The sequence below is a fragment of the Epinephelus lanceolatus genome, chromosome 22 (genome assembly GCF_041903045.1).
Source record: "Epinephelus lanceolatus isolate andai-2023 chromosome 22, ASM4190304v1, whole genome shotgun sequence".
In the NCBI taxonomy this organism is placed as follows: domain Eukaryota; kingdom Metazoa; phylum Chordata; class Actinopteri; order Perciformes; family Serranidae; genus Epinephelus; species Epinephelus lanceolatus.
Window position 1 is genome coordinate 1,410,485 of NC_135755.1, and position 141,729 is coordinate 1,552,213.

At 42.2% G+C, this 141,729-nt stretch overlaps 8 protein-coding genes and 2 long non-coding RNA genes across 15 annotated transcripts; 3 read left to right on the forward strand and 7 right to left on the reverse strand.

Annotated features, from left to right (window-relative positions):
• The first annotated feature begins 12,103 nt into the window (after window positions 1-12,103).
• Window positions 12,104-20,225, forward strand: LOC117246458 (galactose-specific lectin nattectin-like). The gene is made up of 6 exons (XM_033610382.2): window positions 12,104-13,960; window positions 15,290-15,615; window positions 15,884-15,975; window positions 16,057-16,191; window positions 16,875-16,980; window positions 19,742-20,225. The coding sequence occupies exons 2-6, from the start codon at window positions 15,324-15,326 to the stop codon at window positions 19,807-19,809; spliced, it is 693 nt and encodes a 230-aa protein (XP_033466273.1). The 5' UTR covers window positions 12,104-13,960; window positions 15,290-15,323; the 3' UTR covers window positions 19,810-20,225.
• Window positions 20,226-22,163: 1,938 nt separating this feature from the next.
• On the forward strand, window positions 22,164-37,865 carry fgb (fibrinogen beta chain). The gene is made up of 13 exons (XM_078164171.1): window positions 22,164-22,390; window positions 23,526-23,555; window positions 23,648-23,745; window positions 27,420-27,519; window positions 27,872-27,940; window positions 28,133-28,247; window positions 29,745-29,851; window positions 30,078-30,192; window positions 31,427-31,546; window positions 31,658-31,780; window positions 31,940-32,034; window positions 36,948-37,138; window positions 37,236-37,865. Exons 1-13 carry the CDS (start codon window positions 22,310-22,312, stop codon window positions 37,465-37,467), a joined length of 1,476 nt encoding a protein of 491 aa, XP_078020297.1. The 5' UTR covers window positions 22,164-22,309; the 3' UTR covers window positions 37,468-37,865.
• On the reverse strand, window positions 37,276-47,223 carry LOC117272643 (fibrinogen alpha chain). 3 transcript variants are annotated; one of them, XM_033651628.2, is made up of 6 exons: window positions 47,084-47,223; window positions 46,501-46,605; window positions 44,661-44,782; window positions 42,557-42,740; window positions 42,323-42,468; window positions 37,276-41,850 (listed from the first exon to the last, which is right to left on the reverse strand). In XM_033651628.2, exons 3-6 carry the CDS (start codon window positions 44,715-44,717, stop codon window positions 41,530-41,532), a joined length of 708 nt encoding a protein of 235 aa, XP_033507519.2. In that variant the 5' UTR covers window positions 44,718-44,782; window positions 46,501-46,605; window positions 47,084-47,223; the 3' UTR covers window positions 37,276-41,529. The 3 variants fall into 3 exon arrangements, with proteins under 3 accessions (XP_033507519.2, XP_033507520.2, XP_033507518.2); XM_033651629.2 differs by lacking the exon at window positions 46,501-46,605 and having other exon boundaries at window positions 42,557-42,714; XM_033651627.2 differs by lacking the exon at window positions 46,501-46,605.
• On the forward strand, window positions 45,371-47,324 carry LOC144459702 (uncharacterized). Its single transcript, XR_013488526.1, has 2 exons — window positions 45,371-46,239; window positions 46,331-47,324. It is a non-coding gene; the product is annotated as an uncharacterized LOC144459702 (long non-coding RNA).
• LOC117246298 (fibrinogen alpha chain-like) lies at window positions 47,258-59,212 on the reverse strand. The gene is made up of 8 exons (XM_078164177.1): window positions 59,060-59,212; window positions 57,367-57,471; window positions 57,058-57,241; window positions 55,489-55,634; window positions 54,177-54,275; window positions 49,850-50,008; window positions 49,074-49,689; window positions 47,258-48,328 (listed from the first exon to the last, which is right to left on the reverse strand). The coding sequence occupies exons 1-8, from the start codon at window positions 59,105-59,107 to the stop codon at window positions 47,619-47,621; spliced, it is 2,067 nt and encodes a 688-aa protein (XP_078020303.1). The 5' UTR covers window positions 59,108-59,212; the 3' UTR covers window positions 47,258-47,618.
• A 2,166-nt stretch (window positions 59,213-61,378) lies between these two features.
• LOC144458324 (fibrinogen alpha chain-like) lies at window positions 61,379-67,196 on the reverse strand. 4 transcript variants are annotated; one of them, XM_078164173.1, is made up of 6 exons: window positions 67,057-67,196; window positions 66,477-66,581; window positions 64,637-64,758; window positions 62,533-62,716; window positions 62,299-62,444; window positions 61,379-61,826 (listed from the first exon to the last, which is right to left on the reverse strand). In XM_078164173.1, exons 3-6 carry the CDS (start codon window positions 64,691-64,693, stop codon window positions 61,506-61,508), a joined length of 708 nt encoding a protein of 235 aa, XP_078020299.1. In that variant the 5' UTR covers window positions 64,694-64,758; window positions 66,477-66,581; window positions 67,057-67,196; the 3' UTR covers window positions 61,379-61,505. The 4 variants fall into 4 exon arrangements, with proteins under 4 accessions (XP_078020299.1, XP_078020301.1, XP_078020298.1 ...); XM_078164175.1 differs by lacking the exon at window positions 66,477-66,581 and having other exon boundaries at window positions 62,533-62,690; XM_078164172.1 differs by lacking the exon at window positions 66,477-66,581.
• Window positions 67,197-67,230: 34 nt separating this feature from the next.
• LOC117250787 (fibrinogen alpha chain-like) lies at window positions 67,231-79,185 on the reverse strand. The gene is made up of 8 exons (XM_078164176.1): window positions 79,033-79,185; window positions 77,340-77,444; window positions 77,031-77,214; window positions 75,462-75,607; window positions 74,150-74,248; window positions 69,823-69,981; window positions 69,047-69,662; window positions 67,231-68,301 (listed from the first exon to the last, which is right to left on the reverse strand). The coding sequence occupies exons 1-8, from the start codon at window positions 79,078-79,080 to the stop codon at window positions 67,592-67,594; spliced, it is 2,067 nt and encodes a 688-aa protein (XP_078020302.1). The 5' UTR covers window positions 79,081-79,185; the 3' UTR covers window positions 67,231-67,591.
• Window positions 79,186-81,351: 2,166 nt separating this feature from the next.
• On the reverse strand, window positions 81,352-97,851 carry LOC144458317 (uncharacterized). The gene is made up of 11 exons (XM_078164170.1): window positions 97,693-97,851; window positions 96,318-96,422; window positions 96,009-96,192; window positions 94,414-94,559; window positions 93,102-93,200; window positions 89,791-89,949; window positions 89,021-89,630; window positions 84,610-84,731; window positions 82,506-82,689; window positions 82,272-82,417; window positions 81,352-81,799 (listed from the first exon to the last, which is right to left on the reverse strand). Exons 1-11 carry the CDS (start codon window positions 97,738-97,740, stop codon window positions 81,479-81,481), a joined length of 2,124 nt encoding a protein of 707 aa, XP_078020296.1. The 5' UTR covers window positions 97,741-97,851; the 3' UTR covers window positions 81,352-81,478.
• A 3,741-nt stretch (window positions 97,852-101,592) lies between these two features.
• LOC117272788 (uncharacterized) lies at window positions 101,593-106,753 on the reverse strand. The gene is made up of 4 exons (XM_033651848.2): window positions 106,506-106,753; window positions 103,950-104,093; window positions 103,157-103,534; window positions 101,593-102,882 (listed from the first exon to the last, which is right to left on the reverse strand). The coding sequence occupies exons 2-4, from the start codon at window positions 104,047-104,049 to the stop codon at window positions 101,684-101,686; spliced, it is 1,677 nt and encodes a 558-aa protein (XP_033507739.2). The 5' UTR covers window positions 104,050-104,093; window positions 106,506-106,753; the 3' UTR covers window positions 101,593-101,683.
• Window positions 106,754-115,683: 8,930 nt separating this feature from the next.
• LOC144459703 (uncharacterized) lies at window positions 115,684-129,768 on the reverse strand. Its single transcript, XR_013488527.1, has 3 exons — window positions 129,599-129,768; window positions 127,837-128,014; window positions 115,684-116,244 (listed from the first exon to the last, which is right to left on the reverse strand). It is a non-coding gene; the product is annotated as an uncharacterized LOC144459703 (long non-coding RNA).
• Between the last annotated feature and the right edge of the window lie 11,961 nt (window positions 129,769-141,729).

The window sequence follows — 141,729 nt, forward strand, 5'->3', positions numbered from 1 at the left end:
ATGAAAACAAAATATTTTAGATGATGAAAATTCATAAAGTTTTTGTCAATGAAAATTCAAAATGTTTTAGTCCAAAAAAGTTTGAAATGGTTTAGTTGAACAAAATGTTAAACAGTTTAGTTGATGAAATTTCAAAAAATTGTAGTGAACAAAAATTCTAAATGTTTTAGTCGATGAATAGTCAAAGAATTGTAGTTAACGGAAATTTAAAATGTTTAACTCAATGAAAATTAAAAATGTTTTAGTCCAAAAAAAATTTGAAATGGTTTAGCCGAACAAAATGTTAAACAGTTTAGATGATGAAAATTAAAAAAAAAATAGTGAACAAATATTCAAAATGTTTTAGTCGATGAAAATTCAAAAAAAAATGTAATGAACAAAAATTCAAAATGTTTTAGTCAATGAAAATTCAAAGAATTGTAGTCAACGGAAATTTAAAATGTTTAACTCAATGAAAATTAAAAATGTTTTAGACCAAAATTTTTTTTAAATGGTTTAGCTGAACAAAATGTTAAACAGTTTAGATGATGAAAATTCAAAAAGAATTAGTGAACAAAAATTCAAAACGTTTTAGTCGATGAAAATTCATGACACTGTAGTCATGAAGTCTGACTCATACTCTGAGAAATCCTCACTTCAGTAACTGATATTCACCAAATTTTCCAGATTGACTCGTGTCTATATTCTGAAGTTTCAGCCTGATTTATAGAACATTTTATACCTAAAACCATGACTAAAATTTATCAGCATTTTTTATTATTGACAGTATTTTCCTGTTTATGGAGTGATATCCAAAATTTTGGGAAATATATGCAAATTAGTGTATAATTAATTAGATAATATACTTTTTGCCTATTTTAACATACATTTGTGGTTATTATCTTAATGTACGTAATCACCTGGGGACGTTTCATTTGGGTAAAATTTCGGACTCACCTACAGTGTCTGCCCTCACGAAACCAATGTGGTTCTCATCAGCCTCAGCTGTGCCGTGTGCTAATGTTAGCATGCTAACGTGCTAAACAAAGATGGCGATGGTTGTACCTGCTTGATTCTCAGCTGTTATTACACAGTTGATTTCAGTCATTTCATGTGTCTAATTTCTGTTTTCCTGTCCTTCTCTTTAGATCTAATTTTCTCTCCATCTCCTCCTCCCTCCTCTTCATCAGGCCTCCGCTGTTTGAACATGTCAGTCAACAATTCATCCTCCGTTAACGGCTCCCTTCCTTCTCAGTCCTTCTATCCCCCTCCATGCTCTGCCTGCCCTCTGTACGCATTCATTGCCTCCACCTTTGCCAACATCCTCCTGCTCCTCCCTCTCTCCATCTTCGTCCTCTATCTGGGATTCCAGCGATGGAAAAAGCAGCGCTCGGTTTCCTCAGCAGCAGTCATGTGCATCTCTGACTTCATGACCTACAACATGGCTGTCATGGAGCTGATTGGAGTGTTGGGGAATACTGTCTGCATTTGCGCTTTGTTCATATCTCTCCCTTGGATGGTTTGGGTGGGGAAAGTCATTGGGGGTTTCCCCTGGTCTGGACAGATGCTTTTCCCAATGCTGACCTGTGTGGAGCGCTACCTGGCTGTTGTCCACCCCATCACCTACCTGAGGCTGAGACAGGGGCATGGGGTCAGGATCAGGAACATCAGTACGATGTGTGTTTGGCTGCAGTGCTTTGTATGGATTGCTTTCCTGTACCTGATGATCAGCCGTTTCCCAGAGTACATATTTGTCCCAAGCGCCTGCCAAATGGTCTTGTTTTTGATTGGCAGCTCTTTCTGCAGCCTTTCCATTCTCCACGCTTTGAGCCGCCCACGGCCAGGGCAGGCGGGTGGGGACAGGGTGGGCGTTCACCAATCAAAGCGAAGGGCTTTCCGCACCATCATACTTATAATGGGAGTGCTGCTGTTGAAGTTTGGAGGGAATCTGGTCTGCAGTTTGGTGGCCACCTCACAATCAGTGAGCCACGGTGTTCGAGAGGGGGCGACTGTCTCTGCAGGCTGGTTCAATCTGCCCAGCAGTCTGGTGCTGCCTCTGCTGTTCCTGCACAGAGCAGGGAAACTGCCAGGCTGTAAACACACCACTGACCCAGGATGATTCAGATCAGACCACATGAAACTAGATGATCTGAGATAAGAGTGAGTTACACTGTTATATAGGAACATCAGTACTGTCGGCTGGAGACCAGCTGGGAGCTTTAGACTTAAATTATCAGTGGGTTTGTCCTTTAAAAAACTGTATTTTACAATATTATAACAATGATTTATCTTTTGTTATTGTAACAGTACTTCTTCTTATTTTATAACAATATTTAATTTAACTTTATTGTAACAGTTCGTTATCTACAGCCCGCGCTCGTTCTGACGTCATCAGATACCGCCACTCACTCAGTGATTTCACTAGGGGTCCATCATCATCCTCACTGTGACCTCGTCACATGTCCACGTTTGGTCATGGACTTTCCACGTCCACATATGACGTCCAAGGTACCCTGGGTGTGTTGGTTGTTGACATTCTGGGACGCCGTGTCAACTTCAGCCTGTTAAATGCATTGTCTGTTTTCAAAATACACTTCTGTTTTCACAGGAAATGTACAGTTTGCATACAGTCTCTTTCAAAATAAAAGCACTACGTCGGTACAACACCGTCAACTGATGTTTTTTTCCGTCAACAACAAATGAACTGAATGTCTTAGTCTTAGATTCTGGTGTCAGGCACCAATGCAAAAAGGCACCTTTTGTTGCAGTGTGACGCTCCCAGGAAAATGTCGTTGTCCAAACCTTACCACGTGCTTTTATTGCCTAAAACTAACTAAGAAATAAATGTTATCACGAGGTGTTTTACTGATGTCGTAAGTTTTTGTTAAAAACACTGTCTGCATCTAACGAGCAGAAACTGTACATTTCCTGTGAAAACAGAAGTTTATTTTGAAAAAGCACAATGTGTGTAACAGGCATCACAGAACGTCAACAACAGGCGGAGGAGGATACGTAGCGCGTCACATCACACAGATGTGAAAGTCCACTGACCACGTGGCGACATTTTGTAAGTTGGGATGAAAACGTGTTTTCTAACTTTGTCATAACAGTTTACTTCATAGTTTAGTGTTTTAAAAGTCTGCAGTGACAGTAGATTTCAGAATATCAAGATATTTATCGTGTAGGCTAAAAATATTCCGATATTATTTATAGGCCATATCGCCCAGTACCCACGTTTGTTTTTTTTTTGCCAGTTTAATGAAAATTCTGTTTAAATACATGTCAGAAACTTTGACCATGAGGGACCGTCATGACACCAGGTCTGACAAAAACATTGCATTTAAAATGTGACTTCCCTGAAACTGTAAAACATATTGAAGCATCTGATTTAGATGTGATTCTAATAGTGTGCCAGAGAGTGTCAGAATAAATCTGTGCTGTCCAGCAAGCACACATTTTTGACTAGTTATTGTATTATTTTTAACACAATATGAGAATATAGAAAACATCAACTGTTATAGACTTTAGAAAATATAATAAATATTATCTAATATATCAGGACTAGCATTAAATATAACAGGATTACATGCGAACTCTAAATTGTTACAGTAATTTATAGTTTATATGTTTGTGTCACTGTAGTTTTGAATGGAAACACTTTGGTTATATTTTGACCTTATTTTACCATTCTGTAAGAACTGGGGGATGACCTCGGTGCTGTTAAACGATGGAGCAAAGCTTCTCTGTTAATCTGTAACCAAATACTCATTTGGCCTTTGGAGTAGCACTTCTGGTGTGCCACAGGGATCAGTTCTAGGCCCGGTTCTTTTTAATGAGATAATGACATGGACAGTCACAGTATGAATATCACATAATTTTCTGCATTAATTTTTGATGATTTTGAGGCATTTTAATGTAAAAAAGTCGGGTTTTTAATTAGTTGGATGGATGCATATTTATATTAATAAAAGCTGATGCTCACCTTGTCTGTGTATGTGTTATATTGAACACTTGTGTATAAATGGTTTGTGCATTCTTTCTTTGGTGAAGCAATGCTTGACTCCTTCAACTCCGAGTGTGTTTTGGCCACAGCTGTTTGCAGGAACAGTCACGTCTGCACTGACCTGTCTAACAGAGCGGGGCTCGAGCATGACTGAGAATCTGGATGGTTAGGCCGCACCTGGCCGCCGTCCTTTTTGTAAAACAGTTTATATTTATGGTGGTTATGAATCACCTGACAGAAGCTTTCAACCGAGCTGCTGTCTGTGCACACAGGCTTCCAGGCGTGACACAGTGTCATTTGAATAAACACCAGTCTTTGTTTGCAGGTCATTTGAATCCTGTCAGACATGACGGACTGATGACATGGATGATAAATGTCTGTGTTTCAAATGTCTAATGTTTGGGTTTTATCTAATAGAAATATGTCAGTCACTGATGGAGACGCTGCGCTCTCACCTCACTGTGGGAGAATCATAGAATCACAGGAGTCCGGACGCCAGCCCATAATTCTGAACATAATCCAGGCAACAACAACAAATCGCAACAAAAGCAACTTCTTTTCTCAGTTTTGAATCACAAGTGTTTCCTGTTTGGTGCACGTTAAACAATCCGCAGCAGCAGGTTCCTATTAAAGTGGAATAAGAGGATTGATGCAGACAGGAGCAACGTGTGCCACCCGAGAAATAAAGCTTTGTTTTTTACCTTAAAGATAAATACATGTGAATTAAGGTTTATTTAAAAACATCAGGAAGTGGTCCAATAACTGAACCGTCCCGTCTGTTTTAGGTCAGACTTCTTCCTCTTTGGTGTTGCAACACATGATGGATCCTCTTTGTGTGGTACTCTACAGACTATTTCTGACTTCCTACTGTCATTTCTATTTTCTGGTTAAATCTTGAAATAACCTGTGGGCAGAAATTGCTCTGCTGTCAGTTTTCCAATGGAAACATATGTCATATATAACATATAACATTTGGAAACATATGAAGTACAGTACAGGCCAAAAGTTTGGACACACCTTCTCATTCAATGCGTTTTCTTTATTTTCATGACTATTTACATTGTAGATTCTCACTGAAGGCATCAAAACTATGAATGAACACATGTGGAGTTATGTACTTAACAAAAAAAGGTGAAATAACTGAAAACATGTTTTATATTCTAGTTTCTTCAAAATAGCCACCCTTTGCTCTGATTACTGCTTTGCACACTCTTGGCATTCTCTCCATGAGCTTCAAGAGGTAGTCACCTGAAATGGTTTTCCAACAGTCTTGAAGGAGTTCCCAGAGGTGTTTAGCACTTGTTGGCCCCTTTGCCTTCACTCTGCGGTCCAGCTCACCCCAAACCATCTGGATTGGGTTCAGGTCCGGTGACTGTGGAGGCCAGGTCATCTGCCGCAGCACTCCATCACTCTCCTTCTTGGTCAAATAGCCCTTACACAGCCTGGAGGTGTGTTTGGGGTCATTGTCCTGTTGAAAAATAAATGATCGTCCAACTAAACGCAAACCGGATGGGATGGCATGTCGCTGCAGGATGCTGTGGTAGCCATGCTGGTTCAGTGTGCCTTCAATTTTGAATAAATCCCCAACAGTGTCACCAGCAAAACACCCCCACACCATCACACCTCCTCCTCCATGCTTCACAGTGGGAACCAGGCATGTGGAATCCATCCGTTCACCTTTTCTGCGTCTCACAAAGACACGGCGGTTGGAACCAAAGAGCTCAAATTTGGACTCATCAGACCAAAGCACAGATTTCCACTGGTCTAATGTCCATTCCTTGTGTTTCTTGGCCCAAACAAATCTCTTCTGCTTGTTGCCTCTCCTTAGCAGTGGTTTCCTAGCATCTTTGACCATGAAGGCCTGATTGGCGCAGTCTCCTCTTAACAGTTGTTCTAGAGATGGGTCTGCTGCTAGAACTCTGTGTGGCATTCATCTGGTCTCTGATCTGAGCTGCTGTTAACTTGCCATTTCTGAGGCTGGTGACTCGGATGAACTTATCCTCAGAAGCAGAGGTGACTCTTGGTCTTCCTTTCCTGGGTCGGTCCTCATGTGTGCCAGTTTGGTTGTAGCGCTTGATGGTTTTTGCGACTCCACTTGGGGACACATTTAAAGTTTTTGCAATTTTCCGGACTGACTGACCTTCATTTCTTAAAGTAATGATGGCCACTGGTTTTTCTTTAGTTAGCTGATTGGTTCTTGCCATAATATGAATTTTAACAGTTGTCCAATAGGGCTGTCGGCTGTGTATTAACCTGACTTCTGCACAACACAACTGATGGTCCCAACCCCATTGATAAAGCAAGAAATTCCACTAATTAACCCTGATAAGGCACACCTGTGAAGTGGAAACCATTTCAGGTGACTACCTCTTGAAGCTCATGGAGAGAATGCCAAGAGTGTGCAAAGCAGTAATCAGAGCAAAGGGTGGCTATTTTGAAGAAACTAGAATATAAAACATGTTTTCAGTTATTTCACCTTTTTTTGTTAAGTACATAACTCCACATGTGTTCATTCATAGTTTTGATGCCTTCAGTGAGAATCTACAATGTAAATAGTCATGAAAATAAAGAAAACGCATTGAATGAGAAGGTGTGTCCAAACTTTTGGCCTGTACTGTATGTGTATTTAAATTTTGAATTAAACCTTTAAATCATAGATGGTAGAATCTGAAGCAGTGGTCCAGATCTGCACATTTGAATATATGTTTAGTGTCATATTTGTGTTTGTCCATGTCGTGGAGACAGTTTTCTGTCTGTCTGTCTGTCTGTCTGTCTGTCTGTTAGTCACTCACTCTGCAGCAGGAAACAGCACTTCAGAATAAAAGCTCTGCTGCAAATTCACCATGCTTCAGAATAAAGTGAGGGTTTTTTTTTACAAACTTGTTCTGAATGTAGCTAAAATAATGAGAAAATTAATTATATATTGTGTATTCGTGGAGGAATTTGGATGTTTGAATATTATTAACAAATAAACAAATTGCCCAATTTTTTTCCGGAGATCCAGCTGAAAAATAGTCCAGAAGACAGTCACATGTACACACTGACAGAAAAAGTGTGTGAATGTTTATAAGCTTAATTTCATCCCCTGTGATAACTTAAAGGTTTAGTCCATACCCACTGAGTGCCCAGCTGGTACAGTACAGTAAAATATATATATTGGTGTTGCGACATGGAAAACAGTTATTATAAATTCATGTTGTCATTTGTATTATTATTCTGTGTTCCACTTTAATTTCGGCACATCCGGTTTAAAGTCCTGGAACGACAGAATATGCGGTTTCCGGAGGGAAGATAAAGAGGAAGCACAGAGTCGCCATGGAGCCAAAACTTGAGCTCCGTATTTAAAACTGATATTTGTTCATGTTTATGGTAACTCAGCACCATAACAATGATGCCGAATTGGCTACTGGTACTTCCTGTTTGAGGTGACGTCATTAATGTGCAGATAGTTTCCACCACGTCACTGTGATCCTGAGGACAAGTTAGAAACACGATGTTTCTCAGGGAGGTTCTGCAGTGTGAAGGCGCGGCGGGTCATCGGTGGAGCTGTCTGCGGGTTTACACGGGATGGACGTCAGAGATAATGACGTCATCACAGTGTGAGTCACATTTAATCTACACATGTGTCTCTGTTTAGATATGACTGAGACAGGTGCAGACAGGTGCAGACAGGTGGGGTCAGGTGGGGTCAGGTGCAGACAGGTGGGGTCAGGTGCAGACAGGTGCAGACAGGTGGGGTCAGGTGCAGACAGGTGGGGTCAGTGTAAAGCTGGAGCGCACTCCAGGCTCCACTTCACTCGGCTCTGCCGCCTGATGGCGCCAAACACCGCGGAGAAGTTAGTTTAGTCCCTCCGGACCCAGCGGTGTCTTCCCCTCACTTTACCCGGGTGTTGGCGGCAGGAGGCCGGGTAGCTCTCCTCCCAGCCCCCGGTGTGAGTCCTGGAGGAGCTGACTGAGGATCAGCTGTTTAAATAACATGAAACCAGTGTTTGTGAGTTCCTTCATGCTGCATCACCAGTATTAGTAAAAGTTATGATTAAACATATTATTATTTATTGATAATATTATTACAATATGTTTTTAATGTATTTTACATAAATATGTTAAGAGTTAAATGAACCATCAATAAAACTCAACAGGTCACACCTCCTGCTTCTATTTTGTATACATATTTTTAATTAATAGTAGTTTCACATTTTTTGTACTAATTTATATTAATATTCTTAATTAAATAACCTTCATATAACGTGACCCACTGACTCAAATTTATTTCCAAAGTTTCACTACACATATTCAAAGCTGATTTTACTGCTTCTTCTATTTTATATAAATATATATTTCTGCAAAAAATTTTGAAATTGACCTAGTGACTCAAAACACAGGACACACTTCTTAATACGGGATTTAAGTGGTTCTTGTTTTAAATAAAATACATTTTTAAATTGTAATTTTGCATTTTTTCCTCACTTTATAATAATATTTTTTAATCAAAAAATTCAGATTTTTTCCCTAAATAATATCATATACAGGACACACCTCCTCATACGGGATTTTACAGCTTTTTATTTGCTTATATTCATATTTTTTGAGACAAAATTCGTGTTTGTTTTCTCAGTTATTGGCGTATGATGTGACCCAGCTGCTCAGGTTTAACACTAAACACTGGACACACATGTTCACATGTATGTGATGTTAGTGTTTTTTTATTTTATGTTTTATATGAAACTCCCATATGAAGAGGTGTGTCCTGTGTGTCCTGAGTGTCCTGAGTGTCCTGCGTGTTCTGCGTGTTCTGTGTGTCCAGAGTGTCCACAATGTCCACAGTGTCCTGGGTGTCCTGAGTGTCTTGTGTTTCCTGAGTGTCCAGAGTGTCCTGTTTGTCCTACGTGTCCAGTGTGTCCAGAGTGTGTGTCCAGAGTGTCCGCAGTGTCCTGGGTGTCCTGAGTGTCTTGTGTTTCTTGAGTGTCCAGAGTGTCCTGTTTGTCCTGCGCGTCCAGAGTGTCCAGAGTGTCCTGTGTGTCCTGCTTGTTCTGCGTGTCCAGAGTGTCCTGTGTGTCCTGTGTGTCCTGCGTGTCCTGTGTGTCCTGCTTGTTCTGCGTGTCCAGAGTGTCTTGGGTGTCCTGTGAGTCCAGAGTGTCATTTGTGTCCAGAGTGTCCTGTGTGTCCTGTGTGTCCAGAGTGTCATTTGTGTCCAGAGTGTCCTGTGTGTCCTGTGTGTCCAGAGTGTCCTGTGTGTCCTGTGTGTCCTGCGTGTCCTGCGTGTTCTGTGTGTCCAGAGTGTCCACAATGTCCACAGTGTCCTGGGTGTCCTGAGTGTCCAGAGTGTCCTGTTTGTCCTACGTGTCCAGTGTGTCCAGAGTGTGTGTCCAGAGTGTCCGCAGTGTCCTGGGTGTCCTGAGTGTCTTGTGTTTCTTGAGTGTCCAGAGTGTCCTGTTTGTCCTGTGCGTCCAGAGTGTCCTGTGTGTCCTGTGTGTCCAGAGTGTCCTGTGTGTCCTGTGTGTCCTGTGTGTCCAGAGTGTCCTGTGTGTCCTGTGTGTCCTGAATGTTTTTGCGACTGTTGTCTCTGTTTCCATGGAGATACACAGGATCTGACTAATCAGAATCAGAATCAGAATCAGAAATACTTTATTGATCCCCGAGGGGAAATTATTTATGTTACAGGTGCTCCTTGCAAGAGAGGAAAGATACATGAAAATATAAGAAATTTAAACAATAGTATTAACGAATATATAGTTAAATAAACAGGAATTATTAACAAACATAAACGTAAATTATATATGTGTATATATATATGTGTATATATATATATATATATATATATATATATATATATATATTGTAAACAAAATTTACACAAACAGAATATATACAGTCAGGGTGAATGGGGTTATTGCACAAGTTAAATTAAGTTATTGCAGTGTGTGAAAGTCTCAGGGCCACTCAGAGGGAGGAGTTGTACAGTTTGATGGCCACAGGCAGGAATGATTTCCTGTGGCGCTCAGTGGTACATCTTGGTGGTTTGAGTCTCCCACTGAAAGTACTCTTGTGCCTGACCAGCACATGGTGGAGTGGGTGTGAGACATTGTCCAAGATAGTTCGTAGCTTAGACAGCATCCTCCTCTCTGACACCACCATCAGAGAGTCACACTCCGTTCCCACAACGTCACTGGCCTTGCGGATCAGTTTGTTAAGTCTGTTGGCGTCCGCCACCCTCAGCCTGCTGCCCCAGCACACAACAGCATAGAGGATAGCACTGGCCACCACAGACTCATAGAAAATCCTCAGCATAGTCCGGCAGATGTTGAAGGACCTCAGTCGCCTCAGAAAATAGAGACGGCTCTGGCCCTTCCTGTAGAGAGGGTTAGTGTTCTTAACTCAGTCCAGTTTATTGTCAATGTGTACCCCCAGGTACTTATAGTCCTCCACAATGTCCACACTGACCCCCTGGATGGAAACAGGGGTCACCGATGTCTTGGTCCTCCTCAGATCCACAGCCAGTTCCTTTGTCTTTGCCACGTTGAGCTGCAGATGGTTCTGCTCACACCATGTGACAAAGTTATCCACAACAGCCCTGTACTCATCCTCATCACCCTTGGTGATACATCCAACTATAGCAGAGTCATCAGAAAACTTCTGAAGATGGCAGGTCTCAGTGCAATAGCTGAAGTCCGTGGTGTAGAGGGTGAAGAGGAAGGGAGAGAGGACAGTCCCCTGCGGGGCCCCGGTATTGCTGACCACTCTGTCTGACACACAGCGTTGCAAGCGCACATACTGTGGTCTGCCAGTCAAGTAGTCTACAATCCAGGACACCAGGGGGGCATCCACCTGCATTGCTGTCAGCTTGTCACCCAGTAGAGCTGGACGGATGGTGTTGAACGCACTAGAGAAGTCAAAAAACATGACCCTCACAGTGCTCGCCGGCTTGTCCAAATGGGCGTAGACAAGGTTGAGCAGGTAGATGATGGCGTCCTCAACTCCAAGTCGGGGCTGATAGGCGAACTGGAGGGGGTCCAAAAGTGGCTTGACCATGGGCCGGAGCTGCTCCAAGACGAGTCTCTCCAGGGTCTTCATGATGTGGGAGGTCAATGCCACAGGTCTGTAGTCCTTGGAGCCACTGGGACGTGACGTCTTTGGCACAGGAACGAGGCAGGATGTCTTCCACAGCACGGGGACCCTCTGGAGACTCAGGCTCATGTTGAAGACATGCTGAAGTACTCCACATAGCTGGGGGGCACAGGCTTTGAGCACCCTGGGGCTGACACCATCAGGGCCTGCAGCCTTATTTGAGTGGAGTCTCATCAGCTGTCTTCTCACATGGTCAGCAGTGAAGCACATTGTGGGGGTGACGACACGTGGGGGAGGGGTGTAGTCCTCATGATGGAGAGAGCAGTCAGTCTGACCACGGGGGGAGGAGGTGTGAGGAGGAGGAGGAGGAGGAGGGGGGTCAAGCAGCAGGGTGTTGAGGTGTGAGAGGGAGGAGTGGGGGAGGAGGGCAGAGTGGGAGATGGTTGACCAAGACAGACAGCAGAAGAGTCAGGGGGGGGATGGGCAGGGCCAGCAGTGTCAAATCTGTTAAAAAACAGATTCAGTTCATTGGTCCTGTCCACGCTGCCTTCAACTCCTCTGTGGTTGTTGGTCCTGAAGCCAGTGATGGTCCTTATTCCACTCCAGACCTCTCTCAGGTTGTTCTGCTGGAGTTTCCTCTCCAGCTTCCTCCTGTACCTCTCCTTAGCCTCCCTGATCTTCATCTTCAGCTCCCCCTGTATTGTTCTCACCTCCTCCCTGTTACCAGCTCTGAAGGCCGTCTTCTTTGCATTGAGGATGGCTTTGATGTCCTTTGTTACCCACGGTTTGTTATTTGGATAACAATGGACAGTCCTGGCTGGGACAGTGGAGTCCACACAGAAACTGATGTAGTCCGTGATGCATTCTGTGAGCCCGTCGATGTCCTCCCCATGTGGCTCACAGAGTGCCTGCCAGTCTGTCACCCCAAAACAGCCCTGCAGTGTCTCATAAGCCTCCTCCGACCATCTCCTCACTGTCCTCAGGTTGCAGGCTGGCTCTTCACTAGTGGTACATAGCAGGGGTTGAGGTGCACCAGGTTGTGGTCTGACCTACCCAGAGGGGGGAGGGGGGAGCAGCTGTATGCGTCTTTGGCGTTTGCATACAGCAAGTCCAGTGTCCTCTCCTCTCTGGTAGGACAGCTCACATACTGTGTGAATGTGGGCAATGTTGTTGCCATGGTGACATGGTTGAAGTCACCCGAGATAGCTATGAAGGCACTCGGGTGTTTAGTCTGCAGGCGGGCTATGGCGGAGTGAATGACATCACATGCCGACGTCGGGTTGGCAGAGGGGGGGATGTAAACAGTTACAATAATGGCATGTGAAAACTCCCTGGGCAAATATTACGGCCTGAGTCCAACAGCGAACAGTTCAATGTCCGGGCAACAGATACGTTCCTTAATGGAAATATGGTCAGGACTGCACCAGCGGTTATTTACTAGAACAACACGCCCCCCTCCTTTGCGCTTACCGCTCTCGGTGCAGTCCCGGTCGGCCCGAACAGTCTGGAAGACGCTGATGGAGACGTTGGTGTCGGGAATGTCCTGGTGAAGCCATGTCTCAGTGAAGCACATCAGACTACATTCCCGGCACTCCTTCTGACTTTTGGCGACCGCTGTCAGCTCGTCCATCTTATTTGCCAGTGACGTCACGTTGCCCATGATGAGAGAGGGGAGACACGGCTTATAGCTTCTCTTCTCCATAAGCCTCCGTTGTCTCAACCCTGCTTTTTTCCGCCGCTGTTTACTTCCTCCCCTGCATCCTCTGTGTGTTTTCCTCCACAGTTCAGCTGGTATCTCCGATGTTCCGGCCGCCAAGCCGGCCGGCCTCAGCGCGATCAGCTGATCTCTGGAGTAAACAATGCGGCCATGAAGTTGTTGCGCAATGGTGCCGGGTCCGAATGAAAGAAGTAATAACTGGGAAAGTCAGTAGACTGTAATGAAAGCTAGTTTACTGCTCCAGCAAGTAGGTCAGACCTAAAGTCCACTTCATCATCAGGTGTCTTTGGGTGCAGAGACACATTTATTTTCACGTGCTCACCTTCACACAGGTAAAACACTGTTCGTCTCAGGTTGGTCTCCACTGAACACTTTCAGAGTCCATCTCTCACCTGCTGCTCACCACCTGCACCTTTGTTACCTGTGTTTCCTGCCGCAGTGCGCCACCCTGTGTACAAACAACATAACTGCACCTGTTTACATGAAGTCACCGTTATTGAAACATGACTCAGAGAGACTGGTGGGCCGAGTCATACAACCACGGGGCAGTGATTCTAGCTGTTTACCTAAAGGTATATTTCAGATTGTTTTGGCGTGAGGTGGCGTCAGTAACTCGCTGGAGTAATGAATAAGCAGAGGGCATTGTGGGAAACAGACTGCTTATTAGATCTTCACTGAGATACTTGACACAAAACTAAAAAGATTTATCGGATTTTGCAGCTTATGTTGTCTGTAGTGGAGCATATGATCCAGCCAAGTCTCAAGTGGTGTCGGTGTTGACTTGCAAAAATAGTTCATAACCCGGATCTGCACAATACAAGGTCGGGAAAATAAGAGCGGCTTTGGATGAGATAAGAACAGGTAACCTGGAAACCAGACGAGACAGTCTGGAAGGCCGAGACACTGTGAGACACTGTGGGACACTGAGATCAATGACATGATGAAACCTGAAGCTCACTGTGATCATGATAGTGTGAGAGAGGATGACTGTATACACCAGGGATTATCACATACAATAAATACGGTACAGACAAAGCCATATCTGTGCCTGCAGCTGCTCGAGTCATTGTTGGAGCCAAGTGTCAGCGAAGTCGTGGGAAATTAAAATAATGACACATGAGAGGTGTCGGCGATCTGCAGGATAAAAGACAAGGAGCAGCACAGGCGGCTCGACACACCAGCTGATCCTCGAACAGGTGAGTCTGCAGTTTGTTTCAGCCAATACAGCTTGTTTTTTACTTTATGAAGAAGTGATCATCACGCAAAGAAAAATTCAACTCCTTCTGTGTTTGGTGTATTGATTTGCCAAAGTCTTTTATATGAATTATATCTGATGTGTCGTTCTCACGAGTAAAGTGCCACAGTGTTGGTAATGGCAGAGGAAATACACACTTGGCTTCAACAAGCCTCTAGAACCTTTGATTTATTCGACAATGTGCGCATTAATTTAGCTTTTTAGGACTTTTCAGACTTTTAAAATTTTTTATGCCCCCACCCCGGCGGCAGCAGTGAGGGGGAAGCGCTATGTTTTCAGGTTGTTCAGCAGTCTGTTCATGTGTACGTCAGCCAAACCATTGTTTATTCAGGGAAAACTGACCGAGCATTCAGCTCTTCTACGGCTATAGAGTCAGCTGTAAAGGACGGATACATAACAACAACAACAACAACAATAACAAAAATAGTAAATGTAAAAAAAAAAAATAAATCCAACATCGCAAAAAAAATCGTACATTCGTACGTCCCACTCCGTTCTTGTAAAGCGGATATCTCAAGAACACCTTGAGCGAATTTCGTCAAATTTAGAATCACAATGAACTTATTAGTATGGTGGTCAAAAGTCATAGGTCAAAGGCCAGTGTCACTGTGACCTCATCGGTCTCATTCTCATGAATGTGATGTCTGAAGTAGGAATTTCCTCAAATTTGGCACAAACGTTGACTCAAAGTCAGCGATGAACTGATTGGAATTTGGTCCTCACTGGGACCTTGCATCCACTGCATTCTCGTGAGCAAAATATCTCCTGAACACTTCGAGGGGATTTCTTCAAATTTGGCACAAACGTCCACTTGGACTGAACAATGAACCTTATTTAATTTTGGCAGTCAAAGGTCACTGTGACCTTGCATTTGTCTCATTCCTGCAAAATCTCAAGAGCACCCTGAGGCAATTTTTAAAAAGTTGGCACAAACGTCCACTAAATAATTAACTGATACAAATTTTGTGGTCAAAGGTCACTGTGACCTTGTAAAACATGTTTTTGTGCATAACTTAAGAATTCATTCACTAATTCTGACCAAACTTGACACAAATGTCTAACAGGATAAAATACTGAAGGTCAAAAGGTCAAAGGTCAGCTTGACTGTGACATCATCATGTTTTAACGTCATATCTCAGGAACAGAAGGGGAGACATTTGGTCAGATACTGAATTGGTGACTCTAATCTTGAAACTGTCAGAGACACTGGACTGGTGGGCGGAGTCATACAAACGGGGCGGTGCTTCTAATTTTGCTACTGTTTTGACAGGCCACACTCCCTCTTCAGCATCATCATCATCACCATGAAGGTGCTCAGCGTGTCTCTGACGCTCGGCACCTTTCTGACCCTGAGCCGAGCCGTCCCGCTCAGCACCAACACCAGCCTCTCCGGCAGGCACTCGGGTCTCTGCGATTACGCGAGGCAGGAGGGCATCAACATCATGGGAGCGTTCATCCCACAGTGCGACGCTCACGGGAACTTCCTCCCGCAGCAGTGCTCCGACTCCACCGGGAACTGCTGGTGCGTCAACGTCATCACCGGAGAGGAGATACCGAACACGAGGACGCCGCTGGGGGCCGTACCTGTTAACTGTGGTGAGTGATCATTTTTATTTTTTGTTGGAACAGGAAGCTTCATTTTGCTGCAGGGGATTCTTGGTCGGTGTTGGGAAGTAACTAAGTACATTTACTTAAGTACTGTGATTTATACTTGTACGTTGTACTCCACCACATTTCATAAATATTGAACTTTATTTATGGATCTATGAACAGATTTAGTAGGTGGTTACTGATACAGAGTCACAGCAGTGCTGTAAAAAGAATAAATAAAAGTAAAATATTTAAAATGTTTGTTTTCTTATAGACCGGGAGTTCTACTGCCCGTACGGCTGGTCCCGCTTCGGAAAGCAGTGTTTCGTCTTCATCGACAGTCTGAAGACGTGGGCTGAAGCCGAGGTGAGGACAGCTGCTCACACATCCATTCATGATGCAGTGAGTCAAACATGGCGCTACTCTCTCCTCTCTGGTCACCTCCAGGGCTACTGTCTGTTTGAAGGGGCCAACCTGGCGTCAGTCCACAGCTACGAGGAGAATCACTTCATCCAGGCTCTGACCAGAGGAGACGGCCACGACTTCCCCCTCACCTGGATCGGCGGCCACGATGCCGTACATGTAGGGACGTCTTTGTGTTTAGCTGATGTGACTGTTACACTGCACACCTGCAGGTCACGTCACTGTAGCCTGTATTTAACCCAAATCTCCAAAATTACCCCAAAACTCGACTGAGAGGAGCCACAAACTTTCATATCAGTAGAATTTTAATTTGCACCTTTAAAGTGCAGTTTAAGTTATGTTTAGCCTCATGTGAGGACATCACACTTTGGCTTTACTTGACCCTCACTTCATTCTGATTAACTCAGACCTGTTGTCCTCGTCCGTGGACACTCTTTGTGCCATCTAGTGGTGGTTAGAGCACACTACACTGATCAATGGAAAAACAAGATGGCCGCCATCTCTGCCAAGTCAGTCTGCAGCCGATCCAGAGACAAACGTGAACAAACCTGATCACGTTTCATGGTTGAAACTTGTTTATTTATGATAAATAAAGTTTGTAGTTTGATATTGCAACAAAGTTGACCAGTTTTAGCAACAGTGCCAAACTAAGATGCTGTTAATTAGGAAGTACTCGTTTGAGGACATTGGGACCTTATTATTGATGACAATGTGTTAAGTTTATTCTTTCTACTTATTGACCTACTGATCTCAAATAGGAGAAATTAAAAATGCATACTAAACAAAAGTTCAGATCTCAGCAGGATAGATGCATTTATAAATGTTTGTCTTTCTATCCATAGCTCTCTTTTTGGATGTGGAGCGACGGCTCCAAGTTTCGTTACGAATACTGGCACAGGGACTACAGCGTGGAGAGATCTGAGCGCTGTCTGAAGATGAATTATGGATGTAATGAACTACACACACACACACACACACACACATACACACACATGAGCAGACAAATGTTTAATATTCCAGTAGCCAGAAGAAATGATGGCATTATACATTTCTGCAAACTACGGATACGTCTGCACATTTTATACCAACTGTTCTATAATCGCCGCTTGGTCAGTGATTTCCGCGTCAGATGCAGACCTTTCACAGTGGTATGATCAGCAGACAGCCTGTCACTCAAAGAGGCCCCGCCCTCTATGACGTGTAACTTTAATCCTCAATAAATTGTAAACAGGTGAGTTCTATATAAATTCAGCCCCGTACAGTCGTCATGAATGTTGAAATTAGCGACAGAGACCAAAACTGCTTCAGTACCAGGCTGAAAACATGAAGGGGAGAATATTAAATTTATATCCTAAATGTATTTTGGGAGATACAACTTGTAATTTAGAAAATAATTTAGTCTACATACGTTAGATCAGTGGTTCCCGACTGGTGGGTTGTGGTCCAAAAGTGGGTCGCAGGTTCATTCCGAATGTAAAAAACACATTTTATTTTAAAGTACTGTGAATTTCCAGCACAGAACTTTTATTTTGAAGTGATGTTTCCTGCTGCAGAGTTAACGGCTAACAGTCAGCTACTTTACAGAGACAGAAAACTAGCTTGACACAAATCTGACGCTGAATAAATTAGTGTTTGGACCTTGAACTGATGACTGAGGACAAATCTGGACCCTGTCACTGGACCAGGTCGGAGCCACTGCATCTGAAAATACATTTTAGTTAACTTTCCAGAGCATGTACAGTGCCCTCCAAAAGTATTAGAACAGTGAGTCCAATTCGTTTATTTTTGTTGTAGACTGAAAACATTTGGGTTTGACATCAAAAGATGAATATGGGACAAGAGATCAACATTTCAGCTTTTATTTCCAGGTATTTACATCTGGATCTGATACACAACTTAGAAGATAGCATTATTTGTAATGGAACACAAAATTTTTGGGCGAGCAAAAGTATTGGAACATATAAACTTAAAATAGATTAAAGTGAATGAGACTTAATATTTAGTTGCAAATCCTTTGCTTTCAATAACTGCATCAAGCCTGTGACCCATTGACATCACCAAACTTTTGCATTCTTCTTTTGTGATGCTTTTCCAGGCTTTCACCGCAGCCTCTTTCAGTTGTTGTTTGTTTTGGGGGGTTACTCCCTTCAGTCTCCTCTTCAGCAGGTAAAATGCATGCTCTATTGGGTTTAAGTCTGGAGACTGACTTGGCCAGTCTAAAACCTTCCACTTCTTGCCCCTGATGAACTCCTTTGTTGTTTTGGCAGTGTGTTTTGGGTCGTTATCTTGCTGCATGATGAAGGATCTCCCAATCAGTTTGGTTGCATCTTTCTTTAAATTAGCAGACAAAATGTTTCTGTAGACTTGTGAGTTCATTTTGCTGCTGCCATCATGTGTTACATCATCAATGAAGATGAAAGAGCCCGTCCCAGAAGAAGCCATGCAAGCCCAAGCCATGACATTACCTCCACCGTGTTTCACAGATGAGCTTGTATGTTTGGGATCATGAGCAGATCCTTTCTTTCTCCAAACTTTCGCCTTTCCATCACTTTGGAAAAAGTTAATCTTTGTCTCATCAGTCCATAAAACTTTCTTGCCTTCCTATTCTTCTTGCTAATGAGTGGTTTGCATCTTCTGGTGTAGCCTCTGTACTTTTGTTCATGAAGTCTTCTGCGAACAGTAGATTGTGATACCTTCACTCCTGCCCTCTGGAGGTTGTTGCTGATGTCACTAACAGTTGTTTTAGGGTCTTTCTTTACAGCTCTCACAATGTTTCTGTCATCAACTGCTGATGTTTTCCTTGGTCTACCTGTTCAACGTCTGTTGCTTAGTACACCAGTGGTTTCTTTCTTCTTCAGGACATTCCAAATGGTTGTACTGGCTATGGCCAATGTTTGTGCAATGGCTCTGATTGATTGTCCATCTTCTCTCAGATTCACAATTGCTTCTTTTTCACCCATAGACAGCTCTCTGGTTTTCATGTTGGTTCCACCTCTAAATGCAGTCTGCACAGGCAAAACCTATCGTACCCAATCTGAAACTGAGCTCAGACATTCAGTGCTATTTATTGTTTGAATAATCAATGTAATTGGGAGACACCTGGGCAACAAAACACACCTGTCAGTCACATGTTCCAATACTTTTGCTCTCATGAAAAATGGGTGGGTTCAAAAAAAAGGTGCTATCTTCTAAGTTGTGTATCAGATCCAGATGTAAATACCTGGAAATAAAAGCTGAAATGTTGATCTCTTGTCTCATATTCATCTTTTGATGTCAAACCCAAATATTTTCAGTCTACAACAAAAATAAAGGAATTGGCCTCACTGTTCCAATACTTTTGGAGGGCACTGTATATGTGCCTGTCCATTTAAGGCTTAAAGTAACTTTAAAAAAAAAAAAAAACTTTCTGTTGCTGCTGTTACATTGCTTACACGCAGTGTTGAAGGACAGTCTCTGGAGCTGTCTATGCGGTGAGCACAAGCTAACGTAGCAGCAGCAGTAGCGGCTAAACTTGCATCGACTTTGAAACAGTTCGGCTCTTGTGTTTAAACTGTTTATAAAAGTCATGTTCACATGAAGGAGGCTGGGCAGGGATTACTCTCAGCTGGTACTGGAGTACTGATCCCCATCCCTACCGTCGTCGTTTACTTTGTGTGTGCAGCTTGAAAACGTTAAAGTGAAATCTTTCTGTCCATCTTCCACATTGCAGTTGACAGGAAGTGGTACTACGGCTCCTGCGATGACTTTCTGCCTTTCGTTTGTGCCAAGAGGATCTGAACTCGGACCTGACATCCAAAAACCAGACTCGTCTGATGAGGTCTGAGGCGACACGAGCCGGTCCAGCTGGAGTAACGTTTCCTCTCCAGAATCAGCTGTGATGGATAAATATCAAACACACGAGCTTCTGCAGGTTCATCTTGTTGGCACTGACGTGTCGACCCCCAGATATCATTTTAAGATCAGTAAAACTATGGATAATGAAATAATAGTGAAAGTTCATGTCACAACTTAAGACGTGAATCATGAATGTCTACATGCACATGAAACATGTAATTGCATTAAAAGCACAAAACATGAAAGCAGAAATACAAATGAGTGCACGGAGCTGCTGTGGGAGAAATGTTTTAATTATTTCCTCCTACAAATCTGTAGCATGCGCCCTCAGATTACAAAAATACAGATATATATTTGTACTTGTTTGTATGTTGTGTGTTCTTCTTTCCATCAGAGATCGATTTAAATTTGTTTTACGGGTTAATGTTTATTTCCCGCCTTTAAGGTTAAAGTCAGAGTTGTGATGAGGTAGCTCGTGGCTTTGCTTTACATAAAGATAAAGATGCACCTTGAGAGAGATTAGATTGTGTACAGATGAGTAAAGTGTGGGTTTGTGTGTCGAGGACTGTGATCTCAGCACCGTGTTCACTTTTGGACTCAAGCAAACATCAGTTGCTCAATCGTCCTAATTTCCCGAAACTGACACTGCAGCGTTTTCACAAAAACTGCTCTGACTGTTCGAAGATTAGATTCACTGTGTCTTTGAGGAGAAAAAAAACCCTGATGACAATAATATTTTCAAGGGTAAATGATTACAACACACATTTTAAAATCCCAGTGTCAAAATCTCCAAGAGACGTCATGACATATAGAATTATTTTGTTGATAATAAGCTGTGTATAGATGATTAAACATCAGACCAGAGCTGCGTCTGCACCAGGGTGAGACAGGTCCTGAACAAGCCTTAAATATTTTCAATCACATTACTGTTAAAACTTCTGTAAATACTGTTCATTTTGACCTGACATCAGTGTGTTTACTTGGAAAGAGTACTCACACATGTGTCACACACATCACAGGTTTGGTCTTTTCATATAAGATGATATTAAAAAGGTCTTATATGTGTGTACGACCTGGTGCACACACTGACACATGCTGTCTGTCACTCAGTAAATCCAGGCCTCACAGTCAGCGAGCAGGACCTTAAAGATGCGCAGGTCATGAGTCAGGAAGGTTTGGGAACGTTTCCCAACATAAAGCCGTCCTCCACACGGCCAGGAATGAAATTCTGACTGAGAAATACCTTTATTTATTTATTTATTTATTTATGTTGTTGGCTCAAAGAAAACGCTGCAGTCAACCTACAAATGTTCATTTGTTTCAAGTGTAAAATGTTGACTTGAAAAAAAAGGGTTGTCCCGTTTCCAGGACAAATACAGACGACGTGTCCTCAGCTGCACTCTGTTAAAAAGTAACTCAGCAGCCGCCATGAACTCTTTAAAATTAAAACATCTAATTTAAACCAACCGATGGAAACACTGTAAAAAAGTAACATGTTGTTTTAACTGAAAAAACTTAGTGTCTGCGCTGCCCAAAAATTTTAAGTTGACTGAACGTTACCGTCCCAAATTTGCCGTTTGTAGAGTATTAGGTAAAATATCTTTAATTAGCCGACATCCTTACTTTTTCTTACCATAGTTCATCAATATTGACATATTTTGGACCTGTCAAAATTTCTAAAACAGTTGTTTCTCCACTGTAATTATTTGTTTTCAGGAAAATATAGACTTTAATTCTACACCTCTGTAGACGTTCTGTGGATGTATTATTATATATTATTGGATGTTTTGATGACACAGCTGTACATATGAGCTTTAAAGTAACATGTAAAAGGGTCAAAGCTTTTTGCTCAGCAGCTCAAACATCGTAAATACAGAGAGGAAACTGTTTTTTTGCCTCTCAGGCCTTCTGTAGAATATTAATGTGTGTGTTATCTAGTGTGCATCAGATTCATAATGACGATAATAATAACTGTTTTTCACTGTGAGTACATTCGGTTGTAACACTCATGTCCTGTTAACTTGTAACAGAACGTGCTGACTGTTTTCAAACCAGCCAAATGTTTAAAGAGATTTTGACATAAATTCAGAACTGCATGGGACACTGTGTCTCTGAATTCAAACTGGAAGCTGCTCACATGAATCACATCAACAGATTGTGACTCATCAGTGAAGTCTTGAGGCCTTTTGGCCTTTTGTTCCCGCCAGCCTGCAGGTCAGAGCGTGTGCAGCAGTGACTCAGCTGGGTACACTGTCCCTGCAGGTATTGACCAGGCTGTGAGCAGATCAATAGTGTGTGTGTGTGTGTGTGAGAGAGAGGGGGGGACGCCCACTCACACTGAGGCTGAGGATAAATGCCTGGTGCAGTCAGACCTCAGGGACAGAGAGAGGAGTGAAGGCACACTGAAGACAGCAGAGAAGAGGAACTTTATCAAGAGTGAACCATGAGGACGCTGCTGCTGCTGTGTCTGTGTGTGACATTCGCCTGGGCTCAGGATAACCTGGAATATGACGACTATGACACGGTGAGTGTGTTCACTCGGTTGATTACAGTCAGGTCTCTAAAATGGTGCCACTTGTGTGTGATCAAGGAAACTAAGTAACTAAGTATATTTACGCTTGAGGTACTCGTACTTCACTCTCATCAGAGAGAAATACTTTTCACTGCATCATATTTATGTTGCAGCAGCAGTTAGACCGACTGGGCACTTTGCATATTTACATTTATCATTACAAAGTAACTTAGTACTTCTACACTGTGGTGCTACTATTTTAACTTTAGTAAAAGAAATCAGAGTGCTTCTTTCAGCGCTGCTGTGGCTTTGAATATTTCACAGTTACGTGCTGTAATTTCTCTCCTTAAGAAATGTAGGAAACAAAAGCGGTGAGGCAAGAGGAAGCTCAGGGAACGTTTCAGTCCATAAATCATATTGTTAAAGAACATCACTTGTGTTTAAAGTAAACATGAGATGTTATATTACTGAAAGATGTCAAAGAAAAATGTGAAAGATTTACTCGGGATCTGAAAATGAATCAGGGACAAGCTGTTCTCATTTGACTTTCTAACAGTGTCACAGGATATTCATCTCAGGAGGTTTTCTGTCTGTACTTCAGAAAGTTAGGAGATTCAGAGCAGTGATGACACATATGAAATAAAATATATAAGCAAGAGGTTGTGACGCATCACTTTATTCATTGCTATGAGTTAATTATTCATTGAAAATAAATAAAAGTCCATTAAGACCATTTATTGTCATTTTTGCTGTTAGGCAGTTTCCGATTTTCCATCCAATCAATTCACAGAACAAAATCCACCAGTGCAATAATTTGTGTGTGTATTTGGAGCACAGCTTGGTCCTCGGCAGGTTAATACATTATTTATTATTTATCAAAATTAAAAAATCAACATTTTTTTTTGCAATACATAACATCAAAACTCACATCGCTGCAGTGAACATCAATCATTATTTTTATTTTTGAAAACCTGCAACATCTGATCAGTACTCAGATTACATGTCCTGCAGTGACACACGTGGTACGGGACACACATGCAGTCACATTTAGTGTCCTCTGCTTCTAAGTGTCAAACACAAGCTTGGGATGAAGAATTAATTTGAACCATCAGAAATATTCACAGCAGTTTCCTTTTGTCTTCCACAGGACACCAGCTCACCAGCAAAGAATAAGACAGTGAGTGGAAAATGTTTCTTCTGTTTGATTTGCATCTTTGAGGTGTTTTGTTTTTCCCACATCACGTCTCTTTGTCTCTCGTGCTCCCGCAGGCGTTTGTAGATGTTCGTGGTCACCGTCCAGTGACGAGGGGCAGGGACAGGTACAAGCCTAACCGCTATGCCCCACCCCCTATCAGCGGGGGCAGAAGGTATGTTCAAACACACACACACACACACACACACACACACACCTGAAACAGGAGTAAAAGACAGAGTGATGATTAAAACTAATGCAACACACAGATCTCTCACATGAAGCCTGTTTCTAAAGTAACATTCAAAAAACTACAGAATCAGACAGAATAAACTTGAAAACAACTGGTGACAAAATGGCTCCTGTTCACGTGTTGGGTCATTAATTTATATGCATTACTGTGTTTGCAGTGTTTTAATGGTGAAGAATATATATATATAATTTTCCTAATATCATTGTCTCAGGATCATGAGGTAATTATTTCAATATCTCAACATAACTAATAATAAACTAACTATTTGTTATGACACACTATGCTATGACTTCAACAATGACTATTATTATTTATTTTATATTGTCAGTATTTTTTCTCTATGCTTATATTTTATTTATTATTTCTTTAATTTATTTTATTATTATTTATTTTATAAATAACAAATTATTAATCAAATGATTTATTAATTATATGAATGTAATAATTTATTGTTACATAACAAGACTTTAATAATAATTTTATAATGTAATAATAATTACATGATTATATGTTATGTATAATAATTTATAAAATTTTAAATATGAATATTAAATTACATTATATTAATTTTTTATGTATGCTTATATTTTATTATTATATATTTTATTATTTTTATACAATTTATTTATCTATTTATTTTTATTTCATTGTAAGATTTTAACTTTTATAAACTGGAGCTTGTTTCTGTGCATGATATACAATAATTTATTTTTAAGTAACGACATTTTTAATGCACACTATGGCATAATTGTTTTAGTGAAATTTTCAATGGCAGACTACACTGTGACTTATTGAAGAAAAACATTATGGGTTACTAATGTGGAAGAGTAGACGTGTAAAGTATCAAGTACAAACACCTTAAAATGCTACGTAGCTAACTTATGTCCTTGGTTTCCTTCCACCAATGTAATCAGAGTAGAAGTATCCGACTTCTCACTGGAACGAGACCACAGCAGCTCTGTGAGGCTAAACTTTGAGCTAAATGCTAACATGCAGATGTTTAGCAGGTCTAATGTTTACCATGTGCACCGTCTTAGTTTGGCGTGTTAGCATGCTAACGCTTGCTAACGCTTGCTAACTAGAGAATGCAATTTCTGAGGAAATTGTGTGTGTGAATGCTGCATGTTGAACAGCTGACGCTACACTGCAGTGCCGGCTTTAAATGATGAATAAGACCATAAATGTCTGAATGCTGTGGAACATTTGAAGACTTGTGGTCTCAGTTAACACTGAGGTTAACTGCGTTAGTAGAAGGGTTTTCTTTAACTCTCAGGCTCACTGTGCCAAATGTGTAAGAGAAGTTTTATTCCGTTTTGACCAAACAGTATGTACAGTACAGGCCAAAAGTTTGGACACACCTTCTCATTCAATGCGTTTTCTTTATTTTCATGACTATTTACATTGTAGATTCTCACTGAAGGCATCAAAACTATGAATGAACACATGTGGAGTTATGTACTTAACAAAAAAAGGTGAAATAACTGAAAACATGTTTTATATTCTAGTTTCTTCAAAATAGCCACCCTTTGCTCTGATTACTGCTTTGCACACTCTTGGCATTCTCTCCATGAGCTTCAAGAGGTAGTCACCTGAAATGGTTTTCCAACAGTCTTGAAGGAGTTCCCAGAGGTGTTTAGCACTTGTTGGCCCCTTTGCCTTCACTCTGCGGTCCAGCTCACCCCAAACCATCTGGATTGGGTTCAGGTCCGGTGACTGTGGAGGCCAGGTCATCTGCCGCAGCACTCCATCACTCTCCTTCTTGGTCAAATAGCCCTTACACAGCCTGGAGGTGTGTTTGGGGTCATTGTCCTGTTGAAAAATAAATGATCGTCCAACTAAACGCAAACCGGATGGGATGGCATGTCGCTGCAGGATGCTGTGGTAGCCATGCTGGTTCAGTGTGCCTTCAATTTTGAATAAATCCCCAACAGTGTCACCAGCAAAACACCCCCACACCATCACACCTCCTCCTCCATGCTTCACAGTGGGAACCAGGCATGTGGAATCCATCCGTTCACCTTTTCTGCGTCTCACAAAGACACGGCGGTTGGAACCAAAGATCTCAAATTTGGACTCATCAGACCAAAGCACAGATTTCCACTGGTCTAATGTCCATTCCTTGTGTTTCTTGGCCCAAACAAATCTCTTCTGCTTGTTGCCTCTCCTTAGCAGTGGTTTCCTAGCAGCTATTTGACCATGAAGGCCTGATTGGCGCAGTCTCCTCTTAACAGTTGTTCTAGAGATGGGTCTGCTGCTAGAACTCTGTGTGGCATTCATCTGGTCTCTGATCTGAGCTGCTGTTAACTTGCCATTTCTGAGGCTGGTGACTCGGATGAACTTATCCTCAGAAGCAGAGGTGACTCTTGGTCTTCCTTACCTGGGTCGGTCCTCATGTGTGCCAGTTTGGTTGTAGCGCTTGATGGTTTTTGCGACTCCACTTGGGGACACATTTAAAGTTTTTGCAATTTTCCGGACTGACTGACCTTCGTTTCTTAAAGTAATGATGGCCACTTGTTTTTCTTTAGTTAGCTGATTGGTTCTTGCCATAATATGAATTTTAACAGTTGTCCAATAGGGCTGTCGGCTGTGTATTAACCTGACTTCTGCACAACACAACTGATGGTCCCAACCCCATTGATAAAGCAAGAAATTCCACTAATTAACCCTGATAAGGCACACCTGTGAAGTGGAAACCATTTCAGGTGACTACCTCTTGAAGCTCATGGAGAGAATGCCAAGAGTGTGCAAAGCAGTAATCAGAGCAAAGGGTGGCTATTTTGAAGAAACTAGAATATAAAACATGTTTTCAGTTATTTCACCTTTTTTTGTTAAGTACATAACTCCACATGTGTTCATTCATAGTTTTGATGCCTTCAGTGAGAATCTACAATGTAAATAGTCATGAAAATAAAGAAAACGCATTGAATGAGAAGGTGTGTCCAAACTTTTGGCCTGTACTGTATGTAGAGTGAAAACTGTGGGCGTGACAGCGAGTTAAAGAGAAGTGTTAGAGAAGCTCTCTGCACTCTGACAGTTGAACATTTCGTCCAATACAAACCAATGTAAAAACCTGAGGAGGGCATTTTTACCAAGCTCCAACAGGTTTGAATATTTCAAAAAGTTTAAATGGGATCTGAAAGTTGAATACAGCCCAGAATGTACAAAAGGTGGGAAACATTTTAATGTTTGCATGGAGTTCCTACAGGAAGGTACGAATGAGGAGACAGGAGTTGAAGATGCTTGAAAAACCTTGAATTTATGTCAAATTTGAATGTGGAAAATGTCCTTAAAAACACTGAATATTTCAGAAAGTGTTAAAGATATGAATGAAAAAACTACAAACAATAATGTCCTAATTGAGCTGAAAGTTTCAATGTTTAAGTGAAGTTTGTATGTTGAAAAATGTGGAAGGAGTAGGAGCCAACTGTCGAAGCCCACCTCATGGTGGCGCTAGAGAAAAAGTCAGAAGGATTCGTCATCTGGGGAACATGACTACACAATTTTTGTCAATCCCTTGAATGGTTGTTAAGATGTTTTGACATCACAGTGAGTTTCAGTGTGTCTGACATGTCGGTGTCTCCTGCTTTCCATCTCAGGTACCGTGGCCGCCCCACCCCCGCTCCGGTCGCAGGACAGGTTAAGGAGAAGGAGCCGCAGCCGGATGCCGGAGGATGCACACACGCCTCAGAGGAGATGGTAGGAGGACACTAGCACGCAGTCACCAAAAGACGCAACCACTGATGTGTCTCAGCTCAGTAGCTACTAGCTGCATGTATACGACTCCTCTGCAGGCCGTTATCAAAAATGTTAGCATGAGTTTGCAGATGTATTCAGTTGATGTCAGGATGCAATGAAATCAACAGGCAAAAACTAGAATTTTGGAATTTAAAAAAAATGGAATCTTGTCAAAACATTATTTTTTGTCAGTGTTATTGTTGCGGAGGTTTGTCCCTTAACAAAAAGAAATCAATGTGTGCCCAGACACGTTCCCCCTTCTTTTAACCCCCGAAGCCCGAATTAACTAACCACAGATTCTCCCGTCCACCAGGGTGTTTTGTGTCCCAACGGCTGCGAGCTGAAGACCACTCTGCTGAAGATGGAGAAGAACGTCAAGACGGTAATTAAACTACATTTTCATTTTTCTGATGCATGAAAGAATCTGCACTGATCACAAACTGGAATTTCGGTTAAACTGATATTTTTTTTGCATTAAAATTGCTAATAAATCTAAACACGTGAAATTAATCGATTGCGTTCTCGACATATTATCGTTGAGAAAAGATTGGTATCGACTGTTTTCTGTTCACAGAGCATTAATGAACTCAAGCCTCAGGTGGATGAGTTGTCCCGATCCTCCAACTCAGTCTACAACTACGTCAACAGCCTGTCCGTCTCTCTGAGGGAGAGGCAGAGAATCATCAACAGTAAGAAACACCTCATGACTTTTGTTTGTAGGGCTACATTAGCCAGGTAACAATGGTTAACCGTGGTTTATGAAGTACAAAGTAGATCCACTAGCTTAAACATGAGCACAAAATACTGCAGCATCAGTTTAAAACCTCTTGCACTCCACCCCCATTTTGTGTCAAAAACACCTAAAATGACATACCCAAATTAAAATGACAGTAGCTTCTGAACCGCTCTGACTACATGCATGCATGAGGTCTTGCCAGAAAGAAAACTCTCTGAAGTTTCTTGTGAAAGTGTCAGAAACACTCTAGGTGATACAGAGACAGAGTAATGGGCCTCTGAAGTTGGTAAAAAATTGAAGATTTTGCGTAAAATAAAATAAAAAATGATTTTCAGGATGAATAACTGTCTGTGGCTTCATCTGAGCAGGTAAATGACACTGTGGGGCTGTAGGCACACTATCAATGAACACTTGTTTCAAATTTGAAGAAGACTGCTCAAAGTATGACCATTCTACAGTGTTTTTACCATGAAAAGATCCAGGCGGAGCTCCAAATGACAAGTGGGTCACTGTGCTTCAAAACAGTACTATCAGTGATCAAACAACACTCAGCCAGCTTCAAACATTGTACCTTATTGAAATCAGGTGTGATTATGATAGCTGATGTTGTTTATGACACAGAAACACCATAAAATATCACCAAATAAAGCCATATGAAACCTGAAAGTTATGATCCCACTTTCTAGACGGTATATCTCAGCCAAAAATAGTGGTAGGAGTGAGACTCTTACCTTTTATAAACCAGCTAAGTCCCCGCTAACAGCTCCACATAAGATCGCGAGTAAGCCTTTAACTTTTCCCGTCGAAAAACGGCATGACATGACTTGTCACCACTCATCGTGATTTTGGACTTTGTGTGTTTAGGCTGCTCTGGTGCCAAATACATAATAAATTCCTGAATCCGGCAATACCAAACATCACATGGTTTGATGACGTAGTGCGCCTGGGAGATACCATTTAACAGAGGAGGGGGGGAGCGAGGACGTCGGCGTCCTGGCGGAGTTAGAGAGGTTAAACAATGAAATCAAGACATCTTTTTATGCCTCTGAGCAGCAGTAGCTGCAGCTGGAGGCATTATGTTTGCAGGTTGTCCGTCCCATTCTCATGAACACAATATCTCAAGAACACCTTGTTGGGACCTGACCTCATAACAGGCCTCCAATTAAAGTATCAAAAGGGCTGTCAGGAGAAATCATTAATAATTATTAGTAATAATTATAGATTATGTTAAATGATGTGAATTAATTTACATTAAATTGCTTCATGGGGCACATAGCCATTATTGGTTTACGATGGACATCATATGCCACTTCAACAGATGGTAGTCACCCAGACTTAGTCCCAAATCTGTGTCGCAGACTAGCTTTAAATTTTTGGCAACACCGTTTTGTCATTTTGAAACAAAAGTTCCTCCTCTAACATTTTTCTCTGCCTCTCTTGATCCTCTCAGACAACAACAGGGTGGTCGGTGATTACACTGATCGAGTGGAGGAGCAACACGCCTACATCAAGGAGACGGTGGACACTTTTTTCCCCTCCAACATCAGAGTGCTACAGGTAAATAAGAACTGACACGAGTCCAAAAGAGAAAACAGCCAGTACATATAAAACAATTAACCCAATCTAATCTTTAAATAATGTTTCTATTTGAAACTGTAAGTAAAGAATAATCTTGGAAAAAAATAGAGCTTAAATCTATTTCAGAAACATACCTGAAAAGAAGAGGTAATGGACAGATCTCAGTATGTAGTAACGTAATGTACACTGTGACGTGTGGCTGCAGGGGGTTCTGGACAAGATCAAGCTAAAGATCCAGAAGCTGGAGAAGGCCATCCAGGCCCAGAGGGAGGAGTGCAAGGAGCCATGCAAGTCCAAATGTCCCATACCGGTGGTGTCTGGTAAGTGCGGTTCCACAAAGTGAAAGTGTTGGACTTACTTTTATCCTCCAGGGAGCAAGAATGTTAAGAAATGTGTGGTAACTTTACTCGTGTGAGAAGTTGTTAATTTGACCCGATGGTGACGCTAAAGAAAAGGTCACAGGGGTTTCCCAAAAATGTGAAAATTCATCCTATGTGGGTCCTGAATATCTCTACATATATATGTATCAGCCAAAACCTTAAAACCACTGCCAGGTGAAGTGAATCACGTTGATCATGTTGTTACAATTCAATCTTCTGAGGGGAAAACTTGGGTCCTGGAATTCACATGGATGCCACCTGATACGCTCCACCCACCCAGACACTGTTGCAGATCAAGAATACCCCCTCATGGTAACAGCAACCCACCCCCAGTAGGACAACGCATCATGCCACACTACAAAAACTGCTCCTGAGTGGCCAAAGGGATGTGACAAAGAACTCAAAACACCAACCTAGCCTCCGAGTTCCCCAAATTCCAATCTGATTGACTATTCATGGGATGTGCTGATACCCCACGTCCCAACCGACAGGTCTCAAAGGATATCCCACCAACTCCCCGGTGCCAGACACCACAGGACACCCCCCAAAGGTCCTGTGGCCATGCCTTGATATGTCAGAGCCATGTCCGATCCAAGGAGGCTCCACTGTGGGTCGCGGTACCTCGTCTCATGAGTGCTTGGTCAGATTTGGGTCTGGGGAACTTGGAGGTCTGGTCGAGGCATTAAGCTCTTTGTCACCTTACTCAAGTCATTCCTGTGCAGTGCAGCCATCGGGGACTGCGATTGCCATGGGGGTGGATACTTGGTCTACAATGGTGGTGCATGTCAAGTTGCATCCAAATGAATGTCAGGACCCAAGGTTCCCCAGCATAACATTGCATTGTAACAAGATGATCAATATTATTTACTTAACCTGCCACTGGTTTCGATGCGTTGGCTGATTTGGATATGCCAAATTTGATGGCCGTCTGGAGTTACCTTGTCTTGGATCAAAGTATTGGGCAGACGAATAAACAGACAAGCCATTTCAGAATCAGAATTTGGTTTATTGCCATGTAGGGTTTCACCTACAAGGAATTTGCTTTGGTGTATTGGTAAAAAAAAATTAAAGTAAAATAAGAAATATGTGTCATATATACAGAAATGGTAGAAACAGATCAAACAGGTCTTGTACAGAAGTTTTTCTATATCAACCGTTCGTCTCTGTGATTCAGGTAAGGAGTGTGAAGACATCTTCCGCCGTGGAGGAAAAGACTCCCAGATGTACATGATCCAGCCCGACTCCTTCTACCCTCCATACAAGGTCTTCTGTGATCAGACGTCCCAGAATGGAGGTGAGAGTATAACTCACTTAGGTCATCTGTTCATTTTCTTTTTGATTATTTAGTTTGTTTTTAATGTTTATACTTTGGATATTTCAGTAGTAACTTCTTTTATTTTTTCAGGATGGCTTCTCATCCAGAACAGGCTCGATGGCAGTGTTGACTTTGGCCGCCGCTGGGACGAATATCGCCGCGGTTTTGGCAACATTGCATTTGATGTTGGCAAGGGTCACTGTGAGACTCCCGGTAAGACTTTCAAAATATGAACTTACTTTCAATGGGTGAAAATTATTTTCTCATCCAAGCTTTAGCATTTATTTAATTAGTAACCTGTATTTTCATATCCACCATTATTCCTATAATCTGTGGTTGATGACCGTACCGTTCTCCTTCGTCATGTGACAGGTGAATACTGGCTTGGCAATGACCGTATTAGTCAATTGACCAAGATGGGCCCCACTGAGGTTCTCATTGAGATGGAGGACTGGACAGGAGCCAAGGTGAGTCCTTAAAAAAATTACTGCAGAAATGAAGAGGTCATTGACAGAAAATTAATCTGCAACAATTTTGATAATAAATTAATTCATTTTTGGAGCAAAATTCAAAACATTCTCAATCAAATTCAACTGTCTATTCAATTTTATTCAACAAGCCCAATATCACAAGTCATAATTTGCCTCAGAGGGCTTCACAGCATATGGCATCCCTCAGTATCGAAAAAACTGTCAAAAATGTCATAGTATAGAATGTAAAAATTCATAAAAAGACCATAGTATTGCATGCCATAAAATTGCTATATAAAAGAGTAATGCAGTAAAGAATGCCATAACTATTGTCTTAAATAAGTTCATTAAAAAAAAGTATTGTCATAACAAAATTGAACTTTCATGAAAGGTCACAGGATATATAGTGATTTTTTTTTAAAAGTTGTAGTATTATATGTCAGGAAAACATAAAAAAGAAATAGTATTGTGTGTAATAATCATAAAAATATACTATGTCATTTTTCTTTGGAAAAAAGTTGCAGTATTGTATGTCCAAAAAAATAAGGGGTAAAAAGTCATAGTATAGCATGTCAGAAAACGTCATACTATAGTATGTCGAAAAAAACTGAAATAAACGTCATAGTATAGTATGTCGGAAAACGTCATAGTATCGCATATCGAAAAACGTCATAGTATAGTATGTTGAAAAAACTGAAATAAACATCATAGTATGGTATGTCGAGAATAAATGAAAACGTCATAGTATAGTATGTTGAAAAGACTGAAATAAACGTCATAGTAAAGCATGTCGGAAAACGTCATAGTATAGTATGTCGAAAAAAACTGAAATAAACGTTATAGTATAGTATGTTGAAAAAACTGAAATGTCATAGTATAGCATGTTGAAAAATGTTATAGTATAGTATGTCAAAAAAAACTGATGAAAACGTCACAGTATAGTATGTCGGAATATGTCATAGTATAATATGTTGAAAAACCTGAAATAAACGAGATAGTATAGTAAGTTGAAAAACGTCATAGTATAGTATGTCCAAAAAACTGAAATAAACGTCATAGTATAGTATGTCGAAAAAATTGATAAAAAAAAAACATCATACTGTAGTATGTCGAAAAACGTCATAGTATAGTATGTTGAAAAAACTGAAATGAACGTCATAGTATGTCGAAAAAATTGATGAAAAACACGTCATAGAGTAGTATGTCAAAAACGTCATAGTATAGTATGTTGAAAAAACTGAAATGAACGTTATAGTGTAGTATGTCGAAAAATTGATGAAAACACGTCATAGTGTAGTATGTTGTAAAACGACATAGCATAGTATGTCAAAAAAAACTGATAAAAACGTTGTAGTATAGTATTTTGAAAAAATTGATAAAAAAACGTCATAGTGTAGTATGTTGAAAAACGTCATAGTATAGTATGTCTAAAAAACTGATAAAAACGTCATAGTATAGTATGTCGAAAAAAACTGAAATAAACATCATAGTATGGTATGTCGAGAATAAATGAAAAAAACGTCATAGTATGGTATGTCCAAAAACGTCAGAGTATAGTATGTCGAAAAACATCATAGAATAGTATGTCGAAAAAACGTTCAAAAACGTCGTACTATTGTATGTCGAAAAATGCCATAGTTTAGTATGTCGGGAAAAAAAAAACTCTCAAAAACGTCATAGAATAGTATGTCAAAAAGCGTCATACTATGGTATGTCCAAAAACGTCATAGTATAGTATGTCGAAAAAACTTTCAAAAACATCATAGTATAGTATGTCGAAAAACGTCATAGAATAGTATGGCAAAAAAACGTTCAAAAACGTCGTACTATTGTATGTCGAAAAATGCCATAGTTTAGTATGTCGAAAAAAAAAACCTCTCAAAAACGTCATAGAATAGTATGTCAAAAAAACTGATAAAAACGTCATAGTATCGTATGTCAAAAAACGTCATAGTATGGTATGTCCAAAAACGTCAGAGTATAGTATGTCGAAAAACGTCATAGAATAGTATGTCGAAAAAACGTTCAAAAACGTTATACTGTTGTATGTCGAAAAATGCCATAGTTTAGTATGTCGGAAAAAAAAAAACTCTCAAAAACGTCATAGAATAGCATGTCAAAAAGCGTCATACTATGGTATGTCCAAAAACGTCATAGTATAGTATGTCGAAAAAATTTTCAAAAACGTCATAGTATAGTATGTCGAAAAACGTCATAGAATAGTGTCAAAAAAACGTTCAAAAACGTCGTACTATTGTATGTCGAAAAATGCCATAGTTTAGTATGTCGAAAAAAAAAACTCTCAAAAACGTCATAGAATAGTATGTCAAAAAACGTCATAGTAGAGTATGTCAAAAAACGTCATAGTATAGTATGTCGAAAAACGTCATAGTTTAGTATGTCGAAAAAAACCTCTCAAAAACGTCATAGTATAGTATGTCGAAAAAACTTTCAAAAATTTCATAGTATCGCATGTCAAAAAACGTCATAGTATGGTATGTCGAAAAACGTCATAGTATGTCGAAAAACATCATAGTATAGTATGTCGAAAAACGTCATAGTTTAGTATGTCGAAAAAAACCCTCTCAAAAACATCACTTAATAGTATGTCGAAAAACGTCATAGTATAGTATTTCGAAAAAAGTTTCAAAAACGTCATTGTATTGTATGTCAAAAATGCCATAGTTTAGTATGTCGAAAAAAAACCTCTCAAAAACGTCATAGAATAATATGTCAAAAAACGTTATAGTATAGTATGTCGAAAAAAACCTCTCAAAAACGTCACAGAATAGTATGTCGAAAAACGTCATAGTAGAGTATGTCAAAAAACCTCACAGAATAGTATGTCGAAAAACGTCATAGTGTAGTATGTCAAAAAAAACTCTCAAAAACGTCACAGAATAGTATGTCGAAAAACGTCATAGTAGAGTATGTCGAAAAAACTTTCAAAACAACATAGTATAGTATGTCGAAAAAACTTTGAAAAAAGTCATAGTATAGTATGTCAAAAAACGTCATAGTAGAGTATGTCGAAAAAACTTTCAAAAACGTCATAGTATCGTATGTCAAAAAACGTCACAGAATAGTATGTCGAAAAACGTCATAGTGTAGTATGTCAAAAAAAACCTCTCAAAAACGTCACAGAATAGTATGTCAAAAAATGTCATAGTAGAGTATGTCGAAAAAACTTTCAAAACAACATAGTATAGTATGTCGAAAAAACTTTGAAAAAAGTCATAGTATAGTATGTTGAAAAAAACCTCTCAAAAACGTCACAGAATAGTATGTCAAAAAAAGTCATAGTAGAGTATGTCGAAAAAACTTTCAAAAACGTCATAGTATCGTATGTCAAAAAATGTTTCAAAAACGTCATAGTATAGCATGTCGAAACAACGGACAAAAAAGTCACAGTATAGTATGACACAAAAAACGTCACAAAATAGTATGTCGAAAAACGTCAAAGTAGAGTATGTCGAAAAAACTTTGAAAAAAGTCATAGTATAGTATGTCGAAAAAAACCTCAAAAACGTCACAGAATAGTATGTCGAAAAACGTCATAGTAGAGTATGTCGAAAAAACTTTCAAAAACGTCATAGTATCGTATGTCAAAAAACGTCATAGTATTATATGTCGAAAAACGTCATAGTATCGTATGTCAAAAAACGTCATAGTATAGTATGTCGAAAAACGTCATAGTATCGTATGTCAAAAAACGTCATAGTATAGTATGTCGAAAAACGTCATAGTATCGTATGTCAAAAAATGTTTCAAAAACGTCATAGTATAGCATGTCGAAACAACGGACAAAAAAGTCACAGTATAGTATGACACAAAAAATGTCACAAAATAGTATGTCGAAAAACGTCAAAGTAGAGTATGTCGAAAAAACTTTGAAAAAAGTCATAGTATAGTATGTCGAAAAAAACCTCAAAAACGTCACAGAATAGTATGTCGAAAAACGTCATAGTAGAGTATGTCGAAAAAACTTTCAAAAACGTCATAGTATCGTATGTCAAAAAACGTCATAGTATAATATGTCGAAAAACGTCATAGTATCGTATGTCAAAAAACGTCATAGTATAGTATGTCGAAAAACGTCATAGTATCGTATGTCAAAAAACATCATAGTATAATATGTCGAAAAACGTCATAGTATCGTATGTCAAAAAACGTCATAGTATAGTATGTCGAAAAACGTCAAAGTATAGTATGTCGAAAAAACTTTGAAAAAAGTCATAGTATAGTATGTCGAAAAAAAACTCTCAAAAACATCACAGAATAGTATGTCGAAAAACGTCATAGTAGAGTATGTCGAAAAAACTTTCAAAAACGTCATAGTATCGTATGTCAAAAAATGTCATAGTATAATATGTCGAAAAACGTCATAGTATCGTATGTCGAAAAACGTCATAGTATAGTATGTCGAAAAAGCTTTCAAAAACGTCATAGTATCGTATGTCGAAATAACTGAAATAAATGTGATAGTATAGTATGTTGTAAAACGTCCTATTTTTATATGTACAAAAACTGAAAAAAAAGTCATAGTATAGTATGTCAAAAAAACTTTCAAAAACGTCGTAGTATAGTATGTCGAAACAACGGACAAAAAAGTCACAGTATAGTATGACGCAAAAAACATAGTGTAGTATGTCATGAAAAATTTCTGTGAAAAGTCAAACTAAAGTATGGTAATAAAAAGTCAAGTCAGACAAAAATCATAGTATTTTATGTCTCAAAAAATAAAAAATGTCCAAAGTCAACATATTTAAACGTAGAAGTGAATTCTGATTCTGATTCTGAATCTTTTGGTGTTGTTGCTTGTGAAGATGGAGATACAATCCGTAATAAACATTTTCAAATATCAGATGTCTCAGTTTATTCATACTCAGATGTTTTTGTCCATCATGTAGGTCCACGCCCAATATCAGCAGTTCACCATCCAATCAGAGACCTCCAACTTCGTGCTGGCGGTCGATGGTTACAGTGGCACTGCTGGCAACGGTTTCCTGGAGGGATCCACAGAACTGTTTGGTGAAAACCGCACGATGACCATTCACAACGGCATGATGTTCAGCACCTACGACAGAGACAACGACAACTGGTGAGTGTCCTGTTGTGGGAGACATCCACAGGATTAGAATAGCACACTACACAAAGAGACACACTCACCTTTCTCTGTCCCTGTGTCCATGAACCAGGCTCCCCGGGGATCCTTCCAAACAGTGCGCCAGAGAGGACGGAGGGGGCTGGTGGTACAACCGCTGCCACTCAGCCAATCCCAACGGCCGTTACTACATAGGCGGAGCCTACACGCGCCACATGGCCAAGCACGGCACAGACGACGGCGTGGTGTGGATGAACTGGAAGGGGAGCTGGTATTCCCTGAAGGCCATCAGCATGAAGATCAGGCCGTTCTTTGCCTCCAGATAATCGTGCCGCAGTGCGTCGACACATGACACGTACAGGAAACTGCCAAAATAAAAGACTCCAGAGTGTGGTGTGTCTGTGTAACATTCAACTGGTACTCAAGTGTGTCCTTTATTTTAGCAGTAGCTGTTATGTTGATGGACACACACTCACGTTCACACACAACTGAAACCAGACGTGTGCTGAAAACGACCAGTAATAAATGAACATGCAGCATTAAGCTTAGAAACAAAGTGAAATAATAACATGTCAGATAAAAAGATGAAGAGAAACATGGTTGTTGTTGTGAGTGAATGTGCTGTGAGCTGTCCTCTCTCGTTATGTGTGACGTCTTCAGTGTGCACTAGGACAAGTTGCTGTCAACTGTCCTCCGCTACTCAATAAACACATTGAGCAACATATTCTCTGCCTGCTCTGGTTCTTATTTCACTGCACACTCACAAAATGTACTCACCACCATCATTCCTTTACATCCCAGCTGGACAGGAAACTGAAAATAAAACACATCATGGAGGAAAATGCAAAGATACACATTTGGTTTCAAGACAAGAACTCAACACAAGTATAATAAGAGTGAGCAGAGGAAACAGAATGGTGCACAAGTGTCTTTTATTATCTGATGTGTGAACATACGAAGCACAGGATGAGTTACATATTTACAGAAATGACTGTACAGTGTACTGAAAGGAACTGTGTCTGTGTCTAACTGTGGAGACGGAGACATAAATAATGTGACAGAGGAAAAAAGAGGAGTGTGTTCTCCATGCATTGATATTAAATGTGTCTAGTTTGTGAACAGAGGTGATGAGAGCTTTGCCAACTTGCAGAACCAGAACATTCTGTGCTGAATACATGCTGACAGTCATACAGTATAGTGATGTGACGTTAGCGAACAACTGAACCAGCTCTTTAGAGTGAACGAGCCAGTTCCTAATTTCTTTGATTTTTACTTTAATTGACTCTGTATCCATTCATTTCAGATCATTTGATGCGGAACAAGTTGAGAGAGAGTAGTTTGTGAGGGGGAAAGACAGTGCAGCTGCTCACTCGTTCACTTCAAAGAGCCAGTTCAAAGACTCGGCTCATTCGCGAACGCCACATCACTACTTCAATCAATCAATCAATTTTATTTATAAAGCCCAATATCACAAATCACAATTTGCCTCACAGGGCTTTACAGCATACGACATCCCTCTGTCCTTATGACCCTCGCAGCGGATAAGGAAAAACTCCCCAAAAAAAACCCTTACTTGTTGTTTATAAAGGGCGTTGCTATAGCTACACCAAACTTTACATCTGCGGAGTCTATTCTGGGTCCACGTTACGATACCCAGATCACGTGATGCGATAAATCACCAATGTGATTCGTCGTTGAACCCACTAACAGCCCCCCACCACACACACACACACACACACACACACACACACACAAAAAACAAAAAAAAACCGAACGAACTGCATCTTTGAACCGGCTCTCACAAGTGAACGAGAAATCCCATCACTAAAACAGTAGATGGCGGTCAGTAAGACTCAAGTTTGGAGCAGCAGCCTGGAGTCTGACATGTAAGCGAAGCAACTTACAGCTGAGGAGACGGACAACAACAAAATATATTTTAGCCACCTAAAAAAAAATCAATATCAGTTGAAGTGTACATAACCTCAAGAATATTCTAACAGTGTCACCTTTCCACCACACAGCCTGTCCCCACAGGGCAGCCATCACAGCTCCAGTTCCCCATCTATGCTCTCGTCAAAGACACCAGACCCCATTTAGAAAACCAGTGATTTAAGACAGCTGCACACAGGAGCTGCTGGTCGACTGCTGCCTCCATCAGTTAGTGTGTTTGTGTTACTGTGTTATAAAGGGTTACTTCAGATTCATCAACGTAGGCTCAGCACCAGAAGTGACCCGCAATTATCTCCAAGTCAAATCTGGACAAGACGAATGAGAATGCTATAGGTGTGGACACACCAAACCGACATCTAAGAACTAGTGGCGACGAAAGCCAACTGTTGTGTCGTCTACATCGCCTCACGTCGCCCTGTGTCAGTTGCATTTGAACACACTACACGGACTATTACATCCAGACGGTCCCGGTGTTTCCTCCACAGGCTCCACTTCACTCAGCTGCCCGATAAACCCGCTGCTTCTTCCCACTTTAACCTGAATAACAAACCAGGGCTCGGTGCTCCGGTTGGATCCAAACGGAGAGCCGGGGCTAGCTCAGAGACTAGCGGAGGCTAACTGGCTGTGCTTCCCTCCGGTCATGCTGCGGCTAACGCTCCGCTAGCCGCTCCCAGCTAGCTCCGGTTTGTTATTCAGGTTAAAGTGTGAAGAAGCAGCGGGTCTGTGGGGCAGCTGAGTGAAGTGGAGCCTGAGGAGGAAGCACCGGTTAGCCCCGGTTTCACTACAGGCAGATTCACTCGCTACAGGGGCGAGGAAATAAAACCTGAACAGCCAATCAGAGTGATCTCTCTCACCGGCAAGCTCCGCCGCCGATTCAACATGCTCAATTGGCCGAAAAGCCGCCAACGCCAAAGTGCCGACAGTGCTGGACACACCGCAAAAACTAGGCCGACAGACGCTCACCGACGGCCTGACTTTGGTCGACTGCCAACTGTCGGCTTGGTGTGTCAGGACCTTTAGTGTGAGGGTAAAGCTGAAAACAAACCAACGCTGCCGCAGTGTGACGCGTCATGTCAGTTCACTTTATGCATCCATGGTGAGGAGAGGAGTCGAGCTGCTATAGGAGCAGAGAAACAGAGCCGCTACGGGAGCTGGTATGTACATGCAGGAGGCGAGTGGGGGAAAGTCCAATGCACAAGTGGCTGTTGCCGGTGTGGGGCTGTACATAGAAAATAACATGGGAATTCGCAGCTGGTGTGTTTTGGCCTTAAGAACGTCAGGGCAAGCCAATCAGAGGCAGAATAAGACAGGGCAAGGTGAGTCGTGCCTTTGCCATCCTAGCAAAAAAACAAAACAAAAAAACCCCTTGCATTCCAGATCTACCTCAACCTGTTTTCGATGTGTTTCTGCAGCAATGATTAGCCAACGATTAGCTTGTGGCTAATCCTTTTTGACACTTGTTACAAGCAGTAAGGCTACTGACGATGTTGTTCTTGCACTAAATTTTTCCCAAACAACCAACTTAACCTTCAACATTGTATTGTCCACAATGTGGTTTTCACCAATGGCTGTTTTTGCCTTCATGCCATCCATTTCGACGTACCAGCGAGAAGCTAGCCTTCATCACTGTGGGATCAGTGACGCCCTGTTATCAGGCTGAATGTGAATTTAGGGGTCAAAGTTTTTAGGCTTTCACATTAAAAAAAAAATCCGACCATCTGATGAGGCTTGATAATATCAGCTGATTGAAGTGATTAATTACATATTTGTTAGCTATTAAATTAACTGCCAACTGACTTAATAATCAATTAGCGGGTCTGAGTAATTAAAAAAAGTCAAAATTCTCTGATTCTGCCTTCTTAGATGTGATTATTTTCTGCTTTCTTTCCTCCTCTGTGACAGTAAAGTGAAAATATTTGGGGTTCTGGGAAACACTGGAAACATTTTCCACCATTTTCTTACATCTATAGACCAAACAACTAATCGATTAATCAAGAAAATAACACTCAACTGATTAATCGGAAATTTTTTTTTTTTTTATTGCAGTCCTAGATTTAGATGTTAAAAATACCGCACAACCCGATTTCTCCATGAATTTTTTTTCAATTTTGTTCTTACCGGCTGCCGCCTGAGTTAACTTTATTTTTACCTGTGCCCATATTCATAAGTTTATATAAAAGTTTTTTTAACTCGTTACACAACTGTTATGCCGCAGCTTCATCAGGCAAAGATTCCGTCTTCATGCATGTCTGGACAAGCGTACTTTTACCGTGCACAAGAGAGCGCAGCGTTATAAATAAGCAGAAATAAAAACAGTGATTGTATTTATTGGAAAAGGCCCTCTCCAAACCGAGTTACAAAGCGCTGCTGAAAAGAAACAGAAACACCCACTCTTCACTTCCACTGTGATCTATCAAACCTGCCTTCGTGGAGCCCTTTCACTCCAGCTTTGCAGGATCAACCGCCTCCAGCAGCTCCTCCAGAACAACCTGGGTCTGTCCGATGTCCTCAAACTGGGTCAACAGTTCCCTCTGGACGGTTGGGATGGTCTTATACTCTGCCGACGGCTCCGGGCCGACGTCTACAGGCTGCAGCTTGACGTGTGGGACGTCTTCAGGAGGCGTAGCGGACTTCTTTGTCTGCTTGTCCATCTGCTCCATGTCAGCTTGAAGCGACTGATAGCCGAGATGATCGACGCTGAACAGTGACACTGACCGGCAGGATCCAGAGCAGGCTCGCAGCTTCATGTCAATGTCCACCTGGTGACACAAGACAACATACATATCAGTATTCCCCTAAAGAGGACATGTGGCAGACTCATGTTGTTATAAGATATTCAGTATGTGTGGTATCAAACATTAAGTCTGATTTGATTAGGGATGCATGATATTCTCATATTAGCAAACAGTTGGTTTTTCCACATCCAGCAGTTACAGAGCAGAATGATAATTCATCAGGAGTCTTTGTGTCACCTGATGAACGTCAGTCCAATATTCTCTCTGTTAGCTCCTTTTCTGGTCTCCACCACCTCCTGAAGGAAATATCTGTGTCTATAGCACATACATTCTCCACTGTCTTCACCAGCTGGTTGGTACCTGTGTCTGTCTGCTAACTGTGTCTGTTAGCTGTCAGGTAGTGCAGCAGTGAGACGAAACAAAAACAGCACAGTTGCCATAAAACCAAAACGATGAGCTGAAACGCTCCGTATAACAATCTCTCGTCACATCTCACCTCTGCTCGATACAAGTCCTCCAGTTGTTTCTGGACGTTGCCGCGGAGCTCCTCTAGTTGTAGCGACAGCTGGGATGACCGTTTCCGTAGCAACGTAAGGTTCCTGGTCAATCCATCGGCGTTTTCCACGAACTTCAGCTCTGACACTGGAGACAAACACAGTGTTAGTCAACCGCCATTACTTCAATCATCCTGTCTGTATTTAGTCCAGAACACAAAAACAAACAGTCTCACTGTATCTGTTGACGATGACTCTCCGGTTGTAGTTGTAGATGCGTGTCGTCACCGTCATGGACTTCTCAGACATGTCTTCGTACATCTTTGCTGTCTTACACACCATCCTCAGTCTCCTCTCCACCTTGCTCCCCAGTTGCGAGATCAGACCCTGGAGTCTGCAGCCAGAGGGGCATTTAGAAACCTTTGAAGAAGAGCACGAGGGTTTACTGCTGTATCTGAGAGCGTTCAGCAGGTTAGGAGAACAATGTCGGGCTTGGCGACGGTGACTTTGTGCTAAACGTCGGCCGCATTAGAAGTTGATCCTGCAACCTTCAGGGCTGAGAAGTGAAGCCTACGCTCAAGTGCCAAAAACATGTGTTATGAGGTCACACTGACCTTTGACCTTCGACCACCAAAATCAAATCAGTTCATAGTTGAGTCCAAGCGAATGTTTGGGCCACATTTTAACAAATTCCCTCAAGACGATCTGAGATATAGCATTCCCAAGAACAGGACCGAATCAAGGTCACAGAGACCTTCGACCACCAAAATCAGGTTATCGCTGAGTCCAAGTGGACGTTTGTGCCAAATTCGATGAAATTCCCGTGAAGCCTTCCTGAGATATCGCAGTCTCAAGAGTGAGACAAATGTGAGGCCACTCTGACCTTGACCTTTGAACACCAAAATACAATAAGTTCATTGTTAAGATGTTTGAGCCAAATTTGGACAAATTCCCTCAAGGTGTTCTTGAGATATTGCGTTCTCGAGAATGAGTTAGACGTAAGGTCACACTTACCTTTGACCAACAACATTTTATCAATTCATTAATGAGCCCTAAATTTGAGGAATTTCCCTTAAGAAGTTTTTGAGACATTGTGTTTATGAGAATGAGACACGGAGACCTCTGACCACCAAAATCAGTTCATCGTCCAGTCCGAGTGGACGTTTGTGCCAAATTTGATGAATTTTCTTTGAGGCCTTCATGAGATATCGCAGTCTCAAGAGTGAGACGAATGTGAGGCCACTCTGACCTTAACCTTTGAACACCAAAATACAATAAGTTCATCGTTAAGACCATGTGGATGTTTGAGCCAAATTTGGACAAATTCCCTCAAAGTGTTCTTGAGATATTGTGTTCTCGAGAATGAGACACGGAGACCTCTGACCTCCAAAATCAGTTCATCGTCCAGTCCGAGTGGACGTTTGTGCCAAATTTGATGAATTTTCCTTGAGGCCTTCATGATATATTGTGGTCACGAGAATGAGACAAATGCGAGGTCACACTGACCTCTAACCTTTAACCACCAAAATTGAATCAGGTCATCATTAGGTCCAGTGGAGGTTAGTGCCAAATTTCAAGACATTCTGTCAGGGTGTTCCTGGGATATCATGGTCACGAGCATGGGACAGATGGACAACCCCAAAACATAATGCCTCAGACCACAGCTATCATTGGCACGGAGGCATGAAATCAGTTTTGGTCTCTATAGCTGATTTCCCCGTACCTGACAACCAGGAGAGTGAATTTATAGCTCATCCATTAAAATGTTCTTAATGTTATGTACATTAAGGGCGTGGCTGCTTTGAGTGACACGTGGGTGACTCAATCAGCATTTGGCTGATTCCTCTTTTTTTTTGGCAAGTACATTTGGGTTTAATGGTTTTGAGCCTCGTTTCTGCGAGCAAAATTTAGCATTGGTATCCCAGTTAACCATTATTGTAATAATACACAGTGCTAACCAAGCTAGCAGCTAGCATTAGGGTTAGCTCTTCCCTCTCGTCCAAAAACGGTCACTTTTGGCTTCAGAAATCTACAATGGCGACGACCAGAATTCCAAATCACAGGCTTTAAAACCAGAGAGTAGAGTTTTTTGGACTCTTACCTTGAACTAAAATATCCAGAAGCAAAGTTGTCTACGCAAACTGAGCTCTGTACTCAAGTCAGAAGTGATGCACTGAGGTTTATCTAAGAGGGAAGCCTGACGTGCAGCATGGCTATAAAACACTGAATCACAAGATGATACTGTGAGTTAATTCATTCATTTGCTGTTGTGGTGTGAAAATGCTCCTTCACATATTCTGAAATTACATTTTTACAAAACTGTGCTCGTGTGTTTCTCACCCAGTCATCGTCTGAACACAGGGTGACGCCTGACGTCCCTCGACAGTGTTGCTTCATGTATGTCTGGGACTGACTGTAGGACTGTCGGCCATCTTGATTCTGCTGCTTCAGCCTTATACAAACTGCAGAAAAACAAACAAACAAACAAACAAACAAACAAACAAAACGCACTGTGGTTAGTTCACCTTCAACTGAGCTCTGAATCAGACACGACGTCACAGATAAAATGTGTTGTAAGAGGACAAAGATCCATCGTGAGGATTTCTAACACGGCAAATTGAATCCAACATGAATGCAAGTTTGAAGCTCAGGGCTAAAAAATCTTTGATGGTTTCCTCAAATTAAAATATGACTGTCTTCTACTTGTGATTTTTATTTTATGTCATTCCTCAGAGGAATAGTCACTGTTATCAAGAATAATGAACCTCCATGAACTCAAAGCTGGACCCTCAGGCGGAGCAAAGTTAAGTGCTCATACGTGTATACGATGGATATTTACACAGTGTACAAACTGATTGAAAATATAAACTGTAGGTGACAATTTGTTGTAGTGTGTTTGAAAATATGACAAATATTTAGATTTAATTATGTGTCTCACATTTATAACAGAACTACAACATTCAATCAGACAACAAACCAAACAGGAAGCTGCGGTGGAATTATTTTTATTGTCTTCCTATTTTAATATGTTAAAATGTGACATAAACATTTTTATATTGTTATATGACATGTGGGATAAACCAAAACTTAAACGCATCTCAAACTAAGGAGTTGATTATTGATTTTAGACATAACAGAGACACAGCTAAAGGAAGCATTGTTCACAAGTGTCACCTCTTACAAATATTTAGGCACCTAACACTGCAGAGAATTCACCTTCTATAAACTAAAGTCGTTTTTCCATCCGTCCCGTCATCCTCTGCTGTTTCTATCAGTCTTTACTGTGCTGTCATTTATCTGCAGGTTTCACAGCCTCACAGTGACAGACAGAAACAGCACCGTTATAATCTGCTCTCAGATCACAGCAGTGACACAACGGGGACTGACCGGTTGTTGCGATCAACAAATTAGTTTCTTCTGGATAACATGTTCTTACAGGTGAATTGCCGTCAGGGCGATGTTACGTTTCACCTGCCTGCGAAACTAACTGTTATTTAAACATTTCATTGTTTATTAAAATCTCTTTTATTGATAATCTATTTACTTTTTTTGTATTTTTTTTTTTATAATGTATGGCTTATTTTATTCCATTGAACTCCTTGGCATGCTTTTTTAAATTTATTTTATTCATTACTCATCTCTTTATGCGTCTACATGTTGCTGTTTATTGTAGCATAAACAACAAGTTACGATTCCAGCCATTATTAAGCCGTCTTACGTAAAGATGAATCCCCTTGGCAGTAATGATTGGTCCAAATTTCTGTTAGAAAACAAATATTTTTTTCGATGATTGAGTCAGACATTTGTTGATAACGTGATTCCAATAACTTCCAGCGATAACTGACCCTCGAAGAAGGAAGTGAAGGGTCGGACTTGCTCTGCTGTTAAAGTACAACATTTCCACAGCAGAGCACATGTGGTGAGTTTGAGCTGAACAAATCAAAAGTTTATTGATGTGGCACCAGTATCACTAAATGTTTCACAATAAAATGATTTGTATGATTTTGCAGAGATCGTCTTTTACGTTGACATTAAAGTGGCTTTTTCTAGAGAGTGAGTGGGATACAGTTTGTGTAGAGGCTTACACACCACTGTAGCTGAGCAAATCTGATCTGAATATTCCTGACAACACACACCAGCGGACACTGTATCACTGCTTATGAGAGTGTGTTGAGATTACAAAGTTCTGGAAGTCGGTGCTGCAGTTTGTGCCTCAGATGACCTCGGCCCCGACACCTTCAGGACATGGGCTCTGCTCGTCAGACATGTTTCCTGCGACTTTTATCTGCCCAGGAAAGAGAAGACGACGGTTGAATTGTGTTTGCTACAGACGAGGCGCTCTGCTGGAAGAATGTGAGTCGCCCCTCTCTTTGCTGCTGGTTGGAAGTAGTGAGAAATCGAGCGTCCTAGTTTATTGATATTTGGGAAATGTATTTGTAAAAAATGGTGACACTGAAGATGCACGGCTCAGATTAAAGATGCAAACTAATGTGCAGATGGTGTGTTGTACCCTGTCCTTAATGTCTGCTTAGATTATACATTTTGTTTTAATGCATTATTATTATTGTAATAATTATTATTACTTTTGTCTGCATGATGCCGTGTGTTCTAACTGCGGGGGGTTTGTGTAACTTGTTAAATGTTTAAAATCAAGTATCATATGTTTACAAAGTGGCTTTTTATGATGGATTTTTTAATGCTGCAAAACAATAAAACAGTGAAAATGTTCAACTTTAAATTGAAAGGACAATAACCTTCCTGACCTTTGTTTGTATCTCCATGTCTCCTTAATATTAGTATCCTTTCTTTGGTATGTTGGAAAGATTTAAACCGTCTCCTGGCACAAACATTTCCAACATGAAAAACCATCTGAATTTCTTTCGTTGCTTTTGGTGATTAGTTCTGTCGATGTAAGTGAAAGCACAAAGCACAGCAGCTGAAGTGAACACTGGATCTTTATTGATTGAGCAGAGTTCAGTCGTGGCTCCACAGAGTTGAGCAACAGGGAGGACACTTTGGAAACATCAGGTCATTCCGTGAACACTGGTTACAGAAACAGGGCAGCGACATTTGCACAAAGTGCTGACAAGAATCAAGTCCAGTAAACATGATGAAACTGTTTGACATGATTTTGAAATCCCAGAATGATTTACGAACAGATCAACAGTCTAAAGGTCTGAAAGCACCTTCTCATGTTGGCCTCAAATATTTAGCTAACCCCAGCTTCAGTGTGCGCTTGCTCTTGATTTTCGTTTTACTACACATATAAAAAAGGGTATTTGATCATGTTTTGTCCAATTAAAAAGCAGCCGATCGGATAAACATCCGAACAGTTTTCAAGCTGTAATTGGCCGGTTTATACGTCACCCACACGACTCCATTTTCAATCTCATACGGTGTGTTTTTCTCCGGGTCGTACGTGCCTTTATAATAAATCCCATTCAGATTAGCCGACTGGCAGTTGTTGTACCACCACCCGCCCCCGTACATCTCTGCGCAACTCTCCTCCCACTTGTCGTTGTCTTTGTCGAAGGTGCTGAATTTCATCCCGCTGTGGGACAGGTACGACGCCATGTCAGAGTTAGGCATTATCAGAGCGTCCCCGGCATCCCCGGTGTACCCAGACACATGCAGCCGGTACCCCTCCACCTCCAAGCCAACCCTGACTGTGTACTCAGCACTGGCTACGCCCCCTTCCCAATCCTCCATTTGCACCTTCAGTATGGTTTCACCCTGATTAGTCAGCAGGTGGAGGTTCTGGTTGCCTAGCCAAAACTCCCCCTTTCCCTTCGCGTCAACCAAGCCAAACCCATTGCGGTATTCGGCCCAGGTGCGATTGAAGCTGAGCGTGCCACTCTCTCTTTGCTGGACTAACAACCACCCGCCCATTAGCCCCTCCTGCTGGCAGTACACCTCCACCACCTGTGTGGAGTCCGTGCCGCCGGGTTTGATCTTAAACAGGCCGTTCGATTCCCCTTTCAGGTGGTTCTGGTGGGCTTGGACACAATCTGCGAACACAGAGGGGCACACCGCAGACCGCGAGTTAGCTTGGACCGGCTTTGGCTCGGCTGGCTCAAATTTAGTGCAGTGATAAAAGTGCTGACGGTCACTTTCCCTGCAACATGGCTGACACTTGTGCCAAACCCACTGATGTCAGTCTTTGTCTGGACCGTCCTGCTGATGATCCCGATGCAGATTGAATTTTAAAGTTATTCGGGGGGTTTGTGGCTCCTCAGAGTTCTGTTGGGGAAAGTTGGACTTGTTTAAACGTTAACTTTATTATATGTATTTGTCAGGAACACGTACGAAAAAACTTTAATCTCAAACAAGCGAAAAAGGCCACTTTCTATCAGCAGCTCCTAAACGCTGACAACCAGCAGAAACAAGTCTTGTGATATTTTAAATGTGCTCCTGACGCTTGTCCCAATGAACCCAATATGTTTTTGAGAATCTGCATTTGAAACATCAGCAGGATGATGAAGAGTTCCTCCTGTTTACAAAGCAAAATCAGCCCTAAACGTTCATCATAGTCTTCTTTCCTGGATTACACAATGACCCAAAATACCTAAATGACAAATACATCGCAATGAATCTTTAAATCTTTAAGTTTTAGCAATCAACAATGACAATTACTGCGTTCACTTCATAATTTTGGTACATAAGGCTAGCTTGCAAGCTAGCTGATGCTAAAGACTGCTCTCTAGCTGAATGCGCCGTTCTGCGCGTTTTACTCCAGGTCTGAGGTTTGGGTACCTTTTCCTATATAATCGCCGTGCCGCTCGGTACGCGTGTTCGTCAAACTCCGGGCGTGGAAATCAGGAAGGTCATCATCTGCAGCGTCTGTCAAGAAACCGCCGAAGTCCGAGCCAAATGGATCCCTGAACCCAGTTTTGGTATCTCCCAAGAGGCTTCCCTTGGTGTCACCGGAGTGGACGGTCTTGGTCATAGTAGTGGAAGAGGAAGAGGAGGATGATGTGTGGCTGAGGGAGCTAGTCCCTCCCGTGAAGTGGTCTGCCAGACTCTGGCACTCAGGGCCTCCTTCAATCACCTCCTCCGTCTTTTCCACCGGCCCATCCTTTGTGTGGATGGTGGTCGTCCTGGTCCTCTTGGTGCAGGTGATGTGGCTTGTTGACACTCCGCCCAGACTTGAAAAATCGCTGCCTCCAAGCTCAGTGATGGATTTAGATGACGTGGAGGTGGAGGAGGAGGAGGAGGAGGAGGAGGAGGAGGAGGAGGAGGCGGAAGAGGAGGAGGGGATGGATGATGATGAGGATGCAGATGAAGAGAGGGAAGTACCTGGGACCTTGGAGATGGTTGCTGGGGATGAGCTGGATCCTTCCTCCTCTAGGATCAACTGGAGTGTGTTCACCTGAGAAAGAAAACCAAGAATGAATTATAACTCAAATGTGTGCGTCGTTCCAGAAAAGATGGCGTCATGTTTGTTTTGTACAAATTACGGCAAATTCTTTGGTGGAAATTATTTCTAGACCCTGTAAAACCTTCACAGTCCAGCACAGAGAGTCACTCACATCAGGGAACATGTCTTCTCTCTGCTGCGCTGCCACAGTGGTGTCCTTGGACTTGTGGAGAGTTTCCACACTGGAGTCCTTCAGAAGTCTGCTCTTCATCACCGACAGTGACCCCACGGACTCAATTCTCTGACCTGATTGGGCGTCCAGCTGGTTAATCTGGGAGATGGACAGAAAGAGAAAACGGCTTCTTACTAAACGGACTCATTTGTCACATCGTGGTCACTGCAGTGGGCAGCTATTTAAAAAACAAGTCTTGATGTTGTAGTTGCATTTAAGTCACTACAGTGGACCCTTGTGCATCATGCCATACGCTGCCACCCACTGGCCAGGTCTTGTCGGTGCAACACAAATCTCTGAAAACCAAGATGGCCGACAGAACACAAGACATGTCGTGCAGCTAAAGAATATCTTGCCAATCTTGATCTGCCCGAGGACATACGGCTGTCTGAGTCACTGTCTTCGTTTAAGTCTCTCCTTTTCTTAATATAGAATTTTGCAGGCACAGCTCTCTTCAACCAGAATTATACGACTGAACGTTTGCTGACAAAAAATGATGTATATTATTTTATCAGGAGAACAAACTTTATAAAGCAATAAGATAATACCCTAAAATAAATAAGCTTAACTTAAGTCATTCAAATCTCTTAATCTTTAATCACAGTCTTAATTTTAAGGATAAAACTAAACTTCTAATTTATTTTTACCCCTTAAAGTTATTTACTTTACTTTACTTAATGCATCTTTTACCTCAATCTTAATATGGCACATTTGGAGGAAGGTCTGTAAGATTAAGGGTTTCTGTCAATCATGAAAGTGAAGATATAAAGATGGCGTCAGGCTCTGGAGCCAAACAAAATAATCACAGAAACTTAATTACAGGAATTCTTAATTAAGTTTCTGTGATTATTTTGTTTGGCTCCAGAGCCTGACGCCATCTGTATATCTTCACTTTCATGATTGACAGAAACCCTTAATCTTGACCTCTCCAAGTAGCCCTTGGCCACTACCCCTTAGCCCTTGGTCTTACCTCTTAGCCCTTGGCCACTACCCCTTAGCCCTTGGTCTTACCTCTTAGCCCTTGGCCACTACCTCTTAAGCCCTTGGTCTTACCTCTTAGCCCTTGGCCACTACCCCTTAGCCCTTGGTCCTACCCCTTAGCCCTTGGCCACTACCCCTTAGCCCTTGGTCTTACCAATTAGCCCTTGGCCACTACCCCTTAGCCCTTTGCCACTACCCCTTAGCCTTGCCTCTTAGCACTTGGCCACTACCTCTTAGCCGTTGTCCACTACCCCTTAGCCCTTGGTCCTACCCCTTAGCCCTTGGTCTTACCTCTTAGCCCTTGGCCACTACCCCTTAGCCCTTGGTCCTACCCCTTAGCCCTTGGCCACTACCCCTTAGCCCTTGGTCTTACCTCTTAGCCCTTGGCCACTACCCCTTAGCCCTTTGCCACTACCCCTTAGCCTTGCCTCTTAGCACTTGGCCACTACCTCTTAGCCGTTGTCCACTACCCCTTAGCCCTTGGTCCTACCCCTTAGCCCTTGTCCACTACCCCTAGCCCTTGGCCACTACCCCTTAGCCCTTGTCCACTACTCCTAGCCCTTGGCCACTACCCCTTAGCCCTTGGCCACTACCCCTTAGCCCTTGTCCACTACCCCTTAGCCCTTGGCCCTACCCCTTAGCCCTTGGCCACTACCCCTTAGCCCTTGGTCTTACCTCTTAGCCCTTGGCCACTACCCCTTAGCCCTTGGTCTTACCTCTTAGCCCTTGGCCACTACCCCTTAGCCCTTGGTCTTACCTCTTAGCCCTTGGCCACTACCCCTAGCCCTTTGCCACTACCCCTTAGCCCTTGGCCACTACCCCTTAGCCCTTGGTCTTACCTCTTAGCCCTTGGCCACTACCCCTTAGCCCTTTGCCACTACCCCTTAGCCTTGCCTATATGCCTAATATGGTAGCACCGCTGACGCATCACTGCAAGGGGCTGACACAGTAAGGCCCAATCCCACTACCCCTTGGCCCTCGAAATGAAGCAACAAGGGGCAGGGGTTGAAATCTTTCCCTTGGAATTGGGACACCACTCACTACGTCACCGCGTTGGTTACGTTCACACATACGTACCCATATTACCCATACTACCCTTGTCCACTACCCCTAGCCCTTGTCCACTACCTCTTAGCCCTTGTCCACTACCCCTAGCCCTTGTCCACTACCTCTTAGCCCTTGGCCACTACCCCTTAGCCCTTGGTCTTACCTCTTAGCCCTTGGCCACTACCCCTTAGCCCTTGGTCTTACCTCTTAGCCCTTGGCCACTACCTCTTAAGCCCTTGGTCTTACCTCTTAGCCCTTGGCCACTACCCCTTAGCCCTTGGTCCTACCCCTTAGCCCTTGGCCACTACCCCTTAGCCCTTGGTCTTACCTCTTAGCCCTTGGCCACTACCCCTTAGCCCTTTGCCACTACCCCTTAGCCTTGCCTCTTAGCACTTGGCCACTACCTCTTAGCCGTTGGCCACTACCCCTTAGCCCTTGGTCCTACCCCTTAGCCCTTGTCCACTACCTCTAGCCCTTGGCCACTACCCCTTAGCCCTTGTCCACTACTCCTAGCCCTTGGCCACTACCCCTTAGCCCTTGGCCACTACCCCTTAGCCCTTGTCCACTACCCCTTAGCCCTTGGCCCTACCCCTTAGCCCTTGGCCACTACCCCTTAGCCCTTGGTCTTACCTCTTAGCCCTTGGCCACTACCCCTTAGCCCTTGGTCTTACCTCTTAGCCCTTGGCCACTACCCCTTAGCCCTTGGTCTTACCTCTTAGCCCTTGGCCACTACCCCTAGCCCTTTGCCACTACCCCTTAGCCCTTGGCCTTGCCTCTTAGCCCTTGGCCACTACCTCTTAGCCGTTGTCCACTACCCCTTAGCCCTTGGTCCTACCCCTTAGCCCTTGTCCACTACCCCTAGCCCTTGGCCACTACCCCTTAGCCCTTGTCCACTACTCCTAGCCCTTGGCCACTACCCCTTAGCCCTTGGCCACTACCCCTTAGCCCTTGGCCACTACCCCTACCCCTTGGCCTTCGAAATGAAGCAACGAGGTAAGGGTAGGGGTTGAAATCTTTCCCTAGGAATTGGGACACCACTCACTACGTAACCGCATCGGTTACGTTCACACATATGCACCTATTATAAACAGGAAGCTGTGAACCATCTACATTTCCAACTGGCATCTGCAATGGAGTCTCCAGTTGAGTTCATCCTACCGATCGCATTTGCTGTATTCATCATGCTTCGTTTGATGAACAACAGACGACAGGGGACTTCTGCTAGCTAGCTAACCAGCTAACATTACGAGGCAGCATAGTTATACTAGCTGGCGTGTTATCGTAATGTGAAAAATCCAACAATTTTGCAGAACAGGACAGATGACAGACGTCAGATAGTGCGAGCTAGCTAGCTAGATAACAAGCAACCTGACAACAGTAACGTTAGCTATGTATGAACTTTTTTCCCCGTCTCTTGCTCGGTGGTAGCCATGGCGACGTCTACCCCTCGCTGGCAAGTCAGCACCTGAAATCCCTCGCTCCGAAGGGCTAGTTTCATACCCACTACCCCTCGTTATGCCCCCTACCCCTACACGCACAAAGGAATTGGGATCCCTCGCGGGAACGCGCAAATGTAGGGGTAGGGCTAAGAGGTAGGGCTAAGGGGGGGTATTGGGACGGGCCCTTAATGTGGCGTCTATGTAAGTCTATGTATGACTGCAGACACATTCAATTTGTAGCGTACATGACTCGGCACACACCGTGCCTACTGCTGGTTCAAGACAAACCCAAAGACAAGTCACTTATTTTAACGCTGTTACAGCACAACGCTGTCATGAACAAATATGCAGCTAAATGTTGCAGTAATCCACTTTATTATCTGTGATTAGGTAACATGATGTAACCTTTACCCTTACCTTAACACCTCTCCTTTAAGCTAATACTTGATAGCTAACAGCTAACTTAGCATTTCCTTTAAAGCTTCTGCTTTAAGGCCAAGAGGCGAAGGGAGCTGATCGCCGGCTGACATGTAGGAATGGTGGGCGAGTCATGTGGCCAGTTGGCGGGTCACATAGCTGCTCTAGCTGCAGCTGGTTACAGATACACAGTTGAAACAGTTAGCTAGTAGCTGGTGTTTAACAGGATAAATGGTTGAAATGTGCAGCTCCTGCCCCAAGAAGTGGTTGTAGTAAAAAGGCTGCAGACCAAATAGATCTTAACATCATTCAGCAGTATTTAGATGTGGAAGCTTTCATAATTAATAGTGTTAAATCCAGTTTAAAGCCAATTCAAAGCTCACCTGTTTGTCCAGTTCCACGTAGCTGTCCTTGTCCACATTGTACTCAGAGTAGCTTTGGCAGGATCCTTTGCAGGAGCGGAGCTTAATATCGATATCCACCTGACAGAGGAGACGAAAAATTAGAAAATGAGGGAGGTCACACAAATCAACTCTGCAGAATCTCTGACAGTGAATAAAATGATGAGTCTCATCTGTGTGCATGGAGTGAACTTACTCAAGTCAAGAGAAAACATGCCTGAATCTGACTCTCTGGCGTCTGTGTTGCTAAATAAAAAATCTTATGCCTTTGAAATGAATCATTTCTGAAGAAACAGCTTTTTAACTTTAACTAACAACAGCTAAATCACAGAAACGTCACTCTGTCTGTGTGAAGAAGACACCAAGTGAACGCTCGCTGGTGATGTAGCCTCAGCTAACTTTAGCTGAAGCTAAAACTACATTTTATTCTACACAATTAATTGATCCAATAATAATGGAGAAAAAAAACCTCTTAACTCCTGCTAAAGCTAACTAGCATAGAAGCCAATTTCCTCCAAATAACAATACTTTTCCGAGAAAATTAGAAACTTTTTGAAAAGACAGTTTCTTAGAAACTATGAGAAACTTTTAAAAAGATCTTGTGTCTCAAAATGAAGACATTGTCTAAAAAAATGACTTAGTATATCGAAACAATGAGAAACTTCCTCATAATTATGACTTCGTCTCTCAAAATGATTTTGTATCTCAAGAATAATGAGAAAAGGTCTCAAAATAACGACTTAGTGTTTAAAAACAAAAAGAAACTTCCTTAAAAATATTGACTTCAAATCTCAAAAGGGGCCTCACTCAAACCACTGAGAGAGTTTCTCCTTATTTTGAGATACTATAGAATTATTTCCATAAAGTTTCTTGTATTAAACTATAAAGTTGTTTATTGTAATGATTTGTTTATTTCTATTTAATCCCCACCTGTTGTGGTCTCTAAATAATCAACTATAAATTGTCAAAATTAAGTTTATACTCTAGAACACATTTTGTCCTTATCCGAAGGCAGAGCAGGATCTGCACTTTAAAGTGTTGGCTCTATGGCAGTGATGATTTTAGGTAAAATAATAACTTCCTTAAAAAGGTGTAAAATTAAAGTAACAACATTTGTTTCTGTTCGGCAGTTTGTCAACTCGCCCAAAAACTTAAGTCTTTTTCTTGACTTCTGAGGCGTCTTGGAAAATTGTCTCTTATCTTACGTTTACAGTACTTCCTGTCATTCATCAGAAACAGCCAGAGCGTTCGCCGCACCCGTGAGTATGAACATGTCCCTGCTGTGCCTCCGTACCTCCAGCCTCTGCATCTCCACCACCTGGTCTTTGACTCGATCCTTCAGGGCGGCCAGGACACTCAGCTGCCTGTCAATCTTGATCTTCATGTCTGTGATTCTCTGCCGCAGACTCTGGGCCAGGTCGAAGTAGTTGTTGTCGTGACCTGGTGGAGGGAGCGGGCATGGATAGATGAGCACGGTGATGATGCACAGGCGGGCAGACTGACTGATACTTGATGTGAAGTTCTACATCAACACTGACCACAGAGCATTAAAAGTATATCTACCATAAAACTTGAATTATTCTGTGGGCTCGATTTTGGGGCCCATTTTGTTGTCTCTGTATCTTCTGCCCCCTGGTCTTATCTTAAAGAAACATGGCGTCGCTTACCACCTATATGCAGATGACTCCCAAATTTACTTGCCAGTCAAAAGGCTCAACAGCTGCTCCCTGACGCCCCTGTTTGAGTGTCTCAAGGACATTGAGGCATGGATGGAGCTGAACTGGTGGCTTGTGGTCCCAAAAAGCCTCTTGAAAACGAGAAGTGACTGCCCCTTCTCGGTAGCTGCCCCTAGGCTATGGAATCTCCTGCCTGCCCATGTCAAAATGGCCCCCACTGTAGAATCTCAAGACCCACTTGTTTTGCTTGGGTTTTGATTCTGGTAGCTGAGTAGACCAACCTGTCTCTGTGTCTTTTTATCCCTTGAGCTTGCTGTACTGTCTGTATCGCTTCTGTATCTATGACCTGTATATTCTTATGTGTATTTCTGTACATGCTTATGTGTATTTCTGTATATGCTTATGTGTATTTTTGTGCAGCACTTTGGTGACTTCATGCTTTTGAAATGTGCTATATAAATAAAATGGACTGGACTGTGGGTCTGTAAGGATCAGTGAATATGATTGTGTCATACGGATTACTGTTAATTTATCATGTTGATCTGTTCTGTACGACATCTATTGCACGTCTGTCCGTCCTGGAAGAGGGATCCCTCCTCAGTTGCTCTTCCTGAGGTTTCTACCGTTTTTTTTTCCCCGTTAAAGGGGTTTTTTTGGGGAGTTTTTCCTGATCAGCTGTGAGGGTCATAAGGACAGAGGGATGTCGTATGCTGTAAAGCCCTGTGAGGCAAATTGTGATTTGTGATATTGGGCTTTATAAATAAAATTGAAATTGAAATTGATGATCAGAAATGCTGGAGGTGGCTGGAAACTTCAAAATCATACTCTGACAGGGAAAGTGTTTAAGATGGAGACTGGAATCATCAGTCGATTCAGATTCCTTCAAGTGGAGCCGTCGTTGTCCGATCAGGCTCTGAGATAACGTTAACGTTCAAACTCTAGAACGAATATCTGTATTGAACAGGCGAATCTGATTCGACTGACGACTCTGTTTATGTGAAAGAGCAACTGAGTGTTTCTGACTCTGAGTCCTTCAGGAACATTTTCAGCAACACATTGAAAAGAGAGAGAATATAATGAGTTCAGATGAACTCCATCAGTGGGATCAAACTTCTAAAAGTTGTGTATGAATTTCTACATGTCATGAACACACACACACACACGCACACACACACACACACACTAACCAGCGTCGATGGTGAGTCTCTCCCTCAGGATGGTGAAGGTCTCTTTGGAGTTGTGGTCGGCGTTGCGGTAGTTGGCCTTGTTCTGATCCAAGAGGCTGCGGATCTTCTCGATCTTCTTCAGCAAGTCGTGGTCGTCTTTGTCCATCAGACCCTGGATCCTGCAGCCCGACGGGCATTTAGGGCCCTGTTGGAGGACATGAGACACTTAACTTTAACACCCTCACAACTACTCTGACTGGATGAAATGAAGTGATAGGATGAAGAAACAACACAAGGCTCAGCGCTGATGGAGCAGGAAGTGAGTTGTACCCAGTTATCAGAGGTGCAGAAAGGCCACTCCTTCTCAGTTGCACATTTTTCGCTTCTGGTGGCGGGCTGCACCGGGCGCGCTCCTCTAGGGTCGACAACTTTGCTCTGGAGAGAGAAAACATTTAATTTAGATTCAGGAGCAGAAAAATATGATGATGATGATGATGATGATGATGCTGAGTAATACGTGTATTTTTAAAAGGAAATAAAAGACCTGTCTTTTAGATTGACGTTAACATTAATAACGTTATGGGTTCAGCTTTTCAAATGTAATTTTTGACTTTTACATGATTTTTACTTACTGATTTATTTTCATATTAAACTTTTAAAAAAAAATTTAACTTGCAGAGTTTTGCACATTTTCGTTTGTGCTGTATGTTCGTATAAAAGGTGCGATATTAATAAAGTTGAGTTGAAGTGAATAAAAGCACATTGCTTGTTTTCTTAGACTGTAAAGATTAACAATGTGAGCGGATGATAATAACTGAGAGAACTTTTGATATTATTTTATACTAAATATTCCTGGTAAATGCAGCATTATGTTCTTTTCACAACTTTTTTAACATTTTTTAATAGTTTGAAGTTGTGAATTCTTGTCTGAGACGAGGCTGTTTTGTGACACAGAGGAAGTTTAGAGGTTAAAAAAATACATGAAAGAAGATCAAAATATTTAATAAATCAAATCTATTTCTCACACACACATACGCACATATATACTGCCGAAGGGTCGGCACGAGGTTTGTGTTGCTCCACCCTGTGTGGGAGTCAAACCCCCAGTCTTCCACACCAACGTCGCTAGTCTTAACCACTGATCTATCACGCCAAAATAACATTTAAATAAAATAAAACAATAAAAATGAAAAATAAATATGCAAAAATAAAATGAAATAATAATAATGGCTGTGAGTCATGAGTCAGCTACAGCTGCTAAATCAGAGGACATATTTCTGAGCCCACCTTACTTGAATGTCTCAGAAAACAACAAAAATATATGATTATAGTTCTAGGGTGAAAAGTACCGGATGTATGTTCTACAGACAATAATGAAATGAGCTTGTGTGCCACAGAGAAAATAATATTTTATACACATATATTACTTTTATTAAAATTACTATCATATAAAAAACTACATGACATATTGTATATATGGTGTGGCCTGTATACTTTGGATCTGCACCTGTTTTTATGTCTCTTCCCACTTTGTCCTGCAGCTGCAGCTCAGCACTCTCCCTCAGGATAGTTATATTATTCCTCATTAACAGAAGACACGAGAGGTGAAAAGCATGTTTTGCAGGCATCCATGCACTGGTCAGTTTTCAGATTCGGGGCTTTGTTGGATTTCATACCGTGTCTTCTCTCAGACTGGAGGAAACTAAACGTCCCACGGACACCTTCAGGTGTTTCAGTGTGACATGAAGTATATATTTTAAAGTTTTAGAAAACTTGTAAAACAGAAAAAAGACTGTCTTAATATAAGTCATTAACTGGGGAAGTTTCATGGTGATATCTAAGAGTTAAAATGTTTAACCTGCACAACTAACGAGGCAGGAAACAGTGACATTAGGCAACACAGAGCAGGTCAGAGTATCAAACAATAAAATAAAAGGTGCACACAAAAAAAATAATTGTAAAAACGAAGTGTTTTAGTTTTTTAAAAATGTTTGAATGTATTAAACTGTGATGTGAGACTCACCAGAGCTGAAGCCACAAACATCAAACTGAGAAAGATGAGTCGCTCCATCTTTGTTTCTGTCGTCCTCCCGCTGTGTGAAGAAGACTGGTCACTGAATGTTTCTCTGACGGCGCTGACGCTCTATTTGAAGCCTCCTGGTTCAAGCTGACAAACCTGTGAGTCAGCAGGAAACCTTGGTCAGGTCAGATCAGAGCTGAGTCACCTGTGCTGTCCGCACTGATCGGTGTTGTTTGTTGCTCAGATCAGTCACTGCAGGACTTACCGGCATTAATGCAGAATGTTTTCTCAAAACAAACAGTGACAAACACACTCATATCAGTGACGGAGATGTGGGACTGCTAGTTGTACATGAATCAGCACATGTGCAGGAGATACTGGAATATGAAGTGTGGCCTGTGACTGCAAGATCAAACACTCAAAAACAGAAGCAGGAAACAATAAATAAGCAAAAAGAAAGAAAAATAAAACTATAGAAAATACAGCAAAACATTTTAAAAAACTTTAATAGGACAAACACTTTTTAAAACATAATAATAAAATATATATTGAAAAAACAAATCAAATAGAAATAATATAGAAAAGCATTTTAAAAATACATTTTGAAAAATCAAAAGAAAAATAGAAATATATTTAAAAATATAAATTTCATAAATATTAAAAAAATATAGAAAAGGAATTAAAAAAATAGCTAGGAAAAAAATAAAGAAATAAAAAATATGGTAAAATTATAACTGAAGAACATTTTTAAAAATGGATAGAAAAATTAAAGAAAATATTTTTATAAGTAGAAAAAATATAGAAAAATGTAAATGTGGAAAAAGTAAAAAATTTTAAAATAAAAATATTTTTACAAAAGGATGTAAAAAATATAGAATAAAAAACATTGCTGTTTTTAAAAAAAGGATAAATAGAAATATATGAATAAATATATAGAATATAGAATAAATAAAGAAACTTGTTAATAAGAATAAAAGTATTATAAAATATAAGGAAAATGTACGAAAATTAAGAGAAAAAAATATATATATAACAAAAACTGTACAGAAATGGACAGAAAAAATATAATATAAAATATTAAATATTTATCATCCTACTTCTCTACACTGTTATTATCATGAACACAAGTCAGACACAAGATATAAAGTCGTTTTGTCTTGTGGGGAAGAAAAACATCAAAACATCCATAGAAGTCATTTTTCTGGAACAAACTAACCTTCTGAGGATCTCTGGACCTGAGACAGTCGGTCAGCACTGATGGATGTGATGAGCTGAAGAGTGGAGAGGAGAATGCAGCAGCAGCACCACCTGCTGGAACCATCACTGTTCGCAGCTGCACAATGTGGAGTGTAAAACACTGCGACAGAGAGCAGGGTTACATCTTCTTTGCTCCCACAGGCAGCTCGCAGGTGTCAGACACATTTAACACTCTTTAAAACCTTTCCCAGATCATTTTTAAAACTAAATTCAAAACCGATTTTTGAACAAATGATATTTTTCTCATTCAAACATTGGATAAAGAACGCATGAACTCAAGAACTTAACCTTCAACATTGTATTGTCCACAATGTGGTTTTCACCAATGGCTGTTTTTGCCTTCATGCCATCCATTTCGACGTACCAGCGAGAAGCTAGCCTTCATCACTGTGGGATCATCTGTTATCAGGCTGAATGTGAATTTAGGGGTCAAAGTTTTTAGGCTTTCACATTAAAAAAAAAATCCGACCATCTGATGAGGCTTGATAATATCAGCTGATTGAAGTGATTAATTACATATTTGTTAGCTATTAAATTAACTGCCAACTGACTTAATAATCAATTAGCGGGTCTGAGTAATTAAAAAAAGTCAAAATTCTCTGATTCTGCCTTCTTAGATGTGATTATTTTCTGCTTTCTTTCCTCCTCTGTGACAGTAAAGTGAAAATATTTGGGGTTCTGGGAAACACTGGAAACATTTTCCACCATTTTCTTACATCTATAGACCAAACAACTAATCGATTAATCAAGAAAATAACACTCAACTGATTAATCGGAAATTTTTTTTTTTTTTATTGCAGTCCTAGATTTAGATGTTAAAAATACCGCACAACCCGATTTCTCCATGAATTTTTTTTCAATTTTGTTCTTACCGGCTGCCGCCTGAGTTAACTTTATTTTTACCTGTGCCCATATTCATAAGTTTATATAAAAGTTTTTTTAACTCGTTACACAACTGTTATGCCGCAGCTTCATCAGGCAAAGATTCCGTCTTCATGCATGTCTGGACAAGCGTACTTTTACCGTGCACAAGAGAGCGCAGCGTTATAAATAAGCAGAAATAAAAACAGTGATTGTATTTATTGGAAAAGGCCCTCTCCAAACCGAGTTACAAAGCGCTGCTGAAAAGAAACAGAAACACCCACTCTTCACTTCCACTGTGATCTATCAAACCTGCCTCCGTGGAGCCCTTTCACTCCAGCTTTGCAGGATCAACCGCCTCCAGCAGCTCCTCCAGAACAACCTGGGTCTGTCCAATGTCCTCAAACTGGGTCAACAGTTCCCTCTGGACGGTTGGGATGGTCTTATACTCTGCCGACGGCTCCGGGCCGACGTCTACAGGCTGCAGCTTGACGTGTGGGACGTCTTCAGGAGGCGTAGCGGACTTCTTTGTCTGCTTGTCCATCTGCTCCATGTCAGCTTGAAGCGACTGATAGCCGAGATGATCGACGCTGAACAGTGACACTGACCGGCAGGATCCAGAGCAGGCTCGCAGCTTCATGTCAATGTCCACCTGGTGACACAAGACAACATACATATCAGTATTCCCCTAAAGAGGACATGTGGCAGACTCATGTTGTTATAAGATATTCAGTATGTGTGGTATCAAACATTAAGTCTGATTTGATTAGGGATGCATGATATTCTCATATTAGCAAACAGTTGGTTTTTCCACATCCAGCAGTTACAGAGCAGAATGATAATTCATCAGGAGTCTTTGTGTCACCTGATGAACGTCAGTCCAATATTCTCTCTGTTAGCTCCTTTTCTGGTCTCCACCACCTCCTGAAGGAAATATCTGTGTCTATAGCACATACATTCTCCACTGTCTTCACCAGCTGGTTGGTACCTGTGTCTGTCTGCTAACTGTGTCTGTTAGCTGTCAGGTAGTGCAGCAGTGAGACGAAACAAAAACAGCACAGTTGCCATAAAACCAAAACGATGAGCTGAAACGCTCCGTATAACAATCTCTCGTCACATCTCACCTCTGCTCGATACAAGTCCTCCAGTTGTTTCTGGACGTTGCCGCGGAGCTCCTCTAGTTGTAGCGACAGCTGGGATGACCGTTTCCGTAGCAACGTAAGGTTCCTGGTCAATCCATCGGCGTTTTCCACGAACTTCAGCTCTGACACTGGAGACAAACACAGTGTTAGTCAACCGCCATTACTTCAATCATCCTGTCTGTATTTAGTCCAGAACACAAAAACAAACAGTCTCACTGTATCTGTTGACGATGACTCTCCGGTTGTAGTTGTAGATGCGTGTCGTCACCGTCATGGACTTCTCAGACATGTCTTCGTACATCTTTGCTGTCTTACACACCATCCTCAGTCTCCTCTCCACCTTGCTCCCCAGTTGCGAGATCAGACCCTGGAGTCTGCAGCCAGAGGGGCATTTAGAAACCTTTGAAGAAGAGCACGAGGGTTTACTGCTGTATCTGAGAGCGTTCAGCAGGTTAGGAGAACAATGTCGGGCTTGGCGACGGTGACTTTGTGCTAAACGTCGGCCGCATTAGAAGTTGATCCTGCAACCTTCAGGGCTGAGAAGTGAAGCCTACGCTCAAGTGCCAAAAACATGTGTTATGAGGTCACACTGACCTTTGACCTTCGACCACCAAAATCAAATCAGTTCATAGTTGAGTCCAAGCGAATGTTTGGGCCACATTTTAACAAATTCCCTCAAGACGATCTGAGATATAGCATTCCCAAGAACAGGACCGAATCAAGGTCACAGAGACCTTCGACCACCAAAATCAGGTTATCGCTGAGTCCAAGTGGACGTTTGTGCCAAATTCGATGAAATTCCCGTGAAGCCTTCCTGAGATATCGCAGTCTCAAGAGTGAGACAAATGTGAGGCCACTCTGACCTTGACCTTTGAACACCAAAATACAATAAGTTCATTGTTAAGATGTTTGAGCCAAATTTGGACAAATTCCCTCAAGGTGTTCTTGAGATATTGCGTTCTCGAGAATGAGTTAGACGTAAGGTCACACTTACCTTTGACCAACAACATTTTATCAATTCATTAATGAGCCCTAAATTTGAGGAATTTCCCTTAAGAAGTTTTTGAGACATTGTGTTTATGAGAATGAGACACGGAGACCTCTGACCACCAAAATCAGTTCATCGTCCAGTCCGAGTGGACGTTTGTGCCAAATTTGATGAATTTTCTTTGAGGCCTTCATGAGATATCGCAGTCTCAAGAGTGAGACGAATGTGAGGCCACTCTGACCTTAACCTTTGAACACCAAAATACAATAAGTTCATCGTTAAGACCATGTGGATGTTTGAGCCAAATTTGGACAAATTCCCTCAAAGTGTTCTTGAGATATTGTGTTCTCGAGAATGAGACACGGAGACCTCTGACCTCCAAAATCAGTTCATCGTCCAGTCCGAGTGGACGTTTGTGCCAAATTTGATGAATTTTCCTTGAGGCCTTCATGATATATTGTGGTCACGAGAATGAGACAAATGCGAGGTCACACTGACCTCTAACCTTTAACCACCAAAATTGAATCAGGTCATCATTAGGTCCAGTGGAGGTTAGTGCCAAATTTCAAGACATTCTGTCAGGGTGTTCCTGGGATATCATGGTCACGAGCATGGGACAGATGGACAACCCCAAAACATAATGCCTCAGACCACAGCTATCATTGGCACGGAGGCATGAAATCAGTTTTGGTCTCTATAGCTGATTTCCCCGTACCTGACAACCAGGAGAGTGAATTTATAGCTCATCCATTAAAATGTTCTTAATGTTATGTACATTAAGGGCGTGGCTGCTTTGAGTGACACGTGGGTGACTCAATCAGCATTTGGCTGATTCCTCTTTTTTTTTGGCAAGTACATTTGGGTTTAATGGTTTTGAGCCTCGTTTCTGCGAGCAAAATTTAGCATTGGTATCCCAGTTAACCATTATTGTAATAATACACAGTGCTAACCAAGCTAGCAGCTAGCATTAGGGTTAGCTCTTCCCTCTCGTCCAAAAACGGTCACTTTTGGCTTCAGAAATCTACAATGGCGACGACCAGAATTCCAAATCACAGGCTTTAAAACCAGAGAGTAGAGTTTTTTGGACTCTTACCTTGAACTAAAATATCCAGAAGCAAAGTTGTCTACGCAAACTGAGCTCTGTACTCAAGTCAGAAGTGATGCACTGAGGTTTATCTAAGAGGGAAGCCTGACGTGCAGCATGGCTATAAAACACTGAATCACAAGATGATACTGTGAGTTAATTCATTCATTTGCTGTTGTGGTGTGAAAATGCTCCTTCACATATTCTGAAATTACATTTTTACAAAACTGTGCTCGTGTGTTTCTCACCCAGTCATCGTCTGAACACAGGGTGACGCCTGACGTCCCTCGACAGTGTTGCTTCATGTATGTCTGGGACTGACTGTAGGACTGTCGGCCATCTTGATTCTGCTGCTTCAGCCTTATACAAACTGCAGAAAAACAAACAAACAAACAAACAAACAAACAAACAAAACGCACTGTGGTTAGTTCACCTTCAACTGAGCTCTGAATCAGACACGACGTCACAGATAAAATGTGTTGTAAGAGGACAAAGATCCATCGTGAGGATTTCTAACACGGCAAATTGAATCCAACATGAATGCAAGTTTGAAGCTCAGGGCTAAAAAATCTTTGATGGTTTCCTCAAATTAAAATATGACTGTCTTCTACTTGTGATTTTTATTTTATGTCATTCCTCAGAGGAATAGTCACTGTTATCAAGAATAATGAACCTCCATGAACTCAAAGCTGGACCCTCAGGCGGAGCAAAGTTAAGTGCTCATACGTGTATACGATGGATATTTACACAGTGTACAAACTGATTGAAAATATAAACTGTAGGTGACAATTTGTTGTAGTGTGTTTGAAAATATGACAAATATTTAGATTTAATTATGTGTCTCACATTTATAACAGAACTACAACATTCAATCAGACAACAAACCAAACAGGAAGCTGCGGTGGAATTATTTTTATTGTCTTCCTATTTTAATATGTTAAAATGTGACATAAACATTTTTATATTGTTATATGACATGTGGGATAAACCAAAACTTAAACGCATCTCAAACTAAGGAGTTGATTATTGATTTTAGACATAACAGAGACACAGCTAAAGGAAGCATTGTTCACAAGTGTCACCTCTTACAAATATTTAGGCACCTAACACTGCAGAGAATTCACCTTCTATAAACTAAAGTCGTTTTTCCATCCGTCCCGTCATCCTCTGCTGTTTCTATCAGTCTTTACTGTGCTGTCATTTATCTGCAGGTTTCACAGCCTCACAGTGACAGACAGAAACAGCACCGTTATAATCTGCTCTCAGATCACAGCAGTGACACAACGGGGACTGACCGGTTGTTGCGATCAACAAATTAGTTTCTTCTGGATAACATGTTCTTACAGGTGAATTGCCGTCAGGGCGATGTTACGTTTCACCTGCCTGCGAAACTAACTGTTATTTAAACATTTCATTGTTTATTAAAATCTCTTTTATTGATAATCTATTTACTTTTTTTGTATTTTTTTTTTTATAATGTATGGCTTATTTTATTCCATTGAACTCCTTGGCATGCTTTTTTAAATTTATTTTATTCATTACTCATCTCTTTATGCGTCTACATGTTGCTGTTTATTGTAGCATAAACAACAAGTTACGATTCCAGCCATTATTAAGCCGTCTTACGTAAAGATGAATCCCCTTGGCAGTAATGATTGGTCCAAATTTCTGTTAGAAAACAAATATTTTTTTCGATGATTGAGTCAGACATTTGTTGATAACGTGATTCCAATAACTTCCAGCGATAACTGACCCTCGAAGAAGGAAGTGAAGGGTCGGACTTGCTCTGCTGTTAAAGTACAACATTTCCACAGCAGAGCACATGTGGTGAGTTTGAGCTGAACAAATCAAAAGTTTATTGATGTGGCACCAGTATCACTAAATGTTTCACAATAAAATGATTTGTATGATTTTGCAGAGATCGTCTTTTACGTTGACATTAAAGTGGCTTTTTCTAGAGAGTGAGTGGGATACAGTTTGTGTAGAGGCTTACACACCACTGTAGCTGAGCAAATCTGATCTGAATATTCCTGACAACACACACCAGCGGACACTGTATCACTGCTTATGAGAGTGTGTTGAGATTACAAAGTTCTGGAAGTCGGTGCTGCAGTTTGTGCCTCAGATGACCTCGGCCCCGACACCTTCAGGACATGGGCTCTGCTCGTCAGACATGTTTCCTGCGACTTTTATCTGCCCAGGAAAGAGAAGACGACGGTTGAATTGTGTTTGCTACAGACGAGGCGCTCTGCTGGAAGAATGTGAGTCGCCCCTCTCTTTGCTGCTGGTTGGAAGTAGTGAGAAATCGAGCGTCCTAGTTTATTGATATTTGGGAAATGTATTTGTAAAAAATGGTGACACTGAAGATGCACGGCTCAGATTAAAGATGCAAACTAATGTGCAGATGGTGTGTTGTACCCTGTCCTTAATGTCTGCTTAGATTATACATTTTGTTTTAATGCATTATTATTATTGTAATAATTATTATTACTTTTGTCTGCATGATGCCGTGTGTTCTAACTGCGGGGGGTTTGTGTAACTTGTTAAATGTTTAAAATCAAGTATCATATGTTTACAAAGTGGCTTTTTATGATGGATTTTTTAATGCTGCACAATAAAACAGTGAAAATGTTCAACTTTAAATTGAAAGGACAATAACCTTCCTGACCTTTGTTTGTATCTCCATGTCTCCTTAATATTAGTATCCTTTCTTTGGTATGTTGGAAAGATTTAAACCGTCTCCTGGCACAAACATTTCCAACATGAAAAACCATCTGAATTTCTTTCGTTGCTTTTGGTGATTAGTTCTGTCGATGTAAGTGAAAGCACAAAGCACAGCAGCTGAAGTGAACACTGGATCTTTATTGATTGAGCAGAGTTCAGTCGTGGCTCCACAGAGTTGAGCAACAGGGAGGACACTTTGGAAACATCAGGTCATTCCGTGAACACTGGTTACAGAAACAGGGCAGCGACATTTGCACAAAGTGCTGACAAGAATCAAGTCCAGTAAACATGATGAAACTGTTTGACATGATTTTGAAATCCCAGAATGATTTACGAACAGATCAACAGTCTAAAGGTCTGAAAGCACCTTCTCATGTTGGCCTCAAATATTTAGCTAACCCCAGCTTCAGTGTGCGCTTGCTCTTGATTTTCGTTTTACTACACATATAAAAAAGGGTATTTGATCATGTTTTGTCCAATTAAAAAGCAGCCGATCGGATAAACATCCGAACAGTTTTCAAGCTGTAATTGGCCGGTTTATACGTCACCCACACGACTCCATTTTCAATCTCATACGGTGTGTTTTTCTCCGGGTCGTACGTGCCTTTATAATAAATCCCATTCAGATTAGCCGACTGGCAGTTGTTGTACCACCACCCGCCCCCGTACATCTCTGCGCAACTCTCCTCCCACTTGTCGTTGTCTTTGTCGAAGGTGCTGAATTTCATCCCGCTGTGGGACAGGTACGACGCCATGTCAGAGTTAGGCATTATCAGAGCGTCCCCGGCATCCCCGGTGTACCCAGACACATGCAGCCGGTACCCCTCCACCTCCAAGCCAACCCTGACTGTGTACTCAGCACTGGCTACGCCCCCTTCCCAATCCTCCATTTGCACCTTCAGTATGGTTTCACCCTGATTAGTCAGCAGGTGGAGGTTCTGGTTGCCTAGCCAAAACTCCCCCTTTCCCTTCGCGTCAACCAAGCCAAACCCATTGCGGTATTCGGCCCAGGTGCGATTGAAGCTGAGCGTGCCACTCTCTCTTTGCTGGACTAACAACCACCCGCCCATTAGCCCCTCCTGCTGGCAGTACACCTCCACCACCTGTGTGGAGTCCGTGCCGCCGGGTTTGATCTTAAACAGGCCGTTCGATTCCCCTTTCAGGTGGTTCTGGTGGGCTTGGACACAATCTGCGAACACAGAGGGGCACACCGCAGACCGCGAGTTAGCTTGGACCGGCTTTGGCTCGGCTGGCTCAAATTTAGTGCAGTGATAAAAGTGCTGACGGTCACTTTCCCTGCAACATGGCTGACACTTGTGCCAAACCCACTGATGTCAGTCTTTGTCTGGACCGTCCTGCTGATGATCCCGATGCAGATTGAATTTTAAAGTTATTCGGGGGGTTTGTGGCTCCTCAGAGTTCTGTTGGGGAAAGTTGGACTTGTTTAAACGTTAACTTTATTATATGTATTTGTCAGGAACACGTACGAAAAAACTTTAATCTCAAACAAGCGAAAAAGGCCACTTTCTATCAGCAGCTCCTAAACGCTGACAACCAGCAGAAACAAGTCTTGTGATATTTTAAATGTGCTCCTGACGCTTGTCCCAATGAACCCAATATGTTTTTGAGAATCTGCATTTGAAACATCAGCAGGATGATGAAGAGTTCCTCCTGTTTACAAAGCAAAATCAGCCCTAAACGTTCATCATAGTCTTCTTTCCTGGATTACACAATGACCCAAAATACCTAAATGACAAATACATCGCAATGAATCTTTAAATCTTTAAGTTTTAGCAATCAACAATGACAATTACTGCGTTCACTTCATAATTTTGGTACATAAGGCTAGCTTGCAAGCTAGCTGATGCTAAAGACTGCTCTCTAGCTGAATGCGCCGTTCTGCGCGTTTTACTCCAGGTCTGAGGTTTGGGTACCTTTTCCTATATAATCGCCGTGCCGCTCGGTACGCGTGTTCGTCAAACTCCGGGCGTGGAAATCAGGAAGGTCATCATCTGCAGCGTCTGTCAAGAAACCGCCGAAGTCCGAGCCAAATGGATCCCTGAACCCAGTTTTGGTATCTCCCAAGAGGCTTCCCTTGGTGTCACCGGAGTGGACGGTCTTGGTCATAGTAGTGGAAGAGGAAGAGGAGGATGATGTGTGGCTGAGGGAGCTAGTCCCTCCCGTGAAGTGGTCTGCCAGACTCTGGCACTCAGGGCCTCCTTCAATCACCTCCTCCGTCTTTTCCACCGGCCCATCCTTTGTGTGGATGGTGGTCGTCCTGGTCCTCTTGGTGCAGGTGATGTGGCTTGTTGACACTCCGCCCAGACTTGAAAAATCGCTGCCTCCAAGCTCAGTGATGGATTTAGATGACGTGGAGGTGGAGGAGGAGGAGGAGGAGGAGGAGGAGGAGGAGGAGGAGGCGGAAGAGGAGGAGGGGATGGATGATGATGAGGATGCAGATGAAGAGAGGGAAGTACCTGGGACCTTGGAGATGGTTGCTGGGGATGAGCTGGATCCTTCCTCCTCTAGGATCAACTGGAGTGTGTTCACCTGAGAAAGAAAACCAAGAATGAATTATAACTCAAATGTGTGCGTCGTTCCAGAAAAGATGGCGTCATGTTTGTTTTGTACAAATTACGGCAAATTCTTTGGTGGAAATTATTTCTAGACCCTGTAAAACCTTCACAGTCCAGCACAGAGAGTCACTCACATCAGGGAACATGTCTTCTCTCTGCTGCGCTGCCACAGTGGTGTCCTTGGACTTGTGGAGAGTTTCCACACTGGAGTCCTTCAGAAGTCTGCTCTTCATCACCGACAGTGACCCCACGGACTCAATTCTCTGACCTGATTGGGCGTCCAGCTGGTTAATCTGGGAGATGGACAGAAAGAGAAAACGGCTTCTTACTAAACGGACTCATTTGTCACATCGTGGTCACTGCAGTGGGCAGCTATTTAAAAAACAAGTCTTGATGTTGTAGTTGCATTTAAGTCACTACAGTGGACCCTTGTGCATCATGCCATACGCTGCCACCCACTGGCCAGGTCTTGTCGGTGCAACACAAATCTCTGAAAACCAAGATGGCCGACAGAACACAAGACATGTCGTGCAGCTAAAGAATATCTTGCCAATCTTGATCTGCCCGAGGACATACGGCTGTCTGAGTCACTGTCTTCGTTTAAGTCTCTCCTTTTCTTAATATAGAATTTTGCAGGCACAGCTCTCTTCAACCAGAATTATACGACTGAACGTTTGCTGACAAAAAATGATGTATATTATTTTATCAGGAGAACAAACTTTATAAAGCAATAAGATAATACCCTAAAATAAATAAGCTTAACTTAAGTCATTCAAATCTCTTAATCTTTAATCACAGTCTTAATTTTAAGGATAAAACTAAACTTCTAATTTATTTTTACCCCTTAAAGTTATTTACTTTACTTTACTTAATGCATCTTTTACCTCAATCTTAATATGGCACATTTGGAGGAAGGTCTGTAAGATTAAGGGTTTCTGTCAATCATGAAAGTGAAGATATAAAGATGGCGTCAGGCTCTGGAGCCAAACAAAATAATCACAGAAACTTAATTACAGGAATTCTTAATTAAGTTTCTGTGATTATTTTGTTTGGCTCCAGAGCCTGACGCCATCTGTATATCTTCACTTTCATGATTGACAGAAACCCTTAATCTTGACCTCTCCAAGTAGCCCTTGGCCACTACCCCTTAGCCCTTGGTCTTACCTCTTAGCCCTTGGCCACTACCCCTTAGCCCTTGGTCTTACCTCTTAGCCCTTGGCCACTACCTCTTAAGCCCTTGGTCTTACCTCTTAGCCCTTGGCCACTACCCCTTAGCCCTTGGTCCTACCCCTTAGCCCTTGGCCACTACCCCTTAGCCCTTGGTCTTACCAATTAGCCCTTGGCCACTACCCCTTAGCCCTTTGCCACTACCCCTTAGCCTTGCCTCTTAGCACTTGGCCACTACCTCTTAGCCGTTGTCCACTACCCCTTAGCCCTTGGTCCTACCCCTTAGCCCTTGGTCTTACCTCTTAGCCCTTGGCCACTACCCCTTAGCCCTTGGTCCTACCCCTTAGCCCTTGGCCACTACCCCTTAGCCCTTGGTCTTACCTCTTAGCCCTTGGCCACTACCCCTTAGCCCTTTGCCACTACCCCTTAGCCTTGCCTCTTAGCACTTGGCCACTACCTCTTAGCCGTTGTCCACTACCCCTTAGCCCTTGGTCCTACCCCTTAGCCCTTGTCCACTACCCCTAGCCCTTGGCCACTACCCCTTAGCCCTTGTCCACTACTCCTAGCCCTTGGCCACTACCCCTTAGCCCTTGGCCACTACCCCTTAGCCCTTGTCCACTACCCCTTAGCCCTTGGCCCTACCCCTTAGCCCTTGGCCACTACCCCTTAGCCCTTGGTCTTACCTCTTAGCCCTTGGCCACTACCCCTTAGCCCTTGGTCTTACCTCTTAGCCCTTGGCCACTACCCCTTAGCCCTTGGTCTTACCTCTTAGCCCTTGGCCACTACCCCTAGCCCTTTGCCACTACCCCTTAGCCCTTGGCCACTACCCCTTAGCCCTTGGTCTTACCTCTTAGCCCTTGGCCACTACCCCTTAGCCCTTTGCCACTACCCCTTAGCCTTGCCTATATGCCTAATATGGTAGCACCGCTGACGCATCACTGCAAGGGGCTGACACAGTAAGGCCCAATCCCACTACCCCTTGGCCCTCGAAATGAAGCAACAAGGGGCAGGGGTTGAAATCTTTCCCTTGGAATTGGGACACCACTCACTACGTCACCGCGTTGGTTACGTTCACACATACGTACCCATATTACCCATACTACCCTTGTCCACTACCCCTAGCCCTTGTCCACTACCTCTTAGCCCTTGTCCACTACCCCTAGCCCTTGTCCACTACCTCTTAGCCCTTGGCCACTACCCCTTAGCCCTTGGTCTTACCTCTTAGCCCTTGGCCACTACCCCTTAGCCCTTGGTCTTACCTCTTAGCCCTTGGCCACTACCTCTTAAGCCCTTGGTCTTACCTCTTAGCCCTTGGCCACTACCCCTTAGCCCTTGGTCCTACCCCTTAGCCCTTGGCCACTACCCCTTAGCCCTTGGTCTTACCTCTTAGCCCTTGGCCACTACCCCTTAGCCCTTTGCCACTACCCCTTAGCCTTGCCTCTTAGCACTTGGCCACTACCTCTTAGCCGTTGGCCACTACCCCTTAGCCCTTGGTCCTACCCCTTAGCCCTTGTCCACTACCTCTAGCCCTTGGCCACTACCCCTTAGCCCTTGTCCACTACTCCTAGCCCTTGGCCACTACCCCTTAGCCCTTGGCCACTACCCCTTAGCCCTTGTCCACTACCCCTTAGCCCTTGGCCCTACCCCTTAGCCCTTGGCCACTACCCCTTAGCCCTTGGTCTTACCTCTTAGCCCTTGGCCACTACCCCTTAGCCCTTGGTCTTACCTCTTAGCCCTTGGCCACTACCCCTTAGCCCTTGGTCTTACCTCTTAGCCCTTGGCCACTACCCCTAGCCCTTTGCCACTACCCCTTAGCCCTTGGCCTTGCCTCTTAGCCCTTGGCCACTACCTCTTAGCCGTTGTCCACTACCCCTTAGCCCTTGGTCCTACCCCTTAGCCCTTGTCCACTACCCCTAGCCCTTGGCCACTACCCCTTAGCCCTTGTCCACTACTCCTAGCCCTTGGCCACTACCCCTTAGCCCTTGGCCACTACCCCTTAGCCCTTGGCCACTACCCCTACCCCTTGGCCTTCGAAATGAAGCAACGAGGTAAGGGTAGGGGTTGAAATCTTTCCCTAGGAATTGGGACACCACTCACTACGTAACCGCATCGGTTACGTTCACACATATGCACCTATTATAAACAGGAAGCTGTGAACCATCTACATTTCCAACTGGCATCTGCAATGGAGTCTCCAGTTGAGTTCATCCTACCGATCGCATTTGCTGTATTCATCATGCTTCGTTTGATGAACAACAGACGACAGGGGACTTCTGCTAGCTAGCTAACCAGCTAACATTACGAGGCAGCATAGTTATACTAGCTGGCGTGTTATCGTAATGTGAAAAATCCAACAATTTTGCAGAACAGGACAGATGACAGACGTCAGATAGTGCGAGCTAGCTAGCTAGATAACAAGCAACCTGACAACAGTAACGTTAGCTATGTATGAACTTTTTTCCCCGTCTCTTGCTCGGTGGTAGCCATGGCGACGTCTACCCCTCGCTGGCAAGTCAGCACCTGAAATCCCTCGCTCCGAAGGGCTAGTTTCATACCCACTACCCCTCGTTATGCCCCCTACCCCTACACGCACAAAGGAATTGGGATCCCTCGCGGGAACGCGCAAATGTAGGGGTAGGGCTAAGAGGTAGGGCTAAGGGGGGGTATTGGGACGGGCCCTTAATGTGGCGTCTATGTAAGTCTATGTATGACTGCAGACACATTCAATTTGTAGCGTACATGACTCGGCACACACCGTGCCTACTGCTGGTTCAAGACAAACCCAAAGACAAGTCACTTATTTTAACGCTGTTACAGCACAACGCTGTCATGAACAAATATGCAGCTAAATGTTGCAGTAATCCACTTTATTATCTGTGATTAGGTAACATGATGTAACCTTTACCCTTACCTTAACACCTCTCCTTTAAGCTAATACTTGATAGCTAACAGCTAACTTAGCATTTCCTTTAAAGCTTCTGCTTTAAGGCCAAGAGGCGAAGGGAGCTGATCGCCGGCTGACATGTAGGAATGGTGGGCGAGTCATGTGGCCAGTTGGCGGGTCACATAGCTGCTCTAGCTGCAGCTGGTTACAGATACACAGTTGAAACAGTTAGCTAGTAGCTGGTGTTTAACAGGATAAATGGTTGAAATGTGCAGCTCCTGCCCCAAGAAGTGGTTGTAGTAAAAAGGCTGCAGACCAAATAGATCTTAACATCATTCAGCAGTATTTAGATGTGGAAGCTTTCATAATTAATAGTGTTAAATCCAGTTTAAAGCCAATTCAAAGCTCACCTGTTTGTCCAGTTCCACGTAGCTGTCCTTGTCCACATTGTACTCAGAGTAGCTTTGGCAGGATCCTTTGCAGGAGCGGAGCTTAATATCGATATCCACCTGACAGAGGAGACGAAAAATTAGAAAATGAGGGAGGTCACACAAATCAACTCTGCAGAATCTCTGACAGTGAATAAAATGATGAGTCTCATCTGTGTGCATGGAGTGAACTTACTCAAGTCAAGAGAAAACATGCCTGAATCTGACTCTCTGGCGTCTGTGTTGCTAAATAAAAAATCTTATGCCTTTGAAATGAATCATTTCTGAAGAAACAGCTTTTTAACTTTAACTAACAACAGCTAAATCACAGAAACGTCACTCTGTCTGTGTGAAGAAGACACCAAGTGAACGCTCGCTGGTGATGTAGCCTCAGCTAACTTTAGCTGAAGCTAAAACTACATTTTATTCTACACAATTAATTGATCCAATAATAATGGAGAAAAAAAACCTCTTAACTCCTGCTAAAGCTAACTAGCATAGAAGCCAATTTCCTCCAAATAACAATACTTTTCCGAGAAAATTAGAAACTTTTTGAAAAGACAGTTTCTTAGAAACTATGAGAAACTTTTAAAAAGATCTTGTGTCTCAAAATGAAGACATTGTCTAAAAAAATGACTTAGTATATCGAAACAATGAGAAACTTCCTCATAATTATGACTTCGTCTCTCAAAATGATTTTGTATCTCAAGAATAATGAGAAAAGGTCTCAAAATAACGACTTAGTGTTTAAAAACAAAAAGAAACTTCCTTAAAAATATTGACTTCAAATCTCAAAAGGGGCCTCACTCAAACCACTGAGAGAGTTTCTCCTTATTTTGAGATACTATAGAATTATTTCCATAAAGTTTCTTGTATTAAACTATAAAGTTGTTTATTGTAATGATTTGTTTATTTCTATTTAATCCCCACCTGTTGTGGTCTCTAAATAATCAACTATAAATTGTCAAAATTAAGTTTATACTCTAGAACACATTTTGTCCTTATCCGAAGGCAGAGCAGGATCTGCACTTTAAAGTGTTGGCTCTATGGCAGTGATGATTTTAGGTAAAATAATAACTTCCTTAAAAAGGTGTAAAATTAAAGTAACAACATTTGTTTCTGTTCGGCAGTTTGTCAACTCGCCCAAAAACTTAAGTCTTTTTCTTGACTTCTGAGGCGTCTTGGAAAATTGTCTCTTATCTTACGTTTACAGTACTTCCTGTCATTCATCAGAAACAGCCAGAGCGTTCGCCGCACCCGTGAGTATGAACATGTCCCTGCTGTGCCTCCGTACCTCCAGCCTCTGCATCTCCACCACCTGGTCTTTGACTCGATCCTTCAGGGCGGCCAGGACACTCAGCTGCCTGTCAATCTTGATCTTCATGTCTGTGATTCTCTGCCGCAGACTCTGGGCCAGGTCGAAGTAGTTGTTGTCGTGACCTGGTGGAGGGAGCGGGCATGGATAGATGAGCACGGTGATGATGCACAGGCGGGCAGACTGACTGATACTTGATGTGAAGTTCTACATCAACACTGACCACAGAGCATTAAAAGTATATCTACCATAAAACTTGAATTATTCTGTGGGCTCGATTTTGGGGCCCATTTTGTTGTCTCTGTATCTTCTGCCCCCTGGTCTTATCTTAAAGAAACATGGCGTCGCTTACCACCTATATGCAGATGACTCCCAAATTTACTTGCCAGTCAAAAGGCTCAACAGCTGCTCCCTGACGCCCCTGTTTGAGTGTCTCAAGGACATTGAGGCATGGATGGAGCTGAACTGGTGGCTTGTGGTCCCAAAAAGCCTCTTGAAAACGAGAAGTGACTGCCCCTTCTCGGTAGCTGCCCCTAGGCTATGGAATCTCCTGCCTGCCCATGTCAAAATGGCCCCCACTGTAGAATCTCAAGACCCACTTGTTTTGCTTGGGTTTTGATTCTGGTAGCTGAGTAGACCAACCTGTCTCTGTGTCTTTTTATCCCTTGAGCTTGCTGTACTGTCTGTATCGCTTCTGTATCTATGACCTGTATATTCTTATGTGTATTTCTGTACATGCTTATGTGTATTTCTGTATATGCTTATGTGTATTTTTGTGCAGCACTTTGGTGACTTCATGCTTTTGAAATGTGCTATATAAATAAAATGGACTGGACTGTGGGTCTGTAAGGATCAGTGAATATGATTGTGTCATACGGATTACTGTTAATTTATCATGTTGATCTGTTCTGTACGACATCTATTGCACGTCTGTCCGTCCTGGAAGAGGGATCCCTCCTCAGTTGCTCTTCCTGAGGTTTCTACCGTTTTTTTTTCCCCGTTAAAGGGGTTTTTTTGGGGAGTTTTTCCTGATCAGCTGTGAGGGTCATAAGGACAGAGGGATGTCGTATGCTGTAAAGCCCTGTGAGGCAAATTGTGATTTGTGATATTGGGCTTTATAAATAAAATTGAAATTGAAATTGATGATCAGAAATGCTGGAGGTGGCTGGAAACTTCAAAATCATACTCTGACAGGGAAAGTGTTTAAGATGGAGACTGGAATCATCAGTCGATTCAGATTCCTTCAAGTGGAGCCGTCGTTGTCCGATCAGGCTCTGAGATAACGTTAACGTTCAAACTCTAGAACGAATATCTGTATTGAACAGGCGAATCTGATTCGACTGACGACTCTGTTTATGTGAAAGAGCAACTGAGTGTTTCTGACTCTGAGTCCTTCAGGAACATTTTCAGCAACACATTGAAAAGAGAGAGAATATAATGAGTTCAGATGAACTCCATCAGTGGGATCAAACTTCTAAAAGTTGTGTATGAATTTCTACATGTCATGAACACACACACACACACGCACACACACACACACACACTAACCAGCGTCGATGGTGAGTCTCTCCCTCAGGATGGTGAAGGTCTCTTTGGAGTTGTGGTCGGCGTTGCGGTAGTTGGCCTTGTTCTGATCCAAGAGGCTGCGGATCTTCTCGATCTTCTTCAGCAAGTCGTGGTCGTCTTTGTCCATCAGACCCTGGATCCTGCAGCCCGACGGGCATTTAGGGCCCTGTTGGAGGACATGAGACACTTAACTTTAACACCCTCACAACTACTCTGACTGGATGAAATGAAGTGATAGGATGAAGAAACAACACAAGGCTCAGCGCTGATGGAGCAGGAAGTGAGTTGTACCCAGTTATCAGAGGTGCAGAAAGGCCACTCCTTCTCAGTTGCACATTTTTCGCTTCTGGTGGCGGGCTGCACCGGGCGCGCTCCTCTAGGGTCGACAACTTTGCTCTGGAGAGAGAAAACATTTAATTTAGATTCAGGAGCAGAAAAATATGATGATGATGATGATGATGATGATGCTGAGTAATACGTGTATTTTTAAAAGGAAATAAAAGACCTGTCTTTTAGATTGACGTTAACATTAATAACGTTATGGGTTCAGCTTTTCAAATGTAATTTTTGACTTTTACATGATTTTTACTTACTGATTTATTTTCATATTAAACTTTTAAAAAAAAATTTAACTTGCAGAGTTTTGCACATTTTCGTTTGTGCTGTATGTTCGTATAAAAGGTGCGATATTAATAAAGTTGAGTTGAAGTGAATAAAAGCACATTGCTTGTTTTCTTAGACTGTAAAGATTAACAATGTGAGCGGATGATAATAACTGAGAGAACTTTTGATATTATTTTATACTAAATATTCCTGGTAAATGCAGCATTATGTTCTTTTCACAACTTTTTTAACATTTTTTAATAGTTTGAAGTTGTGAATTCTTGTCTGAGACGAGGCTGTTTTGTGACACAGAGGAAGTTTAGAGGTTAAAAAAATACATGAAAGAAGATCAAAATATTTAATAAATCAAATCTATTTCTCACACACACATACGCACATATATACTGCCGAAGGGTCGGCACGAGGTTTGTGTTGCTCCACCCTGTGTGGGAGTCAAACCCCCAGTCTTCCACACCAACGTCGCTAGTCTTAACCACTGATCTATCACGCCAAAATAACATTTAAATAAAATAAAACAATAAAAATGAAAAATAAATATGCAAAAATAAAATGAAATAATAATAATGGCTGTGAGTCATGAGTCAGCTACAGCTGCTAAATCAGAGGACATATTTCTGAGCCCACCTTACTTGAATGTCTCAGAAAACAACAAAAATATATGATTATAGTTCTAGGGTGAAAAGTACCGGATGTATGTTCTACAGACAATAATGAAATGAGCTTGTGTGCCACAGAGAAAATAATATTTTATACACATATATTACTTTTATTAAAATTACTATCATATAAAAAACTACATGACATATTGTATATATGGTGTGGCCTGTATACTTTGGATCTGCACCTGTTTTTATGTCTCTTCCCACTTTGTCCTGCAGCTGCAGCTCAGCACTCTCCCTCAGGATAGTTATATTATTCCTCATTAACAGAAGACACGAGAGGTGAAAAGCATGTTTTGCAGGCATCCATGCACTGGTCAGTTTTCAGATTCGGGGCTTTGTTGGATTTCATACCGTGTCTTCTCTCAGACTGGAGGAAACTAAACGTCCCACGGACACCTTCAGGTGTTTCAGTGTGACATGAAGTATATATTTTAAAGTTTTAGAAAACTTGTAAAACAGAAAAAAGACTGTCTTAATATAAGTCATTAACTGGGGAAGTTTCATGGTGATATCTAAGAGTTAAAATGTTTAACCTGCACAACTAACGAGGCAGGAAACAGTGACATTAGGCAACACAGAGCAGGTCAGAGTATCAAACAATAAAATAAAAGGTGCACACAAAAAAAATAATTGTAAAAACGAAGTGTTTTAGTTTTTTAAAAATGTTTGAATGTATTAAACTGTGATGTGAGACTCACCAGAGCTGAAGCCACAAACATCAAACTGAGAAAGATGAGTCGCTCCATCTTTGTTTCTGTCGTCCTCCCGCTGTGTGAAGAAGACTGGTCACTGAATGTTTCTCTGACGGCGCTGACGCTCTATTTGAAGCCTCCTGGTTCAAGCTGACAAACCTGTGAGTCAGCAGGAAACCTTGGTCAGGTCAGATCAGAGCTGAGTCACCTGTGCTGTCCGCACTGATCGGTGTTGTTTGTTGCTCAGATCAGTCACTGCAGGACTTACCGGCATTAATGCAGAATGTTTTCTCAAAACAAACAGTGACAAACACACTCATATCAGTGACGGAGATGTGGGACTGCTAGTTGTACATGAATCAGCACATGTGCAGGAGATACTGGAATATGAAGTGTGGCCTGTGACTGCAAGATCAAACACTCAAAAACAGAAGCAGGAAACAATAAATAAGCAAAAAGAAAGAAAAATAAAACTATAGAAAATACAGCAAAACATTTTAAAAAACTTTAATAGGACAAACACTTTTTAAAACATAATAATAAAATATATATTGAAAAAACAAATCAAATAGAAATAATATAGAAAAGCATTTTAAAAATACATTTTGAAAAATCAAAAGAAAAATAGAAATATATTTAAAAATATAAATTTCATAAATATTAAAAAAATATAGAAAAGGAATTAAAAAAATAGCTAGGAAAAAAATAAAGAAATAAAAAATATGGTAAAATTATAACTGAAGAACATTTTTAAAAATGGATAGAAAAATTAAAGAAAATATTTTTATAAGTAGAAAAAATATAGAAAAATGTAAATGTGGAAAAAGTAAAAAATTTTAAAATAAAAATATTTTTACAAAAGGATGTAAAAAATATAGAATAAAAAACATTGCTGTTTTTAAAAAAAGGATAAATAGAAATATATGAATAAATATATAGAATATAGAATAAATAAAGAAACTTGTTAATAAGAATAAAAGTATTATAAAATATAAGGAAAATGTACGAAAATTAAGAGAAAAAAATATATATATAACAAAAACTGTACAGAAATGGACAGAAAAAATATAATATAAAATATTAAATATTTATCATCCTACTTCTCTACACTGTTATTATCATGAACACAAGTCAGACACAAGATATAAAGTCGTTTTGTCTTGTGGGGAAGAAAAACATCAAAACATCCATAGAAGTCATTTTTCTGGAACAAACTAACCTTCTGAGGATCTCTGGACCTGAGACAGTCGGTCAGCACTGATGGATGTGATGAGCTGAAGAGTGGAGAGGAGAATGCAGCAGCAGCACCACCTGCTGGAACCATCACTGTTCGCAGCTGCACAATGTGGAGTGTAAAACACTGCGACAGAGAGCAGGGTTACATCTTCTTTGCTCCCACAGGCAGCTCGCAGGTGTCAGACACATTTAACACTCTTTAAAACCTTTCCCAGATCATTTTTAAAACTAAATTCAAAACCGATTTTTGAACAAATGATATTTTTCTCATTCAAACATTGGATAAAGAACGCATGAACTCAAGAACTTAACCTTCAACATTGTATTGTCCACAATGTGGTTTTCACCAATGGCTGTTTTTGCCTTCATGCCATCCATTTCGACGTACCAGCGAGAAGCTAGCCTTCATCACTGTGGGATCATCTGTTATCAGGCTGAATGTGAATTTAGGGGTCAAAGTTTTTAGGCTTTCACATTAAAAAAAAAATCCGACCATCTGATGAGGCTTGATAATATCAGCTGATTGAAGTGATTAATTACATATTTGTTAGCTATTAAATTAACTGCCAACTGACTTAATAATCAATTAGCGGGTCTGAGTAATTAAAAAAAGTCAAAATTCTCTGATTCTGCCTTCTTAGATGTGATTATTTTCTGCTTTCTTTCCTCCTCTGTGACAGTAAAGTGAAAATATTTGGGGTTCTGGGAAACACTGGAAACATTTTCCACCATTTTCTTACATCTATAGACCAAACAACTAATCGATTAATCAAGAAAATAACACTCAACTGATTAATCGGAAATTTTTTTTTTTTTTATTGCAGTCCTAGATTTAGATGTTAAAAATACCGCACAACCCGATTTCTCCATGAATTTTTTTTCAATTTTGTTCTTACCGGCTGCCGCCTGAGTTAACTTTATTTTTACCTGTGCCCATATTCATAAGTTTATATAAAAGTTTTTTTAACTCGTTACACAACTGTTATGCCGCAGCTTCATCAGGCAAAGATTCCGTCTTCATGCATGTCTGGACAAGCGTACTTTTACCGTGCACAAGAGAGCGCAGCGTTATAAATAAGCAGAAATAAAAACAGTGATTGTATTTATTGGAAAAGGCCCTCTCCAAACCGAGTTACAAAGCGCTGCTGAAAAGAAACAGAAACACCCACTCTTCACTTCCACTGTGATCTATCAAACCTGCCTCCGTGGAGCCCTTTCACTCCAGCTTTGCAGGATCAACCGCCTCCAGCAGCTCCTCCAGAACAACCTGGGTCTGTCCAATGTCCTCAAACTGGGTCAACAGTTCCCTCTGGACGGTTGGGATGGTCTTATACTCTGCCGACGGCTCCGGGCCGACGTCTACAGGCTGCAGCTTGACGTGTGGGACGTCTTCAGGAGGCGTAGCGGACTTCTTTGTCTGCTTGTCCATCTGCTCCATGTCAGCTTGAAGCGACTGATAGCCGAGATGATCGACGCTGAACAGTGACACTGACCGGCAGGATCCAGAGCAGGCTCGCAGCTTCATGTCAATGTCCACCTGGTGACACAAGACAACATACATATCAGTATTCCCCTAAAGAGGACATGTGGCAGACTCATGTTGTTATAAGATATTCAGTATGTGTGGTATCAAACATTAAGTCTGATTTGATTAGGGATGCATGATATTCTCATATTAGCAAACAGTTGGTTTTTCCACATCCAGCAGTTACAGAGCAGAATGATAATTCATCAGGAGTCTTTGTGTCACCTGATGAACGTCAGTCCAATATTCTCTCTGTTAGCTCCTTTTCTGGTCTCCACCACCTCCTGAAGGAAATATCTGTGTCTATAGCACATACATTCTCCACTGTCTTCACCAGCTGGTTGGTACCTGTGTCTGTCTGCTAACTGTGTCTGTTAGCTGTCAGGTAGTGCAGCAGTGAGACGAAACAAAAACAGCACAGTTGCCATAAAACCAAAACGATGAGCTGAAACGCTCCGTATAACAATCTCTCGTCACATCTCACCTCTGCTCGATACAAGTCCTCCAGTTGTTTCTGGACGTTGCCGCGGAGCTCCTCTAGTTGTAGCGACAGCTGGGATGACCGTTTCCGTAGCAACGTAAGGTTCCTGGTCAATCCATCGGCGTTTTCCACGAACTTCAGCTCTGACACTGGAGACAAACACAGTGTTAGTCAACCGCCATTACTTCAATCATCCTGTCTGTATTTAGTCCAGAACACAAAAACAAACAGTCTCACTGTATCTGTTGACGATGACTCTCCGGTTGTAGTTGTAGATGCGTGTCGTCACCGTCATGGACTTCTCAGACATGTCTTCGTACATCTTTGCTGTCTTACACACCATCCTCAGTCTCCTCTCCACCTTGCTCCCCAGTTGCGAGATCAGACCCTGGAGTCTGCAGCCAGAGGGGCATTTAGAAACCTTTGAAGAAGAGCACGAGGGTTTACTGCTGTATCTGAGAGCGTTCAGCAGGTTAGGAGAACAATGTCGGGCTTGGCGACGGTGACTTTGTGCTAAACGTCGGCCGCATTAGAAGTTGATCCTGCAACCTTCAGGGCTGAGAAGTGAAGCCTACGCTCAAGTGCCAAAAACATGTGTTATGAGGTCACACTGACCTTTGACCTTCGACCACCAAAATCAAATCAGTTCATAGTTGAGTCCAAGCGAATGTTTGGGCCACATTTTAACAAATTCCCTCAAGACGATCTGAGATATAGCATTCCCAAGAACAGGACCGAATCAAGGTCACAGAGACCTTCGACCACCAAAATCAGGTTATCGCTGAGTCCAAGTGGACGTTTGTGCCAAATTCGATGAAATTCCCGTGAAGCCTTCCTGAGATATCGCAGTCTCAAGAGTGAGACAAATGTGAGGCCACTCTGACCTTGACCTTTGAACACCAAAATACAATAAGTTCATTGTTAAGATGTTTGAGCCAAATTTGGACAAATTCCCTCAAGGTGTTCTTGAGATATTGCGTTCTCGAGAATGAGTTAGACGTAAGGTCACACTTACCTTTGACCAACAACATTTTATCAATTCATTAATGAGCCCTAAATTTGAGGAATTTCCCTTAAGAAGTTTTTGAGACATTGTGTTTATGAGAATGAGACACGGAGACCTCTGACCACCAAAATCAGTTCATCGTCCAGTCCGAGTGGACGTTTGTGCCAAATTTGATGAATTTTCTTTGAGGCCTTCATGAGATATCGCAGTCTCAAGAGTGAGACGAATGTGAGGCCACTCTGACCTTAACCTTTGAACACCAAAATACAATAAGTTCATCGTTAAGACCATGTGGATGTTTGAGCCAAATTTGGACAAATTCCCTCAAAGTGTTCTTGAGATATTGTGTTCTCGAGAATGAGACACGGAGACCTCTGACCTCCAAAATCAGTTCATCGTCCAGTCCGAGTGGACGTTTGTGCCAAATTTGATGAATTTTCCTTGAGGCCTTCATGATATATTGTGGTCACGAGAATGAGACAAATGCGAGGTCACACTGACCTCTAACCTTTAACCACCAAAATTGAATCAGGTCATCATTAGGTCCAGTGGAGGTTAGTGCCAAATTTCAAGACATTCTGTCAGGGTGTTCCTGGGATATCATGGTCACGAGCATGGGACAGATGGACAACCCCAAAACATAATGCCTCAGACCACAGCTATCATTGGCACGGAGGCATGAAATCAGTTTTGGTCTCTATAGCTGATTTCCCCGTACCTGACAACCAGGAGAGTGAATTTATAGCTCATCCATTAAAATGTTCTTAATGTTATGTACATTAAGGGCGTGGCTGCTTTGAGTGACACGTGGGTGACTCAATCAGCATTTGGCTGATTCCTCTTTTTTTTTGGCAAGTACATTTGGGTTTAATGGTTTTGAGCCTCGTTTCTGCGAGCAAAATTTAGCATTGGTATCCCAGTTAACCATTATTGTAATAATACACAGTGCTAACCAAGCTAGCAGCTAGCATTAGGGTTAGCTCTTCCCTCTCGTCCAAAAACGGTCACTTTTGGCTTCAGAAATCTACAATGGCGACGACCAGAATTCCAAATCACAGGCTTTAAAACCAGAGAGTAGAGTTTTTTGGACTCTTACCTTGAACTAAAATATCCAGAAGCAAAGTTGTCTACGCAAACTGAGCTCTGTACTCAAGTCAGAAGTGATGCACTGAGGTTTATCTAAGAGGGAAGCCTGACGTGCAGCATGGCTATAAAACACTGAATCACAAGATGATACTGTGAGTTAATTCATTCATTTGCTGTTGTGGTGTGAAAATGCTCCTTCACATATTCTGAAATTACATTTTTACAAAACTGTGCTCGTGTGTTTCTCACCCAGTCATCGTCTGAACACAGGGTGACGCCTGACGTCCCTCGACAGTGTTGCTTCATGTATGTCTGGGACTGACTGTAGGACTGTCGGCCATCTTGATTCTGCTGCTTCAGCCTTATACAAACTGCAGAAAAACAAACAAACAAACAAACAAACAAACAAACAAAACGCACTGTGGTTAGTTCACCTTCAACTGAGCTCTGAATCAGACACGACGTCACAGATAAAATGTGTTGTAAGAGGACAAAGATCCATCGTGAGGATTTCTAACACGGCAAATTGAATCCAACATGAATGCAAGTTTGAAGCTCAGGGCTAAAAAATCTTTGATGGTTTCCTCAAATTAAAATATGACTGTCTTCTACTTGTGATTTTTATTTTATGTCATTCCTCAGAGGAATAGTCACTGTTATCAAGAATAATGAACCTCCATGAACTCAAAGCTGGACCCTCAGGCGGAGCAAAGTTAAGTGCTCATACGTGTATACGATGGATATTTACACAGTGTACAAACTGATTGAAAATATAAACTGTAGGTGACAATTTGTTGTAGTGTGTTTGAAAATATGACAAATATTTAGATTTAATTATGTGTCTCACATTTATAACAGAACTACAACATTCAATCAGACAACAAACCAAACAGGAAGCTGCGGTGGAATTATTTTTATTGTCTTCCTATTTTAATATGTTAAAATGTGACATAAACATTTTTATATTGTTATATGACATGTGGGATAAACCAAAACTTAAACGCATCTCAAACTAAGGAGTTGATTATTGATTTTAGACATAACAGAGACACAGCTAAAGGAAGCATTGTTCACAAGTGTCACCTCTTACAAATATTTAGGCACCTAACACTGCAGAGAATTCACCTTCTATAAACTAAAGTCGTTTTTCCATCCGTCCCGTCATCCTCTGCTGTTTCTATCAGTCTTTACTGTGCTGTCATTTATCTGCAGGTTTCACAGCCTCACAGTGACAGACAGAAACAGCACCGTTATAATCTGCTCTCAGATCACAGCAGTGACACAACGGGGACTGACCGGTTGTTGCGATCAACAAATTAGTTTCTTCTGGATAACATGTTCTTACAGGTGAATTGCCGTCAGGGCGATGTTACGTTTCACCTGCCTGCGAAACTAACTGTTATTTAAACATTTCATTGTTTATTAAAATCTCTTTTATTGATAATCTATTTACTTTTTTTGTATTTTTTTTTTTATAATGTATGGCTTATTTTATTCCATTGAACTCCTTGGCATGCTTTTTTAAATTTATTTTATTCATTACTCATCTCTTTATGCGTCTACATGTTGCTGTTTATTGTAGCATAAACAACAAGTTACGATTCCAGCCATTATTAAGCCGTCTTACGTAAAGATGAATCCCCTTGGCAGTAATGATTGGTCCAAATTTCTGTTAGAAAACAAATATTTTTTTCGATGATTGAGTCAGACATTTGTTGATAACGTGATTCCAATAACTTCCAGCGATAACTGACCCTCGAAGAAGGAAGTGAAGGGTCGGACTTGCTCTGCTGTTAAAGTACAACATTTCCACAGCAGAGCACATGTGGTGAGTTTGAGCTGAACAAATCAAAAGTTTATTGATGTGGCACCAGTATCACTAAATGTTTCACAATAAAATGATTTGTATGATTTTGCAGAGATCGTCTTTTACGTTGACATTAAAGTGGCTTTTTCTAGAGAGTGAGTGGGATACAGTTTGTGTAGAGGCTTACACACCACTGTAGCTGAGCAAATCTGATCTGAATATTCCTGACAACACACACCAGCGGACACTGTATCACTGCTTATGAGAGTGTGTTGAGATTACAAAGTTCTGGAAGTCGGTGCTGCAGTTTGTGCCTCAGATGACCTCGGCCCCGACACCTTCAGGACATGGGCTCTGCTCGTCAGACATGTTTCCTGCGACTTTTATCTGCCCAGGAAAGAGAAGACGACGGTTGAATTGTGTTTGCTACAGACGAGGCGCTCTGCTGGAAGAATGTGAGTCGCCCCTCTCTTTGCTGCTGGTTGGAAGTAGTGAGAAATCGAGCGTCCTAGTTTATTGATATTTGGGAAATGTATTTGTAAAAAATGGTGACACTGAAGATGCACGGCTCAGATTAAAGATGCAAACTAATGTGCAGATGGTGTGTTGTACCCTGTCCTTAATGTCTGCTTAGATTATACATTTTGTTTTAATGCATTATTATTATTGTAATAATTATTATTACTTTTGTCTGCATGATGCCGTGTGTTCTAACTGCGGGGGGTTTGTGTAACTTGTTAAATGTTTAAAATCAAGTATCATATGTTTACAAAGTGGCTTTTTATGATGGATTTTTTAATGCTGCAAAACAATAAAACAGTGAAAATGTTCAACTTTAAATTGAAAGGACAATAACCTTCCTGACCTTTGTTTGTATCTCCATGTCTCCTTAATATTAGTATCCTTTCTTTGGTATGTTGGAAAGATTTAAACCGTCTCCTGGCACAAACATTTCCAACATGAAAAACCATCTGAATTTCTTTCGTTGCTTTTGGTGATTAGTTCTGTCGATGTAAGTGAAAGCACAAAGCACAGCAGCTGAAGTGAACACTGGATCTTTATTGATTGAGCAGAGTTCAGTCGTGGCTCCAGAGTTGAGCAACAGGGAGGACACTTTGGAAACATCAGGTCATTCCGTGAACACTGGTTACAGAAACAGGGCAGCGACATTTGCACAAAGTGCTGACAAGAATCAAGTCCAGTAAACATGATGAAACTGTTTGACATGATTTTGAAATCCCAGAATGATTTACGAACAGATCAACAGTCTAAAGGTCTGAAAGCACCTTCTCATGTTGGCCTCAAATATTTAGCTAACCCCAGCTTCAGTGTGCGCTTGCTCTTGATTTTCGTTTTACTACACATATAAAAAAGGGTATTTGATCATGTTTTGTCCAATTAAAAAGCAGCCGATCGGATAAACATCCGAACAGTTTTCAAGCTGTAATTGGCCGGTTTATACGTCACCCACACGACTCCATTTTCAATCTCATACGGTGTGTTTTTCTCCGGGTCGTATGTGCCTTTATAATAAATCCCATTCAGATTAGCCGACTGGCAGTTGTTGTACCACCACCCGCCCCCGTACATCTCTGCGCAACTCTCCTCCCACTTGTCGTTGTCTTTGTCGAAGGTGCTGAATTTCATCCCGCTGTGGGACAGGTACGACGCCATGTCAGAGTTAGGCATTATCAGAGCGTCCCCGGCATCCCCGGTGTACCCAGACACATGCAGCCAGTACCCCTCCACCTCCGAGCCAACCCTGACTGTGTACTCAGCACTGGCTACGCCCCCTTCCCAATCCTCCATTTGCACCTTCAGTATGGTTTCACCCTGATTAGTCAGCAGGTGGAGGTTCTGGTTGCCTAGCCAAAACTCCCCCTTTCCCTTCGCGTCAACCAAGCCAAACCCATTGCGGTATTCGGCCCAGGTGCGATTGAAGCTGAGCGTGCCACTCTCTCTTTGCTGGACTAACAACCACCCGCCCATTAGCCCCTCCTGCTGGCAGTACACCTCCACCACCTGTGTGGAGTCCGTGCCGCCGGGTTTGATCTTAAACAGGCCGTTCGATTCCCCTTTCAGGTGGTTCTGGTGGGCTTGGACACAATCTGCGAACACAGAGGGGCACACCGCAGACCGCGAGTTAGCTTGGACCGGCTTTGGCTCGGCTGGCTCAAATTTAGTGCAGTGATAAAAGTGCTGACGGTCACTTTCCCTGCAACATGGCTGACACTTGTGCCAAACCCACTGATGTCAGTCTTTGTCTGGACCGTCCTGCTGATGCTCCCGATGCAGATTGAATTTTAAAGTTATTCGGGGGGTTTGTGGCTCCTCAGAGTTCTGTTGGGGAAAGTTGGACTTGTTTAAACGTTAACTTTATTATATGTATTTGTCAGGAACACGTACGAAAGAACTTTAATCTCAAACAAGCGAAAAAGGCCACTTTCTATCAGCAGCTCCTAAACGCTGACAACCAGCAGAAACAAGTCTTGTGATATTTTAAATGTGCTCCTGACGCTTGTCCCAATGAACCCAATATGTTTTTGATAATCTGCATTTGAAACATCAGCAGGATGATGAAGAGTTCCTCCTGTTTACAAAGCAAAATCAGCCCTAAACGTTCATCATAGTCTTCTTTCCTGGATTACACAATGACCCAAAATACCTAAATGACAAATACATCGCAATGAATCTTTAAATCTTTAAGTTTTAGCAATCAACAATGACAATTACTGCGTTCACTTCATAATTTTGGTACATAAGGCTAGCTTGCAAGCTAGCTGATGCTAAAGACTGCTCTCTAGCTGAATGCGCCGTTCTGCGCGTTTTACTCCAGGTCTGAGGTTTGGGTACCTTTTCCTATATAATCGGCGTGCCGCTCGGTACGCGTGTTCGTCAAACTCCGGGCGTGGAAATCAGGAAGGTCATCATCTGCAGCGTCTGTCAAGAAACCGCCGAAGTCCGAGCCAAATGGATCCCTGAACCCAGTTTTGGTATCTTCCAAGAGGCTTCCCTTGGTGTCACCGGAGTGGACGGTCTTGGTCATAGTAGTGGAAGAGGAAGAGGAGGATGATGTGTGGCTGAAGGAGCTAGTCCCTCCCGTGAAGTGGTCTGCCAGACTCTGGCACTCAGGGCCTCCTTCAATCACCTCCTCCGTCTTTTCCACCGGCCCATCCTTTGTGTGGATGGTGGTCGTCCTGGTCCTCTTGGTGCAGGTGATGTGGCTTGTTGACACTCCGCCCAGACTTGAAAAATCGCTGCCTCCAAGCTCAGTGATGGATTTAGATGACGTGGAGGTGGAGGAGGAGGAGGAGGAGGAGGAGGAGGAGGAGGCGGAAGAGGAGGAGGGGATGGATGATGATGAGGATGCAGATGAAGAGAGGGAAGTACCTGGGACCTTGGAGATGGTTGCTGGGGATGAGCTGGATCCTTCCTCCTCTAGGATCAACTGGAGTGTGTTCACCTGAGAAAGAAAACCAAGAATGAATTATAACTCAAATGTGTGCGTCGTTCCAGAAAAGATGGCGTCATGTTTGTTTTGTACAAATTACGGCAAATTCTTTGGTGGAAATTATTTCTAGACCCTGTAAAACCTTCACAGTCCAGCACAGAGAGTCACTCACATCAGGGAACATGTCTTCTCTCTGCTGCGCTGCCACAGTGGTGTCCTTGGACTTGTGGAGAGTTTCCACACTGGAGTCCTTCAGAAGTCTGCTCTTCATCACCGACAGTGACCCCACGGACTCAATTCTCTGACCTGATTGGGCGTCCAGCTGGTTAATCTGGGAGATGGACAGAAAGAGAAAACGGCTTCTTACTAAACGGACTCATTTGTCACATCGTGGTCACTGCAGTGGGCAGCTATTTAAAAAACAAGTCTTGATGTTGTAGTTGCATTTAAGTCACTACAGTGGACCCTTGTGCATCATGCCATACGCTGCCACCCACTGGCCAGGTCTTGTCGGTGCAACACAAATCTCTGAAAACCAAGATGGCCGACAGAACACAAGACATGTCGTGCAGCTAAAGAATATCTTGCCAATCTTGATCTGCCCGAGGACATACGGCTGTCTGAGTCACTGTCTTCGTTTAAGTCTCTCCTTTTCTTAATATAGAATTTTGCAGGCACAGCTCTCTTCAACCAGAATTATACGACTGAACGTTTGCTGACAAAAAATGATGTATATTATTTTATCAGGAGAACAAACTTTATAAAGCAATAAGATAATACCCTAAAATAAATAAGCTTAACTTAAGTCATTCAAATCTCTTAATCTTTAATCACAGTCTTAATTTTAAGGATAAAACTAAACTTCTAATTTATTTTTACCCCTTAAAGTTATTTACTTTACTTTACTTAATGCATCTTTTACCTCAATCTTAATATGGCACATTTGGAGGAAGGTCTGTAAGATTAAGGGTTTCTGTCAATCATGAAAGTGAAGATATAAAGATGGCGTCAGGCTCTGGAGCCAAACAAAATAATCACAGAAACTTAATTACAGGAATTCTTAATTAAGTTTCTGTGATTATTTTGTTTGGCTCCAGAGCCTGACGCCATCTGTATATCTTCACTTTCATGATTGACAGAAACCCTTAATCTTGACCTCTCCAATATGGTAGCACCGCTGACGCATCACTGCAAGGGGCTGACACAGTAAGGCCCAATCCCACTACCCCTTGGCCCTCGAAATGAAGCAACAAGGGGCAGGGGTTGAAATCTTTCCCTTGGAATTGGGACACCACTCACTACGTCACCGCGTTGGTTACGTTCACACATACGTACCCATATTACCCATACTACCCTTGTCCACTACCCCTAGCCCTTGTCCACTACCTCTTAGCCCTTGGCCACTACCCCTTAGCCCTTGGTCTTACCTCTTAGCCCTTGGCCACTACCCCTTAGCCCTTGGTCTTACCTCTTAGCCCTTGGCCACTACCTCTTAAGCCCTTGGTCTTACCTCTTAGCCCTTGGCCACTACCCCTTAGCCCTTGGTCCTACCCCTTAGCCCTTGGCCACTACCCCTTAGCCCTTGGTCTTACCTCTTAGCCCTTGGCCACTACCCCTTAGCCCTTTGCCACTACCCCTTAGCCTTGCCTCTTAGCACTTGGCCACTACCTCTTAGCCGTTGTCCACTACCCCTTAGCCCTTGGTCCTACCCCTTAGCCCTTGTCCACTACCCCTAGCCCTTGGCCACTACCCCTTAGCCCTTGTCCACTACTCCTAGCCCTTGGCCACTACCCCTTAGCCCTTGGCCACTACCCCTTAGCCCTTGGCCACTACCCCTTAGCCCTTGGCCCTACCTCTTAGCCCTTGGCCACTACCCCTTAGCCCTTGGTCTTACCTCTTAGCCCTTGGCCACTACCCCTTAGCCCTTGGTCTTACCTCTTAGCCCTTGGCCACTACCCCTAGCCCTTTGCCACTACCCCTTAGCCCTTGGCCTTGCCTCTTAGCCCTTGGCCACTACCTCTTAGCCGTTGTCCACTACCCCTTAGCCCTTGGTCCTACCCCTTAGCCCTTGTCCACTACCCCTAGCCCTTGGCCACTACCCCTTAGCCCTTGTCCACTACTCCTAGCCCTTGGCCACTACCCCTTAGCCCTTGGCCACTACCCCTTAGCCCTTGGCCACTACCCCTTAGCCCTTGGCCACTACCCCTACCCCTTGGCCTTCGAAATGAAGCAACGAGGTAAGGGTAGGGGTTGAAATCTTTCCCTAGGAATTGGGACACCACTCACTACGTAACCGCATCGGTTACGTTCACACATATGTACCTATTATAAACAGGAAGCTGTGAACCATCTACATTTCCAACTGGCATCTGCAATGGAGTCTCCAGTTGAGTTCATCCTACCGATCGCATTTGCTGTATTCATCATGCTTCGTTTGATGAACAACAGACGACAGGGGACTTCTGCTAGCTAGCTAACCAGCTAACATTACGAGGCAGCATAGTTATACTAGCTGGCGTGTTATCGTAATGTGAAAAATCCAACAATTTTGCAGAACAGGACAGATGACAGACGTCAGATAGTGCGAGCTAGCTAGCTAGATAACAAGCAACCTGACAACAGTAACGTTAGCTATGTATGAACTTTTTTCCCCGTCTCTTGCTCGGTGGTAGCCATGGCGACGTCTACCCCTCGCTGGCAAGTCAGCACCTGAAATCCCTCGCTCCGAAGGGCTAGTTTCATACCCACTACCCCTCGTTATGCCCCCTACCCCTACACGCACAAAGGAATTGGGATCCCTCGCGGGAACGCGCAAATGTAGGGGTAGGGCTAAGAGGTAGGGCTAAGGGGGGGTATTGGGACGGGCCCTTAATGTGGCGTCTATGTAAGTCTATGTATGACTGCAGACACATTCAATTTGTAGCGTACATGACTCGGCACACACCGTGCCTACTGCTGGTTCAAGACAAACCCAAAGACAAGTCACTTATTTTAACGCTGTTACAGCACAACGCTGTCATGAACAAATATGCAGCTAAATGTTGCAGTAATCCACTTTATTATCTGTGATTAGGTAACATGATGTAACCTTTACCCTTACCTTAACACCTCTCCTTTAAGCTAATACTTGATAGCTAACAGCTAACTTAGCATTTCCTTTAAAGCTTCTGCTTTAAGGCCAAGAGGCGAAGGGAGCTGATCGCTGGCTGACATGTAGGAATGGTGGGCGAGTCATGTGGCCAGTTGGCGGGTCACATAGCTGCTCTGGCTGCAGCTGGTTACAGATACACAGTTGAAACAGTTAGCTAGTAGCTGGTGTTTAACAGGATAAATGGTTGAAATGTGCAGCTCCTGCCCCAAGAAGTGGTTGTAGTAAAAAGGCTGCAGACCAAATAGATCTTAACATCATTCAGCAGTATTTAGATGTGGAAGCTTTCATAATTAATAGTGTTAAATCCAGTTTAAAGCCAATTCAAAGCTCACCTGTTTGTCCAGTTCCACGTAGCTGTCCTTGTCCACATTGTACTCAGAGTAGCTTTGGCAGGATCCTTTGCAGGAGCGGAGCTTAATATCGATATCCACCTGACAGAGGAGACGAAAAATTAGAAAATGAGGGAGGTCACACAAATCAACTCTGCAGAATCTCTGACAGTGAATAAAATGATGAGTCTCATCTGTGTGCATGGAGTGAACTTACTCAAGTCAAGAGAAAACATGCCTGAATCTGACTCTCTGGCGTCTGTGTTGCTAAATAAAAAATCTTATGCCTTTGAAATGAATCATTTCTGAAGAAACAGCTTTTTAACTTTAACTAACAACAGCTAAATCACAGAAATGTCACTCTGTCTGTGTGAAGAAGACACCAAGTGAACGCTCGCTGGTGATGTAGCCTCAGCTAACTTTAGCTGAAGCTAAAACTACATTTTATTCTACACAATTAATTGATCCAATAATAATGGAGAAAAAAAACCTCTTAACTCCTGCTAAAGCTAACTAGCATAGAAGCTAATTTCCTCCAAATAACAATACTTTTCCGAGAAAATTAGAAACTTTTTGAAAAGACAGTTTCTTAGAAACTATGAGAAACTTTTAAAAAGATCTTGTGTCTCAAAATGAAGACATTGTCTAAAAAAATGACTTAGTATATCGAAACAATGAGAAACTTCCTCATAATTATGACTTCGTCTCTCAAAATGATTTTGTATCTCAAGAATAATGAGAAAAGGTCTCAAAATAACGACTTAGTGTTTAAAAACAAAAAGAAACTTCCTTAAAAATATTGACTTCAAATCTCAAAAGGGGCCTCACTCAAACCACTGAGAGAGTTTCTCCTTATTTTGAGATACTATAGAATTATTTCCATAAAGTTTCTTGTATTAAACTATAAAGTTGTTTATTGTAATGATTTGTTTATTTCTATTTAATCCCCACCTGTTGTGGTCTCTAAATAATCAACTATAAATTGTCAAAATTAAGTTTATACTCTAGAACACATTTTGTCCTTATCCGAAGGCAGAGCAGGATCTGCACTTTAAAGTGTTGGCTCTATGGCAGTGATGATTTTAGGTAAAATAATAACTTCCTTAAAAAGGTGTAAAATTAAAGTAACAACATTTGTTTCTGTTCGGCAGTTTGTCAACTCGCCCAAAAACTTAAGTCTTTTTCTTGACTTCTGAGGCGTCTTGAAAAACTGCCTCTTATCTTACGTTTACAGTACTTCCTGTCATTCATCAGAAACAGCCAGAGCGTTCGCCGCACCCGTGAGTATGAACATGTCCCTGCTGTGCCTCCGTACCTCCAGCCTCTGCATCTCCACCACCTGGTCTTTGACTCGATCCTTCAGGGCGGCCAGGACACTCAGCTGCCTGTCAATCTTGATCTTCATGTCTGTGATTCTCTGCCGCAGACTCTGGGCCAGGTCGAAGTAGTTGTTGTCGTGACCTGGTGGAGGGAGCGGGCATGGATAGATGAGCACGGTGATGACGCACAGGCGGGCAGACTGACTGATACTTGATGTGAAGTTCTACATCAACACTGACCACAGAGCATTAAAAGTATATCTACCATAAAACTTGAATTATTCTGTGGGCTCGATTTTGGGGCCCATTTTGTTGTCTCTGTATCTTCTGCCCCCTGGCCTTATCTTAAAGAAACATGGCGTCGCTTACCACCTATATGCAGATGACTCCCAAATTTACTTGCCAGTCAAAAGGCTCAACAGCTGCTCCCTGACGCCCCTGTTTGAGTGTCTCAAGGACATTGAGGCATGGATGGAGCTGAACTGGTGGCTTGTGGTCCCAAAAAGCCGCTTGAAAACGAGAAGTGACTGCCCCTTCTCGGTAGCTGCCCCTAGGCTATGGAATCTCCTGCCTGCCCATGTCAAAATGGCCCCCACTGTAGAATCTCAAGACCCACTTGTTTTGCTTGGGTTTTGATTCTGGTAGCTGAGTAGACCAACCTGTCTCTGTGTCTTTTTATCCCTTGAGCTTGCTGTACTGTCTGTATCGCTTCTGTATCTATGACCTGTATATTCTTATGTGTATTTCTGTATATTCTTATGTGTATTTCTGTATATGCTTATGTGTATTTCTGTATATGCTTATGTGTATTTTTGTGCAGCACTTTGGTGACTTCATGCTTTTGAAATGTGCTATATAAATAAAATGGACTGGACTGTGGGTCTGTAAGGATCAGTGAATATGATTGTGTCATACGGATTACTGTTAATTTATTATGCTGATCTGTTCTGTACGACATCTATTGCACGTCTGTCCGTCCTGGAAGAGGGATCCCTCCTCAGTTGCTCTTCCTGAGGTTTCTACCGTTTTTTCCCCGTTAAAGGGTTTTTTTGGGGAGTTTTTCCTGATCAGCTGTGAGGGTCATAAGGACAGAGGGATGTCGTATGCTGTAAAGCCCTGTGAGGCAAATTGTGATTTGTGATATTGGGCTTTATAAATAAAATTGAAATTGAAACTGATGATCAGAAATGCTGGAGGTGGCTGGAAACTTCAAAATCATACTCTGACAGGGAAAGTGTTTAAGATGGAGACTGGAATCATCAGTCGATTCAGATTCCTTCAAGTGGAGCCGTCGTTGTCCGATCAGGCTCTGAGATAACGTTAACGTTCAAACTCTAGAACGAATATCTGTATTGAACAGGCGAATCTGATTCGACTGACGACTCTGTTTATGTGAAAGAGCAACTGAGTGTTTCTGACTCTGAGTCCTTCAGGAACATTTTCAGCAACACATTGAAAAGAGAGAGAATATAATGAGTTCAGATGAACTCCATCAGTGGGATCAAACTTCTAAAAGTTGTGTATGAATTTCTACATGTCATGAACACACACACACACACACACACACACACACACACACACACACACTAACCAGCGTCGATGGTGAGTCTCTCCCTCAGGATGGTGAAGGTCTCTTTGGAGTTGTGGTCGGCGTTGCGGTAGTTGGCCTTGTTCTGATCCAAGAGGCTGCGGATCTTCTCGATCTTCTTCAGCAAGTCGTGGTCGTCTTTGTCCATCAGACCCTGGATCCTGCAGCCCGACGGGCATTTAGGGCCCTGTTGGAGGACATGAGACACTTAACTTTAACACCCTCACAACTACTCTGACTGGATGAAATGAAGTGATAGGATGAAGAAACAACACAAGGCTCAGCGCTGATGGAGCAGGAAGTGAGTTGTACCCAGTTATCAGAGGTGCAGAAAGGCCACTCCTTCTCAGTTGCACATTTTTCGCTTCTGGTGGCGGGCTGCACTGGGCGCGCTCCTCTAGGGTTGACATCCGTGGCCTGGAGAGAGAAAACATTTAATTTAGATTCAGGAGCAGAAAAATATGATGATGATGATGATGATGATGATGATGATGGTGATGATGATGAGTAAAATGTGTATTTTTAAAAGGAAATAAAAGACCTGTCTTTTAGATTTGACTGTTAATATGGAATAACGTTATGGGTTCAGCTTTTCAAATGTAATTTTTGACTTTCACGTATTGATTTATTTTCACATTAAACTTTTAAAAAAAAATTTAGCTTGCAGAGTTTTGCATATTGTCGTTTGTGCTGTATGTTCGTATAAAAGGTGCGATATTAATAAAGTTGAGTTGAAGTGAATAAAAGCACATTGCTTGTAAAGGGCCAACGTGTTTATATAAAACATGTTTCAAAACAAAAATTATTATAGCAGGACATTTTTACGCAGATTTTTTATGGTTAGTTTTAGATTTTGAAGGCTTTGAAAACATTTTTTTAATACTTTGAATATGTGAATTCTTGTCTGAGACGAGGCTGTTTTGTGACAAAAAATACATGACAGCAGATCAAAATATTAAATAAATCATGTCTGTTTCGCACACACACATATAAACTGCTGAAGGGTCGGCATATGGTACATGTTGCTCCACCCTATGTGGGAGTCAAACCCCCAGTCTTCCACAATAAAGTCGCTAGTCTTAACCACTGATCTATCACACTAAAATAACATTTAAATAAAATAAAACAATAAAAAATGCAAAAATAAAATGAAATAAAAACAACATTAAGGTTCTTTTCTTTTGTAGTAGAACATGATTTGTACCAGTCTTTAATAATCGTGAGTTAGCTACAGCTGCTTTTTATGTTTGCACTCTTCCCACTTTGTCCTGCAGCTGCAGCTCAGCACTCTCCCTCAGGATAGTTATATTATTCCTCATTAACAGAAGACACGAGAGGTGAAAAGCATGTTTTGCAGGCATCCATACACTGGTCAGTTTTCAGATTCGGGGCTTTGTTGGATTTCATACCGTGTCTTCTCTCAGACTGGAGGAAACTAAATGTCCCACGGACACCTTCAGGTGTTTCAGTGTGACATGAAGTATATATTTTAAAGTTTTAGAAAACTTGTAAAACAGAAAAAAGACTGTCTTAATATAAGTCATTAACTGGGGAAGTTTCATGGTGATATCTAAGAGTTAAAATGTTTAACCTTTTTTTTTTGCACACAAAAAAAATAATTGTAAAAACGAAGTGTTTTAGTTTTTTAAAAATGTTTGAATGTATTAAACTGTGATGTGAGACTCACCAGAGCTGAAGCCACAAACATCAAACTGAGAAAGATGAGTCGCTCCATCTTTGTTTCTGTCGTCCTCCCGCTGTGTGAAGAAGACTGGTCACTGAATGTTTCTCTGACGGCGCTGACGCTCTATTTGAAGCCTCCTGGTTCAAGCTGACAAACCTGTGAGTCAGCAGGAAACCTTGGTCAGGTCAGATCAGAGCTGAGTCACCTGTGCTGTCCGCACTGATCGATGCTGTTTGTTGTTCTCGGTGTGTCGTTGCTGTGTTCACAAACACATCGCCCACTCAGATCAGTCACTGCAGGACTTACCGGCATTAATGCAGAATGTTTTCTCAAAGCAAACAGTGACAAACACACTCATATCAGTGACAGAGATGTGGGACTGCTAGTTGTACATGAATCAGCACGTGCAGGAGATACTGGAATATGAAGTGTGGCCTGTGACTGCAAGATCAAACACTCAAAAACAGAAGCAGGAAACAATAAAAAATAAATAAAACTATGCCATCGAAATAGAGCAAAACATTTAAAAAAGAAACACTTTTTAAAACATAATTATAAAACATTTATTTAAAAAACAGATCAAACAGAAATATCCAAAAATATAGAAAACCATTTTAAAAATACATTTTGAAAAATCAAAAAGCGCATTAAAAAAAATAGAAACATATTTCAAAATATGAATTTTATAAATATATATAGAATAGAACAAAATATATAGAAAAGGAATTTAGAAAATTAGCTAGAAAAAAAAATGGTAAAATTATAACTGAAGAATATTTTAAAAAATGGATAGAAAAACTAAAGACGATATTTTTATAAGTAGAAAAAATATAGAAAAATGTAAATGTGGAAAAAGTAAAAAATTTTAAAATAAAAATATTTTTACAAAAGGATGTAAAAAATATATAATATTTTTAAAAAAAGGATAAATATATAAAAGAAATATATGAATAAATAAAGAAACTTGTTAATAAGAATAAAAGTATTGTAAAATACAGTACAGGCCAAAAGTTTGGACACACCTTCTCATTCAATGCGTTTTCTTTATTTTCATGACTATTTACATTGTAGATTCTCACTGAAGGCATCAAAACTATGAATGAACACATGTGGAGTTATGTACTTAACAAAAAAAGGTGAAATAACTGAAAACATGTTTTATATTCTAGTTTCTTCAAAATAGCCACCCTTTGCTCTGATTACTGCTTTGCACACTCTTGGCATTCTCTCCATGAGCTTCAAGAGGTAGTCACCTGAAATGGTTTTCCAACAGTCTTGAAGGAGTTCCCAGAGGTGTTTAGCACTTGTTGGCCCCTTTGCCTTCACTCTGCGGTCCAGCTCACCCCAAACCATCTGGATTGGGTTCAGGTCCGGTGACTGTGGAGGCCAGGTCATCTGCCGCAGCACTCCATCACTCTCCTTCTTGGTCAAATAGCCCTTACACAGCCTGGAGGTGTGTTTGGGGTCATTGTCCTGTTGAAAAATAAATGATCGTCCAACTAAACGCAAACCGGATGGGATGGCATGTCGCTGCAGGATGCTGTGGTAGCCATGCTGGTTCAGTGTGCCTTCAATTTTGAATAAATCCCCAACAGTGTCACCAGCAAAACACCCCCACACCATCACACCTCCTCCTCCATGCTTCACAGTGGGAACCAGGCATGTGGAATCCATCCGTTCACCTTTTCTGCGTCTCACAAAGACACGGCGGTTGGAACCAAAGATCTCAAATTTGGACTCATCAGACCAAAGCACAGATTTCCACTGGTCTAATGTCCATTCCTTGTGTTTCTTGGCCCAAACAAATCTCTTCTGCTTGTTGCCTCTCCTTAGCAGTGGTTTCCTAGCAGCTATTTGACCATGAAGGCCTGATTGGCGCAGTCTCCTCTTAACAGTTGTTCTAGAGATGGGTCTGCTGCTAGAACTCTGTGTGGCATTCATCTGGTCTCTGATCTGAGCTGCTGTTAACTTGCCATTTCTGAGGCTGGTGACTCGGATGAACTTATCCTCAGAAGCAGAGGTGACTCTTGGTCTTCCTTTCCTGGGTCGGTCCTCATGTGTGCCAGTTTGGTTGTAGCGCTTGATGGTTTTTGCGACTCCACTTGGGGACACATTTAAAGTTTTTGCAATTTTCCGGACTGACTGACCTTCATTTCTTAAAGTAATGATGGCCACTGGTTTTTCTTTAGTTAGCTGATTGGTTCTTGCCATAATATGAATTTTAACAGTTGTCCAATAGGGCTGTCGGCTGTGTATTAACCTGACTTCTGCACAACACAACTGATGGTCCCAACCCCATTGATAAAGCAAGAAATTCCACTAATTAACCCTGATAAGGCACACCTGTGAAGTGGAAACCATTTCAGGTGACTACCTCTTGAAGCTCATGGAGAGAATGCCAAGAGTGTGCAAAGCAGTAATCAGAGCAAAGGGTGGCTATTTTGAAGAAACTAGAATATAAAACATGTTTTCAGTTATTTCACCTTTTTTTGTTAAGTACATAACTCCACATGTGTTCATTCATAGTTTTGATGCCTTCAGTGAGAATCTACAATGTAAATAGTCATGAAAATAAAGAAAACGCATTGAATGAGAAGGTGTGTCCAAACTTTTGGCCTGTACTGTATATGGAAAATATACAAAATTAATAGAAAAATATATATATAACAAAAACTGTACAGAAATGGACAGAATAAAATATAATATAAAATATTAAATATTTATCATCCTACTTCTCTACACTGTTATTATCATGAACACAAGTCAGACACAAGATATAAAGTCGTTTTGTCTTGTGGGGAAGAAAAACATCAAAACATCCATAGAAGTCATTTTTCTGGAACAAACTAACCTTCTGAGGATCTCTGGACCTGAGACAGTCGGTCAGCACTGATGGATGTGATGAGCTGAAGAGTGGAGAGGAGAATGCAGCAGCAGCGCCACCTGCTGGAACCATCACTGTTCGCAGCTGCACAATGTGGAGTGTAAAACACTGCGACAGAGAGCAGGGTTACATCTTCTTTGCTCCCACAGGCAGCTCGCAGGTGTCAGACACATTTAACACTCTTTAAAACCTTTCCCAGATCATTTTTAAAACTAAATTCAAAACCGATTTTTTGACAAACATTCTTTTTCTTATTCAAACATTGCATAAACATGTGGTCCTGTGCAGAGGTGGGCTTTATAACATCGTTATCAGGTGAGATGGCTTCATCCACATTTTGCCAACAGGTACAAGCACAAAGTAAAAAGACGATCAGGTCCAGAGATGGTTGTAACATTTGTGATGTCAAAAAAACAAACATAAGTTATTCAATTATTAAATTAAATAAGATAAAATATCTGTTGCTATTAAAACTAAACCTAATGTTTATGAAAATTGAATTTCAGACATTTCAAGACTTTTTAAGGACCTGAAGACACGCGTCCCTGAGTGCGACAACACGCTAAGCTAACATGGTGAATATTATACTTACTAACCACAGAGTGTTAGCATGCTACGTTAGCATTTAGCTGATAATAAAATAACGTTTGTAACATCAGAAATCTGAGTTTGACAGAACAGCTCGACTCAATTTGACAAAGGAAATTTAAAATGGATATATGAATTATAATTATCACAAATTCAAATCTAACACTTTTTAATGACTTAAGGCCAAATATTCATAAAAAATTAACTTAAGACGTTTAAAGACTCTAAAGACGTGCGGCACATGGACCTTACTGTGGGTCACCGCTCCAGTTACAAACATTTATAACTCATTTTGACAGAAACATGGTAACGTGTTATTCAGGTTAGATTACTTCCTGCTGGTTGAGGCCAGTTGGATCTAAAACGTATCGATACCTCTTGGAGACAAATTTACCACCAATTGTACAATAACCAAAACTGAAGAAGGAAAATTTTGCTCATGACTTTATTGTAACATAAAACATGATATTTTTTGTCAGAGTTTGGCACAGAGACACGAGGATCAAACCGACAGCCCGGTCTCTACTGCTTCTTGGTGTGAGTCAGTCGGTGGGTGGTGAGGTGCTGCAGGAGTCTGAAGCCTTTCTGACAGTGTTCACACTCAAACGGTTTCTCTCCTGTGTGAATACGGATGTGTTTGGTGAGGTTGCTCTTGTCGTTGAATTTCTTCCCACAGTCTTTACAGTCAAAGGGTTTCTCCCCGGAGTGGATCAGGCGGTGCTTCCTCAGCTGCACAGCCTGCGTGAAGCACTTGCCACACTGGGAACAGCGGTATGGTTTCTCCATTGTCTCGCAGCACTCGTGACTGGACAGCTCTGAGAGGTCTGTGAACTCCTGCCCACACAGGGAGCAGCGCAGCGGTTTCTCCCCATGAGTGGACAGGTGTAACTTTAGCGCTGACGGGTGGGCGTAGCCTTTGTCGCACTTGTCGCACTTGTAGGGTTTCTCGCCCGTGTGGCTGCGCTCGTGGATAATGAGGTGCTGCAGGAGCCGGCAGCCTTTGCCGCAGTGCGAGCAGCAGTATGGTTTCTCCCCGGTGTGTATCATCTTGTGCTTCTTCAGGTTGTTCCTGACGCTGAAGGCTTTGGGGCACAGGTCGCACTTGTAGGGTTTCTCTCCAGTGTGGGTATACTGGTGCGCCGCCAGCAAGGCCTGGACCCTGAACCGCTTCAGACACAACTTGCACTGGAACGGCTTCTCGCCCGTGTGAACGCGCTCGTGCTGCCTCAGTTTGGTCAGCTGCTTGAAGCTTTTCGTACAGTGGCTGCAGCGGTGCGGTCTCTCCTCAGAGTGACTGAGCATGTGCGTCTTGAGGTCTCCCCTCCGGGCGCAGGTTTTGCCACACTGCTCGCATACAAAGGGTTTCTCCCCCGTGTGGACGAGGAGGTGCTGCTGGAGTGTGTGCAGCAAGTAGAAGCTCTTATTGCACTGTTTGCAGGTGTGACACCTCTCTCGTGGGGATGTTGCTTTATCCTGGTGATTTTCACTGTCCTGTGTGTGAATGCGTTCATGCAGCCCTAAGTGGCGTTTAGTCCGGAAGGTCAGACTGCATGTGTCACAGGAAAACGTCTCCTGCTCCGCTGGCTCGGACTCCGGCTGGCTCAGGGTGCCTGTTGTCGTGCTGCAGTGGTATTGCCGGTGTCGGGTGACGTTGCTCCTCCTTGCGAAGGATTTCCCACAGCGCTCACAGTGATGTCGGGGTTCGCTCTTCTCTGCTTTGTCTTCATTGGTTGAGTCAAGAGAAAGAGAAATACACAGAGTTAGAATTCAGTTTCTGTCAGAGATCACTTTTACAGCTGCAGTCTTTATTTTGGTGCTTTAGATTTAATCTTTGGACAAAAATCCGTTTTAGTTTCAGAGTGTATCATCACGAGCGTTAACACTGCTGAGCTGGGATTTTCCAGTCGGCCGCAGCACAAGAAGCGTGGTGAAGAGCGAGAGTGTAAAATCAGTAAGACAAACACCACACATGTTCATCTGTACAGAAACATTTACCTCCACCTCTGGCCTCAGACGCTACATCTTCAGCCTCTTGTTGCTCCAGTGTGGAGACGCTGTCCTCGTCCCGTATGAACCACCTCAGCCCGCCAGAGCTGCCGCCGCCGTCCTCCCAGTTGGGGTCGTCGTCGTCACACTCGGACTCTTCTTCTTCTTTAAACAAATCTACCTCCGCTCCGATATCAGTGTCATACCAGTGTGGATTCTCAAAGCAGTCGCCGGCCTCCTCTTTGAACTCCACCCTGATGCCGCTGTGACTCTGCTGCTCCTCTGCAGGATGGAGGAGCTGCAGGTTCAGTCCTGGAGTTTTCATGCAGTCCACCACGCAGACAGACGGCTGCCTCGACGCGAGCACTGAGAGCTCAGGGGAGAAGCCTGAGGACAGGACACAGTGGTTTATAAAGCACAATTCATACACTCTTAACGGGTCTTAAAGAGCTCCATGTGCAAGACATGATATGAAATGGATGCAGTGAGTGACCCGGAGTCTGTGGACACGACTCAAACACTGAACCGAGTTTCTTCCCATTTGGCCGTACGAGCAGGAGTGAGGTTAACAGCAAAACTACAGAGGCTGCACATTTACAGGCTGTCAGTGGTGTAGTTAGCATTGGTTAGCTTGAGGGCTAACTTGGCTACATTACAGGAGCGACACTGTCAACCTGAACTTCCCGCCAAGCCATCGTTACGAACACAGATGATACAACAGAAGGTAAGACGCCGAGTGAAAGGAAGTGAAGTGAGCACGTGATGCTGTGTTTCTGGAGGGACCCTCGTGTCAGCTGCTCACCTGTAGACTCCATCCTCCCAGCAGGTGTCTTCAAACAGTCCACCAGAGAGACAGACAGCTGCTTGAAGCCGAGCAGAGACAGCGTGCTGGGCGACGCCATGATGTCCACTGCAGTCGCTCTGAGAATCAACACCAGACGCAGATCTGAAAGACAGAAGATTGAACTGAAGCAGCTGAGGAAACTTTTATACACAAGTTTAACGACAAAATAATGTTTCTCTGAATATCGTCTGCTCCCCAACATGACTCTGACAGTGACAGTTATTACATCATTTATCATTCCAGCTTCACAAACTTCTCCTTTGAAACATGTTAATAACTGTAATGTGTCAGTCATCATGTTAATAACTGTCAGTTAATGGAGAAAATAATCAGCAGATTAATCCGTGATGAAAATAAATGAGCTCCTCCAGCCACAGCAGTCAAATCCTGCTTCTACATGAATGAATGAGTCACAATCATCCTGCTCGTTCTTTCTTCTTCTTCCGAGGAGATCCTACTTCCCATGCGCGAAAAATCACCAAACTTTGCACAACGGTCCAGCTCTGTGCCAGATTTGCTCAGCTGCAGACACAAGTCAATAGTCCTGATGGTGGTGCTACAGATAATATAAGAACACTTTATTGTCACCGTTAACCTTGTCAGACAATATCACTGTGAAAATCTGTTTAGCAGCTCCTATTTGGCAGTTATACAAAACAAATAGGGGGTATTGCACTCAGTATTTTAGTGTGTTCCAGTGTCAGTCTTTGGGTGGGATGGGTGGGGTGATGGCTTCGACGGCCTGGGGGAAGAAGCTGTTAGTGAGTCTGGCTGTTCTGGCTTTAAGAGAGCGGTATCTCTTTCCAGAAGGGAGGGGGGAGAATAGGGAATGTCCGGGGTGTGTAGGTGTCTCTGAGGGGGGGCAGTGTGGTCCTGATGATCTTCTCTGCGGTCCTCACCGCTCGCTGTAGGTCCTTCCTGTCCTCTGCGGTGCAGCTGGTGAACCACACTGTGCAGCAGTAGGTCAGGATGGACTCGATGGAGGCCCTGTAGAAGTTACCCAGCAGTGGGCGGGGGAGGTGGGCCTGCTTTAACTTCCTGAGGAAGTAAAGTCGCTGGTGGGCCTTTCTCACCTGATAGGAGGCGTGGATGGACCAGGTGAGGTTGGCCGAAATGTGGAGATCAAGGAATTTAAAGTTCTCCACCCTCTCAACATCCTCTCCTTTGATGGAGAGGGTGGGGGCTCAGTCTTTTTGGATTTTCTGAAATCCACAATAATTCCCTTGGTTTTGGCTGTGTTGAGGTCCAGGTTGTTATGGAGGCACCAGTCTGTCAGGCGTTCGACCTCCTCCCTGCAGGCTCACTCATCGTTGTTCCTAATCAGTCCTACAATGGTGGTGTCGTCAGCGAACCTGACAATGGTGTTTGTGGGGTGGATGGGGGAGCAGTCATGGGTGAAGAGGGAGAAGAGGAGGGGGCTGACGACACACCCCTGTGGTGTTCCAGTGTTCAGGATGAGTGTGGAGGAAGTGCGATCTCCCATCCTGATGTGCTGAGGTCTGTTTCTGAGGAAGTCCAGTATCCATGCGCACAGTGAACTGCCTAAGCGCCTACAGCAAGCGTCTTAAGTTCAAAACTTTGAAGATTCACAACAAATCAACCGTATGTGCTACAGCTTCGCAACTCACCAAAATGTAGCCCCGATACTGAAGAAACTTTTGTACATTTAAACCTATTGCGAATTATGAAGTTTTTGAAAACTTCTTAAAGCTCTCTCCTCCCACAATTTTTGCTCAGTTGACACCAAACCTGCTCCAGAGCATCTTCAGCGACAAACTGTCCTCCCAGATTTTTGATTTATCAGAAATTGAGGCTGCAGTGCACCAAGATGTTTACAGCACACGTATACTTGCAAATTCTTGCTGAATAAGTTTTCAATGTTCATGAAAAAAAATGGACATAATTTTGGAGTCGTGGTGGATGATGTTTGGCAAATGTCAGAATTTTATATCAAAAACTGAATTTTTGGCAGCAGTTTGAATTCTGTCCTCACGTGACCCATCGCTGTCAGTGGGAACAGAGCAGGTTTTCACTTATGGAGTAAATCAATCAAATTAACATGTCCATGCTGTCTAGATGCAGATGTTGTCTTGTCTTGATTCTTGTCTTCCTATTCTGCCTCTTGTTGCTCAGCATTGCCTCAAATTGCCCCGACCTATGCTTTTATCTTCTTGTTGCCACTTCAAACACTTTCATTTGCGCTAATGTAGCTATTTAAATACAGTGTATTATCATTATCATTGGTTTATAACCGCAGTGACGCTGAGCTCACAACTTTAGCACGCGTGTTGATGTAGCTCTGGGACAACATGTCTGCTGTGTGTCTATGAAGCTAACTTTAGCTTAGCCACACTTTGTGCCTCTCGTGTATTAGCGTTACACTCAAGGTTCATATCGGAGCTAAGGTTGGCCCTGTCAGGCTTCCGTCCGCCTCCATCTTCCTAATTCTGGCCCAGTTTCAGTCACTGTTCCTGCACTGTAACACCACACAGTGAGAAACACGGTCACACTCACCACAGAGAGAACACGTACTGTCCTTTCATCTTTTCATGGGGCTAGCGTCTGAGCTACACCGCTGCTGCACACCAACATCCGGTTCGTATCCACATAAATAAACTTCCGCTCGTGCATTTAAGCTTTCAAGTTGTGAAACAAAACGAAAACGTTGTTTCCGGTCTTTTCAAAAAGACAATTAAAGTCCAGACAGAGGAGCCGCTGATGAACTGATTTTCAAACACAAGAGCGTCTTTGTTTACTTCCGGGTTTAGTGGGCGGAAGAACATTTCGACCAATCGGCTACGACAACGTCAAGGGGAGCCGCGTTATTGGAGAGTTTTGGCGCCAATCGCTGTGTCGCTGGTTTACATGGAGACGGCGTCTCGTTCAGGACAAAAATAAGTCAATACGCGTTTTAAAAGTTTTTGGGTTTTTTTCCTGTTAATGTAATTATATGAATATACAATCAATCAGAGGGACATTAGGTACAACAGGAAGTGATGTCATAATGATAATAATAACAATAATAATATGATAATGATAATAATATGATGATAATAATAATAATAATATAATGATAATAATAATAATCTGTCTGTGGAGCAGCTCCAGACTTTTTATACCTTATGACATCACAAATTTGAGTTGTATCATGTTTACTAATATTTTCTGACTGTCTTAGACCAGTTGTGAGAACAGGTGTAGTTCCCTTTACAGTGTTTACTTAAGTTCAGACTGTCTGTTCTGGGAATTTATGCCAAGTGTGCATATATGATGCATAACTTGCATATTTAAATATAACATTTCAGTTAACGTGTAACACAAAAAATAATTATCTAAGCGTGAGTAATCAACTGGGGAAGTTCCATGGTGACAGTACACACCTGCAGTGTCTTATCTTTGCTATCAATAAAAGCCATTTTACTCTCATACTGTGAACCAGAAATATTTACCTCACTAACACCTATACAACCAAACTTTCAAGTTTTAATCCATTGTAATATTCTGAATATTCCCATATTTATATTCATATCTACATGTTCCTTTTATGTGAAGGGTGTATATAGTGTAAATAGTATTAAGTGTGTAGTTGTGTCTAATTTAGTACTTTATATTTTTCTGATTCTGATATCTTTTTGTATTTTATCTTTATTCTATAAGTATTCTATCACTATTCAACTTGCTTTTCTATCTGTGCTATTTGAGCTGCTGTAACATGTGAATATCCCCATTAAAGTTTTATCTCATTTCATTTCATTTCATTTTTCAAATTTTATTTTACTTCATTTCATTTCATTTTTTAAATTTCATTTTATTTCATTTCTAAATTTTATTTCACTTCTTTTCATTTCATTTTTTAAATTTCATTTTTAAATTTAATTTTATTTCATTTCATTTTATTTCATTTTTTTTAAATTTCATTTCATTTCATTTTTTTTTAAATTTTTTTATTTCTTTTTTATTTTATTTCACTTCATTTCATTTCATTTTAAATTTGATTTTACTTAATTTCATTTTATTTCATTTTTTAAATTTAGTTTTATTTCATTTTTTGAATTTTATTTTACTTCATTTCATTTCTTTTTTAAAAAAATTCATTTTATTTCATTTTTTAAAAAATGTATTTTATTGCATTTTTTGAATTTTATTTTACTTCATTTAATTTCTTTTTTCTTTTTTAAAATTTCATTTTATTTCATTTTTTAAAAGTTTATTTCTTTTTTAAATTCTATTTAATTTAATTTCATTTCATTTTTATCGTATTTTATTTCATTTCATTCTTTAAAATTGTATTTCATTTTATTTCATTTTTTTAAATTTCATTTTATTTCATTTTTAAATTTTATTTTATTTCATTTCATTTCATTTTTTAAATTTTGTTTTATTTCTTTTTTATTTTATTTCACTTCATTTCATTTCATTTTAAATTTGATTTTACTTAATTTCATTTTATTTCATTTTTTAAATTTAGTTTTATTTCATTTTTTAAATTTTATTTTACTTCATTTCATTTCTTTTTAGAAAAAATTCATTTTATTTCATTTTTTTAAAAATGTATTTTATTGCATGTTTTGAATTTTATTTTACTTCATTTAATTTCTTTTTTCTTTTTTAAAATTTCATTTTATTTCATTTTTTTAAAAGTTTATTTCTTTTTTAAATTCTATTTAATTTAATTTCATTTCATTTTTATCGTATTTTATTTCATTTCATTCTTTAAAATTGTATTTCATTTTATTGTATTTCATCAGGGTTTTTTTTTTCAGATTACTTGAGTGATAGAAAGAGATAACTTTTTTTACTTATCCTTGACAATGGGGCCAAAACCTTTTTTTAAACTCTTTAATCAGGCGGTGAAGATTAAACTCAAAACTATTAAACCTCCCAGTGATTTCTTTTTTTCTTTGACACCATACATGAAGGATGTCAGAGGTCAGATCTGACGGAGTTAACAAAAAATTATACACAGCGTTGGTTTGGATCCATCAGGGGTACAGAACATATCTGTTATATCTGAAACACACTTGATAGAAATATTATTTAATTAATTTATTTATCAAAAAAAGAAATCAGTACCTGAGCAGCAGTCACACCTGTTTGGAAACCAGGAAGTGAGACAGGATGTGATGTTGCTGACTCCTTTGTCCCAGATAGAATGATGATGTTGTAGAAATCTGATGGAGCTGTCAGTAAACCTGAGACACATCTTTAAAGGGTCAATATTTTCATATAAAGTATGTTTCATAATTATAGCAGCACATTTTGACGCTGATGTCATCAGCACATGCTGCTAGCTTTAGATCTTGAAGGCTTTTAACAGATTTCTTAAACGTTTTCTGACACAGGGGAAGTTTAGGAGTTAAAAATAATGAAATCAGAACAAATTATTTTATAAATCATGTTTATTTCATACATATAAATCCTTAGAAAAGTAATGTTTAACCCGTGGTGGGAGAGGGGTCACCTTCCTTTATTAGTGTATCGTTGATCAGAGGGCTCAGTGGTGACACCTGGCTCACAGCTCACAGCTCTGAGCTCCTCCGTGTGTCTCTCCTCTGAACACTAGATGGAGCCACGTCATCAGTTTGAGTCTCTGCACAGATTCACATTAATCATCTGTTATATTTAAACAACAAACACTTTGACCTCATGACACAAAGGAAGATAAAGTACAGCACTGAGCGAAACAATGTGAGTGAGGAAGGTGTGTTTGGATTTGTAAATGTGCAGGAACGAGTTCAGGTGAAGCGTCGACACACAACATGTGTGTGTGCTGCTGCTGCTGCTGCTGCTGTGACGCTGATGTTTCTGTATCCAGATACAAACGCCTGAAATAGATTGTGAGCCTCAGAAAGGAAAGACACCCCGCGGGTCCTCAGGCTGATAGGAGACTTGAACAATCGATTGTACAAAACCGAACACACACACACACACACACACACACACACACACACACACTCATAACGCCCACAGACACACACACACACACACACACACACACACACACACACAGATCCACAGGCTGAATGCTTTGATAAGTCGCTCTTTTGAAGACGGAGAGTTTTGAAGTCCCTTTTACTGATGTTGTTGGTTTGCGAGCCTCAATTAAATCCAGTTAATCATTTTAAATTCAAAGACTGCTTTTCTCATCCATAATGGATTCATGTGTAACGTAGAGGAGCTGCAGTAGGCCGGGCAGAGGAAGTGAACGTCTGTAATCCTCCCAGCTGCTGCAGGGCTGCGCTTACACTCGTCACACTGCGCTGACGTGTGCGCTCGTCTCAGATGTTATGGTTTTTGGCAGGAACAAAAAACATACATTTATACTTTTAGCAGCGTTTTCTAACTGTCTGTCCTCAGGGAGCCTTTTTATCACTTGATGTGAAAAACGAAATAAAGTGATTCAAATCTGAGAGGACAAACGTCCCCTCAGTTCAACTGCTGCACACTTACAGACATGCAACCTATGGCAGGGTGTCACACCAACATGCATCACATCATGTTAAAGCAAAGGAAGCAGGAAAATGTTCAGAGGCACAGCCAGAGTGAAAGGTGCCGAAATAACACTACAAGAATAAAATGTTTATCTTGTCAGGATTACAATAACTCTTAAACATCTGCAGCTCAGTCGCCACAAATACGTCACCTTTGTATGTACGCATCATATCAAGGTCTATAAAGCGATGTTATATATGAGCTCTCTGTCATCAGGAGGTGGAGGGATGATGGATGACATGTCACCGAAGCAAGACGCCTGCCGAAGCTGCAGACCACTGTTCAAGACTAACAGACAACAAAACCACAAAACAAAACAACTTGGGTGTTTTTTAGGGACCAGTCACTGTGTTTCCTGCAGCTTCATAGCAACTAAACATGGGTTTTTATTAGCCAGACACAGCTGTTTTTCCAGCTGCTTTTTATGCACCAAATGTGAGTGTTATTTTAGGGACCTGTCAATGTGTTTCTGGTGTCTTTTTAGGCCCCTAACGTGGGTGTTTTTAGGGACTTGTGGCTGTTCTTCATGAGGCTTTTTCACTCCCAAACTTGGATGGACTTTTTAGGGGAACTGTCTCTGTGTTTCCAGCTGCTTTTAAGGAACTAAACATGTTTTTTTTAGTGAGACATCCCTGTGTTACCAGCAGCTTTTTGTAGCTCCCAAACTTGGGTGTTTTTTAGGGACCCACCACTGTGTTTCCTGCGGCTTTTAAGCAACTAAACATGTGTTTTTTAGTGAGACATTGCTGTGTTTCCAGCTGCTTTTCAGCTCCAAATGTGAGTGTTATTTGAGGGACCTGTCAATGTGTTTCTGGTGTCTTTTTAGGCACCAAACGTGGGTGTTTTTTAGGGACCCATTGCTGTTTTTATGCAGCTTTTTCGCTCCCAAACTTGGGAACTGTCTCTGTGTTTCTGAGCACCAGTTGTGATACAGTGCCCTCCAAAAGTATTGGAACAGTGAGGCCAATTCCTTTATTTTTGTTGTAGACTGAAAATATTTGGGTTTGACATCAAAAGATGAATATGGGACAAGAGATCAACATTTCAGCTTTTATTTCCAGGTATTTACATCTGGATCTGATACACAACTTAGAAGATAGCACCTTTTGTTTGAACCCACCCATTTTTCATGAGAGCAAAAGTATTGGAACATGTGACTGACAGGTGTGTTTTGTTGCCCAGGTGTCTCCCAATTACATTGATTATTCAAACAATAAATAGCACTGAATGTCTGAGCTCAGTTTCAGATTGGGTACGATAGGTTTTGCCTGTGCAGACTGCATTTAGAGGTGGAACCAACATGAAAACCAGAGAGCTGTCTATGGGTGAAAAAGAAGCAATTGTGAATCTGAGAGAAGATGGACAATCAATCAGAGCCATTGCACAAACATTGGCCATAGCCAGTACAACCATTTGGAATGTCCTGAAGAAGAAAGAAACCACTGGTGTACTAAGCAACAGACGTCGAACAGGTAGACCAAGGAAAACATCAGCAGTTGATGACAGAAACATTGTGAGAGCTGTAAAGAAAGACCCTAAAACAACTGTTAGTGACATCAGCAACAACCTCCAGAGGGCAGGAGTGAAGGTATCACAATCTACTGTTCGCAGAAGACTTCATGAACAAAAGTACAGAGGCTACACCAGAAGATGCAAACCACTCATTAGCAAGAAGAATAGGAAGGCAAGAAAGTTTTATGGACTGATGAGACAAAGATTAACTTTTTCCAAAGTGATGGAAAGGCGAAAGTTTGGAGAAAGAAAGGATCTGCTCATGATCCCAAACATACAAGCTCATCTGTGAAACACGGTGGAGGTAATGTCATGGCTTGGGCTTGCATGGCTTCTTCTGGGACGGGCTCTTTCATCTTCATTGATGATGTAACACATGATGGCAGCAGCAAAATGAACTCACAAGTCTACAGAAACATTTTGTCTGCTAATTTAAAGAAAGATGCAACCAAACTGATTGGGAGATCCTTCATCATGCAGCAAGATAACGACCCAAAACACACTGCCAAAACAACAAAGGAGTTCATCAGGGGCAAGAAGTGGAAGGTTTTAGACTGGCCAAGTCAGTCTCCAGACTTAAACCCAATAGAGCATGCATTTTACCTGCTGAAGAGGAGACTGAAGGGAGTAACCCCCCAAAACAAACAACAGCTGAAAGAGACTGCGGTGAAAGCCTGGAAAAGCATCACAAAAGAAGAATACAAAAGTTTGGTGATGTCAATGGGTCACAGGCTTGATGCAGTTATTGAAAGCAAAGGATTTGCAACTAAACATTAAGTCTCATTCACTTTAATCTATTTTAAGTTTATATGTTCCAATACTTTTGCTCACCTAAAAATTTTGTGTTCCATTACAAATAATGCTATCTTCTAAGTTGTGTATCAGATCCAGATGTAAATACCTGGAAATAAAAGCTGAAATGTTGATCTCTTGTCCCATATTCATCTTTTGATGTCAAACCCAAATGTTTTCAGTCTACAACAAAAGTAAACGAATTGGACTCACTGTTCCAATACTTTTGGAGGGCACTGTATATCTGGTGAGTGTTTGAGCCCCTCAAAGAGGTGATTCATTGTGTGGCGTAACGCTTTGAAAGCAGCCATTCTGCATCATGAGTACTTTTACTTTGGATACTTTAAGTACATTTTGCTGATAACAGCTTGCATACATTTACAATGATGTACTTGTACTAGTAATGGAGTGTTTTTGGACTGTGGTATTTCTACTTGTACGTAAATGAAGGATCTGAGATCTTGAATGAAAGCTTGAACGATTGTTATTGTTGTCAGAATGATTACAGTAACCCAATAAGTCCTCAGATGTTGTGTTCATGTGTAAATATACAGAGAGAGGCAGCAAATCCATCTCCCCTCTCTGCAGCCATCAGACAACAAACACCAGTGGACGTCTTTGGGAGCATCTGTAAAATAAATCGCTGATACGCTCTGTTACTCGCTCTCTGATGGACGCTTCTTATTTCACTCTGAAATCTGGATCGATTGCTTCCTGTGTGGAGAACATTTCCCAGCGGCGTGAACACCAAACACCGAGCAAATCTCCTGCGTCTCAATTAGAGAGGATGATGTTTTAGTCACCGCTCCAGTTTGTGAGTTCGCTTTTGAACAGCAGACATGTTGATGTCAGACACAAGGAAGCTTCACTTCGCCTCCTTTCTACACTTTAAACAAACTGATCAACAGACTGACGCTGCCAGCTGGCTGAGGCTAGACACTGTGGAGGCTCTGTGTGTTCCCCGAGTACGGTGGCCCTGATGCTGCGTTTATCAGAGTCCTTCACAGCAAACTTTCACTCAAATCTCACCAACTTGCTGAAGTACAACAAGACTGATTCATTACTGCAAAGAACAAGTTCATCACGATCAGAGGCAACAGTGTCGGTTTGTTTTAAAGGTTGGTACGGAAAGTAACTGAGTACAACTGAGCTTTGAGGTACTTTACTTGAGTATTTCCACGACCACATTGCACGAGTGTGAAAGCAAATATGGGTTTGCTGAAACATACAATAGCTACATTTTTCCCAGCATCTGGGTTGACCAGTGAAGTAGCAGCCAGTGGCCAGTTAGCGAGCTGAGCTACCAGCAAGAAAAACAAAACTAAATTAAAGCTGCAAGCAGCGTTGGGCGGGACCTCGAACTCACGCCGTTTCGGCCTCCAGCTCACGTAGACAGTTATAGACAAAAGTTATAGACCATTTTAGACCCCAGCCAGTTTTGGTTTGATCTTTCTACGACATTCCTACAGGCCGCAGCGGTGTGTTGAGGTGGCGCTAGAGAGCCCATTTTGGCACTCTGGGGTTAATTTTATCATTTTATCAAATTTTTCGCAAGACCTGACAAGCATGCCAATTTTGGTGAGTTGTTGAGTGTGTTTAGGGGGTCAAATTTGGGTTTTAGGAGACGGCGGGAGAAAGAATTATAAAAATAAAAATATAAATAATAATAAAAACAGCTAGGAAGCTTATGGAGTCAACACTAGACCAAGTGTCTGCTTTCAGTTTGGTCCCACTAAAGTACACAAGGGAAACTTGCCAATTTATATCGCAACCGAGCCATTTTTGAAGCAATGGCTCAGCAAAGGGTGGAGAACAGCTACAACCATTCAAGCTGAACAGAGCGATCTCAGTGTGGACACTGGACACACATATTAAAGGGGACCTACAGTATTAGCAGGACATTGCTGTGTTTCCAGTCGTTTTTTACCCTCCAAACATGGATGTTTTTGAGAAACCCATCTCTGTGTTACTAACGCCTTTTTAGTCCTCAAATGTGGGTGATTTTTAGGGACTTGTCTCTGTGTTTCTTGCAGCCTTTAGCCCCCAAACGTGGGTGTTCTTTTAGAAACCCATCACTGTGTTTCCCGCTCAGATAGTGGCATGAAAAGTGGTTGTTTTTCAAAGACACTGCTGCTTATCCAGCGGGATTGATTGTGCTCCATCAAATGGGCATTTCAAGCCAAAACATGATCATCTTCTAACTACAACCAAGAGGTGTTTGGGGCCTAACCCTAATCAGTCTTAATGCACCATAATGTTTTGTCCATGTAAAGTGTCGACCACACAATGTAGACTTCATGTAAATCAGACAGTGTTTGTCACATGAGGCTGCTGTTGCCAATAGGTGGTGCTGTGACTATAACTTAATATGGGTATGCAGATGTCCTCAGGCCTGGACTCTTATTGGTCATGAGCAATCGTTGATTTCTTAAGACTGTACAGACTAAATCTGAAGTAGATCTGATTGATTCTCTAGAAGGGGTTTGGTAAAGTACAACAGCTGTCAATGGTAAAAAAAAATTGCAAAAATTGCACAGTAATTTCAAAATGGCCGACTTCCTGTTGGGTTTATCATTTGGCTCCAAGAGGCTTTTTTTGCACATTGTGTGATGTCACATCTGCCTCCAAAATTTGTTACAATACATCTATGTGGAATTTAAAGTTGTGGGCTTTTACTTCATATATACATATATATATATATATATATATATATATATATATATGTATATGGCTTCTAAGCTCTCCTGCACAATGTCCATTATTGAAAGTCTTATTTTATACACATATATATATATATATATATATATATATATATATACACATATATATATACACTACATATATTTATATACTAAATACATAAGACCTGAAGACATGAAGACTTCGCAGGCTGAAACATTCAGACTTTGATCTAACAAGGATTTATTTTGGATTTAAACAGATTCTAATAGATGCAGTAAAAGTGTTAATCAAGCTTGAAATCACCTACAGAGAAGAAGACTTAACTTCCTCTCATTGAGCCAGGTGAAATGCACTAGATGTCTATTTATTTATGGCTGTATTTTGTTATTTCTTGCATCTGTTGTCACAGTGTCAGGTGTTTCAATTCGCTTATTAGTATTCAGTCTGTGTGTAGTGGATCGACATTTTGACCCTGCAGGATTACAGAGATTTACATCCTCCTCCCCCGCCATCATCAAAACACTTTTACAAGTTAATACCTCAGGTACACACACACACACACACACACACACACACAGATGCAGGTCAGGTTGCTTGGCGGTGGTTTGTGTGTTTTAGTGAAGACCCGGAGGATTCGAGTCTGCCGCGTCCCCGTTTGAAGAGACGCTGACACGTTTACAGGGGAGTCCCAGCAGGAACCCTCTTCAGTCCTCAGATCATGTGAGCAGCTCAAAGGTTCCCCTCCTCCAGCTGACCTGCTTTCATGTTGCTCTCACTGTGGAGAGATCAGAGACCGAGGTGAAGGTGTGTAAGGATGAGCACATTCATACCTCCATATGTACATATATTGAATTTCCACATGTCAAACACATGTACATATGAAGTGAAAACATAAAATACATGTTCTCCCATGTACAAACATGAGAAGCTTTGAAATTGGATGTATATACATATACTAGACCATACCCATTATGTACAGCATACCATACCATGACTTAGTCATACCAAACATTAGAAAACAACACCAACATTGGTCCACAGGGGGAGCCACAGCGATCGGTCGCATTTTAGCCATTTTGAAGCATTTTTCTGTTGTTATAGCGCCACCCAGTTGCCAATTAGAGTTACATTTCTCCAGTCACCTTGAGGCGTCCTGTTCTACATATCTACCAAGTTTAGTAAAAATCCATATGGCGGTTAGGCCTAGATAAGAAATGAGCTCTCTAGCGCCCCCATTTTGTTTGATGGGGTCAATAATGGAGGGGTCCCCTCAGATTATGTGTGGTCATATGCCTACAAAGTTGCGTGGTGATGGGTGAAACCCTTGAGATGTTATACACCTTTATGTGATGAGCCACGCCCTCCGCAATATTCATTGCCTTATAGAAGCTCAGTTTTAGTAAGTTTTCCAACTTTTGCCAAGAGGGAACTTTAGATATTGGTCCCTAGATTATGTTCACCCAGTTTCATGCAGATCGCTCAAACTTCCTAGGAAGAGATCCATTTGAAGTGTTTTTCAAAAAATTCAAAATGGCGGAAAATCTCTATAAGCGGAAGTTATGGGTTCTTGAGGCAAATGTGTTCCTCATGAGGAGAGGCATCTCTGTGCAAAGTTTCATGTCTCTACCACATACGGGGCATGAGATATGCCCATTCAAAGTTTGACATTTCAATGGGTTGCTATAGCGCCCCCCTTTGGCCAATTGATGTAATATTGCTTCATTCGCATCCTCCCATGACCCTCTACCACTGTGCCAAATTTCACATGGATTGACCAAGTCAGTGAGGAGAAAAACATGGAACAGACACACACACACACACACACACACACACACACACAGTGTTCGTCATTATATAGTCAGATGAACATATTAACTACATGCTAACATTGGAACCCACAGTGCAGAAGCAGTGTTGGTCTTATAGGTGGCAGCTGAACTTGTTTGGCTTCATGTGCCACTGAGCAACTTTAACGAGGATGAACAGCGCCCCGTCTCCAATGCTGTGTCCAAATCTCGTTCTACATCCATGGACCTGACTCATTCTCACCCCTTACGTGTCAAATACTGATGCTGGGTCAGTGGCCTGAAAGTTTGTTTGAGTCATCCACCTCGACCTCGACCTCGACCCACCCTGTGCTGACAGTCTCACTCTTTATACAACAGCAGTTGCTCTGAGCTTCAAAAAATGCCACTGCCCAGTGCGCCTTATATTGCCGCTAAAGGGTGCCCCATTGCATCGGTATCTGTTGCCAAGGGCCGTTGACCAAGTCTTTGTATCTGACGAGTTGGGAGTGAGACCAGGTTACGGGAACGCACCGCAACCCCAGCAAAACTTTCACTTGAGCTGAGCTTTGAGCTGATTGCTAACAACGATTGGCTGTTGAATGTTAGTGATAGCTCATAATTAGCATCTCAAAACACTAACATTTACTGTGTAACATTTGTGTACACATGGGTATGACATCTGACACAGCTAAGGCTTAGCGTGTTTGCGTGTTCGTCATCATTCCCCTCCTTCATGTCTCCCTGTCTCTGTGCATGTTCCTTTCCTTCCTCCTTTTCTCCCTCCTCACTTGTTCCTGTCTCGTTCTCTCTCCATCTTTCCTCTTGACTTGTTTTCCTCTCTCTCTCTCTCTCTGTTTCCCTCACAGAGTCACGGACGGATGCTAATTGGCTTCTGATGCATTTTTAATGTTCAGCCACCCAACCACTCTGCCTGCCACCATGTGTGTGTGTGTGCGTGTGTGACAGTTAGATTGTGTATTGTCAGTGTGCATGTTGCAAAGTGTGATCATGCTGGTATTTGCACTGCCGTCTGAAGTAAATGTGGTGTGTGAATGTGCATCTGCCCGCATGTTGTGGTGTGTAATCTCGTGACAGGAAGTCAATTTGTACTCATCTGTTCGTGCTTCAATCCCAGCGGACGCCTTAATGGCTGGCAGAGAGTGTGTTGGGCGGCAGGAAGTCAGACAGGAGAGTTTCTTCTCCCGTCGCTGCTCAAAGTTTGTGGTTAACAGCTCTTCCACAATCTATTTGACGCTTCATTAAATGAACTCGTGGTGTCCGGAAAACTGGGTCACTGGTGTGTAAGTGACAGATTTCACATTTCTCTCTTGCACTCCTGTGACATGGTCGACTTATGATGGACAGGTTTTATAAAACTGATTGAAACAGATGCAGCAGAACACGAGATATCATATTCCTCCTTGTCAACATCTGGCGCCTCGACCCAGTCTCACTCCAAAGTCGTTGAAAACGTGTGTGTGTTGGCTAAACGTAACCACGTGTGTGTGTCGGCTAAACGTAACTAAGTGTGTGTGTCGGCTAAACGTAACCACGTGTGTGTGTCGGCTAAACGTAACTAAGTGTGTGAGTCGGCTAAACGTAACCACGTGTGTGTGTCGGCTAAACGTAACCAACCTTGTGTGTCGACTAAACGTAACCACGTGTGTGTGTGTTGGCTAAACATAACCACGTGTGTGTGTGTGTTGGCTAAACGTAACCACGTGTGTGTGTCGGCTAAACGTAGCCACGTGTGTGTGTCGGCTAAATGTAACCACGTGTGTGTGTCGGCTAAACGTAACCACATGTGTGTGTCGGCTAAACGTAACCACGTGTGTGTGTCGGCTAAACGTAACCACGTGTGTGTGTCGGCTAAACGTAACTAAGTGTGTGAGTCGGCTAAACGTAACCACGTGTGTGTGTCGGCTAAATGTAACCAACCTTGTGTGTCGACTAAACGTAACCACGTGTGTGTGTGTTGGCTAAACATAACCACGTGTGTGTGTGTGTTGGCTAAACGTAACCACGTGTGTGTGTCGGCTAAACGTAACCACGTGTGTGTGTGTTGGCTAAACATAACCACGTGTGTGTGTCGGCTAAACATAGCCACGTGTGTGTGTCGGCTAAATGTAACCACGTGTGTGTGTCGGCTAAACGTAACCACGTGTGTGTGTCGGCTAAACGTAACCACGTGTGTGTGTTGACTAAACGTAACCACGTGTGTGTGTGTTGGCGAAACGTAACCACGTGTGTGTGTCGTCTAAGCGTAACCACGTGTGTGTGTCAGCTAAACGTAACCATGTGTGTGTGTTGTCTAAATGTAACCACGTGTGTGTGTTGGCTAAACGTAACCACGTGTGTGTGTCGGCTAAACGTAACCATGTGTGTGTGTTGTCTAAATGTAACCACGTGTGTGTGTTGGCTAAACGTAACCACGTGTGTGTGTCGGCTAAACGTAACCACGTGTCTGTGTCGGCTAAACGTAACCACGTGTGTGTGTCGGCTAAACGTAACCACGTGTGTGTGTTGGCTAAACATAACCACGTGTGTGTGTCGGCTAAACGTAACCATGTGTGTGTGTTGTCTAAATGTAACCACGTGTCTGTGTTGGCTAAACGTAACCACGTGTGTGTGTCGGCTAAACGTAACTAAGTGTGTGTGTCGGCTAAATGTAACCACGTGTGTGTGTCGGCTAAACGTAACCACGTGTGTGTGTCGGCTAAACGTAACGACGTGTGTGTGTCGGCTAAACGTAACGACGTGTGTGTGTGTTGGCGAAACGTAACCACGTGTGTGTGTCGTCTAAGCGTAACCACGTGTGTGTGTCAGCTAAACGTAGCCACATGTGTGTGTCGGCTAAACATAACCACATGTGTGTGTGTTGGCTAAACGTAACCACGTGTGTGTGTGTGTCGGCTAAGCGTAACCACGTGTGTGTGTGTCGGCTAAACATAGCCACGTGTGTGTGTCGTCTAAGCGTAACCACGTGTGTGTGTCGGCTAAACGTAGCCACGTGTGTGTGTGTCGGCTAAACGTAACCACGTGTGTGTGTGTCGGCTAAACGTAACCACGTGTGTGTGTTGGCTAAACGTAGCCACGTGTGTGTGTGTCGGCTAAACGTAACCACGTGTGTGTATCGGCTAAACGTAGCCACGTGTGTGTGTGTCGGCTAAACGTAACCACGTGTGTGTGTCGGCTAAACGTAACCATGTGTGTGTGTTGTCTAAATGTAACCACGTGTGTGTGTTGGCTAAACGTAACCACGTGTGTGTGTCGGCTAAACGTAACCATGTGTGTGTGTTGTCTAAATGTAACCACGTGTGTGTGTTGGCTAAACGTAACCACGTGTCTGTGTCGGCTAAACGTAACCATGTGTGTGTGTTGTCTAAATGTAACCACGTGTGTGTGTCGGCTAAACGTAACCATGTGTGTGTGTTGTCTAAATGTAACCACGTGTGTGTGTTGGCTAAACGTAACCACGTGTCTGTGTCGGCTAAACGTAACCATGTGTGTGTGTTGTCTAAATGTAACCACGTGTGTGTGTTGGCTAAACGTAACCACGTGTGTGTGTTGTCTAAACGTAACCATGTGTGTGTGTTGTCTAAATGTAACCACGTGTGTGTGTTGGCTAAACGTAACCACGTGTGTGTGTCGGCTAAATGTAATTTGTGAATCTTTCCTCTCTCTGGTCCTCCAACATGCCTCACAGGCTCTGCCTTGACTCTGCAGCTTGGCTCCTTCCACAGCCTCTACGCTGCCTCCAGTAAGCCCCTCAGACTCAGGCTGAGCTCTGCTCCTCAGGCACATAAGCAGTGTGAGGGCGGGAGGTCAGCGGTGTCCCTGCCCACAGCCGAGGGCTTTCTGCCTGCTCTCCTCAAGTGTCTCAAGTCCAGCTGCTCTAGCATCAACCTTTGTACAGCTCCATGTTGGCTTTAGAGACACGAGAGAGAAGTGTGTTTTTACTCGACGTGATCATAAACCAGAAGTCAAAGTCTGGTGTCTAATCAGTGGTTCATAAGCCGCTCAGTGACGGAGTCTGTTTTTTCTCTTCTGAATAAAAATGAACAAATAAACGATAGAAAAGATAAAGAAAACAAAGATAACGAGGTATCAAATCAACAGCAAACAGATGTGACAGGTAACGAAGGAATCAGTTCATTATTGTGGCGATCACCTGGTTTCAAGATGACATCACTGTGCACGTTAGGGATGAATATAAATTCATCTCCTGCTGCGCCAAACCAAAAATCTGTACCTCACCCCAACACGACTGTGTGTGTGTGTGTGTGTGTGTGTGTGGTTAATTACAATATGAATAGAAGGCTGGATTTCATTTTCACGTTCTTACAGTACGTGTGTGTAGATATTTGTTCCTGGAGGCCTGTCAGAAATAAATCAGCTGTTTCCTGCATGATGAACATTTTAATTTGTGCGTGTCTGCTTCAGTGTGAGTGTGTGTCTGTGTTCTGTTTGTAATGAGATAATAGATGTCTGCGATAACACATCATGAGACCACTCTCTCTCACACTTAGATTTGTTTTCTATACTTGTGAGGACCAGTGGTGATTGCGATAGGACCTAGCGCTAGTTTCTCCGACACTCTAGACACTCTTGTCTTTTCTTACTGACGCTTTTATGTTTAAAATTCATTACAGCACGCTCGGCTTGCAGATTCAATTCAATTTTATTCATAAAGCCCAATATCACAAATAACAATTTGCCTCAGAGGCTTTACAGCATACAACACCCCTCCACCTCTGTCCTTTGGACCCTCACAGCTGATCAGGAAAAACTCCCCCCAAAAAAACCTTTAACGTGGAAAAAAAGATGTGCTCAGGTTATCAAGTTTGGAGTTAAAATTCCTGATTTCTGTGGTGTTATCCTGGTAGAGAACGCAGCAATGTCTCTGGCAAAAGCAAATGTTATTTGCGGTGCTATCTATCCTGCTAATAAACATGCATGTTTGTCGGCTAAAAACTGCTGGAAAAACAATAATGTGTTGCTGAAAAAACACCCACATTTGTCAGCTAGGTAGCTGAAAAAAAATAAAACAAAAAAAAAAACGCAAACAAGCATGTCAGCTAAAAATCCGCTGGAAAAACAATGATGGCTTGCTGCAAAACGATGCTGGGAAAACGATGTGTTGCTAAAAACCACAAGCATTTGTCGGCTGAAAAGACGATGACAGTTTGCTAAAAAAACACCCATGTTTGTCGGCTACAAAGCCACTGAAACAACAATGACGGGTTGCTAAAAACCGCCAAGGTTTGTTAGCTAGAGAGCTGCTGGAAAAACAGTGATGGGTTGCTCAAAAACACACCCACATCTATTGGCTTAAAAGACGCTGGAAGAACAACAGGTTGCCAAAAAACACCCACGCTTGTCACTTAGATACCCGCTGGAGAGACAATGTGTTGCTTAAAAATCACAGAAGTTTGTTGGCTAAAAAGTCGTTGGAAAAACGATGACAGGTTGCTAGAAGACACCCACATTTGTCGGTATAAGGCTGCTGACAAACAATGGAAAAATTGTCAGCTAGAAATTCACTGGAAAAACAATGATGGGTTGTTAAAAAACAACCATGTTTGTCAGCAAAAAAATTTGCTGGAAAAGCAATGATAGATTGCTAAAATTGCCAAATTGTGCAGACTAAGACGCCACTGGGAAAACAACGATAGGTCATTAAAAACACACCCACATCTGTCAGCTGAAAATCTGCTGGAAAAACAATGATGTGTTGTTAAAAAAAAAAAAAACACCTACTGTATGTTTGTCAGCTGAAAATCTGCTAGAAAAACAATGATGGGTTGCGAAAATCACCAAAGTTGGTTGGCTAGAGAGTTGCTGGAAAAACAACATGTTGCCAAAAAACACCCACGCTTGTCGCCTAGAAACCTGCTGGAAAGCCAATGTGTTGCTAAAAAACAAGGAAGTTTGTTGGCTAAAAATTTGCTGGAAAAAAGATGACGATCACTGAAAACACCCACATTCATTGGTTTAAAAGCTGTTGGAAAAACAATGATGTGTTGCTAAAACAGACAGATGTTTGTTGGCTAAAATGTCGTTGGAAAAACAATGACAGGTTGCTAGAAAACACCCACATTTGTCGGTTTAAAGGCTGCTGACAAACAGTGGATCACTAAAAAACACACTCACACTGGTCAGCTAGAAAGCCACTGGAGAAACAATGATGGGTTGCTAAAAAACAACCATGTTTGTCAACAAAAAATTTTCTGGAAAAGCAATGATAGATTGCAAAAATTGCCAAAGTTTGCTGACTAAGACGCCACTGGGAAAACAACGATGGGTCACTAAAAACACACCCACATGTGTCAGCTGAAAATCTGCTGGAAAAACAATGATAGGTTGTTAAAAAACAACCATGTTTGTCAATAAAAAATTTGCTGGAAAAGCAGTGATAGATTGCTAAAATTGCCAAATTTTGCACTGGGAAAACAACGTCACTTAAAAACACCCACATCTGTCAGCTGAAAATCCGCTGGAAAAACAATGGAAGGTTGCTAGAAAACACCCACATTTGTCAACTTATCTATAAAGCTGCTGGAAAAACAAGGGGTTGCCAAATAAAGAAAATGTTTCTTTGCTAACAAGTCCCTGGTAAACCATAACAGGTCACCACAAACACTCACATTTGTTGGTTAAAACGCCCCTGGAGAAACAACGGTTCTGAAAAAATAACAGTGACAGGTCACTACAATAAAACAAAGGGTTTTGTTGTTTGTTGGTCTGGAACAGTGGTCTGCAGCTTGGCAGACGTCTCGCCTCTGTGCCACACCATCCACCCTCCCCTCCACCTCCTGATGACCCATTCACTACATCACTTTAGAAACATTATATGATGCATGTGAAATGGATTCCCTTTGAACACAGGCATATTTCTGAGGTAGCAATCTGAATCACTTGCCAGAGCCTTTTCTCCCCAACACATTTTTAGAGGCTCTGCTCTTTTTACAGGCCTCAGTGTAAACGCACCGCCTGCACTGTCTGTATTCATGCCCCTCGTCAGGACTGTCATTGACCTTTACTTGAATCCAGTTCTAACCTAAACCCTCTTTGCTAACCCTCAAACAGTCCTTTAAAGAAATAAAGGACAAGACGTTTCTCTGTTTCTACAACGTCTTCACTTTGCACATACGTCCTATTTTACAAACATGTCCTCACTTGGCAAAATTGCTTCTTACTTTGCAGAATGTCCCCACGTTCCACACATCTCCTCCTCAAGTGTCTTCGAACTTTCCAAAACGCACTCACTTTCTAAAATATATCCTCACTCTCTTAAAGTCCTTGCTTTTTATAGATGTCCTACTTTTCTAAAACTGTTCTCATTTTCTTAACAAGTCTTGGTGTACAGAAATATGTTGTCACTTTCCAAAACTGATCTCACTTTTGCAATTTTTCTTAATGTTCTCAAAATGTCCCCACACTCTAAAAGTTTCCTCACGTTCCCTGGCATCGAGCTGCCATTTGTCCTGGTTCTAATTCTTCAAACTGTGTTCAGCGAGATGTGAATTATCCTGAGTAGCTGAAGTTTGGTATCTTCCACGGAGAAAAACAAATAACAGACACATCTTTTCAGACTTAGAGAGGTTACAGAAAGTCAGCAGCCGCGGTCAAGGTGTGAAGACGACTCCTGAATAATCTATGAACACTTCCTTTACACATTAAACCTACTATACTTTAATAATGCGCCGAGCCTGAACGCTCATCCTGAGAGACGAGTCGATTCCCCGCAGTGCGGAGGTCGAAAGTTCAGCACCAAACAAAAACACTGTCACCTACATTGTTGTGACACTGGGGAGGATTTAATGATTTCAGAAGGCATCATGGGATTTGGATGCAGTCTCAGAACTTGCTGAGCTTATTAATTATGAATGGTGTGAAGAGTAATGCTGCAGACGGAACATAATCTTTTGACATCATATCTTCTCTCTCAGGACGGTTCTGGTTCAACTTTTATTTACTCAGAAACACTAATGTCAAAAAAGCTTTGCTCAGACAAGTTCATGAAAAACAAGTCGAATAAACTCTTAAAGCTCCTGAACATCTTCCCATCTTTAGTCAGGCAAACTGGGAGAATACCAGTTCTTATTCATTCAATTCATCAAATCCGAAATTCTCCTTTTACGAGAAGAAGTCATATTATTGGTGGAGGTAATGATACACCAGTGATGACATATTTATGAAAGCAGGCATCGACTTTTGCCAATAAACAACTGACAACGCGACACGCTGTCCCTTTAAGTTTGTAACCAACATGATACCTTTTAATCTCAATGGAATCTCCTGACACAAATGTATATATGACACAAAAAGGCAATTTATTATTTTGGAAAGTAGAAATATGCTTGGCCGGTGAGTCACAAAGTTAATTTCAGACACTGTTAGGCTGACAAATCTGCTACATCTGAAAGAGCTGTTGAGATATTTGGGTCTGGAGCAAAGTGGTGGACTGATGGATGGGCCAACATGCGCAAGAAGAGAAAATGATTCTGATGTAAAAGTGAAAGAAAATGTCATTTCTCATATCAGATGCCGTAACACTGTGCAACAAAGTACCGCGGGACACAAGATTACAACATGCATTTTTCATGTCACGGGGCCTCTGAGTTTCTCGGCATCATGGCTCAGTTGTTTTGATGTTGTGTGTTTGGTAAGTAGAACAGCTTCCCCAAGGAGAGCAGAGGTCTCCAGTTCAGCGGGAACAACACAGCCTGTCACTTTACATTATCCCAGCAATGAGAGGTTGCACCAGGCCGTGGCCTCAGCTCTGGCTTTTGCTCCCCTCTGCTTCCCTCAGCTTATTTTCTGCCTTGTCAAGCCTCTGTCTCTGGACTGTGGCCTGTGGAGATGTGTCACTGTGTGGCTCGAAGGACAAAGGCAGTAACCTATGCGGAGATGTAAATACAGACTACAGTCTAGCATTTGAGAGCATTGATTGAGTTTTGGCCTGAAAAGGGTCAGAAAAATCAAAGTCAAGCCAACCTGACACTGTTGTGGATGAAACTCTTTTGTTTTCCACCTGCTCTGCACGTCAAGAAGAGGCAAGTCATTTTACTACTTCTATTACTGAAAAGTCCAACCAGTTACAACCATCATGTTTTTACAGGTGAAGTGTGTCAGATTTGAGGGGATTTGGTGGCGTCTAGCAGCGACTTGCAGATCTCAACCAGCTAAAAACTTCTGCTGGCCAGAATTGAGACTCACATAGGGCTTGAGAAACAATGACTTGGTTCCACCAAATGTTCATGGTTTGCAAAAACAACGATACCAAATAAAAAAGCAATGTTTCACGTTAATGGGACCTTTACAATCAAGTCGTTTCACCTCTCTAACTCCGTTTGGTATTGCCGGATTCAGGAAGCTCTCGACTTTTCAAAAATAACATCGTTTTTCTTTTATTTATTATGTAAATAATAATAATATGGTGATATTTTATGGTGTTTCTGTGTCATAAACAACATCAGCTATCATAATCACACCTGATTTCAATAAGGTACAATGTTTGAAGCTGGCTGAGTGTTGTTTGATCACTGATAGGACTGTTTTGAAGCCGAGTGACCGACTTGTCATTTGGAGCTCCGCCTGGATCTTTTCATGGTAAAAACACTGTAGAATGGTCATACTTTGAGCAGTCTTCTTCAAATTTGAAACAAGTGTTCATTGATAGTGTGCCTACAGCCCCACAGTGTCATTTACCTGCTCAGATGAAGCCACAGACAGTTATTCATCCTGAAACACATTTTTTATTTTATTTTAGGCAAAATCTTCAACTTTTTACTGACTTCAGAGGCCCATTACTCTGTCTCTGTATCACCTAGAGTGTTTCTGTTTCTGAAAGTGTCAGAAACACTCTGTCTCTGTATCACCTAGAGTGTTTCTGACACTTTCACAAGAAACTTCAGGGAGTTTTCTTTCTGGCAAGACCTCATGCATGCATGTAGTCAGAGCGGTTCAGAAGCTACTGTCATTTTAATTTGGGTATGTCATTTTAGGCGTTTTTGCTACAAAATGGGGGTGGAGTTAAATCTACAAGAGTGCACGTAGTTTTCAAGGACACCTCAGGAGTCCAGATCCTCACCAGCACCCTGTTTCCTCTGATCAGGTATGAACACGCTTTATCATAATTCTGGATCAAGTCCACAACTTAAAGAAAACAACCAAATAAAGAAACTTTTAATGATTTTTACAGTCTGTTGACAGTTAGATCAGATAGTGTTGGGGCACGAAATCGGTGTCACCCACCTGAAGCAGCTCTAAGTACTTGCTAATCTGAGATCAAAACAAGGCAACACACACACACACACACACACACATGCACACACACTATTGGCTCTCCCAACATCTCAAAGTAATTTAGAGAAACAAACAGCAGTAGCTGCTGGGAAATAAAGGCAGGATGAAAAGAGAATGTTAATGATCTCACTGTGGGACGTCTGCACATCGCCTGCACCCCTGAACCAAACCTCAGTTGGATAAAAATAAATGAAACTCTACAGTTAAATGTAACCAGACACAACCTTCTCCTCGCTGTACAATCCAATATAACAAAGTATCTGTTGTACCTGTGTTTGGGCTGAAAGCAACGTTAGAGGCAGCATGAGTTCATTAGCCCAGTTCCAGACCTCTGAATGACCACAGCTCCTTTCTGTTGTTTTCATGGATGGAGCAACAGTTGACCGATCAGAGCTTTGTAGGTGGAATTAAGAACTGGGACGTCCTCTTCTTACACAGCTGGCCTTCCTTAAAAATAGCAACAGAGACACTTCTTATTTCGACAAGCACAGATTGAATGGACGCATTGATGCAGGCTCATGTATGTTGACTTTCAACATTAAGTGTTAAATCCAACGATAGCAGCCGCTGCTGCAGCCTCGAGGTCATGGAAATAGTTGGGGGACAAATCTGTAAAGGCCCTGACACACGTCGACCAAAGTCGGGCCGTCGGTGAGCGTCTGTTTTTGTGGTGTGTCCCGCACTGTCAGCACTTTGGCGTCAGTGGCTTTTCGGCCGATTGAGCATGTTGAATCGGCGGCGGAGCTTGTCGGTGAGAGAGATCACTCTGATTGGCTGTTCAGGTTTTATTTCCTCGCCCCTGTAGCGAGTGAATCTGCCTGTAGTGAAACCGGGGCTAACCGGTGCTTCCTCCTCAGGCTCCACTTCACTCAGCTGCCCCACAGACCCGCTGCTTCTTCACACTTTAACCTGAATAACAAACCGGAGCTAGCTGGGAGCGGCTAGCGGAGCGTTAGCCGCAGCATGACCGGAGGGAAGCACAGCCAGTTAGCCTCCGCTAGTCTCTGAGCTAGCCCCGGCTCTCCGTTTGGATCCAACCGGAGCACCGAGCCCTGGTTTGTTATTCAGGTTAAAGTGGGAAGAAGCAGCGGGTTTATCGGGCAGCTGAGTGAAGTGGAGCCTGCGGAGGAAACACCGGGACCGTCTGGATGTAATAGTCCGTGGAGGTGCTGCGGTGCTCGGCTGCACAGATAGGAAACCCCTCGGCTGACAGGATGTACCACTCTCTCACTCCGCTCTCTCTCACGCAGGCGCAGAACGTACGTGCTACTTGGCCGTCGGATGTAGTCCGTGTAGTGTGTTCAAATGCAACTGACACAGGGCGACGTGAGGCGACGTAGACGACGCAACAGTTGGCTTTTGTCGCCGCTAGTTCTTTGATGTCGGTTTGGTGTGTCCGCACCTTAAGTCCCTACTGATTGGTTTGAGCAAAACAAACTAGAACGGGCAATTTCTTCAGAAAATGTATGTGATTGTTTGTAGCTGCTACTGTTTAAATGTTATGGGAAGATATTCCATTGTTGCAAAAAGTCAAACGCTTAAATTGGCCCTGCAGAGCCCAGTGGAGCCACGTGCACCAACTGGCCTTTACTAAGCCTGGTCCTTGATCCTAAATCGGTCTGATGATCACTGAATTACAGTCTTTTAAAGTTGCATCTTTAAGATTCTGGCGGCACCTGTGGATGTTAACCCATCGTATTTCACAGAGTTGTTGGATGTTGATTGAGTTGCAATTGCATGTTACATTCAAGAGTTGTGGCAGTTTGGGTTTATTATAAAAAAGCTGAAATGTACAGACAACAGAAGAAGAAAGAGTCATGTGCTGATCAGGGGACCCAGTGTGATAACAACTGCAGCTTTTCTTTAGAGCTAACGAATGCTGACACAGGGAAATAGGACACTGGCGCATCATACTGTTTCCAAGGCTGTAAATAGCATAAAGAGCAAACAAAGCCAAAGGAAGAAGCAAATTAATGAGATAAGACATGAAAAAAAGGCAGGAACAAAGGAAGTTTGACCCGCCCTACTTACCCTGTGAGCTCCCTCGTCTTGCTGTTAAACTGTGTTTGAATAACTGAAGCCCGCTGCATTCGGCTCGTGGAAACTGTTTGAACAGAACAGTGGGTGTCTTTGCATTTTTAGTTTGGTGCCTTCATGGTTTCGAAATCTCAGCGTGCAGCTCAGCGGGAAGCCGAGCCTCGAGCCTGGTGGGAAGACACAAGTTCAGTGTTAATAACATCATCAGGGAGCGTTTGTGATGCTGTGCTTTTAATATTTGATTATTTTATCCTGGGTAACGGGTCACTTCACACAACTTTGTAATGCAGCATGTTCATTCAGTACATGTGTTGAGAGGAGACTTGGTGCCATATATTGGTTAGGAGAGGAATGAGGGGGTTGGGGCATCGTACCCCATCGTACCCTATGCTTCACAGTCATAAAAGTGGCGTTCATTTATAAAGATTATCTTCCTGAGTAAGTTTGTTTGCCACAGAGCTTATTTCCCACAATACTCCAAGAATCCAATGGAAACATAGCATTGATGTTTCATTGAGGGGACCACTCTGCAAACATTTGTATGAATGAAATGTGTCTTTTATTGGACTGTCCTCAGGTTCCATGTTGGGCCCATACCCACTTAGTACCCAGACAGTCCTACCATAACCCAGGTAAGGGGCCCACTTTTGTAAACCCACCCATAGGGGCAGCTGGCATGTGGCCAATATGGGACCCAGTGACAATCCCATATAGGGCCCATTTAAGCCCATTTACAACCCACATAGATCCTACACACAAATGTTGTCTGGGCAGGGTGACACAAATTTTCCGTCGGCCTACAAAAAATGTCGTTGCTACAGCCTTCTATTTCAACCCATATTCAGCTGACATATATTGTCAGGTAGTGACCTCTAGTGGCCATAGTGATCTTATCTGACTATATAATGACAAACACTCTGTGTGTGTGTGTCTGTTCCATGTTTTTCTCCTCACTGACTTGGTCAATCCATGTGAAATTTGGCACAGTGGTAGAGGGTCATGGGAGGATGCCAATGAAGCAATATTACATCAATTGGCCAAAGGGGGGCGCTATAGCAACCCATTGAAATGGCAAACTTTGAATGGGCATATCTCATGCCCCGTATGTGGTAGAGACATGAAACTTTGCACAGAGATGCCTCTCCTCATGAGGAACACATTTGCCTCAAGAACCCATAACTTCCGCTTATATAGATTTTCCGCCATTTTGAATTTTTTGAAAAACACTTCAAATGGATCTCTTCCTAGGAAGTTTGAGCGATCTGCATGAAACTGGGTGAACATAATCTAGGGACCAATATCTAAAGTTCCCTCTTGGCAAAAGTTGGAAAACTTACTAAAACTGAGCTTCTATAAGGCAATGAATATTGCGGAGGGCGTGGCTCATCACATAAAGGTGTATAACATCTCAAGGGTTTCACCCATCACCACGCAACTTTGTAGGCATATGACCACACATAATCTGAGGGGACCCCTCCATTATTGACCCCATCAAACAAAATGGGGGCGCTAGAGAGCTCATTTCTTATCTAGGCCTAACCGCCATATGGATTTTTACTAAACTTGGTAGATATGTAGAACAGGACGCCTCAAGGTGACTGGAGAAATTTAACTCTAATTGGCAACTGGGTGGCGCTATAACAACAGAAAAATGCTTCAAAATGGCTAAAATGCGACCGATCGCTGTGGCTCCCCCTGTGGACCAATGTTGGTGTTGTTTCTAATGTTTGGTATGACTAAGTCATGGTATGGTATGCTGTACATAATCACGGAAACTGTCAGTGTGTCATTCTGTCAGTCAGTCATTCTGTCAGTCCCACGTTTTTCTACTCACTGACGTGGTCAATTTACTGTACTTTCAATAAAGCAGTCGTACTATCAACTTCACAAACACTCTGTCTGAATACATTGCTCTTCTTAATGGGTTCAGTTGACTATTTAATCTGCAATTTCCTATGACCTGTATCCCAAACACACAACATGTGAAACTGTACGTGGGCAACTGTGCACTCAATGGGTATGGACTAGTTATTACAGGAGCAAAGAAAGAAGTCAGATGAGGTAGCATAAAGAACTCAACCTACAGTGGTGTAAATTAAGTATTTTACATAATAAACTTACTTATTTTAACCTAAACCATAAAGTTTTTTTCTAAACCTAACCCAGTAGCCTTGGTGCCAAACCATTTCACAATGTTATCCACCTGCGACCGTTAGTATCCTGTCACTGGTACACTCCAACACTCATATATGTCCACAACTGGACAGACCAGACCAGGGTTTGGACAGAGCTAGGCCAGTTGTTTCCCCATGTTCCCATTCTCTGTGCTAAGCTAAGCTAATTATCTCCTAACTCAAGCGTCATTAGTGAAGACTGATTTTTCCACATGGTGAATAACTGAAACTGTTTCACAACGCTAACCACGTGTTTAAAACCACAACTGTCACGTACGTCATTTTGGAGGTCATTATCAAAGAACCTGTTCTGTTGTTTAGGACACGTTGGATGTTTCTGTCTTCAGAGGAGACTTCTGTCAGAGAAAAGTTAAAGTCCAGACTGCACAAACATGAGGCAAAATGGTGATGCAACTGTAAACAGTCTATTTATTTGAGCTGATAAGAATGTTTGGGTTTTGGATTTTCTTATCTTCCTCTGCCCCACAGAAGGCCGTCCACACCTTTATCTTTGAGTCAGACTCCTGCAGGTCCCAAACCAAATCCTCTCTCAGGCCTGCGGTTCATGGTGAACTGGTCACCAGAGGACACAAAGCCAGATTTATTTTCAACTTCAGCAAATGAAAAAACTTGAACTGTTCAATTCTGTAATGCTGCAGTTTGGACATTTAATATACTTAAAGAATAAGACTGGTGATGTTTTTATTTTTCATCTTCAGACTCAAACCAACAGTGAATGTATGTGTAGTGTGTTTATCAGAGCCTGATGTATATTTTCTTATCCAGTCTTATCCAGAAACTATTAAAAACCAAGCAACAACCTTTTGGGCTGAAAAATGAAGCCAATGCTGAAGTGCCATAAACTGAAGAACCACTTGAGGCTGGCTCCGTGTCAGTCAGTCTCTGCCGACCCCCATGTTAACATACCCATCTTTACAGCAGAAATAAAAATGGTTTTGGTCTCCATAGCTAATTTACCCTTTCATGACAACAGCACTGGTGGGTAAATTTTTATATAACTCACCAGTTTAGATTTCATTAAGCCTTTAAGTTATGCTAAATTAAGTGCTGCCGCTTTAAGTGACGGCTGTCTGCTGACAGTCAGATCCACCCCTTAAAAGGGATTTATGGTTGTGTGTAGACCGTTCACACGTAGCCTACACCGCTGTGAGCAGTTTTACTTATGTGGTGGTGTGTCAGCTGTGTCACTCTGCAGTTACACCTCCAAAACACTAGTCGGCGGCAGAGGTTTCTGTGAAGTGCTGTAAAGTTTAGTTGATTCAAAACACACATTAAACACACATTAAACACACATTAAACACAGAGTAAACACACATTACACACACAGTAAACACACATTAAACATGGCTTAATAGAGACAGTGTCAAACACAAATCAGCTTCACTATAACTCGCAGCATTCACAGACAAACACTTGTCTTTATCTGGACACATTTTTGCCACAAATACAACAAGCTAACGTTATTAGCACAAGTCTATGGCATTTTACATTGTATAAATTAGCCTAGCAGCTAGCTAACTTTTCCTCTTCTCATATGAAACCATGAACAACAGCAACATGTAACAAAGGTAACGGCACATAATTCAGCTCCATTACAACTCACAACATTCACCGACAAAACAACTGTCTTATACTAAACACGTTTTCCAAGCAAATACAACATGCTAACGTTATTAGCGCCAGCCTGTGGCATTTTACATTGTATTGATTAGCCTAGCAGCTAGCGATCTTTCCCTCTACTCATATGAAACCAGGATAAATCCAGAAGTATTAATCCCTGAAGGATAAATCACACGACTTCAAATGTTATTTTAGTGGAGGCTTTACTGTCTTCACAATTTATTGTTTCTTATTGACGGAAATGGTGACAGTATACAGCGACAGACAGGACGTCTGTGTCACTGTGACACGTAGTTATAATTCTGGGGAGGTGCACGTTAGGTTACGCCGTAGGCTCCAAATCGACATGGAGCCTACGGCGTAACCTAGGCGTCGATTCAACGCAGAACTACAAATTACGTGTTACTCCTCCACCTTTGCGCCCAAACATGGTCACTTCTGGCTAGAGGATTAAAAACGAGAGTCAACAAAACAATGGCTGACATAATTTTTACAGAATGCGTAAACAAGCATAACAATGAGCCTTGTTGTTGAGTCAAATGTCCCCTCTAGAATTTTTTGGATACTGACATTGGAAATACCTCCAATACTGCCTGAAATGCTGTACTGGGTATTGGCGGGTATGCAAATCTGTTCATCACACATGCATAAAATGACAATTTTCCCAAAATCACTACCACTAATACAGAGCAACAAAAAATATTTGATTTCCAGTAAATAGCGTAGTGTCAGCTGTTAGCGAAATGTCAGCAATTTGGCCTGTTTTAAATCAGAAAATCCCACCTTTTTAAACAGGAGTTGTGCAAATTTGCAGGAAAGCCCAATCAGTGTTTTTTCAGCATTGGCAGTATAAAAACAAAATCAGGGAGTGCAGCAAAATGCCGCCTACCTACTTTTGTTTATACAGAATGTGCCTTTTTCGGGGCAATGGGGGGCGTGAGCAAGTAACAAAACGTGTAGCTCAGCGTGTGACGTAAACAGTGACGTGGGAGGGAAGCCGCGGCTGGTCAGTCCTTCGGCGATTCTGTCATAAGTCGGCCCATTCTTCACCGTCCCCGTCATCTGATGGTTAATGGCCTCTTCGTTTGCGAGGACAAGGAGGGCGCACAATTCCTTGTCTCCCCAGTTGCTCATCTTTACAGTGTCTGTCAGGTTTGTGTTTCCCTCTTGCTACTAGCTGCTCGCTAATTCCTGCTATCAGCTGTTTCCTGTTTATCCACCGCCAGTGGCTCGCATGTGCGGCGTCATCAACAGCTCCTCCCACAAGTCATCAACAGCCCCATGGCGGAAGGGCCCTTTGGTCTGTTTAAACTAAAAGGGCTCCACCAATATGTCTACCCACATGATTTTTTTCTCAACCATACTGAGTGGTTTTTGAACCTAAACCTAACCAACGTATAAGGCTTATCCACAGCGCAAAGTTTCAACATATCTGCTACATAACAACGTGCAAATCTAACGTATCTGTGGTGTTGCAGAGACGTACAGTGGCGCCTGGCTTCAGCTGAGAGCCACAGACAGGAAGTCACACAGTACACTAACACATCCTTGATTGTGGTCTTTTCATGGGATTTGTGGACAGCAAGATGAGTACTGAACAACACAAGGCTTATCCTTTAATGGAAGACACACCTGAGACTCAGTGCAGGTGTGAACTCCCAGCGTAAACACACAACCTTCAGTCAGGATTAATGAGCCTCAGTGCTGCCAGACATCAGCATTAACATGTTTTACACGAACAGTGAGAGGGGAAATGTTTCAGCTCACAACCTGGATTGAACTGTGAGTGTGTGTGTGTGTGTGTGTGTGTGTGTGTGTGTGTGTGTGTGTGGGGCTAATGTGCCAAATGAGGAGGAACGACTGAAAATGTGTTGTTAATTATTCATACAGAGATGGGAGAAAGGGGGAGCGTATGTATCAGCTGCCTCCTGCCGGAGTAAGTTTGGCACTTACTGAATTTTTGATCACATTTAGTCAATAACTGTGTTTTGTCGGCGTGGTCTCTGTAAACAACACATGTTCAGTGTGTGTGTGTGTGTGTGTGTGTGTTCGAGTCCAGTTTTGATCTGATGTTTTCTGATGAGTGTGAAAAGCCCAACATGTGGACAGCATGAATATGTGGCGTGAAATCACATCATCTGGCACGCTACAAACTGAATTTGAATTTCTAATTAGTGAATCTTAACGCGCTCGCTCTGGGAGAATGTGACATTTAATCGGTAACTCTGGCGGCTTAAGTTTCAAAGTCACAAACCAGAACTGGCGTGCTTTGAGAGACGCAGAGTAGCTGGTAAAACAGATGTCCTGTCTCGCGTGTTGCCTTCAGAGCTGTCCGCTCACATCCGTTTGGAATATCTGACGAAAAATAAAAAGCATTTGCTAATATATTCCAGTTTCTTGGAAAATGGCAGCCCCTTCCAGTTTCTGTTTGTTCAGTTATTTGCCAAATTATGTCTCGGCTCTGAGCAGTTGCCTGGCAACCAACGGAGACTCCAGGAAGTTGCTGCTATAAAATTTTAGTTTTTAATTATTCTAATGAATTTCATGTGGCAAGGACAGCACATGTAGGTCAGGAGACAACTCAGTTACAAACTTGGCCAATTATTTTTTCAGTGTCTCACAGGTCCCAACTCCATGAAGACGTGTAGTCATTAAGAACACCAGTTAGATTCACTTTTAAATCTAATCAAGCCTGCAGAAGACTTTTTAACCCCCTGTATGGTGGGCCGTCACCAAAGGAGTCTGTCTGCATAACATGATGTTAATTCCACCACAGACGAGACGTGATGATCACTGATATCTGTTATTGGCCAGATAAGCTAAAATAATGCGTCCCCAGGTAACACATTAAAGCAGTGTCCCCCACAGAGGACATGACAACCTGTGTGACATCATCGCAGACCTGTACACACTTCAGGGCAGTCGGTCCAGCTTATTCCATCTGACCTCATAAAGTGACACAAAAGCAAGTGTCGAGACCTGTTTGGTGGCGCCAAGCTAAAAGAAAACCGACTCCTATCTGTTGCCTCTTTAATGCGTTGGGTTTGAAGCATTCTGAAATTAATGTTTTCAATAATTTACCATCATTCCGAGGCCCCCTGTTTGGCCCCTGAGGCCTCCTTGTGGGCCGTGGCCCTCCCGTTGAGAACCACTGCATCAGAGTGTTAAAATAATAATTTCCAGGGCCAAATCAAAGAACATACAAATATATAATTCATTATCAAAAGCCAGTATCTTTACATTCTCATTGTCAACCACAATACAATATTTACACCTTAAAACCTTTGGGGCCGCCCAGGTCTCAGATTAATGGTGTTATCTGGCATCATTTGAAGCCCCGATGTTAAATATCGTAAAACTCCAAGTAATAGCCTGAGTTATCATTTGCTGGGACAGGCTTTTAATTCCTTCCACACAAACTGTTGCTCAGCAAAGATGAAAAATACAATTGTTTATTTAAACCAGTGTCAATATTAATGGTTTAAAAATGAAGCTTTCACTAATTAATTATGAGTCATTAATTTGATGTAGATCCAAGAGACTGTGCATCAGAGAGAGAGAGTTATTACGTTATTTGGCATACTGACACAACACCACTTTATCCTGTTAAAACAATCCTCACAACTTCAACTGAGTTTTATAAGAAACTCTTTTGATTCTTTTAACCGTTGGATGCTTTCAGACTAAAGGAATATTAACAACTCACACACACGTGGTTACGTTTAGCAAACACACACACGTGGTTACGTTTAGCCGACACACACACGTGGTTACGTTTAGCAAACACACACACGTGGTTACGTTTAGCAAACACACACACGTGGTTACGTTTAGCCGACACACACACGTGGTTACGTTTAGTCAACACACACACACGTGGTTATGTTTAGCTGACACACACACGTGGTTACGTTTAGCCGACACACACACATGGTTACATTTAGCCAACACACACACGTGGTTACGTTTAGCCAACACACACAGGTGGTGACGTTTAGCCAACACACACACGTGGTTACGTTTAGCCGACACACACACGTGGTTACGTTTAGCCAACACACGCACACGTGGTTACGTTTAGTCAACACACACACACGTGGTTACGTTTAGCCGACACACACACGTGGTTACGTTTAGCCGACACACACACGTGGTTACGTTTAGCCGACACACACACGTGGTTACGTTTAGCCAACACACACACACGTGGTTACGTTTAGTCAACACACACACACGTGGTTACGTTTAGCCGACACACACACGTGGTTACGTTTAGCTGACACACACACGTGGTGACGTTTAGCCGACACACACACACGTGGTTACGTTTAGTCGACACACACACGTGGTTATGTTTAGTCAACACACACACGTGGTTACGTTTAGCCGACACACATGTGGTTACGTTTAGCCAACACACACACGTGGTGACGTTTAGCCAACACACACACGTGGTTACGTTTAGCCGACACACATGTGGTTACGTTTAGTCAACACACACACACGTGTTTACGTTTAGCCAACACACACACATGGTTACGTTTAGCCGACACACATGTGGTTACGTTTAGTCAACACACACACACGTGGTTACGTTTAGCCGACACACACACACATGGTTACGTTTAGCTAACACACACACACATGGTTACGTTTAGCCAACACACACACACGTGGTTACATTTAGCCAACACACACATGTGGTTACATTTAGCCAACACACACACACACGTGGTTGGGTTTAGGAAAAAAGAACAGGGTTTGGTTTTACAATCTTAGAGGAAATGAACACGCCTCCTGGGTGAAAGTCGGTGGTTGTTGGACCCATCGACCAATCCTCCCACCCACCCTACTAGAACTTCCGCCACCTAAACTTTCGCTGTTGTCACGCCACGTTTCCCCCTGATGCTGCCATTAAACAATAACGGCAACCGACCGCAATGCCAATGTGAAAAAACCACTTTTTTTGTCAGAGTCTGACGCTGGAAGTCACTGACCAAGTGCCGGTTTTCAGCCACTTGAGAGTGAGACCGTGTTGGTCTCATCAGAGTTTACCTGAGTGAATCCGTGCATGCTGTGACAAAATGTCAGGTTGTGTTATTAACATAAAGTTACTGTGGTTAGGTTCAGGAAGAGAAACATGGCGAGGACGTACCTCAGAATCAGAGGAAAGTCCCAGGTGAAGGTCTTTTTTTCTTGTGAACCATCCACTACCCCAACCTGCCTCCTTACAAGCGCTCGAGAGTGCTTCCTTGTTACTGCTGTCAGTGCATTGGTCACGTGGTAGCAGCCTTTCAAAATACGTGGGATGTGTACAGATTTGGTCGCCCTGCTTTTCGTAGGAAAACATACCAAAAACTTGTGAGAACAGCCTGAATTGAGCGCGTAGCCAACACTATATGAAAGATCTATGAAGAATTAATAGTGCAAGAGAAGATGAATAAAGGAAGTATATGAGCATGTTTTTGCCACTGCTGTAATCTTCAGGGTCTCAATTAGTAGAAAAGTGATGCTCCTCTGAGCTGCAGCCCCTCTGCGTGATTTACAAAAACACTGCGCAGCTTCAAGGCGACACACTGAGATTCAGATAATCAGGGCGACCCCCTCCTCGTCTTAAAAATCTTGCTAAATGTCTGTGTCCTGCTGGTTAAGACGCCTGTGACCCGCGGAGGCCGACGGGCCGACTGTGAGGTTTCTAATTGGCTGAGGGAAGGTGTGTGTCCGGTCATCGTCTTCATCTGGCCTTAGACGGTCTGAAGATTGTCTCTGCCTCTGGGAGGTAATTAGTTCCACCTCCAGACCAGAAGGTCAGCATTTATATTATATGAGAAATTAACCAGCACGCTGATAATGATGTGTGTGTGTGTGTGTGTGTGTGTGTGTGTGTGTGTGAGAGAGAGAGATTAACTGTGGCATAGCATTAAGGTTCCCACTGTGACATAACCTTATTAAGGATTAACAGCCACTGCTGTGACACTTAAACTCTGTGTTTTATGCATCACAATAAAACCCATCAGTCAATCCTTGAGTTTTAATTCATCGTTACAGTCACAAAATGCGAGGAGCTATTTTAGGCACCCCTGGTTCAGGAAATAAAGGTCCCATTCATTTTCCCCATGGACAATGTTAGGTGACTCACAGCTGAAGCACTTCTATGGCTTTCAATGGCACGAAACTTTGCTGGCTGAGTCATCACAGCCGACATGCACACCTACCAAATCTCAAAAACATGTGGTGCAGACCTGTAAGTCAGCATAGTACACAGCTGTCAGCTCATTAAACTTTATCTCCATCTTTAGTCTGATGTTGCGTCCACTCTAATCGATTTCCACGGGGGAGGAGGATTCCATTCCCTATCCAGTCACTAGAGACAAACGTATCTGACATCATTTCAAATCCACACTGGCGCGCAGTAAAACAAACTATGACGTTGGTCGATATTGAAAACACGTGTCTATGTAGATAAGTCTCGATAGCAGCATCTACATCGTCTACAACAGTCACCATTCTCCTCACTGGCTCTGGCCCACCCTTTGGTAACGTGTTCGTCCCCCCACTCATTGGACTTTTGGAATCGTCACCTGAGAATCCGCTGTTCATGTCAGTATGCCAGCCAAATCACTCAACCCAGTGGAGCAGGAAGATTTTTGTTTCCTGATTTCCTCTCAGTTTTCTTTGCACTGGTTTCCATCAGTGTGTTGCTGCTTCCGAGTGGACACGTCGAACAACCTGCAGCAAAAGTGCCCTCTTGGATGGTGCTATGTCAGATGAAACATGATAAACGGCGCTCTAGAGTAGAAGAGAAAATGTCCAGTAAGAAAAACGTGATGAGGTGCCCTCCAGTGAATCAACAATGATGATGATGCCCTCTAGGGTTCTCCTACAGAAAAGACAATGTGAGTGCCCTCTAGAGTGCCCGTCTAGTAAAGAAAATGTAATTAAGTGCTCCCGGAGTGCCCTTCCAGTGGAGAAAACATGATTAACTACCCTCTAGAGTGCCCTTCCAGTGGAGAAAACGTAAAGAAGTGCCCTCTAGAGTGCCCTTCCAGTGGAGAAAATGTAAAGAAGTGCCCTCTAGAGTGCCCTTCAAGTAGAGAAAACATGATTAACTACCCTCTAGAGTGCCCTTCAAGTAGAGAAAACATGATTAACTACCCTCTAGAGTGCCCTTCCAGTGGAGAAAACATGATTAACTACCCTCTAGAGTGCCCTTCCAGTGGAGAAAACGTAAAGAAGTGCCCTCTAGAGTGCCCTTCCAGTGGAGAAAATGTAAAGAAGTGCCCTTTAGAGTGCCCTTCAAGTAGAGAAAACATGATTAACTACCCTCTAGAGTGCCCTTCAAGTAGAGAAAACATGATTAACTACCCTCTAGAGTGCCCTTCCAGTGGAGAAAACATGATTAACTACCCTCTAGAGTGCCCTTCAAGTAGAGAAAACATGATTAACTACCCTCTAGAGTGCCCTTCCAGTGGAGAAAACATGATTAACTACCCTCTAGAGTGCCCTTCCAGTGGAGAAAACGTAAAGAAGTGCCCTCTAGAGTGCCCTTCCAGTGGAGAAAATGTAAAGAAGTGCCCTCTAGAGTGCCCTTCAAGTAGAGAAAACATGATTAACTACCCTCTAGAGTGCCCTTCCAGTGGAGAAAACATGATTAACTACCCTCTAGAGTGCCCTTCAAGTAGAGAAAACATGATTAACTACACTCTAGAGTGCCCTTCCAGTGGAGAAAACATGATTAACTACCCTCTAGAGTGCCCTTCCAGTGGAGAAAACATAAAGAAGTGCCCTCTAGAGTGCCCTTCAAGTAGAGAAAACATGATTAACTACCCTGTAGAGTGTCCTTCCAGTGGAGAAAACATGATTAACTACCCTCTAGAGTGCCCTTCCAGTGGAGAAAACGTAAAGAAGTGCCCTCTAGAGTGCCCTTCAAGTAGAGAAAACATGATTAACTACCCTGTAGAGTGCCCTTCTAGTGGAGAAAACATGATTAACTACCCTGTAGAGTGCCCTTCTAGTGGAGAAAACATGATTAACTACCCTCTAGAGTGCCCTTCTAGTGGAGAAAACGTGGCATGCCCTCCTTTGAAGAAACAATGATGATGATGCCCTCTGGGGTTCTCCTACAGTAAAGACAATGTGATTGCCCTCCAGGGTGCCCTTTCAGTAGAGAAAACGTGATGAACTACCCTCTTGAGTGCCCTTTCAGTAGAGAAAACATACTTGAGTGCCCTCTACAGTGCTGTTCAAGTAAAGAAAACATAATGAAGCACCCTCAGGATGACCTTAAAATGAAGAAAACATGATGCCTCA

Bases quoted from the DNA above. Each gene is read 5' to 3' on its own strand.
- LOC117250787 (XM_078164176.1), bottom strand. From the start codon at position 79,080: ATGGAGCGACTCATCTTTCTCAGTTTGATGTTTGTGGCTTCAGCTCTG. The intron at 77,215-77,339 runs GTACAACTCACT...GTCCTCCAACAG, and splicing joins TCTGCACCTCTGATAACTGG to GGCCCTAAATGCCCGTCGGG. The intron at 75,608-77,030 runs GTTAGTGTGTGT...TCCCTCCACCAG, and splicing joins GAGACTCACCATCGACGCTG to GTCACGACAACAACTACTTC.
- LOC144458324 (XM_078164172.1), bottom strand. From the start codon at position 67,162: ATGGTTTTTCATGTTGGAAATGTTTGTGCCAGGAGACGGTTTAAATCT. The intron at 62,445-62,532 runs GTGAGACTGTTT...GTTTGTCTCCAG, and splicing joins AGTCATCGTCAACAGATACA to TGTCAGAGCTGAAGTTCGTG. The intron at 61,827-62,298 runs GTGAGATGTGAC...TTGTGTCACCAG, and splicing joins AGGACTTGTATCGAGCAGAG to GTGGACATTGACATGAAGCT.
- fgb (XM_078164171.1), top strand. From the start codon at position 22,310: ATGAGGACGCTGCTGCTGCTGTGTCTGTGTGTGACATTCGCCTGGGCT. The intron at 31,781-31,939 runs GTAAGACTTTCA...GTCATGTGACAG, and splicing joins GGGTCACTGTGAGACTCCCG to GTGAATACTGGCTTGGCAAT. The intron at 37,139-37,235 runs GTGAGTGTCCTG...TCCATGAACCAG, and splicing joins GACAGAGACAACGACAACTG to GCTCCCCGGGGATCCTTCCA.
- LOC144458317 (XM_078164170.1), bottom strand. From the start codon at position 97,740: ATGGAGCGACTCATCTTTCTCAGTTTGATGTTTGTGGCTTCAGCTCTG. The intron at 82,690-84,609 runs GTGAGAAACACA...TCTTCTTCAAAG, and splicing joins TGTGTTCAGACGATGACTGG to GTTTCTAAATGCCCCTCTGG. The intron at 81,800-82,271 runs GTGAGATGTGAC...TTGTGTCACCAG, and splicing joins AGGACTTGTATCGAGCAGAG to GTGGACATTGACATGAAGCT.
- LOC117246298 (XM_078164177.1), bottom strand. From the start codon at position 59,107: ATGGAGCGACTCATCTTTCTCAGTTTGATGTTTGTGGCTTCAGCTCTG. The intron at 57,242-57,366 runs GTACAACTCACT...GTCCTCCAACAG, and splicing joins TCTGCACCTCTGATAACTGG to GGCCCTAAATGCCCGTCGGG. The intron at 49,690-49,849 runs GTGAGTGACTCT...TTTCTTTCTCAG, and splicing joins GAGAAGACATGTTCCCTGAT to GTGAACACACTCCAGTTGAT.
- LOC117272643 (XM_033651627.2), bottom strand. From the start codon at position 47,189: ATGGTTTTTCATGTTGGAAATGTTTGTGCCAGGAGACGGTTTAAATCT. The intron at 44,783-47,083 runs GTCAGGAAGGTT...GTTTTTCTGCAG, and splicing joins ACATGGAGATACAAACAAAG to TTTGTATAAGGCTGAAGCAG. The intron at 41,851-42,322 runs GTGAGATGTGAC...TTGTGTCACCAG, and splicing joins AGGACTTGTATCGAGCAGAG to GTGGACATTGACATGAAGCT.
- LOC117272788 (XM_033651848.2), bottom strand. From the start codon at position 104,049: ATGGCGTCGCCCAGCACGCTGTCTCTGCTCGGCTTCAAGCAGCTGTCT. The intron at 103,535-103,949 runs GTGAGCAGCTGA...TCCTGTCCTCAG, and splicing joins TGGGAGGATGGAGTCTACAG to GCTTCTCCCCTGAGCTCTCA. The intron at 102,883-103,156 runs GTAAATGTTTCT...CAACCAATGAAG, and splicing joins GTCTGAGGCCAGAGGTGGAG to ACAAAGCAGAGAAGAGCGAA.
- LOC117246458 (XM_033610382.2), top strand. From the start codon at position 15,324: ATGAAGGTGCTCAGCGTGTCTCTGACGCTCGGCACCTTTCTGACCCTG. The intron at 15,976-16,056 runs GTGAGGACAGCT...GGTCACCTCCAG, and splicing joins AGACGTGGGCTGAAGCCGAG to GGCTACTGTCTGTTTGAAGG. The intron at 16,192-16,874 runs GTAGGGACGTCT...TTCTATCCATAG, and splicing joins GCGGCCACGATGCCGTACAT to CTCTCTTTTTGGATGTGGAG.